This window comes from Euleptes europaea, chromosome 16 (genome assembly GCF_029931775.1).
Source record: "Euleptes europaea isolate rEulEur1 chromosome 16, rEulEur1.hap1, whole genome shotgun sequence".
Classification (NCBI taxonomy): Eukaryota; Metazoa; Chordata; class Lepidosauria; order Squamata; family Sphaerodactylidae; genus Euleptes; species Euleptes europaea.
Window position 1 is genome coordinate 43,819,335 of NC_079327.1, and position 144,179 is coordinate 43,963,513.

The 144,179-nt window shown below is 42.3% G+C and overlaps 1 protein-coding gene across 1 annotated transcript; it reads right to left on the reverse strand.

Annotated features, from left to right (window-relative positions):
• Window positions 1-3,616: 3,616 nt before the first annotated feature.
• GEMIN8 (gem nuclear organelle associated protein 8) lies at window positions 3,617-40,248 on the reverse strand. The gene is made up of 3 exons (XM_056861962.1): window positions 40,214-40,248; window positions 30,811-31,240; window positions 3,617-4,141 (listed from the first exon to the last, which is right to left on the reverse strand). Exons 1-3 carry the CDS (start codon window positions 40,214-40,216, stop codon window positions 3,885-3,887), a joined length of 690 nt encoding a protein of 229 aa, XP_056717940.1. The 5' UTR covers window positions 40,217-40,248; the 3' UTR covers window positions 3,617-3,884.
• Window positions 40,249-144,179: the final 103,931 nt, after the last annotated feature.

The window sequence follows — 144,179 nt, forward strand, 5'->3', positions numbered from 1 at the left end:
ACTTTGGTGACTCTACCGCGAAAAATGTCCCCCCCAGAGCTCCTAAAAAAAAAACCATAGGGAAAAGCCAAAGCTGAAAAAAGCTGAATACCTATTCCGCTTTTTCAGCTATTGGCTATCCGGCTTAGGCTTGATTCCCAGTTTTAATATTCAGCTTAAATTAAACCTGAAAAATGTCAAAAAGGCATTTTCTGGGTTTATTTTTGGTTTGGGTTTACCGATATGCACGGCCTAGATGGGAAAGAAGGAAATAGTGGTGGAGAGGGAAATTCAGCTTGCAAATCCTAGCAGGTTCCTGCTTACCGTATTTTAATTTCCATGGAACAAGTTCTTTGAATTGTTGCCATCAATTAGCTCATACCTGTCTGTATCTCGTGGCCCTTATGTATTGGGAAACATGCATGTTACATTGGGGTAGTCTTTTCAGTAGCTCCTTTGGGAGATGGGTCACAGATGATCTCATGTTTTCAGGACCTATATTGGACCATTGTGGTCAATATTGCTACAAGAAGAAGAGTTGGTTTTTATATGTCAACTTTCTCTACCACTTAAGGGAGACTCAAACCGGCTTACAATCACCTTCCCTTCCCCTCCCCACAACAGACACCCTGTGAGGTAGGTGAGGCTGAGAGAGCTAACAGAGCTGTGACTTGCCCAAGGTCACCCAGCTGGCTTTGTGTGTAAAAAGGTAACGATCCCCTGTGCAAGCACCGGGTCATTCCTGACCCATGGGGTGACGTCACGTCCTGACGTTTTCTAGGCAGACTTTGTTTACGGGGTGGTTTGCCAGTGCCTTCCCCAGTCATCTTCCCTTTACCCCCAGCAAGCTGGGTCCTCATTTTACTGACCTCGGAAGGATGGAAGGCTGAGTCAACCTTGAGCCGGCTACCTGAAACCAACGTCCGTTGGGATCCAACTCAGGTCATGAGCAGAGCTTGGACTGCAGTACTGCAGCTTACCACTCTGTGCCACGGGACTCTTTGGCTTTGTGTGTAGGAGTAGGGAAACAAACCTAGTTCACCAGATTAGCCTCCGCCGCTCATGTGGAGGAGTGGGGAATCAAACCCGGTTCTCCAGATCAGACTCCACCGCTACAAACCACCTCTCTTAACCACTACAACACGCTGGCTCCCAAGTGGAGTAGGGGCACAGATACCCAGTAATGACATAATGGGGATACAGGGCCTGGCTACCTGAATACTAACACAGTGCCCTCACTGAAGGTAATGACAGCTCCACACCAACAAAATTCAAGGAAACTTCAGACTGCAGACAACCAACCAAAGTTAAATCTTGGTCTATGGAATTTCTATGGGGCACAGACTAATGTGATTGGGCCCCAGGAAAGTTTGGAGGAACAGAATGACATATTTTCACAGAAGGGTCAGCCTCTAGCGCTACAGCCTTGGGAGGGTCAATACTTCCTCGCATGGTCAAGTAACTGGATCTATTCTTGCCAATGATCCACATTTTATAGCCCACGCCTCCTTGATTTGTGAGGTGGCTATGATGGAACAAGATGCCTTCCGAGCCCAGCTTGAGGAAAAGAGGGACTGACAGTCAAGTGACCAGCGCAAGGTCACCCTCCTAACCTGGAACATGGCCGGGTGGGCCTCATCTGCTAGGGATTCGAGTTTTACTGATTTTATCACCCAATACCATATAATACTGATACAGGAAACATGGGAGTTGGATGATATATCACTAAATGATTATCATGCATTTTCAATAAGTGCTGAGCCAGGGAGGAAATATGGGAGAGCGAAGGAGGTTTGGGGATCCTTACCTCTACGGCCATTAACACCTACTTAAGGCCCCTTCCTACTTTTAAGACCTAAGCCCTGGCTATTATGCTTCATTGATGGACCACTTGCAACTCGCATTTCAAAAGATCCAACTTCAAATTATGCAGGCCTCGTTTGGCACAAATGTCTTTTAGGCTAAATCTTTATATATTAAATGGCTCTATCGAAAAGGACCACCCAGCCGAATTTACCTTTCTTTCCCGAACTAGAATGAGTGTCATTGATTACATAATTGTTTTGGAGGAAGCTATTCCGTATGTTAGGGCTATAGAGGTCATTCCAAGGTTTGAGAGTGACCACTTTCCAATTTTACTCCATATAAAGGAGTTTACGCAGAGGGCTCATATTGAAGACAACTATCAAACTTCTATTATTACAAATGGGAAAACCTACTGTCGAGCTAGATGGTCTCCTCAAATAAACCAACAAATAGCGGAGTTATTGGAATCGGCACGACTTCAGTCTCTTCGATCTGCTGATAGCATCTGAACCAGGGAATGATCTTCTGATGGCCTATGAGGCGTTAATATCCAGAACCAGTAAAAGAAACCCCACATATTTGAATCCTGAACTGGTGCTGTCCTACCTCAAAATGAGGAATAATTGTAAAGGTGTCCCCACTGAATCCTGGATCTGAAACATTTTTCTTAGTGCAGAACCCCATCTGGGACAGGAATCCTCTGCAGGGATTTTTCCGTTATCCTTGACCTATAGACATTATAGATACAGAGAAGGGACAGGGCATGCTTCCCTCAAGCATCAGTAAATACTGGCAAGAAGGAGCCTGGGAGGTATGCAACTCAACTGTTCTGGGTTCAGAAACAGTTTGGCCTCACCCAGGGATGAAGAGAGGAGGCTTCTGCATCTCATCAACTACCCACACTGCAGTTAGGTAGGATGTGTGTTTGACTGCAGATCCCTATGTACTTGATGTAAAACTGAAGTTGGCCCTTTACTTGTCCCATATAATGGTGTCAGCCCCCCCCCTCTTCTATGTCTGCCTCAGAAGGAAGTTATGATGAAATGACATGGTGACTGTAACAAGAGATTTCCACAATGGAATATTAAAACATTGTTGCCATACATTCCTGCCACAAATTATTTGCATTTCTTTGGGCAGCTACCAAGAATAACTGTTGCAGAATTAACTATTTATTTCTTTAAAATATTTATTAGCTGCCTTTCTTCCTTACAGAGCTCACGATGGCTTACCATATTAATAAAATACATAAAATAGATTATACAAAAACATAAAACCAAAATTTAAAGTCACAGTTTAGGACTGCTTTCATCAAAAGCTAAATGAATCTATCTCCAGCTGCTTCCTAAAGATTAAAAGTGAGGGGGCCAGGCACACCTCTGTGGGGAGGATGTTCCATAATTAAGGGGCTGCCATTGAAAAGGCCCTCTGTCGTGTACTCACCTGTACCGAATAAATCAGTAGTGTATTTTTTAAAAAACAAATGCACACTTTTAGGATGTTGCGCTTTTCAAACAGAATAATGCAGCTTGGCACTGACTTAAACACCCATATTGATTTCGTAAATGTTTATTGACTATTTACACAGCAAAGATAGACAAACCAGCATGAAACTACTTCAACCGGCCTCAAGAGAATCAGTAAATATGTCTCAGGAGGCAAATGATAATAATAATAAAATAAAAATCAAGTTAATGGCAAAAGTTGTATAAGCATGAAAAACTCAGACTTCATTTCTAACAATTAATAACAGTTTGTCTACGCTTTAACTTTTCCCCCTAGCACAACTAAGTGAAAGCAAATGCGATTTCATTTCTTGTAAGGCCAACATTACAATTAGTTGAAATATACATTCTTGAGAAGAAGTGAATTTTCTGTATTCCCTACAGTACAAATGACCAATTCAGCTCTTCCTGTTGAGCTGGAACGAACGCTGGAAGCTGGCTGACGGATTCAAAGCAGAATTGGAAAGGGGAAAGGAAAATAAAAAAGGCTCTTTTTTTTTTGCTGACTGTGGATTCATTCGCTTAATCCTTCTGCTTGGTTGAGCGTCAAGATATGCAGCCCTGAGTCTCCTTAAAGGGATCAAAACACACAGCTCACAGTTTCAGTGGAATAACTGGCCAGTACTTGGGCTGCTTTTTATCACAGTTCCTATCAAAGCCGAGTTGCATGGTGGTCTCCATAGCTTGGATTTTGCTGGCACCAACTCCATAGAGCTTTTTCATTTCAGCCAGCCTCCTCTCGCCAGGCTTTTCAGCTGGAGGCTGGGCTGATCGGCCAATTGACGGGTGAAGGTCGTGGTCCGCTTCGACATACGTGTCCTGGTGTTCTGCCTCAAGCTGCTGCTGTTTTCCTAAGAAATCAAAACACACAAAAAAACCCTTCAGATTGACTTTTGTTTAGAAAATGTTTCAAATACAACGAACGGTAAGAAAAATAGAGTCAATACAAACCAGCCCCGGAAAACATGGGTGAATGTATTTTACACAATAGTAATAAGGAGCAAATACAAAAGAAGATATTTCTACATACACAGACTGTCCGGCGACTGAGAAAATTGTCCAAAGTCCATAGGGAAATAGTCCATGGTGGGGGAGAAGGACAGAGCCCTTGATCTCAGCCAAAAGGCTGAGAAGTGACAAATCAAGTGGATAAAAGGTCCAGTGAAGAGTTTCAAAATAATTGGAAGCTTTATTATTCATATGTCTCATAAAATGCTGTATAATTGAGTATGGTTGGATACAATTTTATTTTAGAGAAGTAAGCATTAGGTATTAACTTAAAAATAAGTTAGCACTAATGTTAAAAGTAATAGAATATGCACTGAAGGCAAGTATAATTGCGTTACTGTTAAAATATTAATATAGAGAATGAACAAGCAAGTATAAAAGTAAGAGGATTTATCATTAAGAGGCTAGAAACTTGGCATAAAATAGTTTACAAGTAGGATAGAAAAATTATTGTAATTGTATCAAATCTTCGTATGACCACCCAGAACTTTTTTATGTATTGTTTTGTATTGTTTTCTATTTTTTCTGTATTTTTCTATTGTCTAGTTTTGTTTCTATTATTTTTGAAATGAAATAATGAAATGAAATAAAGATCTTTTTAAAAACTCTTCAGAAGTCATTGGGAAAAGAGCAATGTCAGCCATATTTCAATCATCATCAGAGGGGTGAGTTTTTGGAGAATATCTTCCCAGGTGTGTAACACCCACCTGAGCTTCTTCCTGTCTACAGGTATGGAACTTTTTGGCATGAGCCAAGGGGTTCTTGGCACCTGTCTTGCAACTATTGTGTAAGCAGCCCATTGAGATTCAGCACCTGCCCAGGATATTGCCTTCTGTTTGTTTTTTTGTTTTATATTTTGTTTGTTTACATTGTTGTTTATTTAAATTATATTTAGGTGTTTTTGTAAGCTGCTTTGAGTGCCCATCGGGAAAAGGTGGGCTAATAAGTTTCCTCAATAAATTTATAAATTTATGCCAAAATTCTATGGGACGTGAGTGTTTTCTTAACAATGTGTGTAAACATTTAAAACAAAAAAAATACATTCAGACAAGAAGTGAGCCTTCTAAAGGTGCTGGATCCCTCCTCACAGCCAGCCTGAAGAATGCAGTTCATATGCAAAGTATGCCATGTAGATGTTGCACTGTAAACACAAAGCAAATTGTACACAATATAGAAATAAATGAGCCATCCCTGCACTTCAGTATAAGAAACACAATGCAGTTGTTAAAGTATACAGTGTTGGTCTGGGAGATGAATGGAGCAAAATGCATGGTGTTCAAATACACAAAATAACAGAGCAGATTTTGCACAGAAAAAAAAAAACTATTAGAAATGCACAAAAGTTAAATTCACTTTGTATTTCCCCAGAAAATGGAACCAAGTGGCCTAAATTGTTTTGCAGCTGTGGTGATGAAATGATAAAGGAGGACAATGCAGCTAGCTGAACGGCTGCCAATGAAAACGGCGGATATTTTCCACTGGAAGGGGAGGCATAAACCTCAGCCTGCCACACAGATCCAAACTAAGTTTGCCTCGTGAAGCACAGCTGCTGGCACTGTGTTTACACAAGCCTGCCAAATGTACACACTCCTGAAAGCTTGCGCAGACACTCATCCTTTTTCTTCAAGGTAGAAGCAGCAGTGTGATAAACAGTATTCGGGTGCAGAAACCCTGGCACCTCACTGCCTGGCTGACTATAATATCCAGTAAACACTATTAAACGTTGAGGTTTTGCACACCATGGAAAGAGTCTATTGTCAAATTTTCTCTGGCAATTTTAAAATAGATGGTCTGGTCCCACAAATCTGGCCATCTGTCAGCAATGCTGATTCTATGACCTTAGGCAGTTCATGAGAGGGAGGGCATCACTGGGGGGGGGGTGTCACTGGGGGTGCATGGGGGAGGTAGTTGTGAATTTCCAGCATTGTGCAAGGGGTCGGACTAGATGACCCTGGTGGTCCCTTCCAACTCTATGATTCTATGAAATCACTCCATGAAGTCAGGTGAATGCAGACTTTTTACAAAGTGGAAACCAGAAGACTAATTTAGTAATTGTAAAGGCATACTGGAAGAGCTATGAAACACTAAAGAAGCAATCTTAATACATAGCTGAAGGATGCTGCTAACAATTAAAAAATACATACACGCTTATTTATTGAAAAGGGTATGCCTTATCAAAGATGCAGATATCAGAGGTCACAAGCCTGCAGTTCCATTGGCTGGGGTAGTTTTGCCAAATGTGAGTTTTTGCAGGGAACAGCCACATCTGCAGACCTTCTTTAGCAACAGGTGCACATGCCTTAAGCCACATCAGCTTCTATTTACGTGTACTACCGGCATCAGTGAACAGGAAAGATTACCAGTTTCCATGACAACAGTATGAACAAGGCACAAATATGCATGTTTGTTTTAATTTTAAGAACAAACAAGTAATCAGGCTCAGCATCACTGTAGTTTGTCTACACATGCCTAAGTCCCGCAAGTAACAGCAGGAAATAAAAGGTAATCCATATGTCCTGCTTAGCACAGCATTGCTCCATGGGCAGGGAGGAAATTGTCCCTGTTTTCCAAGCCGATAAAGATTTCAATCCTATTTCAATGGGAGAGGCTAAAATGGGAAGGACTGGGGACTTAGAATCAGAGTTGGAAGGGACCACCAGGGTCATCTAGTCTAACCTCCTGCACAATGCAGGAAATTCACAACGACCCTCCCTCCCCCCACACCCAGTGACCCCCTATCCATGCCCAGAAGATGGCCAAGATGCCCTCCCTCTCATCATCTGCTTAAGGTCATAGAACCAGCATTGCTGACAGATGGCCATCTAGCCTCTGCATAAAAACCTCCAGGTAAGGAGAGCTTACCACCTCCCGAGGAAGCCTGTTCCACTGAGGAACCGCCACATATACAGACAGTTATTAACTGGCAGAAGAACCACTTAAATTGAAGAAATGTTCCTTACGATGAAAAGAGCCTTCAAACTTTTCTGAGCAGAGTGTTAGGACACAAGCTGTTGCACAGATTAGCACAGAAACCATTTGCTACCACTTGCAGTACAACATATGGCTGACATATCTAATAATAGTAAACATAAAAGTAATGATAAATAACTCAGCATTTATATAGTGTTTTAAGATGTTTTCTGGGCTTTACATCCATCATCTCATTGTAACCCTTACAACCACCCTGTCAGTATCTTTACCCACATACTGCAAATGGGAGGCTGAGGCTGTCAGTGGCCTCCCTAAGCTAACTCACAGGGGAGACAGGACTCAACCCAGGGACTTCCTGATTCATAGGTCAGTCCCTTAGGAACTACCACTTCCCTTTCAACAGACAAAGAGATTGTTATAGGCAATAAGAATGCCTTTAGGGCTGACCCAGTGGATACTGCCTCCCAACCCAGACCCTAACCTGAAGTACGCATCAGGTTCCAAGGCAATGCAAGGATTTATTTAGTGTGCTGCTTCGCAGTTTTGGCTGGGGTGTGAATTCTCCAGATTCATTCAGACACACACCACTAAAACCATCTGCAGACCGCAAACCCAAGTTAAATATCTTGCCATATCTGGTTCAGAACATCTGCAGTATATTTCAAAGGGGGGGGGAGAGAAACCACACACACATGTGTAGCAGCCTACTGACAATCTGTCTGGCTCAGAAAAACAAATTATACCTTGTACCTCATTCATGGAAAATAGACACTTAAACTGTACAATCTGGGACTTCAATTTCTGGCACTTGTTGCAAAGCTTGTGGACAGAAAGTATTGCCTCACCATTTAAGCTTGCCCTGCCTGCTGTTTGCAGTGAGTGCTATATGGAATAGTACGCCATCTCTGTTGTAACAGTTTGATTGATAGTTAGCTGTTACATTTTATTGCTTTAAATGTTTTATTGATATTTATATTGGAAGATGTATTGATTTTCCAGTTGTTACCCGCCCTGTGCCTGGCTTCAGCGGGGCTAGAAATCAAAATAACCAACCAACAAATAAATAAATAAAATCTCCCCCTTTTCACCAGCCTAAGTAAAGAGGCTTGTTGATGGAGGTGTGGAAAGGGAAGTGGTAAGGAAGAAGAGCCTGTTGATTGCCATCCTAACCAATTTCTTTTCTTCGTTTGTCTTGCTCTTAATGCAGCCCTCTATAAGGACACAAAAATGTGCCGACTAACAACCTCCAGTATAACAAAGTGTCTAAATGATTTCTGGATGGCTGAACTTTATTTGGGCCAGGCCACATTTCCCGCAAGTCTAGACAGCTCAGGGATAAAAATGCATACGGTATGTTATATTCAAGGCTTTTCAAATATCCAGCAACTACCACTGACAGCAGCTAAGGAAGTCTTTCAGTGAAATATTCTTTTTTTCTTGGGATCCATTTTTCTTCTCTGCAGAAAACGTTTAAAGTAAAAAAAAGCAATTTTTCTAATCAATGGAGTCATAAACAATATAGAAGAAGAGTTGGTTTTTATATGCCGACTTTCTCTATCACTTCAGGAAGACTCAAACCGGCTTACAATCACCTTCCCTTCCCCTCCCCACAACAGACACCATGTGAGGTAGGTGAGGCTGAGAGAACTCTAACAGAGCTGTGACTAGCCCAAGGTCACCCAGCTGGCTTCGTGTGTAGGAGTGGGGAAACAAATCCAGTTCACCAGATTAGCCTCCGCCGCTCATGTGGAGGAGTGGGGAATCAAACCCGGTTCTCCAGATCTGAGTCCACTGCTTCAAACCACTGCTCTTAACCGGTACAACACACTGGCTCTCCATAGTAACATAAAAACAAGTTTTTACAGATACTTTAAAATCATAGTGTATGCAGTGACTTCACTACGAACTTCCAATCCAAAGCAAACAATTTTTCCACCAGTGCCTGCAAAATGAACCAATAAATTAGTCAGCAGGACTTCTTAGTTTAATATTTCCCAGCATAAAACATTATATACCACCCCCCAAGTTCAATCTTGCTTGTGGCAAATCACTGGAATTACACCACTTTGCAACTTGTAATTTGTACTAAGTTATCTGTATTTCCTGAATGCTAAACCTCATTGCTACAACGTTCTAGCCATAAAACAGGTCGCTAGATTTTGTGCCTTTATTTGTAAGGCTCGCCACTTGAAGTGGGACTCGGTAACTTAAATGAACACTAATCGTTTAACCTCTCGCCATGCATGGAATTTTATACTGTTATAATAAGGAAGAATTTTTATAAGTATCCCTGGCGTCTTTTAATTTTGTATTTTATAAGAGTTTATATATATTGTTGTCTGGCTTGTGCTGTATTAATAAATATTCATTCATTCATTGCTACAACGCATCTGTCTTTAAAAAATCCCACCCTCACAATTATGGAAAAAATATACTTCCAGAAAGCTTAATATGCACAAACCTACCTGTAGTGTCTTAACTACAAAGATAAAGTGAACAAACCATTGGCGCGCTTGCCTTTAAAACAGCTCTGTTTCACAGAAATAAAACTTAGGAATGCATTATGGCCATATGGAACTGCCTTACTCCACCTCACACCAAGGTTTACCTATCCTGGTATTGCATACTCTGGCTGGCAGCAGCTCTCCAGTGTTTCAGGCTCATAAACTGCTATATGAGAACTTTTAAGTGGAGATGCCAAAGATTGGGCCTGGGACTTTCTTTGCACCGAGCAGGTGCGCTTTCACGGCCCTCTCTTGGGATGAGTCATTTAAGCAGCAGGGTCTCATAAGTGAGATACCTAGACAATGTTAATAATGGCACACAACAATAATGACAACAATTTATTATTAGAAAATATTTCTTTTTGAGCATTTAGATTCCAGACACACAGTCTTGGAACACTATAAAGATTTTAAGGCTATTCAGCACTTTAACACAAACTAATCTTTAAATAGTAGCAACTAAGGTAAGTGCTACAAGGGTGATTTTTTTTTCTTAGTTAGAACATATGACCTTGAAAGGGGATTTAAATCTACTGGAAAGTCACTTTGCTATTTGACAGATTAATGTACTTGGAGGAAGATGAGAAGCTCACTGTGACCTTGGGCCAGTCACCATCTCCTAGATGAATATTAGGATCAATATCCATGTTAGGATAATTGTCCTACCGAACGGTTAAAATCGAGAAGTTTATTCAAAAGGCATTATTTAGACAAGATGACCAACCATGGCTTGTTGCTATGTGAAAGCGCTTACCTTCTTCACACAGGTTCACCCAGTGGGTGGTTAGATAATTAGTTATTTCTATTACATCAAAATGAGAAACAAAATGGTTTGTTCTGTCTTACAGTCTGGAAGAGTGCCAACCATAGTTTGCATATAATGGCAAACCTTGGTTCAAAGTAAATGAAGACATTAATTACTTAGTTGTCCACATGCAAAGAAGGGGCAGGACAGAAAGAAGCCTGAGGACTCCTGAGGACCATCCGTGTAGCAGCTATCCAGAGTTTAGCATCACACCAAAACCATGCTAATGTCAACAATGGGCCATACAGTGGTATATGGCCACATTTCCTACTACTGAAAATGGCTAAACTCCAGTGAGTTTTGGTGTGGAGGGAAGAAAAGTATGAAATATGCTGTATGGCTCTTCCACAAATGTTTGGGACATGTTTATTTTACAAATCACCCTTTCACATAAACTGAGCTGAGGTCAACCCCACTCAAAGCTACTTCATGTCGGCAGAAGAAAAGGCCAGCAGGGAATGTTTAGACAGGAACAGGGGCAGAGTAATCTGTTCAATAGATGGGCTGTCCCAAATGGCACTTCAGTAGCAGCCAAACACTATTTATTTATTTACATTATGTATAGTCTATCTTGCTCACTGGGACTCAAGGCGGATTACAGTATAAGTCAATGCAATCAATACGATGGGACATCCAAAAAGCAATGTAATAGTATTAGGATTGAAGGAATTAAAACCAAGTAAAAATTTGGAACAAAACAAACACAGCCTAAGAAGTAAAATGGCATATTAAAAGATGCAGAAATTACATAATAGGACAGTGCATATAGCAATAGATGGTACACGCTATACACAGTAGTACAGCCTGTCTCTTTCCCTTTATTAAACCATTATTCCTGAACCATTCTGCTATAATAAAACCCTATTACCTTTGTAAAAATGCCCTCCAGAATATTTCAGTTTTGCATAGTTTGTGAACTGCAAGAAGAGCAAGAGCCTTCTTGACCTCATCTGGCAGGTCATTATGATGAACCTAAAACTATCAGAAGAAAAAGAAGTGCATCTTCTCTTTCAAAACCCGCCGATTCCTTTCCTTATGAACAAAGACACATTTATACACAAACTGCCCAAATAACCATTATTTTGGCATTTCAAACACTGCTCTTCCCTGGGTTGAAGTCCAAACTAAAAAAGAAAAAAAATGTCAAAGTGAGAAACAGAAAGCACTCCCTCATAAGGCCTGGCGGAGAGTCTTACTGGATGAGCTAGAAGGAAACATTTTATGAATATTAGAGGCAACTTGCAAAAAAGAAAAGAAAAAGAGGACATATAGGTGTAATAGGCAACGTAATATGGCAGAGACATAACTGATTTCCCAAGTGCCGACTACTAACACATCTCTTACATTAAGAGGTTTTTCTAGGGGAAGGCAGGCAACAATAGAAATCAAGGGCAAGTGCTATAGAGAGGGCAGTCCTTGATATATCAATATAATGAGTGTTTCAACAATCTTGAAAGGAACTGACAATAGCTTTGCATCTCTGGGCCTCATCATGCCTATTGATCTGTAGAATGATTACTACTTTTCACCTCACAGGGTCTTGGAAAGGATTAATAAACTAACAGCAGAGAGTCATTTTAGAAATCCTTGGGCTTAAAAATGACCAACAGGCACGAAGGCATCAGAGCCTTCTCTTTTTGTTTAAGAACGTTTCTACCACGTTGTTCTTTTTTGTAGAGATTCATCTAAAGAAACCAGTGGCTTGTTTGCAGATGTACAATGGTCACATACTTGGAATGACATTGATTTACATTTTACCTCTTTGCAGTCATATCTGAGGTGGTTCACAGCACAACAAATACAAATTTAGAAGGACCCCCCCCCCCAGACCAAACCTACAATCATCTAAGACAAAAGTTAAGAACAGCAGCAACTGAGATTGATCAATAAAGCATGAGGGAGGGAGAGAAAAGAGGGAAAAGAGGGAGTTGGCCTCTAGTCAAAAGCCAGTTGAAATAAGACCTTCACCTGGTGTCTAAAGCCAGTGTGGTGAAGTGGTTGGATTAGGATCTGGGAGACCCTGGTTTGAGTCACTAATTTGTTTCACAGGGTTATTGTGAAGGTTAAACTGGGGGAAGCTAGAACAATGTAAGCCACTTGGGGTCCTCACTGGGAGAAAGGTGGGAGTGTACATGAAATAATAAATAAATTAAAGCTTGTCAGCGACAGAGCTAGATGAAGACAGTGCACAGAGGGTATTCCAAGGAGAAGAATATACTACCAAGAAGTCCCTATTCTTTGTGGCTGCTCACCTGAAGGTGGAGGGAACATGAAGCAGGCCATACAGGGTTTTAAAGGTTAGAACCAGCACCTTGAACGGTGCGTGAAGACAGACAGGCAGCCAGTACTGCATGTAGTCCACACCTATGAGGACGATGAAGCTTGGTCTTCTGAGCTAAGTACAGTAGCTCAGGGCTTCTTATAAGCAACTGTAGCACTCCCTAGAGCTGTGCCAGAGGTAGAGCCCCGAAAACCCTTCACACAAGTTCCTAAGCACTATGATTGCCTGACCTGGTTATCTGTGTAAAAGGGACACCAAACACTGTGGATCCTAACACTTGTGTAGAAGAGGGAAGGAAGTGTGGAACCTGGTTGTGGACCTGGCTGGCTACTGGGTGAGCAGACTGCTGGACTCGATGGGCCTGGGTTTGATCCAGCAGGGCTTTCCTTATGGAGGATGGGGCTATCCATGGCTACTAGTCAAAATGAACACTAGTCATGATGCATACCTATTATCTCCCATTATCTCCAGGATCATGGGCTATCCATGGCTACTAGTCAAAATGAACACTAGTCATGATGCATACCTATTATATTAGGTGCTGTGGAACCAAGAGGCCCCTGGTTGGCCGCCGTGTGAGCAGACTGCTGGACTTGATGGGCCTGGGTCTGATCCAGCAGGGCTTTCCTTATGTTCTTATGGAGGAGAGGGCTATTCATGGCTACTAGTCAAAATGAACACTAGTCATGATGCATACCTATTATCTCCAGGATCAGAGGAGCAGGCCTATTATATTAGGTGCTGTGGAACCTAGAGGCCCCTGGTTGGCCACTGTGTGAGCAGACTGCTGGACTTGATGGGCCTTGGTCTGATCCAGCAGGGCTTTTCTTATGTTCTTAAATGTACACAGATGTGTATGTATGCTTGAGCCAAACAGTCAAGCAACAGGATGTACAAAGAAAGTAGAAAATGGAATGCCTATAAGCACTACTGACAGCAATGAAAGCTAAACACTGGCAACCCAGACCCCTCTTTCCCAGATAAGCCAGCAAAAGCAGAAAGAGATGGACCATACCAAGTTAACAGGCTGATGGTTCTGGTTTAAAAGGGACATTTGATCGTAATCTGTCCTCTTAAGGGCCAAACAAATCTGTAACAACTTGTAAGGCTTGTTAGCCCCAGTCCAGGAGAGGCACTGGAGACCCACAGACATTACTGTGGCATCCACATCACAAGTATGTTCCAGCTCTTCTGTAAAATGAGAAGACAACTGACTACTTCTTCAAAACAAGTACAGAACCCAGCCCTGGCAGCTGCCTGAAGAGAAGCTAAAGTCTACAGCAATTGAAACGGCAAGCAGACTGGTTGACGGCAGTGTCTTCCCTTCTCACATAGTCTGTCTCACTCAATGGTACTGATGCCAAACAAAGCCAACAGCTACCTTTAATGATTACACTTGGCACATGATATGAGAAATTGAGGTCAAATTATTAAATACAAAAGAAACTTTAAAATCTGTTTTTTCTTTCTTAATCATTTTGGCCTGCAGACAAAATTATTAATTAATTAATCATCTACCACTACAATGCTAAGTACATTTACTAGGAAGTAGCTTGTTTCAGTGGAACATGAACACATGAAGTACCTTCTAGTGAGTCAGATCTTTGATTTATCAAGATCATAATTGTCTACTCTTATGGTAGCAGCTCTCCAGGATCTTAGGTGGAGGGCTTGTGTATCACCCATTACCAGATTCTTATAACTGGAAATGCTGGGGACTGAACTTGGGACCTTCTAAATGCAAAGAAGGTATTCTATCACTGAGCCATGGCCACTCCTCAAATCTACCTGGAAATAAATGTGTGTGTGTGTTAAGTGCCGTCAAGTCATTTCCGACTCATGGCGACCCTATGAATGAAAGTCCTCCAAAATGTCCTATCTCTGACAGCCTTGCTCAGATCTTGCAAACTGAAGGCTGTGGCTTCCTTTATTGAGTCAATCCATCTCTTGTTGGGTCTTCCTCTTTTCCTGCTGCCCTCAACTTTTCCTATCATGACGGTCTTTTCCAGTGACTCTTGTCGTCTCATGACGTGACCAAAATACGACAGCCTCAGTTTAGTCATTTTAGCTTCTAGGGTCAGTTCAGGCTTGATTTGATCTATAACCCACTGATTTGTTTTTTGGGCAGTCCACGGAATCCGCAACACTCTCCTCCAACACCACATTTCAAAGGAATCTATTTTCTTCCTATCAGCTTTCTTCATTGTCCAGGAAATAAATGTACTGTGGTATAAAAAAGGCAATATTCTACACCCAGCCTCACACTGATGAATATGGCTTCAAAACAAACAAAGGATGTTTTTTAAAGGCTCCTTGTTTCCTTTCAGAGGTCAAGACAGCAAATAAAAGTGAAGTAATTCTTGACCCAAACTTCTGTTACACAGCTAGATTTTAAATGGGACAGAAATATGATGAAGAGACTTAATTATTTTATTCCGGTTAAGAAGTTCTAAGTGTTAAAAAGCAATATGTGACTGTCAAATAATTAAAAAAGCAACAACCCACCAAGTATGTCAGTGCCAAGAATAGTACCTTCAGCTGTCTAGCAGTTGTCAGAGTAACTATTGGTACAGACACAAAGGTAAAAAAAAAAAAATTGTTTCCCTGCTTCTTGGCAACACGGCAGGCCATTCTGTCCATCAGCTTTGTAAAGGGGCCCCTTGAGAGAGTGTAATTAAACTGTATGACTTTGATAGGAATGGATGTACGGTTCCACCTTGCAGTTGCCGTTTACATCGCCAGCAGGATATTCTTAGCTGGCAAACTGTGTTAAGCGTCACAATCCTTTCATTATCAAGGACAAATCTGTGCATTAACTCAACTGCATCTTTTACCAATGCTGGGCTCTCGTGTCAGGGCCTGTGACTTATTTAAATGGCACAGGAGTACGATGGGCTGCAAAGCCACGTAGATGGAAGCAACATGATTTCTGCTCTAGAAAACAGAAGCTTGGCTGTCCCAACAGCAAATGGGATGGGAGGAAGCAACAGGAAAGATATATTTGAAAAAAAAATGTGGCAGAGCTCCCTGCATCACATGCAGAAACACACATACAACATACCCTTAGCTTTCCAGAGACCTGGGCAACAAGCACTGACACAAATTCTAAGGAAGAATGCTCTCCTTTCCCAGCAAGGGCCAGCTAGGTTGACTCTCTCCCTAAGAAAAAACCTGAAATGAATATAGCAAGTCTTTCCTAATCCTGAAGGTGCTGAATCAGGCACATCCAGCTTTTTTATACAATAGGGATTTAAAAGCCAGTCAGCATTCACTGATGCAATTTTTAAGTGCAACTTCTTCCTTTGCTTATGCTGGCCCAATTGCTGAATAGCAAATCACCCAGAACATTAATCTTGCATAGGTCCCGATTCTTCCACACTTCTCTGCAAGTCCCAAGAATGACAAAATGTCTTGGGAGGCAGCAAACCAACATTCTCTCAATATTACCTCCATCCAATTGTATCCCTGAACCGAATCAGGCAGGGAAGCAGCCCGGCCTCAAACAATTGTTTAGGACATCGGCTACCCTGAGGGATACCCTGCAGACCTTATTCTTCCTTTTGGCTCAACCCTAACACAGAGACAGAGTTACCATGCAGGATGTCCCATGATTAAAATCTTGCTCTGTCCTGAGCTCGCTAGGCTGCTTCAGGCAAACCACACTCTAAAGCTCAATCCTGCCCATCTGCATTATGGGTACGGTAAATTCTGACTTAATACCATCCCGTAAGATTTTCCATTGAAGTCATGCTCACAACCTATTAGCTTCCCAGCTGAAACTCAGGCGAAGAGTATATTACTGAACAAACATTCACTCCTTCCCTTCACTTTATTGTCTCATTTACCGTATTTTTCGCTCCATAGGACGCACCTGACTATAAGACGCACCTAGTTTTTAGAGGAGGAAAACAAGAAAAAATCTTGTTTTCCTCCTCTAAAAACTTGTCTTATGGAGTGAATGCCGGCTGGGCGCGTGCACGTTGGGACGGCGTGAGCTGGCGTTCCCCACCCCGACGGCCAGTTGGGAGGCGGGCAGGGCCGCACAGTATGGGCTGGGCGCGTGCGCGTCGGGACGGCGCGAGCCGGCGCACGCGCCCAGCTGGCTCTGTGCAGCCCTGCCCGCCTTCCAGCTGGCCGTCGGGGCGGGGAACGCCAGCTCGCGCCGTCCTGATACGCACACGCCCCGCCGGCTCTGTGCGCCCCGCCCGCCTCCCAGCTGGCCGTCGGGGCGGGGAACGCCGGCTCGCGCCGTCCCAACGCGCACACGCCCAGCCGGCTCTGTGCGGCCCCGCCCGCCTCCCAGCTGGCCGTCGGGGCGGGGAACGCCGGCTCGCGCCGTCCCAACGCGCACGCACCCAGCCAGCATTCACTCCATAAGACGCACAGACATTTCCCCTCACTTTTGAGGAGGAAAAAAGTGCATCTTATGGAGCGAAAAATATGGTATATCAACTCCTCAATGCAGGGTCTTGTTCTGTTGTACTCTGTAAGGAACTATGTATGTTCATGGTCATATATTAATAAGAATTAATAAGCTTACATGAAGCATTTTGAAGATTTGAATAGGCATGCTATACATTATTATTGATTAAGATACTAATTGAAATAAACTTTCATGGACGAGTCTGCTTCATTAGATACACGGACAAAAATCTAGTCTGTATGAGCATGACCTACTTCATCACTGGGGCTCACTAAACAGGCACAAATAAGCTAGAGTAGTAAGCTAGTTATTCTCATGATATGCTGAGATCAAATTCCTCAGTGTCAAATTTGCTAATGAATATTAAAAACTCTTCACTACTTTCTCAAGGATCTACAGCCAATCCTGGAAAATGGTCCTCCCTTCTACAGGCTTTGAATAAGACAGCCCCCCATCCCCACATTGAAATATAAATTCCCCAGTAGTAATGTGTCATCTTATGGAGCTACAAACCAAAGAATTTAGTAAGTCAACTCAAATGGGTTTCTTGGATAGGTGGAATATTTTTTTTAAATAAAGTCATGAAGAACAAATTCTGCAACAAAACTCCAGTCCCCGTGTACTTGGGCAACACTAACATGGGACCAAACAAAGATAGCCATAGGTACTTCCCATGTGGATCAAAAAATCCACTTAATGGGGTCACCCAGGGTACAAAACAGTTTTTGGCAAATATGTATTTCTTTGGGTAAAACACACCTTGAAGTTGACAGCAATCCATGACATTTTATGGGCTGTGAGAACTTTAGCTGATTTAATACACTAGCAGGATCTAGGGAACTAGAAGCTGAAATCTCCCTGGGAAAAATAAAAGATAAGAGTTCCCACTGAGCAACTGAACTGTTTCAGCCTATACAATGCAATTATGTAGCAGCATTTTACAATGGCAATATAAGTCGGCCAGCTGTGGAGCTATCCAGCTGTGGCATGAACAACAAATTATTCTAGGTGACATTTTTATCACTAAGTGGACTGTTTCACTGGAACTTTTCCAAAAATTGCTAATGTCTTTTCACATCTGATTAATTTACCAATGTCCAACCATATTCCATCATGAAATCTCCCCAGGAGACTAGAATTATTACAATCTCACTCATCCAGGTGTGCACTGTGCAACTGACCAGAAGTATAGGAAGGGAATAGTCATCTGGCAGGCCGAATGATTGAATGACCGGTCACAAACCTGACAGGGCTCTGAGTGAGCAAAAGGAAGTTTACTAGAGACTGTTAGTCAAAAACAAAGTCGACATACAACGTCTTTTTTAACCTCAGCAGGCCACTCAAAGACAGTTTAATTCCCCCCCCTTAAGTATAAACTCAAATTATACAAAGAACAAACACAAGTATAAACACAAATTCACAAGGTCTACACAAGCCTTGATTTTAGCCCGAAAAAGGCAGAGGCAGGGCCCTTTTCAGGGCCGGTTTGGCCTTTGAAAGAGGGATTCACCAGGGCCAGGGTCTGGCAGCCATGACCAGTAGACATGCTACTAGAAGAAAAGAGTTGGCTTTTATACCTTGTTTTTCTCTACCCAAAGGAGTCTCACAGCGGCTTGCAATCACCTTCCCTCCCCCCCCCCCCGCCCCAAAAGGCCCAACTCAGTTGGGGCTGAGTTCTGAGAGAACTGTGACTAGCCCAAGGTCACCCAGCAGGCTGCATGAGGAGTGGGGAATCAAACTTGGCTCTCCAGATTAGAGTCCGCCACTCTTAACCACTACACCGTGCTGGCTCTCACAACTGCACAACTTGCATAACTTACCCAAGACTTGCTTCTTGCTACTGGTCAACAGCAGCCACTCCACAAAAGCCAATATTGTGTATGAGTTTCAGACTAGGACCATGGGAAACCCAGGTTTGAATCACCAAGGAAGCTAACTAGGTGCTGTTATAGAACTGTTAAAGTTACGTAAGTCAAAGCTGCATGTCCCTCCGTCTTCAGAGAATACACTTCCCTGCACCACAATCTTTTGCTATCCCCCTTCCTGCCCCACACTGTTTCCACAAATTTAGGCTTTATACTCAACTGCCTATTCTACTCCTCTTCAGCCACCTCAACTCTCAGAAGGTCTCCTGGCTTTCAAAAAAAATCCCGTCCTTAGGCACTGTGCAAGTTTTCAAAGGTCCTCTCTCTCCTTCCCATCTCCATTTTTTCCTCAGACCACTGTTGCCTCCTTCCGCGCTCTCTTTGGGAATGCATTTCAAAGGCTGCTGCTATGTTTCCCTAGTCCTTCAGGCTTTGCCCAACCTGCACAGCTTAGGCTGTGTCTCGATGTCACCTTCCAGGCCAACTTTCATAGCTTTTGTCCCTGGCTTTCTTCTTCTTTTCCATAGCCAAACTGGCCTTCAATTACCTCTCAGCAGTTGGTCCACTTGGAGACGATGTGCTGCTCGGAGCTATGTTCCTTTAGCAACCAGAATGCTCATGGCGTTCCATAACATCACAGAAGCTCACCCACTCATTTCTTTAGCACCACAAAACCCTTTAGTTCATTATAGTAGAAGAATGTCCCACAGACATGAACCTTCAACGGACATTTCACAGATCAGCTGAAAACCTTATTAGTGTATAAACATGCAAATGACTCCTGTAAAAAAGCAGAATGCCAGAATTTGCCCCTGGAAATTAAGAGAAAACACTTGTGCTTTATGAAAGTAAATACTGGGGGATTTTGCCCCTGGAAATTAAGAGAAAACACTTGTGCTTTATGAAAGTAAATACTGGGGGAAATGCAATAAAATATATTCAAAGTTTTCTGGCAGGATGGTTAGAATCAGATAATTAATTAAAAGATAAATCCTGGCATGCAGATTTCACCTCCCTCCAAAAGGAAATGTATGGATTCCTGATGGGGCTGTGGCTGCTTATTGCTCTGCAACATCTTCCATGTTTTCCCATACTAAATATGATAATCTCCACAGCTTGCAAGCCTAAGTGAAGCTATCCTCAATGGCTCTGTGTACACATTTTTGGAGTTTTTAAAGTGGAATAAATATAGGAAAGAGACATAAAATGGTGGCCTCTGACCAAATTCATCTTTTTTTGGGAGAGTGTGCTGCTACCGGGTCATTCACTTGCAAACCAAGAGACAAAGATGTGTATGAAATTACCTATAATAATACAACAAGGAATCAGAAATCACATTACATGAATACATGAAGCCGCCTTATACTGAATCAGACCCTTGGTCCATCAAAGTCAGCATTGTCTACTCAGACCTGCAGCAGCTCTCCAGGGTCTCAGGTAGAGGTCTTCACATCACCTACTTGCCTAGTCCCTTTAACTGGAGATGCCGGGGATTGAACCTGGGACCTTCTGCATGCCAAGCAGATGCTCTACCACTGAGCCACAGCCCCTCCCTCATTCTAAACTAGGAGCTTTAGTTTGGGGGCAGACCAAGGGGCATTCTTATAATTTCCCCCACAAAATATTATTCAGTAAACAAGAGGCTTGAGAGAAAGATAGACATCCCTGGGAAAAGTACAAGTACAGGAAACTGAAACAGAATTCCAAGGTCATGGTGTGTGTGTGTGTGTGTGTGTGTGTGTGAGCCTCTGACAAGATGTCACACAGGCAGAGAATGACTTTTCCTTAGAGGAGTTCCTGGCAGTTACTTGCTTCTTTCTCTAGCAGCTGTTCTCACAGACTTCTCGAGAGAGAGAGAGAGAAATTGAAGACAAATTACAGAAGCTATTAAGGACAACTGCAGACTCTAGTAGAATAAGGCCATTAAAAGGTCCAGTTTAGAAAGAATGCTTAGGGTGAGAAAGAGAAGAAAACTCTGTTTCTAACCATCTGAAATAAGCTCCCCCATTTCGTAGATATAACAGCTATCCTCAGACCATTGTCAGATTCCCCTTGTTTTGAATGGCTCTATTATCCCAGAGCCCTGACCTGGATAGCCCACGATTGTCTGATCTTGTCAGATTTTGGAAGTTAAGCAAGGTCGGCTCTGGTTAGTATTTGGATGGGAGACCACCAAAGAATACCAGGGTTGGTACACAGAGGGAGGCAATGGCAACCCACCTCTGGACGTCTCTTGCCTTGAAAACCCTACAGAGTCATCATAACTCAGTTGTGACTGGTTGGCCAAAAAATTTTTTTTATCTCAGAAGTTACTTATATCCCAGTTCCAGGGTCTTGGTTGCCCTGGTCGATGACCTGCACTGGGATATACACAAGGATAGTGCAATCTTGTTGATTTTCCATGAAACGCCATTTGGAGTTTAGACTAAGAGGTACCTTTCATGGATATGGTCAGAAATACAGGGGAACAATTGCTGGTCTAGACAAAAAAACACACAACCACCATGGAGTTTATGGAAAGAACAGATTAAAATTTGACAAACAGCGATAGCATAATGTTTAGATCATGTAGTCACAGAACTTATAAAATTATTTCAGTGTTATACGATATATTTAATAAGAGGTATTAGATGTAAGGTGAAATCTATTCCCCGAAGGACTATAATCTGTGTGATTGTAAATGTATGAATGTTTCTTTTCTTTTTCTTGTTTAAAATATTAATAAAATATCTTGGGGGAAAAACAATCATGGAGTTCAGAAGCAGCGCTGGCCAAGTCTATTATCTAAACGTGCCAAACAGGGAGTCTAGAGACCCAGAACAGAATAGCCTCGGAGAGGAATAAGAAACAAAGGAGTAACGCAATAACATGGCCTTCTGTAGATTGGAACACTCGAACCCATATCAAGAGCTAATGTGTGCTGGGGCCCAGGTGAGAGAACTGTCTGAGAATGGCACCACAGAACTGAAGATGTAGTTCAAAGATAAGATGTACTGGTTGAGGGTCAACGGTTACTCATATGCATGAGAAACTTGTACTCACTATTTTTAAATATACTTTGTTACAATAAAAAATAGAAGAATGACGAGTTTTATATATTTTAAGATATTCAAGTATAATTAAATTTATAAGGCATTTGAAGTTATAAGATAATTTATATATTGTATTTATATATAAATTATATATTTTAAGAAGATATTCAAGTATACTTAAATTTGTATAGTATTTGAAGTTATAAGATAATTAGTTAGCCAAGACTGTGCACCCTTAACAAATGGGACAGCTAGCTATAGTTGGAAAATGATTGTAAAAACCAATAAATAACGGGAGTCTGAACTGATTAGGAGCTTCTTCTTAGAAGGGGTTCCTTGCTTGTGACCTGCTTATTTTTGAATAAGATATTTTGATGAACTCATGTTATTGTTCTCTTTTAATTATCTCTGTAGCAGTAACGGATGATATAATTTTGTGTTGAGTTACTCAGTGTTAAAAGATGCAAACAGTTATATTGTGTCCAGAAGCTAGTTAGTACAGAATGTTGTGGACAGAACACTGACAGGAGTGCGTTGTACAGACCATATCACTCCAGTTTTGTACCAGCTACACTGACTCCCAATTTGCTTCTGGCCCCAATTCAAGGTGCTAGTATTGACCTTTAAAGCCTTATACATCTTGGACTCAGCATACCTGGAGGACCGCCTATTCCATATGAATATACCCAGTCCCTCTAGTCATATCTTCAGAAGCCCTGATTCGGGTGCCCCTACCATCTGAGTCTAGACAGCCCAAGAAAGTGCTCTCTTGGTCATGATGCCAAAATGTTGGAATTCCTTTCCCTGGAAGATTAACCTGTCTCCTATCATTGTCTTCTGCCAGTGCGTGAACACTTCTTCATTGTGCTTGGCATTCCCTCATATTAGCTGTCCTCCCTCTTTGTGCTTTACACTTATATTAAATTTATATTATGTTTTGTTTTACATATTTTATGTAAATTTGTATTTCAAATGTCTGAAATGTTTTGATTTTTGAAATGTTTTAGTGTTTGCGAGTTTCGGGACCCTGAATTGGGTGGAAAGGTGGCATAGAAATGTTGTAAACAAACAAAAATACAACACAAGAAGTGTCATTTGTTTCACTATTTCATACGAAGAAAAATAAAAAGCTGGGCAAAAGTCCCACTTGCTCCCCTTTTCTAAAAATACTTGGTGAGTGCCAGAAAAAGTGACGGCGGGTAGAATGGTGCCCACAGGGGCTACTCTGGGGATCCATGGTGTAAACCAGGAGTGACAATCTTTTGGCTTCCCTGAGCCACAATGGAAGAATTGTCTTGGGCAGCACATAAACCTACACTAACACTAACGATAGCTGATTCATAATGTTTTAAGTAAGTTTACAATTTTGTGTTGGGCCGCATTCATAGCTGTCCTGGGCTGCATGCGGCCCGGGGCCACAGTTTGGACATGCCTGGTGTAAATGATCAACAAGGAGAGATTTCTGCAAATTTCTGCTGGAATGTTTATTCTACTATTTTCATTTGAAAAAGAGTCCTTTGCAGATCTAAAAGGCTTCCTCTGCTGTCCTACGTTCTTTATATCCACGATTTCTGAAGAGCTTCACAAGAAAGAGAATGCTCAATACATCTGACAGGTGCATTAACTAAGAAAAAATGACTTCATGCTTTTTCATACATGACCTCTGGAAAGTCATTTAAACACAACCACAGAATGTCTCCTGCTGCTTAGAACTATCATTTCCACAAGGAACCATGAGAAAGAGCAGCCACTGTGAAGCATCCAAACGGTCAAATAATTAAAACTACTCAATAAATAGGAACAATGGAAAAAGTATCACAGAATGAAAGCTCTCTGTACTCCTTTATTGAAGGAAAGTGAGAAAGTGAATGATGTCTGCAGGAAAGAAAAAGGGTATTTTGTAATTTAAAAAATGGCTGTGCCATACTTTACCTGGGGCATCTGACATGCAAGTATAATGATGTAAATAACTTGGCATAGTATAAAAGCTCAGTTAAGCACTGTTCATACAACTACGTTGGGGCCATCTAGGAGCCTGGCACATGACGTGAATTACAAAGAGTTGGAGAGCACTTGAGAAGAATTCAAAGAAAAGAAGGCTTTCTGAGAAAGCGTGGGCTTAGTGAGAAAAAAAATTCCATCCTTATTGGAGTGTTAAATCAGGCACTGAGCTTCAGGAGTTCCCAGCTTTCAATGCTTCACTGTCAAAGTTAGAACTGCAGCAGCACAAGATGCCAAAAATGAAGTATACAGAAACCCACAGGTCAGAATTTGCAGAGGTTCCTGGGGTGAGGGCGGAAAGCGAGGAAGGAAGGAATGGCAAATATGTAAGACCAATGGCTATTATTCTCTCTACTCTTGAATAATGACCAGAAGGACAGGATGAAAGCATTATATTTAATCCAGCTTCCATCATGCCTTATAACTGTTCTGGATTTTCCACAGCATTCTATGGGTAAATACAGATCATCACATAGTGGTAGCAAACCTATCACTAATTATGGGCAAATGTGGCCAAGTCCATTTAGGAATTAATGCAGAATAAAGATACTTTTCCTCAATATTTGAATGTCTGGCAAACTCTGCGTTTGGTATGGACCAAGTCAGGTTCTTCCTTGCAATGTGATGGCCTCATCATCACTGTATGTTGAGACTAGGGGTCACAGTCCCAATATGACACCCCCAAAACTTTCCATGATGGTCACCACTTTATGCAATGCACCTTATCGGGGCAAGGGAGGATGGCAAGAAGGGAGCCCAGGAACACCAAACCAGGGGTGGAGATCTGGGATACTGCAGCAGATGCTGGTCAAAATGTGTCCATAGTAGTTCATTCTTACCCATTTCAGAGATTGATAGCAGGAGTGGTATAGTGGTTTGACTTTTAGATTTGGACCTGGGTTTGACTATTAGACTTGGACCTGCCAACTCAGTCATGAAACTCACTGACTGGCCTTTGACCTTATATACCTTACAGGGTTATTGCTGGGATAAATGGAGAAGGGCAGCCCTGTTAGGTGCCTGAGGTACATGGAGGAAGTAGGAGATTGAAAAAAATATAGATAGATATTCTGATCATTACTTAACCATGTATGCATGCAGTCCTTTGCTAAACTGGTCATGCAATCCTTTGCTAAACCAACATCGCATCAAAGTGGTGAAAATTTTTTTATGATACATTCTGGTGGTCAAATAGGAATGGTCTTTTGCATCTGGTCTGTATCACCAAAAGGCCTAGACGAATCAGGGATGTTGAGAATGATGAAGCAAAACTGAGTTGAATGGATGGTCCAGGGATTCAGGAAGCCAGGGTCAGGGTGACAAGGATGTCAAAGAATTAAAAGAAAGAAAAAGATAAGGCTACAAATCATAGAAATAATAAGCAGATCACACAGTTAAGGGGTCACTTGGAAGTGGTTTACCTTTGAACACCTTATTTCCTCATGCTTTGCTGCTTCTGGGTTGATTAGATAGGAAGGACGCTATACGTGACTGTGTTATACGTGTGCTCCACTGAAAGCAGAAGTTGGGCACAATGACTTTTTAATCCCCGATCAACACTATGATTTCACTATCTGTGACTGAACAGGTGAAGGGGGAATTATGGATGAACCCGCTCTGAGCCGGCTTTGGTCGGGGCTGGCTGGCTATAAGTCACAAAATAAATAAATAAATAAAATAAAGTTGAGCAAAAATATTGTCAGGCACCGGCCTGTTGTTCAGTAGCTCAGACCCAGCTCTGACAAATATATACTGAGCTGACCCAGAGCTGACAAATATATACTGAGCAATATGGAAGATCAGATGACTTCCAAGGCATACAGGAAAGTATTAATCACTATGCCATGCTAGGTGGTTTAAGTGTCAGGCCAGGCGCATGGATAACCAGGTTCAAATCCCTGCCTTGGGAGCCCACTAGGGGCCCATCATATTCTCTCAGTCTAACCTGTCTCACAGGGTAGAGGCTGTGATTCATTGAAAGAGCCTCTGCTTCACATGCAGAAGGTCACAGGTTCTATCCCTGGCATCTCAAGTTGAAAGATCAGGTAGCTGGTGATGTGAAATGCCTTCACCTGAGACCCTGCAGAGCCACTGCCAGTCTGAGTAGACAATACAGACCTTGATGAACCAAAGGTCTGATATCATATGGATTGAGAGCTGGCTGAAAAATAGGAAGCAGAGAATAGGAATCAATGGTCAGTTCTCACAATGGATGTCAGCAGTGGGGTCCCTCAAGGATCTGTGTTGGGACTGGTGCTTTTCAACCCGTCTATCAATGACCTGTAGTTGGGGGAAAACTGAGGTGGCCAAGTTTGCAGATGACACCAAATTATTTAGGGTGGTTAAAACAAAATCGGATTGTGAAGAGCTCCAAAAGAATCTCTACAAACTGGAGGAATGGGCATTAAAATGGCAAATGAAATTCTATGTGAGCAAGTGCACAGTGATGCATATTGGGGCAAAAAGCCCTAACTTCACATATACACTGATGGGATCTGTGCTGGCAGTGTCAGACCAAGAAAGGGATCTTGGGGTGGTAGTGGATAGCTCAATGAAAATGTCAACCCAGTGTGCGGCTGCTGTGAAACAGGCAAATTCTATGTTGGCCATAATTAGACAAAGAATAGAGAATAAAACTGCTGATATCATACTGCCCTTGTACACATCTATGATGAGACCACACTTGCAATACTGTGTACAGTTCTGGTCACCACACCTAAAAAAGCATATTGCAAAGCTTGGGAAGGTGCAGAAAAGAGCAACCAAAATGATCAGGGAACTAGAGCAACTGCCCTAAGAGGACCGGTTAAAACGTGTGGGGTTGTTTAGCTTGGAAAGAAGGCTAAGGGGGGACATGATAGAGGTCTATAAAATTATGCATGGTATGGCGAGAGTGGACAGGGAGAAGCTTTTCTCCCTCTCTCATAATACTAGAACGCGGGGTCATCTGCTGAAGCTGGAGGATGAGAGATTCAAAACAGATAAAAGGAAGTATTTTTCACACAACACATTGTTCAGGACTATGAAAAAACTTATACAAATCAAACATCAAAGGTTTAGAAATTGCCGTAGCTCTCTATCACTTTGGCACTTTCTCCAATCAAAACAACGCATAGTTAAATTGTGGAACTCCTTGCCCCAGGATGTGGTGATAGCTGCCAACTTGGAAGGCTTTAAGAGGGGAGTGGACATGTTCATGGAGGACAGGGCTATTCATAGAGAGGGCTACTAGTAAAAATGGATAGTAGTCATGATGCATACCTATTCTCTCCAGGATCAGATGAGCATGCCTATTATATTAGGTGCTTTGGAACACAGGCAGGACAATGCTGATGCAGTTGCCTTGTTTGTGGGCTTCCTACAGGCACCTGGTTGGCCACTGTGTGAACAGATTGCTGAACTTGATGGACCTTGGTCTGATCCAGCACGGCCTTTCTTATGTTCTTATGTAATATAAGGCTGCTTCAAATGTGTGTTCAGTTTGTTCTTGTGAGGACAGAGTGGAGCAGTGGAGAACTACATGATTATTCACTTTAGGTCTCCATTAGGGATAAAAGTTGGATACAAATAAACAAACAAACCACCCTAATCATTTTCCAATTTATAAATCACTATTATTAACATAAGTTGGACTTGTTCTCTAGCACAGTCACAAGGCCAGTAAACTAGCCAGTTTTACCAATGCAGATTATAAAGCAGAATTATTCAAGATGGATAATTTGATGACATCTGGCATACATATATATATATTTAAAAAGATCGACAGTTCAGTACACAAGGGTTTTCTGCAGAGAATGAAAGATGCCATTATTGCATTCAGCTTTATCACTTCCGCACCATGTCTCCAGGGGACTTTTTGGGCGGCACCACTTTCCAAGTTATAACAGAGTTGGAAACATAGCACTCCCTCATTTCTTTTATTCTTCGGAGACCCTCCGGCAGCTAAGATTCTTGCAGAGTGAGAAGCTGCATTATCCTACAACACAGGCTGTGTATTTTGCAAATGCCTTAATATAAAATTCACATGGGAGAAATGATTTTCTTCACACTGTGAACTGCGCCGATCAAATAAAAACCATAAAAGTATTTTCAAACCCAAGTCATTTCAATAAAGTATTGAATTGGGATGAAAATACTAATGATTTGGCCAAATCCTCTCAAAATTAGAATTCAGTTCCAATTACGGTATAAAAGGGGAAAAACATTATAAAAAACTTCCTGCATTGCAATGAATTAAAAGAACCCAAAAAGACAAAGAAGTCTTAGACCTTATACTGTTGGACTAGGCAGCAGAAGAGAAAGCAAATGGTCAATCCATATTATAATTTTACATCAGTGTTTCCTCCTGATTTCAACAATACATCTAGGAATTTCCTTTGGGCTACTCCAAGATGCTGTTGAATTTAACTGTAAAACTATCAGAGTAACAACCCCCCCCCCCACCCCAAACTATGTACCAACTCAACTCTTCCCATGTAGAATTTCAGGTATAAAGATCAATCAAGTAAAGGGTTTTTTGGAGCAATTCAAAATTTCATTTTGGAAGAAAAAGTGGAAAATGAGTGCTGCAAAAAAAAAAAAAGAGGGTAGATGATTGGGTATCACACTAAGGAAACAACAACAACAAGAAGAGTTACAATTCCAATAAACAGTGCATTTATAAACTCCATCTTATTAACCTGGCTTCAGGTATTCCCACATGACCCCTCTCATTTGCCCAGATGCATGTGAGTATATATTTCTCAGTGACTGCACAACCATTATTTAATTTTTTGTTCAGAAAAACCCAATGGGCCAGTTCACTTATCATCATTTTAAAGACTGCCAAAAGCATTTGGAGAGCCAGGGGGCGCAGGGGTTACAGTGGTGGACTTCTCCTCAGATATTGGTGGAATCGAGTGTAAATCATGCATAATATGTAGAATGTATGTATTCTTATAGGTTTTGTTTTGTTATTTAGCATGTTAGCCTGAATTAGTTATGGTTGTTACAACTCCGGTCAAACATTTCTCTTTCTCACTGTCTTAAGGAACATTTACTGTCCTCGAGAAATTTATTCATCTAGCATAAACCATCTCTGATCACTTGAAGTAACTTCTCATGAATAGCTGTTGTCCACCATCTTAAATCCCAGGAAATGAACACTGATGCTGTGGACAATTCAGCAAGATGGAAGAGCTTAGAGGCACAATTTTCACACTCTCACTCTGTATCTATTCCCACATGTCACTATGTGACTATGAACTTCTCAGATCTGGATTCAGTGAGGATGCTTTTTCTGCATATGCTTGGGTAAACGATTTAGAATTTGGATTCCTTCTTAAATTTAATGCAAAACAGAATTGTCATGCATTCTCATTTACTCATAATACATGTGCCATAGCCCTATTCACGGTATAGTGAATGCACATACATCCTACCTGTATGCACATTTATCTGTTTGTAAGAAATAGCCAATGAGTATTCACTTTACAAATGGAACCAGGAACTGGATAAAGGTGAGGTTTCAATCACATGTTCAGCAGTACATGTGTTGACAATAACATGAGAATTATTCGGCGCACATATTAAAAAAAGTGTACATTGTACACAGATTGAACATGCGTAACTTGTGAACAAGGCTACTGTGATTTGTGTATCTTTGACTGCCTTATGTTTACTTTCTTACATGTAATTATATTATTTTAAAACGAAGTTTTAAAGTAAAACACGGAGTGATTATTGGCTGGGAAAGCAAGGTATTCCCATTGGACCGGTAATAAATAAACTTCTGCTTTCCCCTTTAAGTCTAAATCCTGGGCCTGGAAGTGCTGAATGCCAGAAGGAGCATTCACTTACTACTCATGACCATGACCCAGTGGTTTGTGTTTCTTTGGCTATACTCTCTCATGGTGTGTCTTAAGACTTGCGTAAGAGGAAGGACTGGATACAAATGACAGACTGGAGGAGTCAGGATTCTACCAGTTCAAATTTTGTCTTGGCCATGAATGCTCTTAAGTGGCCAAAGGCAAAACACAATTTTCTCAGCTTCTGCTCTGAACCTAAATATGGAGTTAATACCAACAAGAAACTTACATGATTGCTGTACAAGCACTGCTATGAACACTCTAGTAGCCATCTTCACGCTATTACTGGTTATTCTGTGTATTGAACATGGATGTGAGTACTAGTATTTATTCTCATTTATTTATTCACAAAAGTTCTATGCTGCCTCTCCAGAGAATCTGCTTGAGGTGACTCACAAACGGAAGCATGACAAAATCATACAACAGCATAAACACCATTAAAAATATCATTAAAAAAGGGATAAAAAAACTCTTAACTGCAGAAATCTCCCCTCCCATTATTCAAACCTACTCAAAAGGCACAGAAATAGTTATTATTTCCGCTCTAACAACGGCCCACATTTCAGTTTTTGCCATGCCCAGCATGTATATCTGAGGACTGAAGATGCCAGCATAGTCTGTGAGATAGTGTGCTGGATCCCAGGTCAAATCCCCATCCCTAAGAAGGTCAGTTATCATCTCCCAGATATACTACCTCATAGTTTTAAACCACAGCATATATTCAGACCACCTCTAAGTCCTTGAAAGAAGATCTGGTACAAATGCGATAAATAAGGAGGTCAGTAATACTAGCACCCGCTGGTATGAAACAATATGGTACTTACGCAGCTCTTCCCTGTGCCTCTCAGTCTGTTCAAAATACTGGCGGAGTTCTTCTGTGATTTCCATGTTGCTCAGATCACACTCTATAGCCTCTTCATCTTCAGACTCGTTTTCTGTTTTGGAATCTCTGTACACTGATGTGTTGTTGCCACGAGATGTAAGCTGAGGCCTGGGTGGGTGCCCGTGCCTGCTACTGTGGCTGTAGGCAGAATACGGTCCATCTCTCAAGTGGTTACCTCCATCCCAGTCAGAGTAACGTCTACTGGAATGCTCAGAAGGGAAGAAGGATTGATGATACAAGGGCCACATCGCTTTTCTGTAAGCAATTTTGTGCCTGTTCATCCACTGCATAGCTTGGTTGTAATGCTTCCAGTATCTTGCATATACTTTTTGTGAATACCATGGTCCAATATCTTCAGGCATGGAGTCCTCCTAAAAATGAGGGCACAGGGACAAAATTCAATATACCTAAGGACTAATTATACAACAGGAGAGACCTTATTAAGATGGACCTGACTTGCTATGGAAGTCTGAACATACGGGATATGCAAATAAACAAACAAGCAATAATAATAAAATAATAAATAATAATAAAAATAAATAAACAGAATCACATTTTGGAGTTCATTCCTGTTGCTGACTCAGGAAATGAGTCAGTAACAACTTTCTGCCCTACCATTAGGAATCAAACATTGGGGGCTCTGCTAGCTTCCCCTATTCACTTGGAAATCCCTGCTTCTCCAAATAATATGAGACTCACACTAATAATTCATCTTACTTCATGGCCCACAAAGGACCCAGGCTCTCATTTGCTAACAACAGTGAGCTGGAGACATTAAGAGGCTGAGAGAGGAAGTCAGATGTTCAAGGAGCAAAACACACAATTTCCTCCCCTTGAGCATAACAGCTACTTTAAGCTGTTTGGACCACCACAGATGGACATACAGATTTCACTCGTACAAACTGAAGGCCCCTTATCTGCTATCCAGTCCAACCTGCTGCTCAAAGAAACCCAAAACTAGACTGCTGATAAAGAGCTCTCCAGCCTCTGCTTCAAGATTTTTGGAAATGGGGGGAGCTCCCACTAAGAAACTGGTTCCATTGTAAAACTGCTCTTACCATTAGGAATTTCCTCCTAATTTCTGACAAAAATCTACCCACTCTTAGCTTAAACCCACTAAATCTAGGCTTGCCTTCTGGAGCAGCCAAGAACAAGTCTTTCTCTACATCGATGTGACATTTTAAATATTTGAAGAGTGTGATCCCTTCAGTCTTCTCCAAGCCATATGTACTCAGTTTAGGCTTTTCCTGACCACTGATGATCACTGTTTCCCTACCCTGAATCTGCTGCAGCTTGTCCAGGCTCAGTATTCCAAATGAGGTCTGAGTAGCTTGGAATAGAGTAGAACTATTAATGCTTATGACTTAGATACTGTCTAGTGCTGGACCTTCCCCTGAACTTATCTGGACAAACAGCAGGTGGTCATAACCGAGCTGCCAACAGCTCCTACAGCCACACTGACAACAAGGCCAGCACTACCAGGCCAAGCAATGCATAGCTCCTATGCAGCACTGAACAGCTCCTTTAAGGAGCAGCTATGGTTGGCCCAGACTGGCTCAGCTATGAGGTTAATGAGAAAGAGGTGTGAGAGGTCAAGGAAGGCTGTTGGGCATTCGTGTGATTAAGCCTGGCTCACATAAGGGGTTAAACAGCAGGCCGTGGAGGAGACTCCAGGCTGCAGAGATACCTGGGAAGAGAGCAGGGGGAACAAGATGCCGCTGACCTTCTCCTCTCTCTGCATCTGAGGCCTTTGCTGGTCCTGGGGTCTTGGCTGGAGCCATGGAGGAGGACAGGGAGGACCAAAGGGATCCCCTCTCGAGATAGAAAGCAATCTTGTCTCTTTAACATCCTCTCTAGCTGGTCAGCCTGTAAATTTCCATCCTAGGGATTGGTGCTTCACAACAAGCTGCAGGTGTGCGCTATCTGTTAGGCCTCTCAAGGTCTTTCCCCAGAGCAGAGCTAAGTAGCTCATGAGAAACATCTGAGTAAGGAGATGGGAGGGAACACAGATCTGGCCTGAACCGGCCCGAAGCACCCAGGAAGTTTTTGCAAGACACCCCCATAATTGGACGCTAAGTGTCACCTGTTCTTGGCTTGCTTTTCCTCAACGTTTGGGTATCCAGAAGTTAGCTCACCCTTCCCTCTACCATCTTTCCTTCCTGTTATGCTGTCGCTCAGAACCATGCTTTGCTCAACAGATCTCATGCCTTAAATACCAGCTGTACTATGTAACATCTTTTAAGTATTTAGCTAGTCAGATTTCTTATTTTCATTCAACCACTGACCTGTAATTTGTGTTTTTAAACATTTTGCTTAATTTTATATTCAATAAAGCTCTTCTGCTAATATTGGTGAGTCTACTGGTCCAAACCCTAAACCGCTCAGTTGCGTTACCAGGAAAGAAACTGGGGCCTTTTCCTATATCCCCAGATACTATGCCTCTAATGATGCAGCCTAAAATTGCATTAGCTTTTTTTCTGCAGCTGTTATCACATGTTCAGCTTGGGGGCTAATGTAACGCTAAGAACTTTTTCACACGTACTACTGTCTGTATCTGATTCCTCTTTGATTTGATACTCTTGACTAAATGCAGAACTTTGCATTTGTAACTTTTTTTTGCTGGCAAATCACAGCTGACTTATGGCGCCCCCCCAGTGGGGTTTTCAAGCCAAGAGACATTTGGAAGTGGTTTGCCATTGCCTGCCTCCGCGTCATGACCCTGGTATTCCTTGGAGGTCTCCCATCCAAATACTAGCTAGGGTTGGGGCTGAGAGTGTGTGACTGGCCCAAGGTCACCCAGCAAGCTTTCATGGCACGAGTGGGGATCTGAACCTGTGTTTCCCAGGTTCTAGTCCAACACTTTAACCACTACATTACACTGGCTCTCACATTTGTAAATACAGAACTTTATTTGTTAATTTAAGCGCAGCTCTCCAACCTATTGAGGTAGTTTTGCATTTTATTTCGGTCTTTAGCTATCCATCCTAGTTTTAGGATGTCTGAAAAAAGATTCTTTCAACCCTTCCATCCAAGTAATGGAGCCCAGATTAAGTAATCGTACAAGCATGGGATAGCTTCATATGTGCCCTGGTCTGCATTTGAAATGGCCTACCATGATACCAGCAAGACCGCTATAATCAGCAAAGCATCCAATGTGATGAAAAGCACACATTGTTCTTGTTTAACCAGAGTAATTTTGCTTGTACTCTCAGTGATAAAGGCTGAAGTGTCTGTCCTGGCCAGATTAAGATCATCTCAAATACGGCTTCAGTTAAGATTAAAACAAGTTGGGATCCAAGGATTGGACATTTGTCTAAGCTTCAGTAATACGATACGCACAGCAACTGTGGCAATACATTTAGTCATAAGTTAACATTCCATCACAAATACCGCATATAAGGCTGAGGATTTAATTTCTGTTACAAACAATGGGGAACTCAGGAAGCCCCAGCAAACCAGTTGGAAGTGAGAGCTGTATAAAGAGACTCCCCAGTATTTTTGTGATAAGGTTTCATTCGTCTCCTGAGACGGGACTGAAAGGTTCTAAAGGGACTGCTGTTGGATACCATTCACACAGATGTCCCTGCCTATTCATTTAGAATGGAAGAAACTGAGTAAGACGATATATGTTTTCTGGGACCTGCACGTGGAGGGAAAGTAGCTCACCTCCCTCCTTTTCAGCCTCTATGGAAATGCCTTGAACGTATGGAAGCTGCAATTGTACAATTTCTCCTCCTCTTTTTAAACGGAATGAAATTACGCAAGCAGGACTTTTGCACTATCAAACACTCACAAAAAGGCCCAGCAAATACATTACGTTATTCTGTGGAAGGAAAGGAAGTGACCCTTTTCTTCCACCATGAGAAAGTCCAAGCAAATTTGTGAATCAAAGCGCCAATATCTTCTCCTAAACCCAAACCTAGGAAGACAGTGGACTGGATCTCGCAAACTGCCAGAGGAAAGTGCTGAAAGTCTGGGATTTTCCCCACCGTCCCCTTGACCCAGCAGTCATTTCTAACCCTGGGAAAGTTTCTTCTGCCCCCTTCCCCCTCCCTGTTATGGCCACATGACCTGTGTGGCTACCCAATATCTCCTAGGGTGGCTGCTAAAAGAACTCAAAAATACACAGCGTGATAAGAAGAAGGTGGAAGTTGAGGTGGAAGGGGCTCTAGTGCAAAGTTCAGAATGGAGCAAATGGGTGTTTGGGGTTAACAGGTTATTAAGGAAGCAGGTAGTAGGTTCAGATAACCAAAGACTAAAGGGGGGAGCAGAGAGAAAATGAATATGGGGAAAGCAAAAATGGGAGACAGAGGCACATATCATCCTTAGAAACTATAAGGTCAGCATTGAAATGGCAGGCTTTGTCTATATGAAAGGTTAAGGGGAAGGGGTAAAAAGTTGAATAATGGAAAACAAAGTGACTTTGGAAAGGAGAAGAGTAAATAATTCTAATAATCACGGCCAATATATTTTAAAATTACTTGAAAAAAGGAAGGCCTTCTCTAGCACAGTGTTCCCCAACCGTGTAGTGGAGAAGAGTGGTGGTTTGGAGAGGTGGACTCTGACCTGGAGAACCATGTTTGATTCCCCATTCCTCCACATGAGCAGCGGAAGCTAATCTGGTGAACTGGATTTCTTTCCCCACTCCTACACACGAAGCCAGCTGGGTGACCTTGGGCAAGTTACAGTTCTATTAAGAGCTCCATCAGCCCTACCTACCTCACAGGGCGTCTGTTGTGGGGAGGGGAAGGGAAGGTGATTGTAAGCCAGTTTGAGTCTCCCTTAAGAGGCAGAGAAAGTCGGCATATAAAAACCAACTCTTCTTCTTCTTCCTGTGCGTGGCTCCTTAGAAATAAGTCCCATTACTTTCAAGGAGTAATGACTTCCTAACATTGCCTATTTTGCTGTCATGGTGAGAAGTTTGCCTATTTTGCTGTTACTATGAAGATGTGGTTGAGAAACCTGCTGCAATAAAGTAGCTTTCTTTACTTGTATATTATGATATGCACTTAGAAGGCAAAATGATAGCATTACTGAAGTCAACAGCATTGACTTCTGCCAGATGAGTTTGCCATCCTAAACTATTAAGAAAGAGCGAATTCCCAAAGCCTAATTGTATTTACTCTTTCCATTTAAGTCTGACAATGAGTCTTAAGAGGTCAGTCTTCTTTTGTTTGTGGCTATTTTACTCTCTGGTTCCCATGGGCTACTAGGACACAGAGATTTTTGTGTGTGTGTCAGACATACTTCAGTACAAGTAAAAAATCTCCCCCCTCCACACCCACCCCACCCCTAAATGGCGTTAGGAAAAGAAAAAACGAACAAAGGGTTCAATCTGCATTTCACTGAATAGCAACATTACCATTATTTTAACAACGCTGGGATGTGCCCTGTGTCTTTTAGAAGTCAGCTTTCTCTGGCTACAAGAACAAATTGCTCCTACCACTATTCCGTGATATTTTATATACCCTCTTTACAGACAACTTTTATGGTGCTATACACTTCATTTTTAAAAAGCAAGCAATTTATTTGTAATTAAGGATGCTGAATTTGGTTTCAGGCTTGATATACCACATTCTGAATGCAAACAGCACACTCAGACGCAGACCGCACCGCTCCAAGATCTGTTGGTCCAGCCGTCTTCTAGGACTAGAGCACCTCAGAATGCACACCAGTGACTGTTCATTTGAAAGTGCCATCACCAAAAGGCACCTGGCCTTTCCCAGGACATGCCTGATTCCTATATATGAGAGGAATAGGACTTGGGGGAACACTTGCCACCCCTCACACACATCTGGAGATGAATGGCCTTGCTGGATCAGACCATGTCTATTTCTACCAGCACAGGGTCTCCAAGACGAGCTAGCCAGGTGCCTCAGGGAAGCACACAAGCACAGCAAGATGGTAATAGTTTCCCCCTTCTATCTGTTAAATAGCACCAGGTAATAAGGATACAGGAGCCTAAGTCGCCTTCTGTGAGCAGAAGCGCACTTCTGATTGCACAACTGGGGGCACCAATTCTTCCTTCCGCTGCAGACCCCCCACACTGCATCCCTTCCCAAGGAAGAAGAAGAAGAGTCGGTTTTTATATGCCGACTTTCTCTACCACTTCAGGAAGACTCAAACCGGCTTACAATCACCTTCCCTTCCCCTCCCCACAACAGACACCCTGTGAGGTAGGTGGGGCTGAGAGAACTCTAACAGAGCTGTGACTTGCCCAAGGTCACCCAAGCCGCCTTTGTGTGTAGGAGTGGGGAAACAAATCCAGTTTACCAGATTAGCCTCCGCCGCTCATGTGGAGGACTGGGGAATCAAACCCGGTTCTCCAGATCAGAATCCACCGCTCTTAACCACTACACCACACTGGCTCTCTGCACCATCCATCCCCCCACCCCCGTGAGCTGCATTCCAGCAAGCACTGCAGGCTGCAGTGAGAGGAGAGAAGGCCTGCTTTGTGAGCGCATTCACAGCCCTGCGGATCCAACCCATATTGCTTCCAAACATGGAGATTTCAGAAAAGGAAAACAACCTAACCAAGCAGTCATCATCACGTCTGTGGCAATGAATTGTCCATGGTGCAAAGAAACTTTTTTTGCCTATCACATGAACACATGAAGCCGCCTTCTACTGAATCAGACCCTTGGTCCATCAAATTCAGTATAGTCTACTCAGACCGGCAGCGGCTCTCCAGGATCTCAGGCAGAGGTCTTTCACATCACCTACTTGCCTAGTCCCTTTAACTGGAGATGCCAGGGATTGAACCTGGGGCCTTTGGCATGCCAAGCAGATGCTCTACTACTGAGCCACAGCCCCTCCCCCATCCTGAACCTTTTGTTGGTTGATCCACAGTGCAATCCCAGAACTGCTCCAGTGTCAATCCACTGAAATCAATGGGCGCAGGACAGAGTAACCCTGCAACTGACTGCGCTGCTAGAATTCTAGTACAAGAGGGGGGGGGGAACCCTCTCTCTACATGTTCTCCAAACAATTCATAATTTTTATAGAATCCTATTATTGCTCTTCATAACAAGAAGTCCTAATCTCCTTTTTCTGCAGCACTGAGGGGGGCGGCGGTCTTTTTCTGCAAGACTTAGAAAGCCCATTTTTATGATGCTCTACATGGATACATCTGAATATGATGGTAGATATTCCTTTGCCACAAATGCTTTAATATCAGGCCATATGCCTTGCTATAAAAGTGAGGCAGGGTGAAAAGATAATGCCAGTTCTGTATTTGCTGTGAACAACTGAGAGACATAACCTCCAGCCCAATCCTACGCCAGTTTTTCTTGCTGGTAAATCAGACCAAATTCTGTGGGGAGGCTCCTTTTTAAGTATGCATGGGATTCCTGCCTTTGACTCTGCAATGAATGCCACGCAGAGCCAGGTCAAAGGGCATTCTGCGGGGCCATTTTGAAAAAAACTGCAGCATAATTTAATAAGGTATCTTTACAACATGTTCATCCATTTTCTTGTTTAGGAAGCATCAGCAAACAGCAGTTGTGAAAGCACCAGTGTCCTGTTTTTCCTCAGACAATTCTGAAATGCAAAATATTATCAGCTGCTCTTTTTAGCCTGAATGTTTCTTAAGCAGATCTTGGTGGTGACTTCACTTGAAAAGTTGAATACAGCTGGCTGATTTGCTTAGCTGTTGTTAATTTGGGAGGGAAACACAAAAGGAGCATTTCAAGTAGTCCGAATTGTGAGTCTGGTGCTTAGCCAAATAGTCCTTTTGAGCGGGGAGGGGGGGGTGGAGAAGAAATGAGGAAAAGGGTAGAAAAGTCCCTGAGAAGGAATACGGAAATACTATTAACAAAACCAGATAGAGGTTTTTAAACATTTAAAATGGAACCGAAAAAAAATATAAAGTCCAGCTGAGTCCGTCCAACAACTAGTATGATAATATAGAAGCACAAACATATGCCTCAAGTTCTATAGTGTGGAAATCAAAGAGGACACTTTGCCAAGCGAACAGCAGCTGTGTAGCTATGGGATGCTTACAACATTTTCCCCCTGAGGTCTCTATCCAGACTCTTACCTCTGAAGCCGTGTGTGAGTGTAGCTCAAGAATGGTTGTCAGAGCATCTGTTCTCAAGCTGAGACACTGGTTGGGTTCAATGCCTATTCTCAGCTGCCTTCTTGTCCATCTCCCACTACAGGCCTCTACACATGCTACATTTTTTGTGCTGCACATCTAAAATGTGGACTGCCAGCATGACAAACAACATGCAGACGCAAATGTGGCTCTTCAACAGAGTGCCAGGACTGGCTGAAACTTCTTGCCAGAAGCCGAACCTGAGTTTGCCCTCCATGTGTGGAATGGCCCAGAGTCTAAGTGAGCGAAAGGGAGCAGAAGGAAAGACAGGAAGACTCTTAAGTTTGATGTAGAGCATCCTCCTGCCCCTTTGCTGTTCATGAAAGCTTATGCTAGAATAAATATTAGTTAGCCTTTAAGGTGCTATGAGATTCCTCCTCATTTCCGCTGCCTGGTTTACACACCTCTCATGTTCTCTGCTGGTTCCTTTCATTCCTATGTTGCAGCTATCATCCACACAAATTCTACTGGTTCCCAATGTCACATAACACTATCCCTTCTTTGCTCCTACCTCCCTAAATCCTATTATGAAATAAGAACCACTGAGCATTTGTCGTCTAATTCCTCTGTTAAAATTTACCCATTTATTGGATTTATAATCTGTCTCACCATTTTACAGTGCACAATGAATACATCAGGTTTCAAACACTTTGTTTATAACAACAGCTTCCCATGTTTATCAGAAGTTAGCTGATGACCTAGTGGTGCAGTGGTTAAGAGCGGTAGACTCTAATCTGGAGAACCAGGTTTGTTTCCCCACTCCTCCACATGCAGCCTGCTGGGTGACCTTGGGCTAGTCACAGTTCTCTCAGAACTCTCTCAGCCCCACCTACCTCACAAAGTGTCTGTTGTGGGGAAGGGAAGGCGATTGTAAGCTGCTTTGAGACTCCTTAAAGGTAGAGAAAAGAGGAGTATAAAAACCAACTCTTCTTCTCGCTGGTGTTTTTTGGGCTGCCCTCTTCTGCCCTGTTACCTGACAGGATGTTGTAATGTCTCATCTCTACTCACAGCAAGAAGACCTGTGGTGGTCAGGTGGGTCTACCTCAGCCAGAACACCTGGGAGCTGGATGGCAGCTAGGTCAGCAAATCACTGTCTCTTCTCTCTTTCTTTACTTTATCACAGAGATCTTTGACAAGGATTTGCGCTATGCAATCAGTACCTGACTTTTAATTTAAATGCATGGTAGATGCTTTCTGATTCTACTTTAACATGCCAAATGTTATCATTAAACATAGGGATGAATCTTACCATTATCTGTGGAAATCTGCACTGGTGACGAACACAAACTAAAAGGCAAAAAGAGTGAAAATATCAAAAGTTAATATACATATTAATATAAATTATACTAGTTAGTTCTTGAGTCCAATTCAAGGTGCTAGTTTTAACGCATAAACCCAACGTGGTTTGGAACCAAGAGGCTGGATCCTGTGGATTTGTTCTGCAAAAATGGTAGCACCTTCCTCCGGCATGAGGTGCAACCTTCCCCCAAGGCAAGATGCAGAACACTAACATCAGTGGAACAAATCCATAGGATCCAGCCCATTACATTACCGGGAGTGCCTTCTCCTGTTGCACCCAACCAGATCATCTAATGTGGTTCTGCACCTGGCCCCTCCATGCAAGATAAACCACGGGGCCCTTGGTCTCTTGACAACAGTCTCTGGAATTCCCTCCTGAAAGAGACCAGCCAGGTCAACACTCTTCACTAGTTTGCAAAACAACTGAAACCATTTTTGTTTCACAAGGCATCCAGAATGAATTAATTTTCTTTACACCTGATGTTTTATGTTAGTAGTAATTATTTAGAGCCCCGTGGTGCAGAGTGGCAAGTTGCAGTACTGCAGTCCAAGCTCTGCTCACGACCTGAGTTGGGATGTGACGTCACCCCATGGGTCAGGAATGACCCGGTGCTTGCACAAGGGACCTTTACCTTTTTGTTATTTATAATTAAAAACTAGAATAGCGGCGGCTCACCCAGTTTTAACTGCAGTTGAGCTTTACACAGATTTATTGCTGACTGGAAAGACGTTGAAAAAATTCTGTTGACCAAACATGTACAAATGTTATAATTTGCTTTAATGACTGAAGGAGGTTGATCCCGTTATTTAAGACTGCATTGTTCTAATGCTGTTGAAAAGGGTCTGTGCCAATTTTGCATTTTGAATGGCCGGTCCTACATAAATGAAAATGCAGAGGACTTCCATTAGTAGGAATCATCGGAAGATCAAGTGTTTAGATGCTTGAGAGTTCAACCCATTACATCTTTGCTAGCATTTTCAACAGAGGGGTATGCTTGTACTAAGGCTGGGCAAGTCGGAACTCCAACTCTCTTCTGAAGCAGAAATTTTCCGTCTTTTAGAACGGCGGATCGGAATGAAAGGAGATGGGTGATATCAGGATGGCTTTCATTCATCTGAAATGCAAATTATGAAGCTACTACAAGGCAGCACAAAGGCACAGCTAGCACAATTGTACAGCTGAGAGAGAGAGAGAGCTTGATCTTTTCTGACTAACCCTTCCCCCAAAGAGGTTATAAGATCCATGAGCAGCTCATGTGTTGTCAGACTACTCACATGGGTAAAGATCTGAAATATCTCAGGCTCAAGGGTGGCTAGGGAGAAAGAGAATTCATTCTCCCCTTACTCTCAGTTTTTCAAGAGGGAACAGAAACAAAACACGGGACAATAACAAACTGATGTTGTAATGAACAGAACATTGCATAAACTTGCAGCTTTTCTAGCCTACAGAGCAGATTTCTTCCCAAACATTAAAATTCCCATGCTCCAGACCAGAGTCTTGTTCATCCCAAACATTCAATTTCCCATGCTCTAATCTTTTTAAAGTTTGTTCATTTCTCTCAACTTATGCATGCTCATTTAATTCCTTTAATATAACACATCTGGGCTCTGGCAAGGTCGTCGTTCGAAACATAAAGGTCCTTTTCTCACATTTGGAACACAAAGTCTTTTGTAACTGCCTTTCCGGTTTCCTGCCTATAATTAGAAAGAAAAAAACTACATTTACATTCTGCCTGCCTCGACAGTTCATCAAATGGAGCCTAAACTGTCAGAGTGAAAAGCAGACACCAGTTCCTTGCAGGAAAGCAAATATATAACAGTTCTAACTCAATCAGATTTAATAGTATATTCATAATAATGACTAACATTGGACACTTCAAAGGCAGATAGATACCAATTCTCTCCAATTCACGTTATGATTTGATTTTCACCACATGGTGGCAGCAAAGCTCCAGGGACCCATAAATCGAATCCGAGAAATTAAGTGACATTCAGAAACCTTACACTCTGCTTAGACATTTAGGTAGCCACAGCCTTCATCTGGGTGCCACTTTGTCCCCAAATAGAAAATGGCACATATGATATAGGTACACTGTGTGATCAGGTGTGAATGAAGAGCACCTGCATCTCATGTAACACTTCTATGTGAAGGAGAGAAAGAAAGGGGGGAGATGCCCACTGGGTGTCAGAACTGGGACCGACTCCCACAGCCAATACTTCTCTTGCTACTGGAGCTACCACTGGAATTACTCCCAGGCCTGCAGAGTTTACATTCCCCAATGACAGCTTAGCGTTGAGTCCAACATACATACCAGCAAAAAAAAACATACTGCATTTCTAGACATCCCACCAGAAGCCCATGTTAACAGGGACAGTATTCTGAGAGCTGCAGTAATTACTTTGGTCGTATCAAAATTTTTGGTCCTATCCAATTCGAAGTGAAGAAAGAAAGAAAGAAAGAAAGAAAGAAAGAAAGAAAGAAAGAAAGAAAGAAAGAAAGAAAGAAAGAAAGAAAGAAAGAAAGAAAGAAAGAAAGAAAGAAAGAAAGAAAGAAAGAAAGAAAGAAAGCTACAGCATTTCATTTGCAAAACGACTGGCTGGTAAATGAGCTTTAGCAGGATTAAAGGTAGGGTTTTTTTTCTTTCAAATTAGGGGGTCAAAACCCCGTTAGCCCCAAAAGTAATAATCATCATTACTGTACAAGAGCTTTAAAAACTCTAGCATGAATTCTCACTACTTTATACACGAAATAATCTTTCACGCCAAAGCCTTTTCCATCCCACTTTCTTGCTACAGTTGCAAAACCACAAAACCAGCATGGGACTTTTCAGGGATTCATGATCTTGGCAAGAGAACAAGCCCCGCAGTTTCACGGAGGAAGAGCACATTCCCAAAAAGCGGTGGACAAGGCAAGTAGTGGATGGACAAAGCAGCCTTGGCTGGGATTCGTAACAGCGCATGGAAGGACGGGGTTTAGGTTGCCGGTTCCTGCTCAGCCGATATGGTATAAGAACAAGGGACACTGGATATAAACAAAGGGCAGTAAATGTTGAAAAAAATTGTTGGAAGTTTTTTTTTTTTTTTGCACAGACTACACAAATTAGAACTTGATTGTCATGCAAAATAAATTTTAGGAGACGAAATCAGTGTACAGGTAAAACCTGTATCAGCTTTTAAAAATGCAACTTCTGCTTCAGAACATGCGTGCACAAGGAAATTAATGCTTCCCATTCTCCATTCCAGCTAACCAAGGGGAAAGCTTCCACATCAAATGTTTGTCTCTTATACAAATCAAACAACAAACATGGGAAGGCCAGCTTTTAATCCATCATCGTAATATGCTAGAGGTCTAATTTGTATGTAATTACTGCAGCCGAATATTGGTCTTCCTCAAGCAAGCACTGAGTTTACATTTAAAGGTAAAGGCAGTCCCCTGTGCAAGCACAGGGTCATTCCTGACCCACGGGGTGATGTCACATCCTGACATTTACTAGGCAGACTGTGTTTATGGGGTGGTTTGCCAGTGCCTTCCCCAGTTGTCTACACTTTACCCCAACAAGCTGGGTGCTCATTTCACCATCCTCAGAAGGATGGAAGGCTGAGTCAACCTTGATCTGGCTACCTGAAACCGACTTCCTTCGGGATTGAACTCAGGTCATGAGCACAGCTTGGACTGCAGTAGTGTAGCTTAGAATGAAATATGGTACAAGGCAGAATATAAAGGAAATCCACTAAACCTGTTGACATTCCAACGTAAATTTGTACGATGAATTTGTGGATGTTCCAATACCTGCATGTACTATTAAGAGCTATCACATTCACACAGAATATTTTCTATCTACACCACCATTTAGGTTAAAGAATAGTTCAGTTAGCCACAAGATCATTAGTATAACAGGGGTAGGATAAACGGGTTGCAGAACCAAGAAACACACAATGTATCATCTCCTGCATTCTGAATTATTGAGCAGATAAACCACATAAAAAAGGCAAACCCAACCAAAATAGGGTAAAGATAATCTCAACTGTGTTTAAATAATATTGGCATGAAGCTCACAATACAGAGCAGCATCTAGCGCATCTGGAACATATTCTCAAAAGATACGTATCTTAAAGTTATGGTAGGATGCTCTCTCCTGGGCCTGTGTACATACAGCAGCGTCACTTTCCAACAACCATTCTATTGCAGAAGATAAACCAGAGTTTTGTGGAACCTTAAATTACCAAAAGAGAGCCAGGGTGGTGTAGCAGTTAAGGAGTCGCTGCATCTCAGCCTTGACCCTGGGCAGAATTTGGATGGGAGACCTCCAAGGAATACCAGGGTCATGATGCTGGGGAATGCAATGGCAAACCGCCTCTGAATGTAGTACTAGAAGAGGAAGAGATGGTTTTTATATGCCGACTTTCTCTACCACTTAAGGGAGACTCAATCACCTTCCCTTCCCCTCCCCACAACAGACACCCTGTGAGGCAGATGAAGCTGAGAGAATGTGACTTGCCCAAGGTCACCCAGCTGGCTTCGTGTGTAGGAGTAGGGAAACAAATCCAGTTCACCAGATTAGCCTCCGCTGCTCATGTGGAGGAGTGGGGGAATCAAACCCCGTTCTCCAGATCAGACTCCACTGCTCCAACCACCGCTCTTATTCACTACACCATGCTGGCTCCCAACTCTACAGGGTCGCCATAAGTCAGCTGTGACTTGACGGAAACAAAAAAACTCTACCAAAAAAGAATCTAGCATAAACTGAAGACGCTGTAGTCCACGAAAGCTTATACTGAAACAAATTTTGTTAGCCTTTGAGATGTCACACGACTCCTGTTTACTTTCTGATGGATATACACGAATATTACAGTGAACACATTAATTATTGGTTGACTCTAGCCCTTTAGCACGTTACAGTGAACATATATCTTGAATGTACATCAGTTTGTAAGAAAGAGCCAAAGTGTGTTCATTTTACAAATGAAACTAGGGACTAGTACCTGGATAAATGTGCGGTTTCTTGCTTTTTAAAGTTTTTTTTAATTTGCTACGCGCAGATAACAATTAGTAAACTTAACATCTATACATAGAACTTATTACTTACATTTCTAATAATTCATTTCTATACTAGGTTTCATTACAGTGTTTTCACAATAACTCTTAGAGCACTTTCAATCCACTTTCAATGCACTTTGCAGCTGGATTTTACTGTGTGAAATGACAAAATCCACTTGCAAACAATTGTTAAAACGTGTTGAAAGTGGATTGAAAGTGCATTATTCAGTATGTGTGAAAGCGCCCTTAGTCTTATTTTCATCTACATTTGCTTATCAGAAAAAACTTCTTTTAAAACATTTCTTTCTTAAATCTTTCCCTTTTTATTTTAATTCTCATTTGGGTTTCCAAACATAAACATATAAAAGATGGTCCATTTTTCCTGAAATTCCACTCTTGGTCTGTTATGCATAATTATTATAGCTGCCATGACACCATATTCTGCCAGTTTGTTTTTCCATTCTTTCAGGTGGGCATTTGTTTGCTTTCCACTTTGCTGCAAATATTATTCTTGCTGCTGTTACTACATATTTGAATAATTATTTATTTTCAGCATCAAACTTGGTAATGTATTTAATAACATACTTTTAGGGGTGCATCCATATTTTGGCATTTCCAACAGTTCCCACTATAGTTGTTTTGGTTTTCTCTATATCAGGGGTGGGAAACCTTTTTTCTGCCAAGGGCCATTTGGATATTTATAACATCATTTGGGGGCCATACAAAATTATCAACTTAAAAATTAGCCTGCTATATTTGGTCAGACATTTAGCCAAGAGGCACGACCAGAGACAGCTCCAAGTGTCTGCCACATGGAGCTACTTGCTTTTGAGCTCTGCTGTCCCCAGCTGGGCCCAAGAGATTCAGGCAGGGCAGCATCCTTCTGAGCTAGAGATCTGCCAGGATCCATGAAGGGCCAGACCAAATGATTTCGTGGGCCTTATAAGGCCCCCGGGCCTGATGTTCCCAACCCCTGCTCTATATCTTTGGGTAAAATATACCATCTGTAAAACATTTTATACCAATTCTCTTAGTGTTTGACATTCTGTAAACTTAATTTTAGTCCATAAATCCTCCCATTGCCTCATTTGCATGTTTCCCCCAAAGTTTTGTATCCATTTTATCATAGGCTTTTACCTTATATGTTCCAGTATCATATTGCAAAATTTGATATTTTTTCCTAGCAAATGTCATGTATTGGTAGCTATTGTTTAGTCCGTTTTCCTTCTTGGTTGGCCTCCCCCTAAAGCTATACGTTCCTTTAATCTTGTCACCATTTGACAATATAAGAGCCACTGGAAAGTCTTTCCTTCTTTAACTTTTTTCCAGGTCTTTATTTTTCCTTGATTATCAATCATATTCTTTTAGGTTATAAGGTCAGTTGTACTTCTTACGCTTCTTTCACAGTAGGCACCAACTGGAACGATTAATGGCAATATTGCAGGACTTATTTTACTTCTTCACTGATACCATATTCTTAGTAGACCATCTGTCAAAACATGTTTCCTGTAAAGGATTTGAATTGTCCTTAATGATTTCTTAATCCATAGGTATACGTTCTTTTGCATCTATTGATTCACATTTTACTGCCCTTCGGGTGGGATCAATAACCCAATCTGTCAGCCAAAGTAGTGCGGCTGCTTGACAGTACAGCTTTATGTTTGGTACTGCTAAACCACTCTTTTTTCCCCATCTTATATTTTAAATCGTACTCTTGGTTTCAATCACACATTCAGCTGGATGTGCTTTCAATGTAACATGAGAATTACTCAGTGCATGTATAAAGAAAAAATCAAGCATACTCTGTACACGGTTTGCACATGCATTCACTATAGCTCGTGAACAGGGCTTCTCTATCTATGGTGTCTTTAACAGCCACACAGGAAGCAGAAATTCAGCAGGTTTCTCCACTCCCTGACCTCTCATAACTTTTTGATTTTAATCTTGGCCATCTTCTAGGCATGCAGTAGGGGTCACTGGGTGTGTGTGTGGGGGAGGTAGTTGTCAATTTCCAGCATTGTGCAGGGGGTTGGACTAGATGACCCTGGTGGTCCCTTCCAACTCTACGGCCATTTACGCATGGGAGGCTTTGCCTTGGATTTGCCACTCTTTAGATGCACATTTTCCCCATCTAAATTCTCAACAATAAGCCATGCAGAGTTCTGAGAATCCAGATGGGGAAAATGTGCATCCAGAGAGCAACAAATCCAAGGCAAAACCTCCCGTGCACAATGAATATGATTCTATGAAATCTTTACAGAAAAAACACAGAGCCTCTAACCACAATACTGTCGGTCACTGTCACGGCTAACTTCCCTTCCCAGCAGTGGATTCTTCAAGGAACACGTCCCTGCCTGGATATCTATTTCAATTTTATTTATACTTCGCCCTTCCCCTGCTCCAAAGCGCCTCTTCCTCCTGTCACTCAGGAAAGTGAATGCCAAGCAAAGGCCCGGGCTGAAAAGCGTTCCCCGCCTGAGAGGCAAGACTAGGGTTGCCAGGCCCCTCTTTGCAACCGGCGGGAGGTTTTTGGGGCGGAGCCTGAGGGCGGGGTTTGGGGAGGGACTTCAGGGCCATAGAGTCCAATTGCCAAAGCAGCCCATTTTCTCCAGAACTGGATCCCTATCGGCTGGAGGTCGGTTGTATTAGCAGATCTTCTGCTATTCCCTGGAGGTTGAAAGAGAAGGCAGCAGGAGGCTCAAAACTGAAAGTATATACGAATATGTATATGTATATAAAGGGCGAATGTATACTCCATTCATCAACGAGCAAAAAACGAAGCAGAAAGAAAATTTACTTGAGAGTAATGTGTTACAGCACACAGGGAAAATGCCTCGCAGGGCTTTTTTTGCTGCGTGTGTGTTGTAACACATTACTCTTGAGTAAATCTTCTTTCTGCTTCATTTTTTGCTGCAGAGAGGCCTTTTCCCTGTGTGCCGCAACACATTACTCTCGAGTAAATTTTCTTTCTGCTTCATTTTTTGCTCGTTGATGGAGTATACATTCTCTTTATATACATCCCTTTATATACATATATTGATTTATATTCATATATACTTTCAATTTTGAGCCTTGTGCTGCCTTCTCTTCCAGTCTACGCTATTTCCTTCCTTTTATCCCTTAGAAGCTCCTTGATCAATTGACCTTGAGCAGCATATATCTAGTGATGGAGGGGTATAAGGACTGAAACAAATCTTGCCGCTGACAATGTAGCCTTGGGGTCCCTATCGCTTAGTAAAAAAGGCATTATGTCGGTCACAGAGGCATTGGATTTGTATGTTAAAAGGGGGGGGGGAATATAATGCGATCGAAGTTCCTCGTCAAAGCGGCCTTCCAAAAGGGCATGGGGCTCATGAGTCCATAGAGCCAGAAGAGCAAGGGCAGATCTTGAGTATGGGATATTCCTTTCCTTTTTCCTTTTATCCCGTAGAAGCTCCTTGATCCATTGATCTTGAGCACCATATATCTAGTGTTGGAGGGATATAAGGACTGAAACAAATCTTGCCGTTGACAATGTAGCCTTGGGGTCGCTATCGCTTAGTAGAAAAGGCATTATGTCGGTCACAGAGGCATTGGATTTGTATGTTAAAAGGGGGGAAATATAGTGCAATCGAAGTTCCTCGTAAAAGCGGCATTCCAAAAGGGCATGAGCTAATGAGTCAACAGAGCCAGAAGAGCAAGGGCAGGTCTTGTCTGAGTATGGGATATTCAGAATTCTGCCCTGCATTACCATAGAAGGGTTAGCATTCAATCTAGCCAAGCAAAAAGCTCTACAGCAGTGGTTCACAACCTTTTTTTGACCAGGGACCACTAAGACTTTTTTGTTTGGCGCAGGGACCCCAAGGTTCAAAATAAAAATTCCTAGACATTCAACAATAGCCATGCAGATTAGCTTTGGATTACACACATTAACAGATCACTTCAGGATACAATGGTTCCATATTAACATACCATACCCTCATTAGCACATTATCTTGATACTTACAGGACAATGATTAGCACATTACTTTTGCAGGACAATACTCAGCTCAAACCCAACCCCTTTCTGACTATATATTACTCTTCCCACACACTTAACACTGAGAGACCCTGTCCTTCAGTGTGACTCCTCTGAAGATGCCAGCCACAGCTGCTGGCGAAACGTCAGGGAAGAAAATACCAAGACCACGGTCACACAGCCCGGATAACCTACAAGAACCAATGAACTCTGACCGTGAAAGCCTTCGACAATATTTAAAAATTCCTAGAATTTGAAAATAAACTTTAACCATAACTGTTAGTTAAACATTAAACTTGGAATAATATTTGAATATATTTATTTTATAATAGAGAACTTTTAATTGAAAATATTTATTGCGGGTTTATAACTTTGTTTCGCGGACCTTAATTTAGTCCTCGCGGACCCCTGGGGGTCCACGGACCCCTGGTTGGGAACCAGTGCTCTACGGAGACGAGGAGCTGTCAGATAATATGTACAGGCAGGTACTCAGTTTCCAGCCATTATGTGGGTCACAGAGGGGGGGAATATCTACACTATTTCAGCCCAGGTGACCCTTTTTCAGCCCAGGTGACCCTTTTTCAGCACAGGTGACCCTTCTTCCCGAATTCCCTGGAGGTTGGCCACACTAGGCAGGACTCTGCGCAATGCAACGAGGGCGACCCCCCTCCCCTCCCCTCCAGAAAGAGCAACACTGAGCCCCCCCCCCCCCGCAGCTTCCGACCCACGGAAGGATAAGGACCCCAAGAAGGAACTGCTGCCCCCCTCCTCCTCCTCCTCCTCCTCCTCCTCCTCCTTTTCCTCCTCCTCTGCGGCCCTCCCCTCGCCCCGTAGCGCGCGACCCAGAAAGCAGAAGCCACCTGCCTGGGGCCGCGGGGGGCGCGCGCAGCTCGAACCCGGCGCCTCGATCTACTTCCTTCCGGTCGGGAAGGGGGCGGAGCGTCAAGCGGGGCCGGCGCGCGGACTCCGCGCGACGGAGCATGCGCAAAGGCGGCGGGAGCGGCCGTGTGCGCGCGTGCGCGTTCGGCGCCGTCAAGCGGCTTCCCACTCATGGCGACCCCAAAGTGAAACCGCCGACGCCGTTATAGAAATAAGAGTTGCGCAGCAGACACAAAGCTTGTTGAGGGTTGAGGGTCAGTCTGCAGCAGCAAATACATAAGAAACAACAAAACCGTAGTAGAAAAGGGCCAGAGCCCAGGAGCTCCTTGAAGACTCGCACAAATATTTCCTGGTAGGGTGTGAGCTTTCGTGAGCCACAGCTCCCTTCGAAGTGTTAGTCTGCCTGCAGGAGTAGAAAAGGGCCAGAGTCCAGTAGCACCTTAAAGGCTATCAAGAATATTTGTCTGGCAGGGTGTGAGCTTTCGTGAGCCACAGCTCACTTCTTCAGATACAGCTAGAATGTGAATCCATCTGTCTTTAAGTCACAGTGGGTGGCCGTGTTAGTCTGTCTGCAGTAGTAGAAAAGGGCAAGAGTCCAGGAGCACCTTAAAGACTCACAAAAATATTTCCTGGTAGGGTGTGAGTTTTCGTGAGCCACAGCTCCCTTCGAAGTGTTAGTCTGCCTGCAGTAGTAGAAAAGGGCAAGAGTCCAGTAGCACCTTAAAGGCTATCAAGAATATTTGTCTGGCAGGGTGTGAGCTTTCGTGAGCCACAGCTCACTTCTTCAGATACAGCTAGAATGTGAATCCATCTGTCTTTAAGTCACAGTGGGTGGCCGTGTTAGTCTGTCTGCAGTAGTAGAAAAGGGCAAGAGTCCAGGAGCACCTTAAAGACTCACAAAAATATTTCCTGGTAGGGTGTGAGTTTTCGTGAGCCACAGCTCCCTTCGAAGTGTTAGTCTGCCTGCAGTAGTAGAAAAGGGCAAGAGTCCAGTAGCACCTTAAAGGCTATCAAGAATATTTTCTGGCAGGGTGTGAGCTTTCGTGAGCCACAGCTCACTTCTTCAGATACAGCTAGGATGTGAATCCATCGGTCTTTAATTCACAGTGGGTCGCCGTGTCAGTCTGTCTGCAGTAGTAGAAAAGGTCAAGAGCCCAGGAGCACCTTAAAGACTAACAAACATATTTGCCTGGCAGGGTGTGAGCTTTCGGGAGCCACAGCTCGCTTCGAAGTAGTAGAAAAGAGCAAGAGTCCAGTAGCACCTTAAAGACTAGCAAGAATATTTTCTGGCAGGGTAGGGAGCTTTCGTGAGCCACAGCTCACTTCTTCAGATACAGCTAGGATGTGAATCCATCGGTCTTTAATTCACAGTGGGTCGCCGTGTTAGTCTGCCTGCAGCAGTAGAAAAGGGCCAGAGTCCAGGAGCACCTTCAAGACTAACAACAATATTTGTCTGGCAGGGTGTGAGCTTTTGTGAGCCACAGCTCACTTCTCCAGATACAGCTAGAATGTGACTCCATCTGTCTTTGAATTAATTAACTAAACTAATGCTTGTCTGAATTCACTCTCCTCTACTTAAAGACAGATGGATTCACATTCTAGCTGTATCTGGAGAAGTGAGCTGTGGCTCACGAAAGCTCATACCCTGCCAGAAAATATTTTTAATAGTAGAAAAGGGCCAGAGTCCAGTAGCACCTTAAAGACTAACAACAATATTTGTCTGGCAGGGTGTGAGCTTTCGTGAGCCACAGCAAAAGTCCAGTAGCACCTTAACCAAAATATTTGTCTGGCAGGGTGTGAGCTTTCATGAGCCACAGCAAAAGTCCAGTAGCCCCTTAAAGACTAACAAACATATTTGCCTGGCAGGGTGTTACCTTTTGTGAGCCACAGCTCACTTCTTCAGGTACAGCTAGAATGTGAATCCATCTGTCTTTGTCTGAATTAATTACCTAAACTAATGCTTGTCTGAATTCACTCTCCTCTACTTAAAAGACACATTCTATCTGTATCTGAAGAAGTGAGCTGTGGCTCACAAAAGCTCTGACCCTACCTGAAAATATTTTTAGTAGTAGAAAAGGGCAAGAGCCCAGGAGCACCTTAAAGACTAACAAAAATATTTTCTGATAGAGTGTGAGCTTTCGTGAGCCACAGCTCCCTTCTTCAGATACTGAAGAAGTGAGCTGTGGCTCACGAAAGCTCATACCCTACCAGAAAATATTTTTGTTAAGCATTAGTATGTAAATGTTAACAGTATGTAAATGTGAATAGCAGGCGTGATGGGATTAGGTGTGGTATGCACTGAGCTGTGGCTCACGAAAGCTCACACCCTACCAGAAAATATTTGTGTTAGTCTTTAAGGTGCTACTGGACTCTGGCCCTTTTCTACTACTGCAGACAGACTAACATGGCTACCCACTGAGAACAAAACAGCTAAGGGTGGGGGTGGTTAAATTCTCTATGAAAGTTCATGTTTGAAGAAAATGCTCAGTGGTAACAGCAATAGAGACCTCCAAAGCTGCCATTTCCTCCAGGGAAACAGATCTCTGTAGTATGACATCACTTGTCATTTCAGAAGAACTCCAGACCCCTCCTTGAGGTTGGAAACCCTAGACCTACAGTTGCACAGTATACACAAAGCTTGTTGAGTGTTGAGCTTGAGCCTTGTATAGGATCAGTCTGCCAGCAGCAAATACATAAGACACAGAACAAAACAGCTAAGGGTGGGGGTGGTTAAATTCTCTATGAAAGTTTACGTTTGAAGAAAATGCTTCGGATAATTCGCAAGGATGGAGCCAAGGATTTGAGTTGCCAGTGAAGCTGATCACAAAGCTTAGAAGCTTCAGTCAATGATTCATCTAGCCATTGAACAAAGAGAGGGGCTTGCTGTTGAGTGGAAGGTCTGACCCAGGATTTAAGGTGTCATCCATTGTGGATAGGATTGTGTGTGTTAAGTGCCGTCAAGTCGCTTCCGACTCATGGCGACCCTATGAATGAAAGTCCTCCAAAATGCCCTATCTTTGACAGCCTTGCTCAGATCTTGCAAATTGAAGGCTGTTTCTTCCTTTATTGAGTCAATCCATCTCTTGTTGGGTCTTCCTTTTTTCCTGCTGCCCCCAACTTTTCCTAGCATGATTGTCTTTTCCAGTGACTCTTGTCATCTCATGACGTGACCAAAGTACAATAGCCTCAGTCTAGTCATTTTAGCTTCCAGGGTCAGTTCAGGCTTGATTTGATCTATAACCCACTGATTTTTTTTTGGGGGGGGGGGCGTCCACGGTATCCGTAACACTCTCCTCCAACACCACATTTCAAAGGAATCTACTTTCTTCCTATCAGCTTTCTTCACTGTCCAGCTTTCACACCCATACATAGTAATAGGGAATACGATGGCATGAATTAACCTAATCTTGGTGGCCAGTGACACATCCTGACACTTAAGAATCTTTTCTAGCTCCTTCATGGCTGCCCTTCCCAGTCTCAATCTCCTTCTGATTTCTTGGCTGTGGTCTCCCTTTTGGTTGAAGATGTCGTAGCTGAAGCCTTTTGCCCCCCCCTTTTTTGCCGTAATAATCAGATTTCACTACACTAGTATAGAAAATGTAGATCAAAATAAGGGGAAAGATCTAAATTAGGGGAAAGCGGCGCGGGGACAATGCAGTATGCTACTTGTACCCAAGCGCGATGAGAACAATAAATACTGTTTATTGTAAAAACAGAAACAAAATTCCAAACTCCAGTAGTGAAAAGGGCTCCCGGGCCGGCATGAGTACCGTACGTTCAGTCTTTCTATTGTAGCCACTGCCCTTACCTGCTTGTGCTGGCTGTCCTTTTCTTTTTAAATCCCTTTTCTTTTCTGTTGTACAATGCTGCCATCTCCTGGGCCTGGGTAAGCACTTCAAGCAGAGTTGAGTTTTTCCAATCATATTTAGAAATGGCACCCTCCCTGCTTCCCTCAGCACCCTAGATTTTAACTCCTGGGACTTCTGAATATCAGATCAAAGGATGCTAGGTTTTTCTGCTAAATCCACCTCCTACGAAGCCAATGGCAAAGCCCCACAGATCCCAATGAAGTAGTCTAGGTGGTACCCTAAAGAGACAATCCTGACCATATTTGCAAGAAGCTAACGTCCTTTCGAGCTCAGGCAGATGAAGAAGAATGGAAAATATCCCAGCTTGATTCCCTACTCTCCAGCCTAACCTCATGTTTGCTCTCAGTACCACCCCTCTAGTCAGCGGCTACCTCACATTTGTTTTCTGTATGGATTCTAGAACACAACTCATGTTAAATGATGATTTTGGAATTTATTTAGTTCTGTTATGAGCAACTTTGAACACTGACACACCTTTGGGGAAAGCATTAACCCTTTTTAAATAGTGAAAACATGTCTCACTACGCATGCAGCCACCAGATGGGGAATACTTTTAAACATTTAAAGGAAGTTCAGCAGAGTTGTGCTTATGACAGGTTTACAAGATGAACTTCTGAAATTCTACTGAGGCTGTTGTTTAGTGGCTATTGAAGATCATTTCATGATGGTGGGGCATGAAGACAGCTCCTAATTAATTTCAGTATGGTAGAGAGTATCTTTATAACACTTGCATAATGATTGAATTGCAACATATTTTATCAACATGTGTGACCCATAGTTTCTTCTGACTCATGAGAGTGACTGAATGATCAGACAAACAGTTGTAACAAACTAGTCAATAGAGTGTCAGACTAGGATCTGGAAGAACCAGGTTTGAATCCCTACTTTTCCATGGAAGCTCGCTGGCTGAGCTTGGGCCAGGTCATGCACTCTAAGCCCAAACCACCTCACATAGGGTTGCCAACCTCCAGGGAATAGCTGGAGATCTCCTACTATTACAACTGATCTCCAACCAATAGAGATCAGCTCCCCTGGAGAAAATGGCCACTTTGGCAATTGGACTCTATGGCATTGAAGTCTCTCCCCTCCCCAAACCCTGCCCTCTTCAGGCTCTGCCCCAAAATCCTCCTGCCGGTGGCAAAAAGGGACCTGGCAACCCTAACCTCACAGGATTGTTGTGAGGATAACATGGAGGAGAGGAGAACAATGTAAGCCACTTTGGGTCCCTGCTGGGAAAAAAGACGGGGTATAAATTAAGTAAATAATAGCATTCCAGAGGAGTAACCATGTTAGTCTGTTGCAGCAAAATTAAATAGAAATAGAAAGGCACTGTAAATATTAGCAAAACTGATAACAGAATTCTCCAGCTAGGTATTATGCCTTATGTGAAGCTTGTCAAGGCCAGAATGACTGTGTGGACTGTGCAGAGAAGAGTTGGTTTTTATATGCCGACTTTCTCTACCACTTCAGGAAGATTCAAACCGGCTTACAATCACCTTCCCTTCCCCTCCCTACAACAGACACCCTGTGAGGTAGGTGGGGCTGAGAGAGCTCTAACAGCTGTAACTTGCCCAAGGTCACCCAGCTGGCTTGATGTGTAGGAGTGGGGAAACAAATCCAGTTCACCAGATTAGCCTCCGCCGCGCATATGGAGGAGTGGGGAATCAAACCCGGTTCTCCAGATCAGAGTCCACCGCTCCAAACCACCGCTCTTAACCACTACACCACGCTGGCTCTCAAATGTGGTCCATAACTGAAAAAGAGGAAGTGGAGTAAGACAGCTACTACCCCAATGATTTTCACTCCTCTGAGAAGCTGTCTTGCAAAGTACAGAGCCACTACGGCTTTCTGACACCTAGACATTAAGACAGTCGGCATCAGAATGGGCAATAAGCCAAGCTGCAGCCAGCTGGTATAGCAGCTATCTCTCCAGCCAGCTGTGCAGCTAGTCAACCTGACCATGGGTCTTGTGAAGAAGTGAGATGGGACTATTTAAGGAAATCCAAGATTTCAACTGTGTCCCCAGCTGTGATGGTACTTAATGGGATGTGCCTTCAGTGATCTGACTGTTCCATGAACCGAATCATTCTGTGGAAAGTATAGATCCCAGCCTTGACCACTCCCATGAATATTTTTTTTTCTTCAGCTTTGTTAAAGTAGCACCACCTATCTAAAAAGTATGCTGATTCTAGCTTAACGTCAAAACACTTCTGCTTGGGCCCATTCGTAAAAGCAATGTATTTTGCCCTGCCAGTGATCACTCCCACACCAATATAAGTGATGGGATTCCCATGTGAAGACATCTTGGGAATGGTGCCAATGCCAACATTGCCTAGTGCAGACACAGAATAAGGAAAGCCGACACCTCAGATGAGAAAGAAAATAGGCCGTTTATTCAATTATTTATTTAAATTGATCAAAGGGGACCTGTGGTGCCTGCAGGTGAGACCCCATTCCAAATCCCTTTGCAGTGCAGGAGATTGGTGGGATGCGGAAGAGTCAGGCCTACTCTTGTTGGCACATCGCTAGGGTTGCCAGGTGCCCGGTGGTGGTGGGCAAACCCCCGCCAATCCACCCCCTGCCCGCTGACCAGCTGAGGGTCGGCGGGCAAACATGCACGTGCGCCTACACACCATGGCGTGTCACCTACAGTTTACACCCAGAAGCGCCGCATTGCGAGGGGCCTTATACCACTCAAACTGTGGTTAAAGGGCCCCTTGTGATGTGGCGCTTCTGGGTGTAAACACATCGCAAGGGGCCTTTTGCCACTCAAACTGGGAGTTTGAGTCGTAAAAGGCCCCTTGTGATGCAGCACTTCCAGGTGTAAACTGGAAGTGACATGCGCGCGATCCCCTTAGCTCTGCCCAAAAGCCTGGTATATGAATTACTCGGAAACAAATACTAATAGAAATGCTTGCCACAACTATTTCCCAATATTTTACATTTTTTCCACATATGAAAAAAGTTGTGTTATCACTACCATGGTTCCAACATTTCTCAGTAGTACTGTGAATCTTGGATGCTTTGGTGACAGGCCCCAATGCATTGCCATTTTTATTAACATTCACTCTTAAAGACAGATACACTGAAAATGTCGACCCTTTCATATACCAAAGATATAAGAATTAGCACGTCTAGAAGGTTTCCACTGTTTAAAACTATTGAGGAGAGAGCCTGATATGATTTTTAAAAAATTTATGATCACAGAAGATAATGTGGAAATGTAAGATACTAATTTCTGTATGATCAACATTGCATCAAGGGATCAATGATAAAATTCTCTCAACTCCAATGTATCTGTCTCTCATCTGTCTTTCATTTTTTAAAGCCATATCCACACATCTAATGAAATTTGCTCTAGATAGGGAGAGTCCTCTTTTAAAGATATCCATTTTGTTAGTCAGGCTAATAGGACTGGATAGTAATAAGCCCTGATACTGGGATTATCTAGCCACCTTTAAGTCACTGGTCTTGTGCAGTCGGAGATGCTCATTTGACCATTTCAAACAGGCAACCAATAGCAATTGCCTCCAGGGGGAAAAAACAACAACAAGTCATGTCTAGCAGAGAAGGCCATTGCTTGTTGGTTCCAGGTTATACAGGACATGCAGCAGCAAGGAGAGTTAGGACAAACTTGCAAATTTCTCAAAAGAATACAGTTAATAGAATTTTAGACAATCCTGCCTGTGTCACTACCAGTTCACTTTCTAAAACTTTGTACCAAAAGGAAATTGGGTATCACCTTTGAAACATATGCCTCTTCTCCTTGTTTTTAGCCCTTGTATTAATTGCATATATGCCAATAAAGGTGCTGCTGTTGTTGTTGTTAAAAACCTGGATAATCCATGCTGGCTTTGAACAATAAAGGATTAAACAAAATTTTGGCTTCTTTAAACATGACTGAACTCTTCTCAGTTGCCCTTTGATATTCTGAAGAGATTCTAGACATAACCCATTTAAGGTGGCTGTTTTGTGAAGCTGGGACAGGTGGGCTCCTGATAATGTGCACCAGGCTTCCACGATTCAAGCATGTGGTTTAGAAAAAGAAATGGCATCTTAACTAAGGGAGTTTTCTTGCCACATTGTCAGTACTGCTTTGGAGCCACAATCCTTTCCCCACCACAATCTGAAATAAAACTTACATTTTGTAAGATCCAAATGGATAATGGTGTGTGCTGGCATGGTTTCCTCTCTACTACCAGCAAAATAAAATGTAAAGGGGGTAGGAGGATCCTATGAGTCTGGTAAACCCAATGCTGCTACACCAGGATTTACCCTAACATAATATAGGTGCAATCATTTCGTCAACCAGCAACAAAATGAGAAGCACAGTAGTAGCTATAAACACAATTTCCAGTAATATTGTTGAAGGCTTTCACTGTCCTTCAGTGTTACTACTCTGAAGATGCCTGCCACAGTTGCTGGCGAAACGTCAGGAAAGAAAATTCCAAGACCACGGTTACACAGCCCGGATAACCTACAAGAACCAACAATTTCCAGTGTTGCAAAACACCCAGATACTCCCGTGTTAACCCTGGTAACCCCACCCCCCATCATAAGATTGCTTGTCAACAACACCCAGTTTTAGCCACACAGGAAAGTCATCAGTCAGTGCAAGGCGGAAAGACTCCATGACCCAATATAGATCCTCACCGCATGCAACTGTCAACCAGGCAGCAGGAAAGAAACCACAGTGCCTTCCCCAATGTAGATTGCCAGGGTACAATAGAATGGAAAGCAACAACTAATATCTGTGTAAAGTGCTGTCAAGTCATAACCAACTTATGGTGACCCCATTGGGTTTTCAAGGCAAGAGACTAATAGAGGTGGTTTGCCATTGCTTTCCTCTGCATAGCAACCCTGGTATTTCTTGGAGGTCTCCCAACCAAGTACTGACCAGGGCGAACCCTGCTTAGCTTCTGAGATCTAAACAAGATTGGGCTAGCCTGGACCATATCTAGCCACAAATGCTGGGTCTTCTTGATGACAGGAGTTTGAATCCCCTGGCAGTGCAAAAATAATCATCTTTTTGTCGAGTACATGGAAGAACACACAAATAAACAAGGAGCAATTCACCAATACAAAGTATACCAACACAGGGAGAAAAAGATTTGGTCCATTTTCAGTTTTCCGCCGTCACAAGTTAATCCACTATCATTTGCTCTGCTTCCAGTCCACCTAGACTTCCCGTTTCCCTTTGTCATATGAAGTCAAACTGCTGAATAGGATCCAAGCCAAGGGGTTTCCTCTATTACTGTACATTAATGCTCTGTTGCTTTGCATTCCACTCAGACTTTCGGTTCACTACTTTCTGATATTTACTGAGGTCAGAGCATTGTTCACATCTTTGTATATTTTATCAACATGGAGGTTCATTGCACCTCCACCCAATCCAATTATTTCACAGCAAATCTTCAATGTCTCCCCCTCCCCCCATTTGGTACAAACTCCTTTGGTTGTTGCTGGTGCTGAGTCTGGCTGTGATACACAGAACGTTGCTTTACAATTGGGGGAGTGCCAATCATTATAAGAAAAGAGTCTGAACCCTGGACTCCTCTTTACTAACTCGACAATCCTGAGCCCTTCTCTTTTGTGTCTTCCACTCAGGGATCTGAATGTCATTTAGAAAGAAAAAAGTAGGGGAAGGAATTGTGGGAGGAGGTGGGAATCAAAATTCCACCCTATCCATCAAATTCTCCTCTTGCAATCTAATTTCCCATCCTCTGTTTCCTCTGACTGATGCACAGATGTTTTCAATGCTCCTTGCCTCCAGGAGCATTTTCATTCTTCCCCAAGACAGGTTTTAAAGGGTTTGGGTCAATTTTTGGTCAATGTCCAAAGTAAATTTTCCCCTTATACCTATGGAGGTCCATAAGTATGTAGAGACCCCTTATTTGTTTGCAGGTGGCTTCATTGCGTAGCTTCATCATTTGCAGAGGGACCAGGCAGTTAGCTATTAGATACAGTAGTGAATAATGTCAGGGTGGATACTTTACGTCGCCACAGAGCAAATGGGACAAAGAGAGATTAATGTCCTATTAAAGTGCTTGGCAGTCAAGCGTTTATCATAACAAAACTATATTCATTCCCTGGCCAAAAGAGGGCAGCATTGTAATGACGAATGATCAATTGATCAAGGAGCTTCTAAGGGATAAAAGGAAAGGTAATGACGAACACACTCTTAGCCACAATTACACAGGACCTATTCTTGCTGCGGGAAGGGTGACAGAAAGACATGGGAAAATCAATGAGATGACAAAAAAGGGGGGCAAGAAAATGACTATGGCAAGAAGAAGAAGAAGAAGAAGAAAAAGAAGAAGAAGAAGAAGAAGAAGAAGAGGAGGAGGAGGAGGAGGAGGAGGAGGAGGAGTTGGTTTTTATATGCCAACTTTCTTTGCCACTTAAGGGAGAATCAAACCGGCTTACAATCGCCTTCCCTTCCCCTCCCCACAACAGACACCCTGTGAGGTAGGTGGGGCTGAGAGAACTGTGACTTGCCCAAGGTCACCCAGCTGGCTTTGTGTGTAGGAGTGGGGAAACCAATCCAGTTCACCAGATTAGCCTCCGTCGCTCATGTGGAGGAGTGGGGGATCAAACCCGGTTCTCCAGATCAGAGTCCACAGCTCCAAACCACCGCTCTTAACCACTACACCACGCTGGCTCTCAAGAATGAAAATAAAGAATGAAAATAAAGATGACCTCCTTACAAATGGCGAACACAAGGACAGTTCACAGAAATCAATGACATAAATCAGAATTTTAATTATGAATTTCAGTATATTCTGTAAGTGTGCTAGTACAGTTCTATCCTTTGCTTTATGTTTTTTACAAGCTGGAGTATACACCACTTTCCTTTTGCCTTAAGGAAGGCCAGCCACATTTGCATGTGCCAATTGAAGCACTTTTCCGCCCTTCACTTGGCATTTCACACACGTGAAAAAGAGAAAGCCAATTCTAAACGTTGAAGTAACAGCTTTTCTGATGTGTGAAAAACAGAAAGGCAGTTTGAAATGTGCTTGTATTGGCTTTCTGAATCGATTTGCCAAGCAGGTAGGCTGATTTACAACTGCTTTTCAGTTGTGCTTTACAAAGTACGTGTGGTTTCGGTCATAGCATGTTCCTTTCTATCTTGAATTGATGTTTGCATTTTATTTCCAGGCCTATGATAAATGAGGTTCTCAAAGATTAACACGTAACTGTTTGTAAGCTACAAAGCACTGTATCTATCAGCCGGTTGCCAACACTGCATGTCTTGAGAAAATGTTCCATGAACAAAAATGTAAGAAGTGACTCCCTGAAAGAGCTGGGCAGAAAGGGGGCCATGAGCTCAGAATGGGTTCACAGCATAAAGCGATACCTCATGCTGTGTGATAAGTTCCCAAGGCCTTGTATTCATGTGAATGGATATGGTACAAGTGGTGATGGAAGATGCCGTCAAGTCGCAGCCAATTTACAGCAACCCCATAGGGTTTTCAAGGCAAGAGATGAACAGAGATGGTTTGCCATTGCCTGACTCTGTGTAGCAACCCTGAACATCCTTGGTGGTCTCTCAACCAAGTACTAACAAGGAACGACCCCGCTTAGTTTCTGAGATCTGACGAGATCAGGCTAGCCTAGGCCATCCAGGTCAGGGGTTGGTATGAGTAGGGGGAATCTTTTCTTGTGCTTACACTTGGCTCAGTTTGTGCAGAATCACAAATGATGAATCCTGCAAGAATAAATTCATTTAAAAGATGGAAGGAACGAAAAACAAAATGGAGTGAATCAGAAGGGATTTGTTCAAAGAGAGAATAAAGCCTCTGCAGCTGGACTATGCTTTGCCTATCCAGCTGTTACCCTGTTTTAAATTTATGCTAAGCATCTCAGGAGACAGTCCCAGATACAGTTCAGCATATTTTAGGGGTCTGCTAGCATTAAGACTCAGAAGAAGCGTAAGTATAAAAATGCATATTTCCTGGGCATGTGAGTCAGAATGAAAGCTGGTATTGGCACTGATGAGGATTCATTTAATGCACCGAGCAGAGAGCTCCCAAATGTATATCAGGTTTTCTGAACCTTCAGTTTTTTCCATAAGATAAATATAAAGGTTAGATGCATAACAAACATAAATCAAAATATCCATGAATACATAGGTATATACCCAAGTAGAAGGCGTTATAGCTGATCTGTGCTAGCGGATGGCGAAGTGTAACGTTCATAAAGGTGTATGTACAAATTACTGAAAATTGTATATAATTCGAAAGGTGTGCCATAAGGAAATTTACTTGAAACATATTTAAATACACAATTACAACAGAGAGACAAATTTATGCGGCTGAAGGTAGTTAATAGGAATGGTACAACAACACAGCACAGCACATCATAGGAAACTGGATAGTTCAAAACCTGTGTTCAATCCGTTTGGAGAGAGCGTATCAAAAAGAAATATGAATCTAGCCTCCTGTTGGGCTAAGATTCGGTCTACATTCTGAATCTGAAAAGATTTGCCCCGGTATAACCAGAAAACAAAAAATTGCATCTCATGGTCAGCGTGCTTCATTTGTTTGTAATGGGCAGTGAGTGGAGCTTCTAAATTATTATTGCATACACGTGACCTATGTTCACCTATTCTAAGTTTAATGGGACGTTTTGTTTTGCCTACGTAGAGTAGACCGCACGGGCAATGGATAATGTAAATATTTGCTGTTGCAATTACTGAAGTGGTTTAATTTAAACTTGAATCCAGTGCGAGTATCTTGGAACTCTTTGACAGGTAGCGCCTGTGCACAGGCAATACGTTCCCCACACCGGAAGTGACCATTGCAGGACTGCCAGAATCGAAATTCGAAAAAGCTCATGCGAAATAGGACTCTATACCGGAAACCTATCTTTGTTTGGCATTCTTGGACTGTACCGGCCACATGGTTCTTTTGACACTTACCTTGCATTTTCTTGGGAGTGTGTGTATGTACTTGTTGTTATTTTTGTTCTAATTACATGATTTTCACTGCTAAGCATTAGTAGTTTCATGCTTTTCGCCATAGGTGCCCATTGTTTGCTAGTACCTATCCCCTTGGGGCACTAGCCTTCTAGTTTGATTTCCAAACCTCCAGGTACTAGCTGGAGATTGCCTTCTATTACAGCTGATCTCCAGCTGATAGAGATCAGTTCACCTGGAGAAAATGGCCGCTTTGGCAATTGGACTCTGTGGCATTGAAGTCCCCCCCCCTCAAACCCTGCCCGCCTCAGGCAACCCTAGTCATCAACATCATGTTTTTAAAGGAGGAAGTTATTTTTTAATTTAAAAAATAAAATTATTTCTCAACTGCAGAAATCCCACCCTTCTCTGCGATGAGGTCTCTTTCTCAGCTTTCACGAAAGTAATTTAACTGTTACATTTACCATTAGATGGAACAAGATAAGGGACCATTAGTAAATTGCAGTGGGGAGGGAACATAATTGTTTTGAAATTTCTACCATCCTAGAATCTTCCCCTCCAGGATTCTCAGTGCTCTCAGGGGATTGAGCAGGCCAGGGTTCTGACATACTGCAGAGTATCTCACTTTGTACTACTTTTAACATTCAATGGCTTTTGGAGCATGCTTAGTACATATTAGCTGTTTTTTTTGAGGGGGCACTTCTTTTTCATTTCATTATTTTATAAAGTTATATTTTTCTGCTTGCCTGGCAACGCTAACCTGTCTGTGGGTGTCTATTTTTGCTGAATTCTGCATTGGCTCATGATTCATAGGGTCGCCATGAGTTGGAAACAACTTGATGGCACTTAACACACACACACACACACAATTTTTGCATTGGAGGAGAATTGAAAAAGCCAGAAACTCCTTGGGGGCATGGTGAAACAACTGCAATTTAGCTGGCTCGTCTGTCTCCAATACACAGCCTTTGTGGATAATTTTCCTGCAATAGAGATAAGAGGATTACAGGAACTCTTAACCACTAACTTCGCATATTGCACTCCCCCTGGGCTCATTAACGAAACTGTTTCTTGTGAAGACCTCTTTTCCTCATCGCTATGAACTTTTTTTGCCTTATTGGATAAATGAAGGAATATAACCTGTTCAACAATTGCTGTAATTGTATATTCATTGTTTGTTAGTGTTATAGTGGCATTTGTATTTAGTACATTTATTGTGTGTCAGTGTTACAGTGGCATTTGTATTTGGCTTCATGTTTAGGGTTGCCAGGTCCCTCTTCGACACCGGCGGGAGCAGGTTGGGGGCAGAGCCTGAGGAGGACGGGGTTTGGGGAGGGGGGAGGGACTTCAATGCCATAGAGTCCAATTGCCAAAGTGGCTATTTTCTCCAGGTGAACTGATCTCTATCAGCAGGAGATCAGTTATAATAGCAGGGGATCTCCAGCTAGTACCTGGAGGTTTAATAGAGTAATGTACTCAATAAACACAGCTACTATGGCTATCCAATATTTTGACAAACAATATTCTGTACTTATATCAATGTTAATAAACAAAAATGATATAAAGCACAATAGTTCTTCAACTAGTGTATATTTTACTACACAGCTTAATACAAATGAAATGCAATGTGCTCCACACATAATTAGCCACACATAATTAGCGAAGCTTGCCACATTCATTGCTGTTCGGGTATAACATAAAACTTGCAAGTTGCATATAACAAAATTCATAGAAGAATAAATGTTCAGCCAACACGGACAAAAGTCAGTATAACACATAGAAGATCAGGGCAGGGCAGGCTTCCAGTAAGTAATCCTGTTTCTTAATCTTCATCAGCCACCAGTGCTCAGTCACGTGTCTATTCTCTTGTGATTACCACAGCAATGTCTATAATTACAATCATATAATTATACTACTATAAAATATATTTTATATTTAACTAACATAAAACATAGCGCTTTATAAATTATACTCACGAGTATACACTTCATACTATCAGTATTAAATCAGTCTGATACCAGTTCAAACGTCCCTTAGGATCAAGTTTTGCTGCTGTCACGTTCTTTTTGCTTCCACAAAGGATAGGTAAGGGAGGTTCCTCTCTAATTGTTTCCCCAAAGCTACTCTGTGCATCTATGAGTTTATGGCTGAACTGACATTGAAGCAGATATTTGTTTTCTGCCTTAGACCTCAAAATCACAACTGATTCAATACTCTTAACAGTGCAATCCTCAGAAGAATTACACTAAGTTCATAGAAGTCTGTGGTCTTAAACATGTGTAACTCTGCTCAGGATTTCACTCTAACACTTGTGCTGTTTTACATCAATAAACTGTATGACTCTAAAGCCAAGATTTGACTTTATGTATATCCAGTTGTATTTCAAGGCCCACATGTGCCCCCAAATGTTCAAGATTGTGAGCTATGATCACATACATCTGCTAACACAAACAGCTGTTAGACACACCAGAAAATCCATTGATGAAGCAAATGAAATTTATAGACATACACAACATATTTATTGCAGGGAGAATGAATAACCTTGCAAAAATGCATTATGCATGTTCATAAATTTCAATCTCTTTGCCTATTTTGAGTGTTTATGGTTGTTTTATTTTGCTTATTGCCATAGTGATTGATTGAGTCAATTTCTCCTTTGTGCAGTAATGTCAGTAATATTGTTTCAGCCAGAGTGTTTGCTCAGATTATAGGCTTTGATAGAAATGCTTGCTATTTGTCACAATGACACGATGGCCCTCATGCAAGGAGAACCAGTGGCTCAGTCAGTCATAGTTAGGGTGGCCGGCTATTTTCCCACTCTCCCCAAAGTGCTCCTGAATTTTTAGGCCTTCTGGGACTCCGAGGAAATTGCAGTCAGACTTTGTTTATGTTGCACAGAGTCAGGAACTGATGGGAAAGATGCAGGAGACCCATTCAGCACTGGAATTTCTAAAATCAACATGTCACCAGAGCACAAGGCTGCCTGGAATTCAAATCCTTTGTGATGTAAACCCTTCTAAAGCCACATTTTGTCAAACTATGCAAAACTGAATTATTCAAGAGGGCTTTTTGCACAAGAAATTGGGCTGTACTACAACAATAGGGCTCAGAAAGAAGCTTGGATAAAGGGTTAGGGACTGTAGGCTGTACCACTGTATACAGTTTCTACTATCTGTTGCTGTAAGTAGGTTCCCACTATGCAATTTGTTTGCATTGTTTTGTGTGTCAATTCTTATGCTTTGCTTCAACTCTCTTTCAGATTTCTGGTTGGTTCCAGATTTCTACAGGTTAGAATTTCATGCCCTCCATGAGAATCATGGGCCTGTCTCAGGTAATAACAGACCCCACACACTATGCAGGTCGCACTCTTGATCTGGTGTTTTTTCTTTGGGCAGGAAGAAGGTGATCTTAAGGTGGGAGGATTGAAGATGGTCCCCTTGTCTTCCAAGGGTAGATTTAGACTTCCAAGGGTACCAAGACTCCCCAGGGGTGGGAGATCAATAAGGAGATCCACCCGAATGGACCTGATAGATTTTCAGACAGCTCTAGAGGATTTTCCTGCTGATACAGTTGGCGCTCTATTCAATGACCTGGTTGACCTCTGGAATGGGACAAAGACCTCAGTAACTGACATGATTGCACCTAGATGCCCTGTCTCGGGTCTAGGAGCCTGGGCAGCCTCTTGGCTTACTGAGGGGCTGTGGAAGAGGAAAAGAGAGGGGAGATGGCTAGACTGGGGATGACTCCAACAAGGCTTGAGCTAGGGCTCCTTTTAAAGTCTACTCCGTAGTGGTGATGGTAGCAAAGCAACAATATTTCTCTGCCACCACTGCATCTGCACAGTGTAGACCTGCAGAACCCTTCTGGGTGGTCAGGGAACTATTGGGTTCTGGCTGACAGGAGAAAGCAGACTGCTTGGCAGACCACTATAATAATTTTGCTATGCTCACATCTGTTGTGAGAATAAATTGAAGTCCTGCTAGCTTTAATAAACAGGGGAGAACAGGAAGCGAGCAACAGGAAGCAGTAAGAAATTGGACAAGAGGGCCCACTGGTAGCAATCTGCATAGGCATTGTAAAAGTTAAACAGGAAATCTACAGGCTGCAACTTGGCAACACCAGTCAAATGTGCTACCATGGGCCACAAGTGGAGCCTGCCCCCCTCACACCACATTTGGGATCCCTATGTTATCAGAACCATACGTGATTAGAACAGGCATGCCACTTTCGCCAACAACCATTTGCCTGGCTTCCAAGGCCACCAGAATTTTATTCTACTTCTCTGTTCCCACCAGTTACACCAAGGATGTGCAAACAGAGCTGCAGAAGAAATTGTGGCCATAGTAGTAATAGCAGTGGGGGATGCCATATGTTGAGTAAATCATATGAACGCCATAAAGCTTTCTATCCATGGTGATTATGCAAACTCCATCTCACCATGATTGTGTAACCTTCCTTTCAAATACCACATTCTCCTCAATTTTTTCTTCCACTGAGAATTTCAGTTTAATACTCTGTACTTTAATAGGATATTGCATTTTCCAGGAGCCGTAAGGAATTGTAGATAGTGCATTATCTTTTCATAATTTGCATCCTCTTTCTCAAATAGCGTTGACTAAAGCTCTCAGCAGCTTCTCCTCTGGGCGGCATTTGTGTTAAGCTTGTTGCTTGTGTGGGTTTTGCAGTGTTGATAAAATAGTCGTAATGTAATAAATGAAGGGATTAAGATGCGGAAATTACTGGTGTGAAAGGTCCACAACGTATGATAAAAACTAGCATTAAAATATTTTGCCATCAAAAAAACTTAAAAAACAAAACGAGGCATACCAGCTGGTATAACAGTGCAGCAATAAATGGAGACATTACGCCAGGGTCCCAGGAATACTGTGGCAACTCAGCATGGGCAACCTTTGTAACATTCTATTGTTTTTAAAATAATCAAACTGTAATTATTAATCAATGGTGACTTTATTTGACATTATCTGGATATTCAGGAGAATTAAGGCAGCAGAAATGGCTTTAGGTCTAACACTTCAACCCTCCAAAGCAATTTCCAAAATAGGTTTAGAACTTCAGGTGTCATTTGGATATTTAAATTGCCACCAGACTTAACCTCTCCAGATGGACTGACTTATGCATTTTCTCAACAATTTGGGGAGAGTGCTCCCGGCCAAATGTGGAGTTTTACCAACTTCATGATAACTTTAATTCCCTCCAAAGGCAACAAAATTCCTGGATTATATAGACTGAATTCATTCCTCCTCAATTATTTTCATAATTTTGACTACAATATTAAACAATAGTTTGGAAGCAGGGTCCTTGGGCACATGACACATGTACTGCTAAGACAACATGCAAGATATAGGACCAGGACGAGTACGCTGGTTCTGTTCAACCCCATGGCCAATGCTGCCCCCCCCAAACATTTACTCAAATGTAAGCATAGCACCTACACATGCATATATATGATTGGGAACATTAAAAAGTAGTATGGTTGTTCAGTGTGGTGGAGTCTATGTAGAAACATGTTTGGCTTGGCTGCAGGAGGGGGAGCAAGACCAGTGCACTCACTCCCTTCTGCCCATGTTCTTGTCCCTGTATATGTAGTCTGTGTAATGCTACTGTTGCATACATATATTCTTTCACATCATATGGGATTTATGGTATGATGCATGCAAGATAATATAATATTAGCAGATTATTAAGCTTGCTGGGGGTAAAGGGAAGATGACTGGGGAAGGCATTGGCAAACCACCCCGCAACCAAAGTCTGCCTAGTAAACGTCGGGATGTGACATCACCCCGTGGGTCAGGAATGACTCGGTGCTTGCACAGGGGACCTTTACCTTACCTTTAAACATTATACACATCATTATTTAGAAAGCAAGAATTATTCCTAACGAGTCCTTTATTAAAGTGATTCAATTGTTTTATAAGACCACATTAGCAAAAAATGCATATGCAGGGATTGCCATCTCTTTAATTTGATTTGCAAAGGGCCACTAGGAAATTACCACCACCCTCCCGCGGGATTTTATCCATGTATTCTCACTGTGGCTACTGGCTACGTTTTACCCAATCAATATATCTAATTCTCAATGTGGCCACATCTGTGGATCCTTAAATCCAGAGACTGGAGCCATGACCAGCCAAGACAGATCTTTCTACAAGCCTGAAAAAGCCCCAGATTTGCAGAAAAATCTGAAATCTAAGAAGAAATACATTGGAGTGTTAATTTCCCCCAGAATAACCAAATGAGCACTTGTACCTTTAAGAAAGGAATGCTCTCTGCAGTGGCCATTGTGAGGGTTGCTAGGCAATCACTACAGTATTGCCAGCCTTCAAGCCTTGGTTTCTATCAGTAAAAGGCAGAGGGAGGGGCAGGGCCATTTCCAGGACTGTTTTGGCCTTTGAGGGCCTGACAACAACCACTGGCAACTTGATATCACATAACTGGCATGACTTACTCAGGACTGGCTGCTTACCACTGTAGCTACCCCACAAAAGTCAGTGTAATGTAAATAAATAACAAACATAGCTGAAATGGACAGCAGATTACAGTTTTGGTGAGATGGAAGGAGAAAAGGAAGCAGGGACAGGTGAGGATATGGAGGCTGCCAGAAGGAGGGAAAGAGGAAATAATGTGGAGAAAAGGGATACAGGGGTAAGTGAGGCGCCCTCTGCAAGTCCTTGTGGGTTCCCCACTGTGCAGCTGGGCTGGGCCATAGTTTTCCCAGGTAGCAGCTGTCATGGGAGGATAAAAGGGAAAGCTGAAGACAGGAGCAGATAAATGTAGGCTGGTTGTTGGGTGGGAAGGAGAGAAGGAAGCAGGAAAAGGGGAAAGGCTATGGAGGCTTTCAGGAAAGGAAAAGAGGAAATAGTGGGGGAGAGGAAAATAAAATGCCCCCCACAGGTACTGAAAGGTCCCTTATTCATAACATAAATTTAAAAAAATGTATTTTCTGCCTTTCCACTCAGTGAACACCCTGGGTCATTAATGATCATGCATGATAATTTGGGAACAGATAAAGGCTGTACCCAGACCCAGTGGTTCAAAAGGATTCCACACTCTAATGGCACCAAATTATGTTGAAAGATACAAGAGGACTAACATGGCTGCACATCCCCTGTCATCTGATTGGCATAGGTTATATTTGAGGGCGACCAATGTGGTACTGTACTATACCCAGATTGATAAGGATCTAGATAATTAATCTTGTCCAGAAATACCTAGAATTGTAGTGCTTCTGCTTTTTCAAAATTGTGTCAAAAAAGGCACATTTTGGTAGTAGTTAACTGTTTTTTAAACCTATTCCACCCAAGGATAATTTTTAAGAGTATATATTATGAACACTCAGACACTCAGATAATTGTTCTTTTTTGGGGGGGGGAAATTTACATGTTATATTAATTATATTCCTTTCCTTTTACCTTTTATCCCTTAGAAGCTCCTTGATCAATTGATCTTGAGCAGCATATATCTAGTGTTGGAGGGATATAAGGACTGAAACAAATCTTGCCACTGACAATGTAGCCTTGGGGTCCCTATCACTTAGTAAAAAAGGCATTATGTCAATCACAGAGGCATTGGATTTGTATATTAAAAGGGGGGAAATATAGTGCGATCGAAGTTCCTCGTAAAAGCGGCCTTCCAAAAGGGCATGGGCTAATGAGTCAATAGAGCCAGAAGAGCAAGGGCAGATCCTGTCAGAGTATGGTATATTCAGAATTCTGCCCTGCATTACCATAGAAGGGTTAGCATTCAATCTAGCCAAGCAAAAAGCTCTACAGAGATGAGGAGTTGTTAGATAATATGTATAGGCAGGCAGACCACGTGGAGGGGGTATTCCGAAGAACTGGGATGAACAGACACGACGAGCACGAAAAGTAGTGCTGTTATAATCGAGCTCTTTAATTATTAATTATATTAATGACTTGTTTTGATGTACTGAGTTTGTATATTTAGGACATTGCTTTCCTCTTTGGGCTGTAATTGTTATACTAACAATATTATTGATTATAATAAAATAGATTATTATGAGGATTGCAGATATGATTTAAGGTTTCACATATGAATCCTCCGAAGTTGTTCTCAGGATTTGAGAAGTCACCTGGATGCCTGGATTTCCACCAGCATGAGTCTTCCTTAAAATACTGCTTGCATATTTGCCCTATAATCTATACTTCAATGTCTCCCTAAACTAATATAGGAAAAACATATTTTCTATGGGCATACTCTCTATATATTTCAGTACACACAAATACACAACACAGTACAAAGTTCACTGATAAAAAAAATCACTCCCATTGAGCACTGGGTATTGTTGAGCATTGTTATAAAATATGTAAGCTGGACATCTTATGAAATACATTAAATACAAAAACAAAACAATGCAATAATTCCGTTGTCTGGATTTCTTTTATACACATGACCTAATTATTCTTGTTCTCTAATCCTATATATTCATTACATTTCAGATGCTGAGTTCCAACTTACCCATCATTATTTTTTGATGGATGGAGAGATCTGATTCATCCTGACACTTGGTGTGCATGGAGAATGCCATCCAATGAAATGACTGGGAAAATCCATGGAAAGATCCAAGTGCATATCAAGTACAGTAAATTGGTGGGATGGAACAACTGGGAAATGTACCCCCAGAGATTTGGTGAGGTTTTAGTGTTGCACTTTTGAGAGCCATGTGCCTAAAGGATTGTGGATTCAAGGCTTTTAACTCTCTAATTTCAAGGGCAAGATGAACCTCATAGCTCTAGATGGGGATCAGAGGCATCTGACTGGCCACTGTTGGAGACAGATTGCTGGACACAAGTCCAATCCAGCACGGCAGCACTTTTCACTACCTTTCTCAGCAGTCTCTTCATTAGCAGTATAACTCTATGTCATTGGTGCTTCAGTTTACCAGATATCTAACTTTTTGAAAGTCTTTTCTTCCTCCCCACCCCCAGGCTAATTCAAATATTTAGATCTAACTATTTTAATTTAAATATTTTAAACTATTGCAGATGTGCCCTGACTTAGATGGCCCAGGATAGCCTGATCTTGGAAGCTAAGCAGGGTTGGCCCTGGTTCGTGTTTAGATGGGAGACCACCAAGCCAGTCCATATTTGCTATGTAGAGGCAGGCTACATGGGGACACCATAAATTGGTTTGGACTTGATTACACTTTCCACCCCCATTGCAGATATTATTTTTTCTATTATTCATTTTTAAAATCAACCGTACACACCTGTATTTTTAAAGCTGTGATTATCTTGATGTGCATTAAAAAAAACACCTGCTGCAATTTTGAATAAACCTCTGTTTGTTTTCTACCGTCTTTCAAATTATGGGTCAAATGTCTGATTATTTTTGTCAAGCTTTTGGAAGTTTTTGGAAATAGTTACATGTGAAGGGCAAAACAGGTAATTGGAATCACAATAGGCCATGCAAAGCCATCCATTCACACAACCTTTCAAAACCTTTGGCTATATATAAAATATGGAAACAATTATCTTTGTGGAGAACTTCCTTGACCATCACCTTGTGTTTCAATAGCACGTCAGTTATAACCCTACATCATTTAAACAATATTTTACTTACACCAGAGAACAGGAATTGTGTATTGCTTGTGTCATTTTTTAAAAAGACATTGACATTTCAGTCCTAAATATTTGTGTTGGCACAATGTCCTTCAAATGCTGGCGTAATATTTTTTTTCTACTCCTACTGCCTGTTTACTAACAACAGATCTTGGTATCAGACTATTTTCAATTACTATTTCCTTAGCAAATATATTTAAATACCATCAGTTTTGATACTGGATGTGTTAGAAGTAGAGGACTTTGCACTGTCTCTTAGCCTCAGACTTCAGAGGGGGACTATAGAGAGCCAGAGAGAAGTCAGGGCCCTGAACATCCTTCCCTTTCTGCTGCTGTGCTGCTATCCCTTTGACGTGTTAGATTTCTACTCTCAGGGAATCTTCCTGCTTTCCGGCTGACACCTTCTCTCCCCACACTTCTCCATTCTGGCACTATGAGGGCAGGACATGCTTCCTGCATCTCTACCCATCCTCTCTAGTTCAACAAGGTCAGAATCCTGTCTCTATCCTGTCTAGGATGGAGTTCCTTACAATCAATGACTCATATTAGTTTTGCAAAGATAAAAAGGCTCCATGTGTAACTTTGTTTCTCAGCAGCAGACACAACCAGATAGATTCTGCAGTGTTATGTGCCTTGAACACTCTGCTAACCTAATATTCTTTCAGGATCTACATAGATTGTGTTTCACTGTGACTATCTAAGGACAATATCCTATAGGACTGGAATTGTTAAATTATGCCATAGGTAAATTGTTCAGATCATGATAGAGTTTTCTCATGGGTAACAGTGTTGTCTTATGACTCCAGAACTGCGTATGGATCCCAACCTGGAGGAAGGCAAATAAAAGCACTTTTTCATTCCACTTTTACACAGACTGTCTCAAGGCTAGAGGGGAATGGTCCCATTCATAAGCCTGGATGGACTTGGTAAGTCGAGACATACATTGCAATTGGTCTGGGTTCCTTGGAAACGACACACACTTCTTTAACTGGAATTCCATCACAGTTTGACCTTCTTGCTCCAGGATAACCTTAATCTTCAGTTAGAGAGCCAGTGTGGTGTAGTGGTTAAGAGTCTTGGACTAATATCTGGAAGACCCAGGTTTCAAATCCCACTTATGTTATGCCTTCTGCCACCTCCAAGACCCACGTGGAGTTCAGAGGCAGCAGAGCAGAGCTGAACATGGAGTTCAGAGGTAGCAGTTTGGCTGAGCCCAGCGTTCAGCTCTTCCCCACCTGCCCACCTCTGAGACCCACATGAAGGTGGAGTTCTGTGCCACCCTGGCTGGCCAGCAGGTAAGTGAAGGGGGGAGGGAGAAGTGGGAGAGGGGATCCCCCCAGTCTTTTTTAAAATGGTGGCAGAGCCAAAGCAGCCCAAAAAATGCCAAGACAAGTCAGCATTATTCAGGATCCATTTTTTGGTTCCCTTTAAATCACTGCCAAAATCCCGAAAAATACCCATCAGGTTTTTTTAGCTTGGCTTTGCCAAATGCACATCCCCATAGATAACAGGCACATAACTATCCTTCAGTCGTCACAATAAAGTTCTGGTCAACCATCAGTGGAAACAAAGGCAGCTTTAAAAAAAAATTTTTTTTACTGTAACACATGAAGCTTCCCTTGTTAGTACTGAATCTTGGAGTAAGGTTAAATAGTGCCCCATTCTCAATTCAGGACAATCAATCAAAACGAGCATACCGATTAACAATGTTATGCAATGTTTTACATCTGTAGTAGAGTTTCAGCTTATTACAGGTAGATATTTAGGGACTGGAAGTTTCTACGCGTATTGTCCCTAGAATGTTTGGCATCTTTGTCACAAAGGCTTAGATCCCATCAAACATTTCTGCTGATGGAACAATTTCCATTGGTGGAGCATGACTCATTCGTCATCTGCCACCCACTGTATCCCCAAATAACTTTTAAAATGCTCCCCCCAGGGGACAGGAGTTGGAAGGGAGTTGGAGGTCGGCAGAGGGAGGGAGGAATTGTGGGGCAATGCCCCCCCCTCCATCAACAGAAGTCCTCTGTAAGATCCCAATAGGTATATTTGCAACTTTTAATTTTATAGAGAAGCAGGGATAAAGTATACGTTTACATAGATGGTACTGCATCAGACAAGGATGTATTTTATCTCCCTGTCTCTTCAATCTATATGCAGAGCATAGAATTAGGAAAGCTGGATTAGATTGAGATGAAGGTGGAGTGAAAATTGGAGGGAGGAACATTAATAATTTGAGATATGCTGATGACACTACATTATTGGCAGAAAATAGTGAAGATTTGAAACAACTACTGCTGAAAGTTAACAGAGAAAGTGCCAAAGCAGGACTACAGCTGAACATCAAGAAAACAGAAGTAATGACTACAGGAGAATTACACAACTTTAAGGTTGACAATGAGGAAATTGAAATTGTTCAAGACTTTCTATTCCTTGGCTCCACCATCAACCAAAAGGGAGACTGCAGCCAAGAAATCAGAAGGAGATTGAGACTAGGAAGGGCAGCCATGAAGGAGCTAGAAAAGATTTTGAAGTGTCAGGATGTGTCACTGGGCACCAAGACTAGATTAATTCATGCCATCGTATTTCCTATTACTATGTATGGTTGTGAAAGCTGGACAGTGAAGAAAGCTGATAGGAAGAAAATAGATTCCTTTGAAATGTGGTGTTGGAGGAGAGTGTTACGGATTCTGTGGACTGCCAAAAAAAACAAATCAGTGGATTATAGATCAAATCAAGCTTGAACTGACCCTAGAAGCTAAAATGACTAAACTGAGGCTATCGTATTTTGGTCACGTCATGAGATGACAGGAGTCACTAGAAAAGACAATCATGCTAGGAAAATTTGAGGGCAGCAGGAAAAGAGGAAGGCCCAACAAGAGATGGATGGACTCAATAAAGGAAGCCACAGCCTTCAATTTGCAAGATCTGAGCAAGGCTGTCAAAGATAGGACATTTTGGAGGACTTTCATTCATAGGGTCACCGTGAGTCGGAAGCGACTTGACGGCACTTAACACACACACACTGCTACTCCTAAGTAATTTCTAAAATATGCTTTGTGAGAAAATGTTTTAAGAGCTATTCAAGGGAGCTATGCTTTATTTCTTAAAATGTAAATGGGGGAAAATAACACCAGGAGGGGGTCTTGGGCCATTTCAGTGGGATCCCAGCTTTTAATAATATTTCATTATCTTCATGATAACTTGCCACTTATCTTGATGCCCTCCAGTGGAAGTTAAATGCTGTGTGCTGACATTTTAATGGAAACTGCCATAGGAGCAACCTTTGAATAGAACTTCAGTGTGGAGGCTGACCTGTTCTCGTCTCTTGACCTTTCCTCCAGCTGCTCTCTTGGCACCTTTCAATAGAGTTACCTGCTTCCAAACAACATTTCTTCCTCCCATGGTATGTAAAAAAAAAATTATTTTAGCAAAAGGAGTTGCGGTCAGTTCTACTGCTAGACTCTTTATAGCATATCCTGCATTGAATCTGGGGCACTATCTATTTGTAGTGTGAGTGGGTGTACACGTGGACCAGAATGAAAGTGTTGGATCCTGTGCTGGTACACAGACTGACGGTACTAATTCAGGCTGCAAGTAGGGATGCCATTTGGAATGCCATAAAAAAATATTCCCAGCAAGTAAATAAATGACACATGAGCAAAACACATTCTAGTCTAGCATTCTCTAAGTAGTACTAGTTTTCTTCTTGCAGGGATTTTTCACACACAGAAATGAATAAAAGATGTAATTCCTTCACCTGCACATTAAATGCTAAGGTTAATTCCACCATCTCATTTGCACCTCATTCTACTGCATGAGTAAATGAGATCTAGCTTTGCAGTTGTGGAAGAGATTAGTCGTCAATATGAGATATACCAGACCAGGAATGTCCAATCGCTCACTGGTTTGGCGTGTGGTCTGTTTGTTAGTTGCATAGCTGAATGTTTGACAAACTGTTCACCTGTGTTGGAGAAGTTTGGATAGGTTTGATTGTACAAATGACTGCACCATCCCATTCCCTCAGCTTTCTCCCATCCCTTCCAGTTGCTGTTTCCACTACTTCTTTCTTTGCTGTTTGCTGCATTCTATAAGAAGAAGAGTTGGTTTTATACCCTGATTTTCGCTACCTTTTAAAGGAGACTCAAACCAGCTTAAAATCGCCTTCCCTCCCACTCCCCACAACAGACACCTTGTGAAGCAGGTGGAGCTGAGAGAGTTCAGGGAAAACTGTGACTAGCTCAAGGTCACTCAGCAGGCTTTATGCGGAGGAGTGGGGAAACCAACCCAGTTCTCCAGATTAGAGTCCACCGTTCTTAACCACTACACCACGCTGGCACAAAATGTTCACATTACACAGTTACTGACACACAGTTGTGCTATGTCCCTTATTGCTGCCTGAGTTGATGGTGATTAATCGCAAAGGCAGATGGGCTGTCTGGGTCTGGATCAATTTATTCATATGCATTCTGACATTGGTCTTGGAAATCGTCTTTTGACCTCCCTCCCACCCCCACATCCACTAAACTCTTCTTATTAAAGCTTACTAGGCTAGCAAAAGACGCATGTGGGTCTGTTTGGGTTTTCTTTCACCCTGTTCTTCGCCCGTCACAGCCACATTTGTCAATATGAAAGGCAGGTGAACTGTTTAGATCAGGAATAATTGGTGCATCTACATCCTTGCACTGTCTCATCGGAGCTGTAGTTATTTTTCAGGGAAAGACCTCTTTCTTTCTGATTCTGGTGAAGTCTTGTACTCCACAACCTTGTAGATGTAAGTCTATAATGAAGTGCACCTTCATAAAACCTTGAGAAACACACATTAAGTGAAAATAAAATCACATTATTTCAGCTTAATGTATTTATAAGAAATTAAAGTTTAATCTAAGATGGCATTTCTCATTCTCATCTGCTCTTGACCACTTTCAGTCTAGAGGCTATAGAATGGAGCCAGTTCTGGTGGTTTTAGTTGATGATCTCCGTTATTGGTTTAAATACTTCCCAATCAATCGATCGATCGATTGATCAATCAACATTTATTATGATCAAGAGATCAGTCAACAATTTAACAGCACAGTTTACATACAAAGGTAAAATTAATATACAGAGATTAAAATTCATAACCTTACTGTGTTCAGAAAGTGTTTTAATAAAGGAAATAGGGTGGTAATATAATGGAATGGCTTAGGAGGGTGCTTTTATAAAGGGAATAGGATTGTAGCCTATTGCACCATTTATTTTATACCTTTCTTTTACTAGATTGTCTTCTACTTTTGTAATCCATTCTCTTCATTGTTTATGTTATGTTATATTTTACAATTTTGTTGTATGAATTGTTTTCTAATTTTGTAATCCTACTCCTGTTGCATTGTCTATTGGGTGTCTTATGCTGCCTGGCTGCATTTTTAAACATTTTCTAATCCACCTTGAGTCTCAGTGAGAAAAATAAGTAAATAAATAAACTACTTCACAGTCGCATGATTAAAGTCTAGAAGACTACTCTGAAATGAGTGGTATAAAAATAGCAGGAACCTGGAGTCCTATGACTACTTACTGTTTCAAAGTAAATATTTTGACTTTAGTTTCTGAGACATTTAGCAGGTTTTGAAAGCACTGTCCAGAGACTTCTGAATTCTGTATTCACCTCATTAAAACTGAGAAAATGCTATCAAACCCCATAGCTTCGTATAATAATCTGATAGAGGCCTTTCTTTTCTATCCTTTGGAGCTTCTCTTTAAACCGGTGATTTCCTGGCTGATTCCCAAGGTTTTCCTGTTTTAGTCTGACTCTAAATAATGCAAGCATGGTTTTAGCGAAGAGTGTAGTCTGTTAGAAGTACAGTCAGTCCCTGGGAATTATGTTCTCTGATAAAATTTAAAAGAGCTGGCAAACACTTTTTTCTGGATAGTCTTTTTGCTCAGTCTTTTTATTGTCAGCCTTCCTGTGGGGGTATTCTTTATGCATTAAGGTCAATTGGCAATGTTTAAAGCCAATGTGAACATATAAAGCCTGGGGCCACTGGTAGAAATGAGCTAAGCCTCATTTACACATTTCATTTCCCAGCTGGAGAATTTCTTGAAAGCATCTTTAGGAACTGTGAATTCCAGGTTCTGTGGATAGGTTATTGGAAGGGTGTTTATAAAGGGAAAATATATATTTAAAAACCATTAGTTTTTTTAAAAAACAAACCATTAGTTCATCATTTATACAGTGCTGTCTATGTTCTTGGCACTTTGTGGAGCACAAGAAGACAGGGCCCTGCTCTGAGTAGCTTGCAAGTTAAAAAACTGAGACAAAACAAAAAGGGGAGGGGCAGGAGATGGAGACTGGGATAAAGAAGATATGTATATGCATTCATTCTGTATGCATGTACTTAGTTTCTTCAAAGGAGGGAAATAGGGGTATGAAAAACAATCGGTAAAATTTGTAATTTTTCAGGAAACCCAGGTATTCTGGAACCCCCATATCAGGATTATCTGGATACCAAGCCTGGCTTGCAGTTCTGCACTGGCCGCCTCTTCCAAAATAAGATAACAGAAAGATATTTAAACACAATAATACATGCATTTGCTGCTTTGTGGGTGGGTGGTGCTCAGTCCAAATGCGACTGGCCTTTTGGTTTAGCTATTGCTAACATAATGGGTTTTTTTCTAAAATTTTATCACAATCAAGTAAAGAACCAGCCAGTGTAAGACCTGGGGATCAAATTCTATTTATTTATTTATTTGGTCAGTCAGTTGGTTGGTTGGTCGGTCAGTCAGTTAGTTGTATCTTGCCTATCTTCCCAATGGGGACCAAAAGCAGCTTACATTGTTTTTCTCTCCTATTATCCTGCGAGGTAGGTTAGGCGGACTGGCCCATGGCAGAGTGGAAATTCAATCCGGGTTTCCTAGACCCTAGTCCACTACACCACACTGGCTCTCAATGAAATTAACTGTACAATGCTAAACTTGACTTCAGTTAGTTTATCATGGTGTGGATCTTGGTCACAGGGCCGGATCTGTGGGAGGTGTGTGTGTGAAAGAGAGCAACTGCCCCAGGTGGCCGGCAGACGGGGGCAGCACTGCCTTTCCTGTTTGTTCCTCCCCTCCCTTTCTTTTCTTTCCCACCTGCTCACAGCCAAAAGGCACCTTTTCCCAAAGCCAACAGGGCAGGCAAAGGTTAAAAAAGGATCACAAGGGAGCAGCCCTTGCATTCAGATGGGGAGGGCAAGGAGGCAGCCACTGAGATCCCTCTCCCGTTTCTCCTAAACCAGCCCTAGCAACTTACTAGGGCAAGGAGGGAGGACCCAGAGAGCCCAGCCATCCTGCTCTACCTGTGCCACCCATTCCTCACTCCCTTTAGCAGTCACACACAGACAGCTCCCAAGCCAGCCAGGTAGACAGGGAAAGGGGAAAGAGGCAAGTGGGTGCCCGCAGCAGAGCTATGCCCAACAGGCTGCTAGGATGGTGGCATCTAGGGTGGGACCAGCTCCATCAGGAAGAAGTGATTTTACGTAACATGTCCAAAAAACCAAGCTGGAATGAACCCCAGGATTTTTTTTGCAGCCCAATCCTACTTATGATTCAGAATTAAATGCCATTGAATTCAATGATTCATCTTTCCATGTAAACACACATAGGATTGTCACCATAAAATTCCTCAACATTAATGGATTTTCAGCATTAATTTAATGGCTTTTTAATCACCAGGTGTGGAGGTGTGCCACTCATGACTGTTTCTTCACTAGTGAAAAGAAATGGGAAAGTGGATGAGAGAAAACCACCTTCTAGAGCCAGCCATCTAGTTGAACAAATAAATAAAGGCTTTATGAACTGTTCTGTAACTCCTTGAGAAAACAGAGTATTTGACATTTAAAAAAGAAAGGAGGAAATTATCCTAAAGCATGCATGGCAGGGATAATACATAGCTGCAGAGAAGCGATACCATTCTAGGCAAGTATAGGAAAAAGCCTAGCATTCCTATGATGCTTGCTATCATTACAAAACCAGAACCCAGAAGCCTTAAAAAAAGCAAAAGAAGAAGGAGCAAATCAGATGTTTTGTGGAGAGAGAGAAAGTACATAAGAAGTTCCTTCTGATGTTGGTTAACCCAGAGGAAGCACCATGCAGGGCTGGTTCAGGTTTGTTGTTCTTTTCCTCCAAGGAAAGTACCCTCCTATGCTACTGGTGGGTTAATAAGCTTGCAAAATAAAAGGGACACATGGTTCTTTTAAGGGATGTCACTGTTGTGACACAAAAGGCCCTACTTTGATTTGGAATTTGCACTTGTGTGAATCAAATTGTGAGTCTTTTTCTTGGATCCTAAGACATTATTCCCCTTGCTCCTCTCTCTGGCTGCTTTGGAGGCTTTCCTCCACAGCGGTGATCACTTCCTCTGCCACTCACACTTTCACATATGCAAGGGCTCCTTGAAAAACATCAGTCTAATGGCAGAGGAAGGGAATGCTGCAGAGGAGGAAAGCCTCCAAAGCAGCTGGAAAGAAGGTCAAGGGGAATGACGTCATATGATCGTAGCATTTATTTTGAGACCACTTTTTGTTTTCTCATGTTGTATTTTTCAATTGTGTCATTTTGGTGTATAAATAGCGCATGACATAAATTGCACAAAAAGTGACCCAACTGCTGTAAACAAACAAAAAAGGTGTAAAAGAAACAAACTGATTGGGCGTAAAAGAAATGAACAGATTGGGAATACTAACAATGAATATTGGTGAAACAAACAAACCTCACAACAATAATGCAAAGAACTAAAAAGAAACAAAAAGGGCATATTTAAACATACCTAGTTCTTAAACATGTGCTGTCCTTCCTACAAGTACAGCCTGGGAATCAGAATCCAACTTTTTCTGCTCTTACCCTGATTATTACTGACGCATCTCAAGTTGACTCACTTAACTTTGTGCATTATTAAATTAGCTAGAAATAAATTAATTTCAATCCTCAATCAAGTAATCATTGCAGGAAAGCATCACCACTTGACTTAAAATCCACTGAATTAAATGTGCCTCTTCCAAGAGAATTATATTACAGCCTTACTTTATCTGACAGAAACAAGTCAATTGAATAGTCAAAATGCTGGCGTTGCTTTCGTTTATGGAATATCTGTAGTACCGAGTCACCGCAGCCGAGCCCATTACCACAGCTGTAAGGGGGTAAGTGTGTTGTCTGTGCATGTGCAGACAATGCTTTATTTCATTTTGGGGAGACTGAAATCCCCCATTTATTTTACACCAACTTTTTGGATTTTTCTGCTGACCCAGGTGGTCCCCTGAGTGTGCAGAAAAACTTGTGGGGGGGGGATAGGGGGAAGTGTGCCCCCTATCTGCGGATTTAAGTAGGTACAGGCAGGGGGCACAGTTGGGAATTAGATATATAGATATACAGAAAGTGATGGAAGAAATATGTAAACTGGAATGAGAGGCTGAAGCCAAAAAAGATAACAGGTTTTTAACTGCAAACTATATGAGGTGTAGGACAGCTTTCAGTCTATTCTAGTCTTATATTTAATTTTATTGTTGGTAGAGTAATCTAAACTACTACTGAAGTAGTAGTGTAAAGCCCTAATTACTTTTAGCACTCGATTAAGTAATTCAAGGAGAGGTTAACAATCAAACAGGTCTTTTATTGGCCAACCAAAGAGCAGAGCGCACGTGGAGGAAGCTCTTTAAAAAGTCAGAGATCTTCCACACCAAACAAAGGGAGACATTAGGTTTTATAATAATTTAGACAGACAGCACTAATTATCATTGCGTATAACAAGTGAACCAATAAACCATTATAGACGTATAAGCAACTATTTGCATGTCCAATAGAAAGTGCTCTTCAAGGCGTTCCCTAATGGTCACTAAGATCTTAGTGAGGAAACGAAAGCTAAAATTCCTGCCTGACACTTCTTGTCTTAAATCAAAGCTTCAGGCTTTGTTAGGGAGCCTGGCTGTGCCAAGTGAGAATGATTCACTTGCACCTGAATTACAAACTAGCTGCTAGGTCATTCTGACCCAGAGATTCACTAGTGAATCTCTAGTGAATCTCTTGACCAAAGATTTCTACTTTCTACATATTTCTACATATGTATCAGAATATATGTGTCTGATGCCTAAGCTCTTATATATGAACATGGCATCTTATGTTAGCTTCTGAATATACATACATGTGAAAGAATATATGTTTTCCCCATAAATGAAGTTAATAAGGCATTACAGTAGTAATCTAAAGTAATCTAAAATACATCTGAAGTATTGGGTTGGATCCTCTTCAGCAGGAACAATTGTCTTGCCAAATACAAAACCTGTCTTTAACCGATGAACACTCACAGCTAATCATACAAGAATATGACCCTGTATTAAATCAGACACAGGTAGAGCAACCAAAAGTAAGTGACATCTCAAAAGAAGAGCCGTTAAAGAGGTCTGTATAAAAAAATCTGTGTCTGCATAATTCGCAAGAGCTTAACCAGCAGAAATTAGCCAGATATGTGCCCAGAACAGACAGCCTTCCAGAGAGCCAGCCGAGGTGTTAGAATTCCATGGTCGGGCAAGTATTATTAACCCATATGGTTCCATCAAAAATGAATCAACAGGGGATTTCTCCTTGAGCATGTTCAAATGATGGCACCTCTAAAGCCCTTTCTTTTCAAGAGAATTGACTAGGGATTAAAGTGTTCTCTTGGAATATAGCCGGCTGGTTTTCCAAACTGGCTGACAGTGACTTTGTCTGCTTTCTAAACAAATTTCATATCATTTTCTTGCAAGAAACATGGTGTGTTGATCCCAGCTTTCCAACCCTGCAAGGATACAGGGCTTTTGTGTTACCGGCTACCAAAACTAAGATGCAAGGAAGGGCCAGGGCGGTCCTTATGACGTTCATCTCAAAAATCATTGAGGGAAACATTCATCTCCTAAATTGAACCAATTGTAATTACATTCAACTTGTCCATATTTTAGATAAGTGACTGGGGGACCTTCTGTGTGTAAATGTATACATTCCCTCATCTAAAGATACTAACAGTATTGGGTTGGATCCTCTGACTCCCGTCCCTTAAATGGAACTTATGACTCTCTGCTTAGTCTTCCTTCAAGGAAAAAAGAAGAGTTGGTTTTTATATGCCGACTTTCTCTACCACTTAAGGAAGAATCAAACCGGCTTACAATCACCTTCCCTTCCTTTTCCCACAACACACACCCTGTGAAATAGGTGGGGCTGAGAGAGTGTGACTAGCCCAAGGTCAACCAGCTGGCTTCATGTGTAGGAGTGGGGAAACAAATTCAGTTCACCAGATTAGTGTCCACCGCTCATGTGGAGGAGTGGGGAATCAAACCCGGTTCTCCAGATCAGAATCCACCGCTCCAAACCATTGCTCTTAACCACTGCACCATGCTGACTCCAATGGAAAATGACTTTTTCTGATAGAGAATGGCTTCCTATGGTTGATAAAAATCTTTGTTGAAAGAAGTCTTTCTTTATGGGAGGGAAACTTGGTGGAAGGATGTCATGGAATCAAACACAGTGGAAGGGTATCACAGAATCCAAACATTTAGAAAGAAAATAACATCTTGTACATGAAGGCCTTCTGCTTATTTGTTTAATTGTAAACTGCCATCAGTAGGTCTCTAGAAAGGCCTTTGCTATTTAAATAAATAAAGAAATGTACATTTTTATCACTGATATGAGTTATATCCTTACTTCAGTATAGGGACCCAAGACCAACCCTGACACACTTGTGATAGCTGACTTTGCATATGAACTACAGTGACAGTGTTCTATCAGCCCCTCAGATGTCTCAGATCCTTGCATCAGTCATCGAGTCCAGCACAAAAAAATAAAGCGTTGATCCGGCATTTGCTGTGATGTGAAGCAGTGTTAATGGAGCTACCCGATTTCCCAGTCACAGGACTGCACTGCAGTCTTTGAAAGTCAAAGTTTCAGTCAGTACATAACACCAGGGCATAATGACCAAAGCATCTATAATTTGTGCATCCAGATTACCAATTCAAACGAATTGTTCTGGGTATATAAACATCCCCAACCAGTGGGTGCTGCTGCACATCTGAGTGTTTGGGTTGCTTTTCTCTCTCTCTCTCTCTCTCTCTCTCTCTCTCTCTCTCTCTCTCTCTCTCTCTCTCTCTCTCTCCCTCTCTCTCCCTCTCTCCCTCTCCCTCTCCCTCTCCCTCTCCCTCTCCCTCTCCCTCTCCCTCTCTCTCTCTCCCTCTCTCCCTCTCTCTCTCTCCCTCTCCCTCTCCCTCTCCCTCTCCCTCTCCCTCTCCCTCCCTCCCTCCCCCCCCCCCGCCATCCTGGTTCTTCTGTATTCTAGGGGAAGTGGACTGATAAGACTGTTTCTGTGTTGAAGGCTGTGCAGTAGATCACTTGAAAACTTTTATTTAAGTTGATTTCCATGAATAAGTCTGTTACAATACCCCCCCATTTCAACTAGCCATTCATCTTTGCTGGTTGCCATCACTGGCCTCCACAGGCCGCTACAGATCTGCCACTTAGGTACCATGCCACAGCAACTACACCATAGGAACCAGAATTTATAGCACTTGGCCTGAAAAGGTACATGTCTGAAGATCCATTTATGGAAGGGCTGTGAATGTTGGATTCAGCTTTCAGCAGCTATTTCAGCTGTGATTTTTCACAGTTGTTGCCAGTGGTACTTCAGCAGAAAGGGGGAGTAAGTGATGGTTGGAAAGGTTCTGTTTTTGGTGTATAGCACTGTTTAGGGGTTGGAGATAAATTTCTTTATAGGGCAGACAGTTAGTGTGAGCAGATTCTGCCCCTTAATGCTGAGCAAGTTGTCTGCCATACCTTTAGAGATTAGAGTCACCAGTCCTTTTTTTAAAAAAAAAAACGCCAGCATATACAGGAATAAACCAACTATACTTGAAAAGCCAACTAATTCACAGTGAAGAATACTCCCCTCATATAATCAGGATATAAACAAAAAATAAATTGCATTTCAGAACAGCTGTCACACAAACATTTTGACCAAGCTGCTTTCTTCGGGGAAGAATACAAAGGAAACAACATTATACCAACTGAGTTTTCTACCCATCACGTTCAATGAAAATGATTTCATTTGACTTATCCTACCTTCATGAAGCTCTTATGCCACTCTCTTTGTTTCAAATTGCATTATCCATACAGACTTGAGATCCATATTGCTATCAATATCCCAGTTACTTGCCAGTTTGGCACAGTTGCTCTGTTAATGAACAGCCCCATGGCCTTAAATGCAAGACTGATACCCAACAGCTGTAGTGCACAGTCACTTTAAGAAGGGAGACGGCAACACTGTTGATACACAAATAAACAAGATGATGATTCCCAAAAGACAAAGAATTTAAAATCCTGGGTGTGTAATGTTTCCCATGTTGATCAAAATAAATATGACAGTGCAGATTAGAACCAAATTATTGTCATCCGATTTTTACTAAAAATGGAAAAAGAAGAAGAGTTGGTTTTTTTATATGCCGACTTTCTCTACCACAAGAAAGAAAGAATCAAACTGACTTACAATAACCTTACCTTCCCCTCCCCACAACAGACACCTTGTGAGGTAGGTGGGGCTGAGAGAGTGTGACTAGCCCAAGGTCACCCAGCTGGCTTCATGTGTAGGAGTGGGGAAACCAACCTGGTTCACCAGATGAGCCTTCACCGCTCATTAGGGTTGCCAGGTCCCCACTCACCTTCAACAGGAGGTTTCTGTGCAGATCTTGTGTGCACGTGTGTACCACCTCCCAAGGAGCCTTAGACCACTCAAACTAAGAGTGGCCGCAGCGACTCTTTACCTAACTAAGAGTCTAACTAAGAGTTTGAGTGGTCTAAGAGTTTGAGTGGTCTAAGGCTCCTTGCGAGGGGGTACTTCCAGTTGTAAACCGGATGTGCCACGTCGGCGCACACGTACACGATTGCCCGCCGGCCCTCAGCTTGTCGGCGGGCAGAGGGGCACATTACCGGGGAGTTGCCCGCCACCAGCGGGCACCTGGCAACCCTACCACTCATGCGGAGGAGTGGGGAATCAAACCTGGTTCTCCAGGTCAGAGTCCACCGCTCCAAACCACTGCTCTTAACCACTACACCATGCTGGCATGTTTAATTTTTTTTACTCAACATAAAACATATATTTGTTGTGGTACTTTTCTGTCACAAGAACTCCCACTGGTCTCCCATCCATGCACTGATTGTGTTTTTGGATGCTTAACTCTGATGCTACAGTACCAGTTGTTCTCAGGCCATGTAGTTGAGAGTAAGCTAACAGTAGAACCCAGAATCATTTGCCAAATCATTATTTGGGGGTAGGCAATCAGCTCCCCTTCTCTCATCGACATTATTTTGTGACCTTTTAAATTTTGTAAGTGGTGGTTTGAGTCATGCTACTCTGTGCAGGGATGCTTGAACACCTGCTGGTTTGATCGACAATCGATTCGACTGCTTGAGACCCATTTGTGGCTGTTCAAAGGGTGGATGTACTCCATCTCAGCACCACACCGGACAGCACAATCACCTTTCATGCGTGTCAGTCATAATCAGGCAGCCAATTTTTTTTGAATGATTCAAGTGTTCATGACCCATTTATGGCTATTCAAAGGGTTGCTGTACTGTTGTAAATATAAAACAAGAGTCCAATGGCATCTTTTAAGACTAACAGTGTATGCCTGAGTGGAATGCTTGCACTGGGCTTGGGAGGCAACGCGTCTGCGCTGCTTCCAAAGGAGGTTTCGCCCCCTCCAAAACCTCCTCCCAGCACAAAAAAACCATGCAACCCTATGAGGGTTGCACGGGAGATACGCCACCTAAAAGACATATCTCTGCAAAAGGCACATCTCTGCAAAAACAAAAAGGGGCACTCCCGGCCCGAAAGGGCTTTGGAGGTGGCCGGAACGCCTCGGGAACGCTTCCTGGGATGCCGTTATGCCCTGGGAATGCCTCCTGGAACGCCAGCGCGGCCTTTGCCAGTGTTTGGACGCCACCAGAAGGCCCCGTTGGCGTCCCAGGGCTGCGTGGCAGCAGGTGACGACTGGCATCCGGGCTTTCCCGCTGGCGCTGGGGCCACTAACGCCGGCGTAAGTTGCCTGTACCCCAGTGTGGGGGGCCCATATGCTGGCGTGGCCTCTTCCTGGCCTCCTAAAGGGCTTTCATCCTGGATGCTGGCGCGCCTCAGGAATGCACTGTAACAACATTTATTTCAAGATAAACCTTTATCAGTCACTATTCACTTTTTCAGATCGGAAAACTCATGCTGAAATAAGTGTTGTAAGTCTTTTAGGTGCCACTGGATTTTTGTTGTTGCAATGACTAACAAGGCTACCCCTTTGCAATGTACTGTTGTCACAGACAGCCCAATGGACCCCCCCCAATGATTATTGTATACCACTTTGCTCTCAAGCCATAACACTGAATTAAATCAATGGCCAAGCATATAAATGTCTGGCAAAACAATGCATCATTTCAAAAAAGAATCACCATTGCAGCTTCTTTCTGTCTTATTTAACAACAGTAATGCCCGCTAATCTGTTGGGATTGGGAGTTTTTTCACTTGTGTGAAATTTTGCAAAGGAGCTCTGTGGTGCAGAGTGGTAAACTGCAGTACTGCAGTCAAAGCTCTGCTCATGATCTGAGTTCAATCCCAATGGAAGTTGGTTTCAGGTAACCAGCTCAAGGATGACTTACCCTTCCATCCTTCTGAGGCGGGTAAAATGAGTACCCAGCTTGCTGGGGGTAAAGTGTAGATGACTGGGGAAAGCACTGGCAAACCACCCCGTAAACAAAGCCTGCCTAGTAAACGTTGGGATGTGATGTCACCCCATCGGTCAATAATGACCCGGTGCTTGCACAGGGGACTGCTTATACCTTTTTAATGCCTGCTGATCTGTTTGCATTGGGATTGTTTTCACCTGTGTGAAATTTTGCAAAATACCGTTGCAGTTGTAGACGTGTTTTTTGTGTCTTAAAAATGATTTTTTTTCAAAATAAATTGTGTAGCGCAGTGAAAAAAATGAAGGGCAGACTGTTCTGAAAAAGCCCTCCCTTGCATTTTCTGCTAGGTAGACTGCTCTGATTGGCGACCTTCACATGCTCAAGCAACTAAACAGTGGCAAGAACAGCTAGATGCCACTGCAAACGTGTTCCCAAGTCATTCCAGCTCTTTGTCACTGAATGGAAGAAATCTGGAAATAGTCTTGCCCTGATTGCACCTTTGAACCAGCTAAATGCGAATGATGAAGGTGTTTGCTCCAATGTTTGTGGCATCCCTAATTCTGTGATGCTAAGTAGTCCTTTGCTCTAAGACTTTAAAAAAATATCCTGATATAATACTGAATAAGGTCCTGAAGGATATTTGACTTTCCCAAAGCTTCTGGAATACATCACACCTGTCTTCCTGCGTAAAGTTGAAAGGCTATTTGGAACATTCAGCTTATACCTGCATATAAAGAATATTTGCAGAATAATGCAAGATTCTTTTAATGGGAGTTTTTTGGGGGGAGTAAACACATTTTATTGTATGAGTGGCTGAGAAAGAGTATCTGAAAGGGCTACTCTGAATCTGCCCAAAGTGGAAAAGAACATGGATGCCTTATCCCTCTCCCACAGCATAACACCAAATTACCTTCCCATCTATGTTTGGAGATGGAACAACACCGTAGGGTTGCCAAGCCCCCCCCTGGCTGCCAGCAGGGCTGGTGCTGGATTGGGGCTAGCATCAATACAATGTTAAAATGGTCCACCCAAAGCTGAGTAAATTTAAGTTCCATTGATTTCAGTGTGGAAGAGTTAAACACATGCTTAACTGCCTAAGGACACCCAATAAACACTATAATAAGAGTAGGATTACAGACTTTGAAAAAAAAGGCATGACATATCATAATGCAGTGAGGGGATTAGAAAGGCATAAAAGCAATAGACTACAATAACATTGAAAAAGACTACAACCCTACTCCATTATAAAATCCCCTGACTGAACTTCCATGAATTTTATTCCTTTATAAAAGTGTCCTCCAGAATATTTCTGTTTTGTATATTCTGCAAAATGAGAGAGGTATGGGAGCTTTCTTGGCCTCCTCAGGCAGGTCATTCTACACGGTAGGAGCCTCAACAGAGAATGTTCACATACAACCAGCTGCTGATCTTACCCACTTGCAAGGCCCTTTGAGTATATGAAAAAATCTCTTATCCAAACATTTTACAGTTCATGCTTCAGTCGTTGCCTTCCCTATGATCCTGTTCTGCTTGAAATCAGGTCTATAGATGTTTCTTGCTTTTCATCATTTAGAAGGATTTTTTTGTGCTTCCATTTACCAATGATGGTATCAGATGTTATTTAACAGCTGTGGATGTGTGTCCTCTTGATAGAAACAAGCTGTCTGCAAAATAAAATCTCAATCCATTTACATGGATTGCAGAAAATGCAGAATTTTATGCATAAATTCATAAAATGCAGAATTTTATGCTATTATGCCAGAACAGAGCATTCATAAGAACAGTTTTCACCCACTGAAAAAGTATCTACATTGTGGACATCCTCTTGAGTTCTATTCGTTTAATGGGAGATAGTCAAGCACATTTTGGGTGGACCACCTTCATTGTTTAAAAACAAAAGGCCTTCATCCATCCCATGTTAAGCAAGTTAATGCTGTTTAAATCAGTTGCTCTGAAAGGTAATTAGCTTTGGCATTTTGGTTTTAAAATATGCTCAATCAATTGGGTTTTTAAAGATGGTTAATCTATCATTTAATCAGTTGAAGTAGGATCTATTGGAATAAATTCATAGGGTTGGATCTATCCAGCTTTCGCCCTCAGTCTCATCTTATACCCTTCCTGTTGTACATGCTTTTTGTCCCCGCAGGTCTCATGATCATCAGAGTAGACTTTTTGGTGGTTAGAGAGGACCCACTCCTCTCTTTTTCCACTCATTGTCTGTCTTAATACTTGCTCAATCTTGATGTTATCAAAATAGACTTCTTTCAGAAAAATGTAATACCCCTTCAATGCAACCCTAAGCAGAGCTGATCTATTACATCATATTCAAGGAGCAGTCTCTTAAAGTCAGAATCTTCATAGGGAATCTTTGATGAGTATGCCAAGAGAGAGTTAAGTCATCCTTTAAAAAAACAGCATTATATATGCTATATGATCATCCCTACTCCTCTGTGCTTGGTGATAAATATTACTTTGGGACTTTGAAACCATGTTAATATAATAAATCATAGATGTTAGGGATTGATTGGAAAACCATCAGGAATTGTCAGCACTGAAATTGTCTATATGGTTACTGTCCCAGTTAAATAGTTCTCTGGCTCTGGTGGTTATCTGTGGGGGCACTTATTAAGTATATTGTTTAATGGCAATGGGACAGACTACTGAAAGGCTAGTAATACAACTGTTCCCCCTGTGTGATATTAAGCAAACCTTTCTAAATAGCTGTCTATTTTTCCATACTTCATACCAAACTGTTCACCTCTCCTTTCCTGCTGCCCCGTCAAAAAGCATTTCAGAATAAACTGTAGTAATGCCAGTGTCTGAACTATCAAAACAATTTGAAACTGGAGAACTTCAACTCAAAAGTATGTCAGTATTGGTAGCCAAGTATCAGAAACTGTTCAACAAAATGTGACAGCATTCAACTTGTTCACACTGTGTAGAGGCCCTGAGCTTGCACAACCAATTTTGACTTGATAGCTTTTTGTCGACTAAGACATAAAGGTGTAAAGATGCCATCACATACTGTCAGATGGTATCTAACTACATTAGAGTTAAATTTGTTGTCTAGATAGCTAGCTAGCCTATCAGAAAGTGGTTATGGGTTTCATACAATGTGGCAACTTGGCAGGAACTAAGATTGTTTTAGGAAGCCTGGTTTCCAGTTCATTCATTCTGTAATCCCAACATGATATCCAAACATAGTTTGGATAGTTCTTAGTTCAGGTCAAAATTTGGTGACTTTCCACTTCATTGTAAATATATCTGTTGAGCCAAATATATGGTTGCCAGGGATCTAGGTGTGGTTAGATTAAAATGAGATTAGACATGGCTATTAGCCATTATTGCTAAATACAACCTCCACATTCAGAAGTAATGTGTATCTGACTATACCAGGGAGGCCAACAATGAATGCAGGGAGGCAGTTATATTGCTGCCTTGCTTGTAGGCAGTTGAAAGCAGGATGCAGGATTAGATGGATTTTTGATCTATTTTAGCAGGGCTATTTCTATATCATTATACAAACACTGACAGAAGTGCTTCCTCTAAAAAATGGGACAGCTAACAATTTAGATTATAGAAGTGAAAAGAAAGGGTTAAGTACAAACATTAACAGTGGGAGATCTGTGCAAGGAGTTAGGTTAGAAGAGAAAATTGACCCATGTGATGGTTACACTTTGGAGTAGGGTTGTGCAAAAAAAAAAATCAAAAAAAAATCGGTACATTCATGTTTGGGTTTATTGGGTGCAAATGTATTCGGTAAACCTGAAATAAGCCGAATAACAATACTGGTAAAGGGGTATTTCGGCTTTATTTCCAGGTTTCCCAAAAACATTCGGGTTCATTATACTCTATAGGGATTTTTCTCCAAAGCTCCCGTGGGGGCATTTTTGGAGGCAGAGTCACCAAAGTTGCAGCGGAGATGCAAGGGACTCTCACTAAACGAACACCAAAGTTTGGGAAATGTTAAGACAGGGGGTCCAATTTTATGGTCCCGCAAAGGAGTTGCCCATCCTCCAGGCATTTGCAAGCCAAGCTGTCCATCAGTTTTCAGGTTCAGAAGTTCAGCTTTGCCAAGGACTGGCTGAAAAAGCCAATTGGCAGGCTGGCGCCTCAAATTCTGGAGGCCCTTTTCATATCTGGGGTGCATAACAAGATGCCCATGCAAATTAGCTTCAAAACTGAGGAAAACGGCTTAAATGCAAGATAAATAAGGCATGGAAAACATTTCTTTTGGTGGCAAATGATATCCTGTGAACTGATTTCAAGAGATGGTCATAGTGAGGGGATACGAAGCCAGTATTTGGGGCAACCTTCAGTTTGAGCACAGGGTTTCATTGGGGTGTGTGTGTGATATCGTAGCCATGACCAAGGCAGCTCTTGAGTAGGAGATTGCTCATCTGTGTGGGTGAGCAGTCTTCTTCAGAATGAAGACTGTTCAGCAGCTGTTGAAGCTGGTGCTTTTTAGTTGGAGAGTATATCCCTCCGGACGGGACTGGGTGAGCCCCGTCTTTTAATGAACCTTCTGCCTCTAGACTAGATGGATAGTTTAGTCAGACCAAGTTGGCTCCAATTACCCGACCCCTATCTCACAAGGCCTAACAAAACCAGTCAAAAATAATAAAATGGGAGAAAGCACAGTGCAAAGGCAAATAGCTGAACCCAAAAAAGCCAAATATCTATTCGGCTTTTTGGGAATCACCTATTCAGCTTTGGGTACATTCCCAGGTTTGGGTATTTGGCCAAAACGAAACCCAAATATTGCTGAAATGGCTAATTTTTTTTTTCTGGTTTGGGTGTATTGATGTGCACAGCCCTACTTTGGAATAATCCTAATATTAAAATTGCAGGCAAATCCTGCATCTGATATGGAGTCAAATATTTTTAAACCTTTGGAAATCAGAATATACCATCAGAATATAATCATCATCCCTCAATTCATTGAGAGTAACTTCAGCTAACCCACTGCCATAATACTTGGTGCAGATTTGGTGCAGATCCTCCGGCAGTTTTGGATCTACTAGATCTCCCTTTTGTGACATCTGTGAAATTGTTACCAAAAACTTGCACAGCTGAACATGACCCTGTAATTCAGGGGTGGAGAACCTTTTTTCCACCAAGAGCCACTTGGATATTTATAACATCATTTGAGGGCCATACAAAATTATCAACTTAAAAATTCGCCAACCAATACGTTTCTCCACGGCCTGGGTGGGAAAGGGTTAACACAGTTTCTAGCAGCTCCATAGCTAACGACCCTTCTGCAAGGGGGAAAAAAGGTTCCTTTTCTTGGCAAAACAAACTCATATCTGCCTTGAATAGCAGCTATTCCTGTCCGCGGGAGGGGGTGGATCACCAGTCTTAGATCCTTCTGAGCTAGAGATCTGCCAGGACCCATGAAGGGCCAGACCAAATGACTTCGCAGGCCTTAAATGGCCCCCGGGCCTGACGTTCCCCACCCCTGCTGTAATTGCTCTAGCAGAATGGGAATATAGTACTGATCTGCAAATTCAAAAATACCCTGATAAATACTAAATGTTAAACAAACATTTTAGACCCTAGACGACGACGACTACTACTACTAATCTCTTATTTGTTCACTGTTATTTCTTCCCTCTTTCTCATATGCTCCATGAACTTCTTCTCCAATCTAGATTTGTACTCTGTATTTCCTCATATCTCCTGCTAAAAATGGGTTGTACGTATAAGAGAAAGAAGCCCAATACTCTTCAAATAAAAATAGCATGAAAGTTTTCCATGCAAAAAAAGAGAAAATGAATCAAAGCCAATGATCATTTTTAAAAAGAAATGTTCAGTTTAAGTGAAGAAACTGGCAATTCATAAGAATACAAGATGCCATAAGTTTGTGAAAATTGAGGGGGGAAATTGAGTCATTTCTAAAATACAATGAATTAAAATATACACTTTGAAACTAATAATGTTTGTTTATATACACAAGGCACAAGTACCAAAACACGTAGGGAAATGTCAAAAGCAAAAAGGACTTAGATGTCAGCTATGGAACAGGTCAGGGAGCACTGAGGTCCTTAGCACTACCTAATCCTTTTTCAGATAGTTTCATCTTGGGGTTCCTGAACAATGTCAACAGGATCCACTATCTGTGAATTTTATCTTTGTCCATTGTGTCTATTTAAACCTTGCAAGGTGAGGGAGCCATTAAGGGATGTTTATGAATTCTTCTCTAACTGATAGAAAGAGGCAATAATTCATCCTCTGTTTTAAAAAGCCCTTGTTGGATTGAAAGGAAGTAGACACCCATACCTGCAGGACTACCTCTCTGGATATGTTTCTGTGTGACAATTGTGCTCTTTAGATTAGGTCTGAATGGATTGGAAAGGCGGCTGAGTTTTTGTAAACAGTAAAACAGAGCCATTTAGCATAGACTTCCTGGCTGATGTAAGGTTGCCATGTGCCCACTGGGGGTGGGAAATCTCCAATGGCCATTGGCTTGACATTACTTTTAGGAACACCTGGAAGTAACATCATGCTTCTGTAGGAATTGCCAGATTTGGCATTTCTTGGAGAGGACTGATGACACTTCCAGGGAACACCCGGAAGTGAAATCAGCCTTATCTAGGAATCAACGACAATTCTATGGTTTTACTATATAGTTTCTCATGATTTTTAGACAGAAGTGATATCACGCCTTCACTGATAACCACTCCCTCACATCTTACCCAGGGCACTTTCACACATGCTGAATACTGCACTTGCAATCCACTTTCAATGTACTTTAATGATCGTTTGCAAGTGGAATTTGCCATTTCACACAGTAAAATCCATCTTCAAAGTGCATTGAAAGTGGATTGAAAGTGCATTATTCTCCACATGTCTCCCACTGGTTGTCTGGCCAGGCTTGACAACCCTAGGCTTATGGCTGAAACTGATGATGGATACATAATTATAAATGCTGTAGATTAGTATTTTGGTTATCACTGATTGTTGTATTATTTTTAGGTGAAAAATAAGCAACCAGGTAAAAGCCAGAAGTACCAAATCTGGGCAGTCTCCGAGAACCAGGGATTGTGAAAGGGTAAACCTACACTACCCTTTGGTAACATATGACTTAGATACGAATCAAGAGTTAGACATGTCTCATTAATTCTTATAACACTGGCTGTACATGGCCATACCATTATGCAATCAGTCAAAAATGACATGCATGTGAGACCAACCATGTTGGTTACTCTTGTAAGCCATTAACTATTAACCATTAACTATTGGATACATTAACATCTAAAAACTGAAAACATCTGAAAACGAGTAGTTGTCTGTTATCTCCCTGACATACTGCTTATTTAGAGAACTGCAGTGCACAAATCAATAAAGCTCTTTAAAACACCACCACAACCAATGTGTTCCCCCCACCCGGAGGAGATATGTTAAATTTCTCCTGTTTTCAACACAAGGAGGTCTGTGGATATTTGACAGGCAAACCACTCCACCAAAAGCACGAATACCACTGCAGAAGGCTCTGCAGGCCCATCTGCTGCTGCTTTTTTAGATATTAATTTGCAATGCATCACTTCCTATGATTTCATGTCATGACACATCCCGTTTCAGTTATTTTAAGACATCAGATGTGACGGCAGGGCCTACAGTATGTCACTTCATATCACGTCAGGAGGCAGCACAAGGTAAACATTATGCTATTGGGGAGATTTTAATTTAACTTCTCAGGTTGAGCAAGTTGGACCAGTTGGATAAATGGGATGAAAATGAGAAAAATAAATGGGGAAAATACTATTATTGGATAGTACTCAGACAAGCTGCCAAGTGTCTGTTTAACAGACTGCCTGTTATACATTCGGAACACTTGCACTTCTCTTCAGTTTCAAGAGATCTTCATTCCATTTCATTCATAAAATCACTATTCCTGCATATGTTGCTAGTACAGAGCTTCTATGCCTCAACAGATAGAATTGGTACCTAAAGCTGCATTTGTGGCCAAGGTGTGTGATAGTTCTCCAGCTCTCAATGGCTTGAATATTGTAATATAACACATTTTATGCCAGCAAATTAATGTAGAAATGAAAGTAGAATATAACTTTGAGAAAGTACCTTTTAAGAGCCCCTTGGCGCAGAGTGGTAAGCTGCAGTACTGCAGTCAAAAGCTCAGCTCACGACCTGAGTTCGATCCCAACGGAAGTTGGTTTCAGGTAGCCGGCTCAAGGTTGACTCAGCCTTCCATCCTTCCGAGGTCAGTAAAACGAGTACCCAGCTTGCTGGGGGTAAAGGGAAGATGACTGGGGAAGGCACTGGCAAACCACCCCGCAAACAAAGTCTGCCTCATAAACGTCGGGATGTGATGTCACCCCATGGGTCAGGAATGACCCGGTGCTTGCACAGGGGACCCTTACCTTTTTAACTGCTGCCATTTTCTGTTGTGGCAGTAGATGGACAGTGATGTTCAGGAGGGGAGCTAAAGTGTGTTTGTGTCATAGGTCAGCCTTATATACCCAACATAGGTTTTGCCTATGAGAACATTTGTCTGAGATTAGATTATTGTAATATGTTCTACATGGGGCTGCCTTAGGAGACTTGAAATTTCAGCACAATAATTCAGCAACCCAAATACTGTTCAGTAATACAGCAAACCCACATGCTGGCAGGAGACAGCTTACAACAGTGTATGCCACCAGTAAGAACCTCACTGCTTCCCAAATTGTTTCAAAACATTATTCAAAGCTTGATTCAACACAATACTGCATAGTGATTTTTTTTAAAATAATGGAACTGAGAAAACGTTGTTTACAAAATTTATATCCTATCTTTCTGTCCTCATAAGGGCCACCAAGGCAGCTAACAATTTGAAACATATTTGATAAAAATCAAGTTTTAAAACCATTCCCAAAACACACACCATTAAAAAAAATTATATTTAGAGTTAAAATACATAAACACAGCAATAAAAAATTGGTTAGGAAGGGGAGCTCAGTGAGGAAATGCCAAATAGGGGTGTGCATTTGGTAAAGCTGAACCCCCTGCCAAAAGCACCTTATTGGTATTTTTTGGGGGTTTTTTCTGCTGAAAAAATATTCCCTTTAAACAGTAGCCAGCAAATCCTGATCTTGAAAAAAAGCCAATTTTTTTTCCTGCTTTTTGGGGGATTGTTTCAGGATTGCCAGCTACAACCCCTTTTAAAAGGAAGAAAAACTGCTTTGGCACATTCACACCAAGTGCTTTAAAGTTTAAATCTCCCCTCCCTTCTTCTTTATAGGCAGGCTATGGGGGATATTTCTGGGATATTGTCCTGTAAGTATCAAGATAATGTGCTAATGATTATTCCAAGACACTGAAAGACTGGACAATTCTACCAACTATTTTGTCAGATTGCACAGAGAAGCCATTGAAATTCATAAACATCAGCACAACTTTAACAGAAAAGAAGAGAGTTTAAGAATGAATAAGGCTTGGCTTCCTGTCCTGAAAACCTCCAGACTAACAAAGACTACAGTCCACAATAGCCATGCAGATTAGCCTTGGATTTCACACATTAACAGATCACTTCAAGATACAATGGTTCCATATTAACATACCACACCCTCATTAGCACATTATCTGGATACTTACAGGACAATGATTAGCACATTACCTTTGATACTTTTTGCAGGACAAGGATTCAGCTCAAACCCAACCCCTTTCTGACTATATATTACTCTTCCTACACACTTGACACTTAGAGACACTGTCCTTCAGTGTTACTCCTCTGAAGATGCCTGCCACAGCTGTGGGCGAAACGTCAGGAAAGAAAATACCAAGACCACGGTCACACAGCCCGGATAACCTACGAGAACCAATGAACTCTGACCGTGAAAGCCCTCGACAATATTTCAAGTAGTGACCGTTACCAATTCCAGGATCTATTCAACATCCATCACAGAAACTGGTTTCAACAGTGTCCATCATGTGAGGTGATGTTGGATTATTTTTGTTTTTTCCTGACAAGGCTGATGAGGAGAGATTTATGCTAGCTAGCAGGGAGATGAATTTTTTAACCTATGGCATTTCTTCCCATTTTATTATTTATAATGCTAAGAGCAAAGTAACCTGTTAAGAAAGGAGAATTCTTCAGTGCTTTTATTTTCTGGGAAAGTGGAAACAATGTTAAAAAATATATATATATCCAGGTGACTGACTTTTCCAAGAGCATAGACGCTTATTTTGTTTTGTTGCTGTTCAGAAATGTGAATTTGCCTTCCAGCTGTCTGAACAACTAAGCTTCCATGGTAATTGACAAATGTCAGCAGACTCCCCTATGGAACAGGAGCATAAGTCAATCTTGACCTCCCTCCTAGTCTACATTGCTTCCAAAGTACAATTGCCTTCTAATGCAGTCCACTCCATCTCTTTCCTGAAATCAATGCTTCAGCACACAATTAGCAGCACTGCAATAGATTATAATGTAACCCTCAAACAAGGTAATCTATGCAGCTTTAAGCTCTTAACAATAGTTTGAACAAAATAGCCACACTTGATACATTCCTTGTATGAGAAGGATTTTTTTTTAAAATGTATATATTTTGGGAAACTCTTTAAAGTTATCTCTTCCATGGCTCAGGTTGTCAGATCCCCAATGCCCCAAATGTTGATAGTCATAGAGTAAGTGCTGGTGATGTCATGGGCTGAAATCTGGTGATGTTATATTGAACAGCAGTACTAATGGTAGTACTTGTACACAGCATTAGCAATTGTACCATATGATATCTAATAATGTCTGTAGCAGGACCCTTTCTATTGACATTTTGGCCTCCAAGTCTGTCCCAGTGTGTAATCACAATCATGTGGCTTTGAAGAGATGAACTGCACCTACAACAATGAAAGAAATAAAATAGGAACCAACTATGTGTTAGATGTAAAATGTAGGTGAGCTGTAAGTGTGAAATGACGGCCTCCCATCTCCAATTTACATTTTCAATAGTTGCCAGAAGCAGGCATGCATAGCAGTCTTTAAAAAGCCAATTAGCTAGATACATGTGCTTCAACAACTCTAGAGCAGCTTAGAGCAACTTTTCTACTTAATTTCTAAAAAATCAAACAAAAAACAAAGAACAAGCAAGCAAATAAACAAATGAAAGTCTTAGAGCTGGTGGCAGCCTTAAGCCTAATTTGATTTTCCAGTACATTCGTATTTCAATTAGCAGAAAAATAAACACCCAGATATTTGAATGAGTCAGCCTGATCAATTGAGTGCCGTTACTTAGCACAGTCTAATTATAGTGTGGAAGTTTATGTGAAAACCTTGATTTTCATTTTCCCATAAATAATGGCTCCTCTGCCAGCAAAGGAGGGGAATGGGCATACCAAACACAGAAGAAAACAAGGTTGAAGCTAAAAAATAGTTACAATTAGGCTTGGGATTAATCACACAGTGTTTTGGCTTCATCCTTTTCTTCTTACATCCATCACTATGTTTTGTTAGTCTTTGTAACACTACTTGATTTTGTACTACTAGGGTCATGTGGCCTATGTAATTTATTATCCTCCATAATTTATTATCCTCCATGTTAACCAGAAAATGACAGGTTTTTTTCAATATGGAAACTACAGAATGGACTGAAAGACTGAGAAAAGAGGAGCCAAAACCCTTCTTTGATTCCACAGTAGTTGCTATTAGACTAGTAAACAGATTGCAGAATACATACAAATAGAAATGAATTGGCTGTGGCTCAGTAGTAGAGAATCTTCTTCATATGCAGAAGATCCCACGTTTAATTTCTGTCACCTTCAATTAAAAAGATCTGATAGTAGGTGATGTGAAAGACTTTTACCTGAGACCCCAGTGAGTTTCAGGCATAAACTAATTCTTCTGAAAGACCTAAAGATGAGGCAGAGAGAACTGGTTTCCTGTAGTATATTTATGAATAAGATGATTTAATACAAAAGAGTATTATGATTATTGATCACTGTTTTGTACTAAATTATCTCATTCATAAACATTTTAAATATAAATATGGCTGAACTGAATGCTCATGAGGTTATTTTTTTGCAAAAAAAGTAATGTCATTCCAGGTATGATATATGCTTTGAAACAGCAGCGCCCCTTAGGGAAAAATACTTTTTGTTACAAAATCAAGTCTTTTCCCCTTCTCTTAGCAAAGCGCTAGCCAAGAGAGGGGAAATTGTGCTGGGCATTTTCCTGCAAATTGCTGCAATAGTCATTTGCAGTGATCACACAGTGTGATTTCTCTTTTCTCTTGGCAAATAGCATACCCTTCCTTTAAAATGGCTGCTTTAAAGGAGAACCCATTCCAACATCACAATATGCTGGAGGGGAGTCATCCTTTCTCTTGCTATGAGAAGAGGAGGATTGGTCTCTGCATATAGTTGCCTTGAAGTGGATGTCATGGCCAATATAAAGGAGACCATCTGCTATACAAGACATGGCAGGATCTTCCTCCTCTCACTTGCCAAGAAATGATGATTATCATATTGCAAATATATTGGGTGGGAGTTGCCACTTTAAAAGAATCAAACATTTTCAACTCTGCTCTGTGTTCTCTGAATAGTGGCTGAAATGGAGGGAGCCCTTTTCACTTTTAGGTAAAAAAACAACCCTATTTTGGCCCAGCATTAAGCACAAAACAATTGCTGACTCACCCAGAAATCACCTTGCTTTTCAGCTAGGTTACTATCAGCAGCTACTGAATCTTCAAGATTATATCAGATATAAAATGTGCCACTGTACAAATGAGGCTAAGGGATGATAGTCCCTTGGGTATGCTCTATCCCCATTAAAAAAGGAATAATATTGGTGGATCCTGTTTTAGTATTCAGTAGTAGCATTAGAAGAGCCCTGTGGCGCAGAGTGGTAAGTTGCAGCACTGCAGTCCAAGCTCTGCTCACGACCTGAGTTCGATCCTGATGGAAGTTGGTTTCAGGTAGCCGGCTCAAGGTTGATTCAGCCTTCATCCTTCCGAGGTCGGTCAAATGAGTACCCAGCTTGCTGGGGGTAAAGGAAAGACAACTGGGGAAGGCGATGGCAAACCACCCCGCAAACAAAGTCTGCCTAGAAAACGTCGGGATGTGACATCATCCCATGGGTCAGGAATGACCTGGTGCTTGCACAGGGGACCTTTACCTTTTTAGCAGCATTAGACATGGCAAAGAAATGGACTGTAGCATACCTTCACTCTTCCATGGTGGATGCTGATTTGTGCCAAGCTGATAAATAACTCCGGAACTCACATCAGCCTGTGATTCAGCTGAAAGGGACCTTTGCAAGACTTGGATCACCTCGCATTCATCTTGACATCAGAACTGAAGAAAAGTCATTTCTAGATAATAATTCCAAAGAGATAGAAGTATTAGTCAGTTTTCAGTCAGTCTTTCCTGAACTAAAAGTCCACTTCATCAGATTCATCATAGAAATATACACATATATGGATGTGTGTATGTACATTTTGAGAAAACAGAGTTGTAAATAGAAGGGTCAAAGAGCCATGAAATGTAGGAAGTTCAGGTTGAAACAAAGTGATATACAATTCAAGGGTAATTAAGCAAGTTAATCACAATAGCAATAATTGGTTATTTCTCTAGTTTGGCTACCAGTTCACAAGTCAACACCTATAATTAATAAGGAATCCCAAATTCTTATTCAGCCTTTGTGGGAGGAGGAGAATACTGAATCAAACCTCTTGGTGAATTGTAAGTCAGCAGTTTCATGGTGGACTCTCCCTTTGAAGTTATTTTGAGGAGAATAGTGACTATCAGAGCAACAGCAGTGTGTCCTGGGGTGCTAATATGTTCTCTCACTGGTTTCTAAATATTGCCATTTTAAATGACAGGTTTGTTTCTATTTATTCTTTTATGAAGCAACTGACCTATTTATCCTTTGCAGAGAGCAGAAGGGCACTGTTGATACGTGTTAGCAATGGATCACATGAGAGGATAAGCAAAATGTGTGTAAGTTCCAAATCATATGTCCTCCTGAGGTAGCTGAATGGGGGCTCCTTAGAGACACAAAGGCCAAACTCCCACTCCAAAGTGGGAGAAGGAAAACTAGAACAAACATTTTGTTTTTTGGGGGAAGAAGCAAGTGAGTCCCAGGAAACACATTGACAGGCATCAATAGGGACCATGAGTGCCTCTCTGATGATCGCTGATATAGTTGGCTCCTCTCATAGTATTTTATGTGTGTATATGGGGCATATATAACATCTTGGTTTTTTTACAGGGTCTGTATCGCTGATAAGTAGTCCTTTATTGATGGCATGGAGCTGTTTTGTAGGGCTGTTGATTCGGTTCGGCCCGAACTGAAAATCAGCCGAATTTCCCCTGATTCGGTGGTTTTTAGTTCGGGAGGAACCGAACTCAAAACTGGTGGGCAACCGGGGGGGGCGAATTCAGCGAGTTCGGGAGTTCGCGAATAAATCCGGCAAATTCGGGCGTCAGTAAGCAGCATAACCGTCAGTAAGCAGCATTCTCCTCCCCCGGCCAATCGGTGGCCAAGCTGGGTCTTCTTCTGGCCAATCAGTCAGGATTGAGTACTGGAGGAATCAGCTGATGTGCGGCCCGGCCAGGGAGAGAGAGAGAGCGAGCGAAATCCTCGTGTGTGTGTGGGGAGTGCTTGTGCACATTTGCTCCTTTCTGTGGCTGCAGGGGGCGTATTTTTTGGGGTACAGACACAAAACTTTCAGTGGAGCTTCAGATGAAGCTTCTTAAGATACCCCCCAAGTTTTGTAAACATTGGGTCAGGGGGTCCCGAGATATGGGCTCCCCCCTTTTTCTTTCCATGGCTGCAGGGGGCGCATTTTTGGGGGTACAGACCCCAAACTTTCAGTGGAGCTTCAGATGAAGCTTCTTAAGATACCCCCCAAGTTTTGTAAACATTGGGTCAGGGGGTCTTGAGATATGGGCTCTCCCCCTTTTCTCTCCCCCTTTTTCCATTTATGTGGCTGCAGGGGGCGCTTTTTTTGGGGATATAGCCCCCAAACTTTCAGCATAGCTTCAGACAATTATTCTTAAGATACCACCCAAGTTTTGTAAAGATGGGTTTAGTGGGGGCAGAAATATTGCCTCCCCCCTTTTCTCTTTCCGTGGCTGCAGGGGGCGCATTTTTTGGGGTGCAGATCCCAAACTTTGAGCGGAGTTTCAGACCAGTGTTCTTAAGAGACCACCCAAGTTTTGTGAACATTGGGTCAGGGGGTCCCGAGATATGGGCTTTCCCCTTTCCCCTTTTCCCTATTGGGATGAATGGATCAGCCGATCCTGCGTGCATCTTCTCCAGAGCAAAACGTCCCGTGCCTAATTGGAATCATCTTGGATTACAAGTCCTCCCCAGCCCCTCCTGATGGAACAGAAGACAGCCACAGTAAGACCTCTTTGGGGGCTTTAATCTATAATTTTTCTCCTGTGTATGTGTGTGTGTGTGGGGGGGAAGCAGAGTCTGTGTGTGTGTGGGGAGGGAGCAGTTTCTGTGGGTGGGGGGGAAGCCAAAGGGGGCTTTCGTCGGTTCTGCCTGGGGTGTGTGTTCCCCCTCGAGTCTCTCGCTCCCTGGTTTGAGGGGGGAGGTTTCAGCTGTGTGTCTTCTGGTTTTCCCTGTTGCAAAGGTGTTGTTTTACAAGGTTGTGTTGCTTCGCAGTTGCTTTGCAAACTGTTGTCGGGGCTGGGAGCTTTGTGCGTGGGCGGCAAGCTCTGCTGAGAGATGCACATTAAGGGTGGGGGGACCTCTTTCAGGGCCCATATCTCAGCCCCCCCTGACCCAATCTTTACAAAACTTGGGGAGTCTTTCAATAAACGTCCTTTGAAGCTCTGCTGAAAGTTTGGGACTTCTAACCCCAAAAATGCCCCCCTCCAGAGCCGCGGAAAGGCACGATTGTGTTTTTAATGGCTTTATTCGGCCGAATTTTTTTTCCGAACTTTGAATTCCCGCCGAATTGAACGGATCCGAAGTGGGGGAGTTCGGACTTCGGCATATCCCGAATCTAAACGGGCTGAATTCGGCCGAATCCGAACTATACCGGATTTTTTTAAATTCAACAGCCCTATTGTTTTGTGTTGGAGGGGGCTGTCTGTAAGCAAGGAAAGGATTGTTGTCACCAAGGCCTGTGTGAGAGAAGAGCACTGATGTGGTTGTAGGCATCAGCCATATATACTCTTTATCTCTTGCAGTAGGCTATTTCTGAGCACTTACTTGGCTTTGTCAATCAATTTCCTCACTTCATTTACCAGCTACTATACTCTTAAGAATGTCTGTTGAAAATCCCTGTCCAAGAAATTGGAGAAACATACTTTGTAGCTGTAGACAGTAGTTTGGTCAGCAAGCCTCTGTTACTTTCCCCAAAAGTGCTACAGCTAAAAGCCAAGTTGAGAATAATGTGTTGCAGACTATGGCAACTTCTTTTCCTCCGCATGGTGCAAATTAAGCAGTAAATTACTAAGTTCCTGTGAGCCTCTCCATCCCTTTCTGCTTGTGCTGGACCCTGGTAAAAGAGATTCTCCTCCCTTCCACAAGATTTCTGTGTAGGCAGAGACTCAGGTGGATGGATGATTGTGATTGATCATGCAGTCAATAGCATGATCACTACCTTTGGTATAACAGCTCCATAAAGGAACCCAGTATCCTATGAATAACTCAAAACTGCTAAGGGAGTGGCTGATATACCCTAGAATGAATTGTGTGGGTTTTTAATGGTCTTATGGCCTATATCCCCCATGTTTGATGTTTTTTCAGATTTGCTTTTATGTTGCTTTATGCTGTTGAGACACTGTTGGTTTTTTTATGTTGGTTTTATGAGAATGGGATGGTGCTATTGCTAATGAAGTTAGTTTTATTGCTGTACTAATTTTAATTTTAAATTGTTTTACTTGTTTTGCTCATCAGCTGCCTCATCTGGGCTCCTCGGGAGGCAGCATATACATTTTCTAGATAGAGGGACAAATAGACTGCACTATCCATATGAAGAAGAATTCTATCTGGGTGAAAATTCAACTGGATTTTGTCCCACTTCTAAAATGTAAAGGTCCCCTGTGCAAGCACCGGGTCATTCCTGACCCATGGGGTGATGTCACATCCTGATGTTTATGAGGCAGACTTTGTTTACGGGGTGGTTTGCCAGTACCTTCCCCAGTCACCATCCCTTTACCCCCAGCGAGCTGGGTCCTCATTTTACCGACCTCAGAAGGATGGAAGGCTGAGTTGACCTTGAGCCGGCTACCTGAAACCAACTTCCACTGGGATCGAACTCAGGTCGTGAGCAGAACTTGGACTGCAGTACTGCAGCTTACCACTCTGCGCCACAGGGCTCCTGTCCCACTTCTACAACTACCAAAACCCCACTGGTCCTGACTTATTTTCATATTTGTAACTCTTCTTTCAGAAAGGATTTTAATAGATTTGAGCTGTTTGTTTGTGATAATAAGCACGAGAGAAGAGAAAAGAAAGCTGCCTATTCCAAATACGGCCTGCTTTTTCACTTTTCAGGAAAGCCAGCCTTTCTCCAGAGGAAGAAGGGAAAATGAATGATTGTGCATAGTAGCCCCAACCAAGATGTTCTGTGTAGTGCCTGCAGAATTTACATGAGAGGGATATTAAGAAATCCCAGTGCCCTAATAGTATTCTTGACAGTCTTATTAAAAACAGGAAACAAGCAAACAAATGAGAAGCACATCCAAAGTGTTGTGGAGTTATTTACCGTATTTTCCGGCGTACAAGACGACTGGGCGTATAAGACGACCCCCCATTTTTACAGTTAAAATTTAGAGTTTGGGATTGTCCCAAGTCTGCGGCCTAGGGTCAGCCCTCAGGACTGCGCCCTAACCCCGCGGCCGCCCCCAGACCTCCTGGAGTGGCCCAACCCGAGTCCGCGGCCTGGGGCCAGCCCTCGTGACTGCGCCCCAACCCCGCGGCCACCACCGGTCCTCCTGGGGCGGCTCAACCCCCGGGGACATGGACAGAGCGGAGGCGGCTCCCCAGGGAGATTCTCCAGTCCAGCTCGGAATTCAGCATCCGGCGTATAAGACGACACCCGGCGTATAAGACGACACCCGACTTTTGAGAAGATTTTCCTGGGTTAAAAAGTAGTCTTATACGCCAGAAAATACAGTAATTAGATGAGCACTGCCAGTCATTTTGGCAAAGGGTTGGCCCTTTAGTGGTTTTATTGGTTAATAAAAGGTAGCCCAACAACAGCATTTTATGAAGCTTTCATGCTAATACTCACTTCCTGGTAATAAAGAATGGAGGATACTAAATTGTGCTCATACAGCTGTTGCCTCCCATTACTATTGACTTCATCAGTCTTGATGCCCGCAGCAGTTCAGCAAGACCAAGGGAAACAACATTAGACTCTTCATTATTTATAACCTTCTTTCCCCTACCAATAAAACCAAAATTCTATAAACACAGTTTCCATGGAAACTCAAGCAAGGCTCAAATTACCATGGGTTTTTCTGTCATCTGTATCTCTGTGGTCATAGGTGAGCAAGGTTTGGAGCTGTCTGCTTGCGATAAGGTAAGAGTGTTGGTGATGGATCATATTTGGTCATTGAAAATAGTAGGAGTAATTTAAAACATCTTTTTCTGAAACACTAATGATTGCAAATCAGCTCTCCTCTTGGAAAGCATGAGATGTTTCCAATGTTCAGCTTAGCAGAACTCATATTTTCAGGGAAAACATCCTTATCTACAAGGTGGATAATTCCTAGGGTATTCCAGTTCCCAGAGGTTCTATATAGAGCTGTAGCTTTGGTCTTTCCCACTTTGGTGAGACCCTTTGCTTGCTTAGCTACATGGGGTACCTTATCCTTGCAGTGGCATTTGGAGCAGAGACTCTGGTAAGCACTTGTGTCTAAAGAAGAATTTGCCTTGCAGTTTTATCCCATCCTTCCCCCAAGGTAGCATACACAGTTTTTTCTTGCCCATTTTACCCTTACAACAACCTTGTGAGGCTAAGGGAGAGTGACTGGCTCAAGGTCACCCAGTGATGTGTATGTCAGAGTCAAACTTTGAATCTGGATCTTTCAGGTCCTAATCCAACACATAAACCACTACACCATGTTGGCTGTCTGAGTAAGAGTACCTGGGAATGTTTTCAAAAGGAAAGATGGCCCCGGTTTTTGAGACATTATGAATGTGTTGTTTGTGCTACGTGCCCCCATTGCCATCCTTCCTGACATTCTAGCTCTGTAGACATAAGATATATTGCTTCAGCATGGTGTAGTGGTTAAGAGCGGCGGTTTGGAGTGGTGGACTCTGATCTGGAGAACCGGGTTTCATTCCCCACTCCTTTACATGAGTGGCAGAGGCTAATCTGGTGAACTGGATTTGTTTTCCCTCTCCTACACATGAAGCCAGCTGTGTGACCTTGGGCTAGTCACACTCTCTCACCTCCACCTACCTTATAGGGTGTCCGTTGTGGGGAGGGGAAGGGAAGGTGATTGTAAGCCGGTTTGATTCTTCCTTAAGTGGTAGAGAAAGTCAGCATATGAAAACCAACTCTTCCTCTTCTCTTCCTCCTATATACATTTCTTGGGGATTATTTTACTCCTAGTGGTACACCATGAACCACAACAGCTTGAAGGGCCAACACTAAGGGTCCTGAGTGAAAGGGGCATCTGTAAAATGCCACCCTGAATTCGTTCTGTTGCATAGGCCTGATTCTAAATTTGGGCATAGAATGGAGGATGTAAAGAGACAGCACACTAAATCATTTTTAAAGTTGCCAGGATTGTACCTGGTAATCCTGGGAATGTGGATGGGTGGGGCTTGAAGAGGGGAAGCATTGTACACACCCAGGAGTTACATCTCTGTGTTACACAATACTCTGGGCCATCATGTGATGTGGTAACATAGTGTCCCTCGCATTTTTCTGCCATTGCTCCATTGAGTGGGTGCAGAGGTTGGAGGTAGGAATTTTCCCTGAGACCAGGCAAATAGCAGCACTAGCTTGGGTAGCCATACATTTCTCCATCTGAGAGAGTTCCTACTAGTTTACCCCCCTTCCTCTTCTCTGGGGAAAGAGCAAGAGCAGGAGGCCAGGTCAATGGATTCTAATGGATCCATTGACCAATCAGGGACTCAGAGGTAGCCATAAGGTTCAGCTCCATGTCCAATGGACTAATGCTCTGATGTGAATGAGACTTAATGCAGAAGAAAAGCCCTCTGCTGGGAGGGACTTGCTTGCCTGTAGTACTAAGTTAAACAAAAACAGAGATGAACTGCATAGCTGACAGCCTGCAACTGCTGGAATGTCTAGTAAGGAGGCAGGAGGGGGCTGGGGGGGGCAGTCTGAGCTGGTGGGGCACTGCCCATTTGCCCTAATGGACTATCCTTCAATGGTTTGCCTTCAATGGACCAGCCTTCAAAGCCCTTTCAAGTTCCTGTGAAGACCTTTGAAGGGAATGTGTGCGTAACCCTATATTTTGTATTTGGCGAACACAGCTCCACTTTTGCTAGAGTAGAGCAAACCACTGAAGCTAGGGTTGCCAGGTCCCTCTTCGCCACCGGCAGGAGTTTTTTGGGGCAGAGCCTGAGGAGGGCAGGGTTTGGGGACAGGAGGGACTTCAATGCCATAGAGCCCAACTGCCAAAGCAGCCATTTTTCCTCCAGGTGAACTGATGTATATTGGCTGGAGATCAGTTGTAATAGCAAGAGATCTCCAGATAGTACCTGAAGTTTGGCAACCCTAACTGTGGCTGGAGATCAGTTGTAATAGCAAGAGATCTCCAGATAGTACCTGAAGTTTGGCAACCCTAACTGAAGCTAATGTAGATCCTAGACTCTTATGCACCTACCGTCACTGTACTTATATACTTTATTGGATACAAAGAAGTGGGTAATAAGACAAACAAGGAGGCTATTAGGGAAAATGTGGGAAAGAACTATGGATTGCTCTAAACTCAGAGTTGCTAATTTATTCTGCAAAGAGCACTTTTGCGGGATATCAGATTATGCTTTCTTTTTGTTAGAAAAAAAGGGTTCCTATTCATTATTCCTTCCTTTTCTTTTTCCTCTTCATTCTGTTTGCTGATTGAACTGTAATGGTTTTAATCTCAATAGGCTTTCTGGAAGAAGAAAACCAGGAGAAGTTCATTTCACTTTCAGCTTTAAGTGTACAGCGTTTATTAATACTTACAAGGGGCAGTAAATTAATTAGGAAGTCACATTTTTTTCTCTTTCCTTCCTACCTGGCTACTGGAAGAGCATGCATTAGGTAAGCCTACTAATAATAAAAGACATTAGGGCCATTTGTAGAACACAGTTGTGTGTGCAATTGCTTGTTTGCCTTTAAGAGATAAGATTCTGAAAAGTAAATGGAAAACATACTTCATGCTTCCACTTTGTTGATAGTAATTTAATGAAAAAATATTGATTTTATTTTTTGTTAACTGTGTTAAAAGGTCAGTAGATTCCTGGCTCCATGCTGTGGTTGGCGGAGAATTCTGTGACTGGGACATTTCTCTTGCCTCCATGGCCCAAAGAAACTGTTTATTAAATGCTCTCTTAATGTGGAGAGAAGATTAGTTCAGCTGAAGCAAGGGAAAGTTTATAATCCTTTCCTGTAATTTAACTTCCCCTGTATAGTTTGAAATGTATCAGCATTGCAGTCATTTGTCTCTAGTAGTTATATTTTTCCAGAAGATAAAGAGAACGTATTTCAGAAGAATTTCTTTGAGCTCATTGGCACATGCTTAGTTATTGCTGCAAAGCTTCAATGTCTCCCCCAGAGTGACATGACAACTCCTCTTTGTTTTGAAATCATATCTGCAATGTTTGCATGAGAAATAAACACCTTTAAGGCCTAGGGATTTTGCATTGTGAGTGGATGCCCTTATGTTTCCTCAGGCAATTTCCCAATCATGCTGTAAAGATAATGAAGAACATACATACAAATTCTGGAGAGTAGTAGAGTATTGTATCCTCCTGCACCTCTGTGAGCTTAATGGGCCTGGATATGATGCAAGTTGAAAAGGAAATAATTTATTATCATCAACATTTTTATATGATATACTATATAATGGGAAGAAAGGCGGCAGGATATAGCCTGATCTCATCAGATCTCAGAAGCTACGCAGGGTGAGTCCTTGGAAGGGAGACCACTACAAAGAAAGACTCTGCAGAGGAAGCCAATGGCAAACCACCTCTGCTTCTCACTTGCCTTGAGTTGAAAACCCCTTTCTGGGCTTTCCATAAGTCAGCTGCAACTTGATGGCACTATACACACTCAGCACATAATAATATATTTATAGATCATCATTATAGACGGTGCTGAAAATACAGAAATACAGCACTTGTAAGGCAACACCTACCTTTGGGGAATCTGACAGACAAGAAAAAAGTCAGGTGGAAAAGAGAGGTCCTGAGAACGGAGCACACGTTTCCCACTCCATGAAGGAATGTTCTGACTAACTACACAGATGGAGGAGGAAGCCAACTCTCTACTGATACCTAGCCCCCATCACCAAATGGATGGGGCCAAGGGTATAAGGAATTCACATGTATTTATTCTGGCTGGATACCCATAGCCTGGGAGCCATTTTATATGCATGCCATATATGAAGTCAGGACTGGAGCCTTTGTTTTCCTTTATATTTTGTACTATGCAGCTCTATTCTTGTCGGAACGAAGAATTCCCAGCAGGCCTTGCAGTACTACGTCCATTTGCTTGCCCTGCTCCCGGTCTCGTCGTTCTCATGCCTCAGTGAAGCATATAAGGTTATTCCACTCCCCTAAATAGAGATATATGACAGAGCTCTTTCCCCCATTTTTTCTTAACTGCTACTTTTAAGAGCAATAAAATTCCAGTTTTTATACCATTTGTTTGAGAGATGGTGTGTCTCTCACTGTCTCGGTGCTTTTTATTTCTATTGCTAAGCTCTGCTTTCTGCATTGATTCCGACGCAGACATAATTGCCTAGATAAACTCCAGCTAAATCTTTCTGCTAGAGATACGAGGAATAGAGCCATTATTCAGCATTTGTAGAAGAAAAAGTTGTCTATTGTCTCTTGATAACCTTGCAATTTGTTATACCAAATACGAGAGTGTTATAGAATGGGTATCCTCCTGTTTGACTCAGCAGTTGTTTATCCTCTAAAACATCAGCTCTTTCACATCACCATGTTCAGTTCTGTGGTCTTGCTATGTGGCTTAGTACTTAGAGTGTCAGGCTATGATCTGGGAGGCTCAGGTTTGAATCCCCGCTCTGCCATGAAAGCTCCCTGGGTGACCTTGGACCAGTCATACCTCTCAGCCTAGCGTACCTCTCAGGCTTGTTGTGAAGATAAAATGGAGGAGAGGAGAATAATATCGGCTGCTTTGGGTCCCCAATGGGGAGAAAAGTGAGGTATAGATGAAGTAAATTGTTGGATTGTGAGGGCTTTGTTATGCCCAAATCCCTGTTAAATTAGCAGAGTGCACAAAGGCTGTTGTGCGCAGAGAAGCCCATCCAAACCTCTGTGTGTGCCAGGAACAAAATTGGTAGGAGCCTTTTGTCTATTTAACTAATATACTTCATTTATTGTAGGAAGTCCATTTCTGGATAGGATAAAGTATAGTTGCCTATCTATTCTAACTAACTAGGATGGAGGGAGATCCAGGAAATGCATCCTTCCCTCACGGTGACAAGATGAAGAAGAGTTCCAGTGTGTGTGAGGAGATGGGGAAGAAACAGGAAGGAAGGAAGTAGCAATCTACATATCAAAGGGATAGGTCAGAGCAGTAGAGAAAGGATGCCCCCTTGTCTTGTCCCCCTATCTCTCTGACTCACTAGTCTTGTCCCCCTCTGGACTCTGAGGTTAAGAGACAGCACAAAGTCCTTGACTTCCAACAAAAATAAATAAATGAAATAAATGACAGTGGCCAGAGTATCAGAACTTAAGATGGGATGGAGGCAGTTAGAGTACTATGAACTCACAGCAGCACAGTTGACCTGACAATAGCTAATGGATCAATCTTGACAGACCTTCCCCCAACTTCCCTGGAAACTCGGCCACCCTCTATCAAACCCCAGTATCGCTTGCAAGCAACGCCCCTTCACCCGCCATCCTCACAAAGCAGCAATGGATTCTAGGGAACAGAATTAACACCATGAAGGCATCATGCTTCCAGATATATAACACACAGAGCATAACGACAGGCCTAATAAAACCCCACAGTTAAAAGCCAGTTTGAATTGTAATTATTATTTGGAAAAAAACTAAGATAGGATGTAGAACACCATTTCCTTTCAATCCACTTTAATGAAATGCATGGAATTAGTAATACATCTTCCCCGAATATTTTCCCTCCATGACCACCTGTAAAATTACTTTCTTGATCTCTACAGCAGCCATGCATCTTCTGTAGTGAGGCCTACCCATGCAAGGTTTTTTTCCCCACTTTGAGGCATTCCTGCAGGGCAACTGATCTGTGACCCCACATCAGATCCCCAGACAGTGAGATCCTGTATCTCCAATGTATCTGAGCTAGCTCTTAAACATTTACAGTACAATCAAGCAGAATTAGAAGGTGTAACTTTGCTTAGGGTGGCACTGATACATTTGAATAATAAGAGCTCCTACATGTGTAGGTTAAGATACAAATCTTGTAATCCTTAAGGAGTGTTTTAAGAAATAGAAATCTAACAAATAGGCAGCTGCAGCTGCAAATAAGCAGGGTGTTTCTCATATGGGAAAGCCTGAATGCATGTGTAACCTGCTGGGATTATCTGGTTTTTCTGAAGAGTGTTTAAAAAAAAAAAAAACCCTGGGTTTTTAGCTGGACATTTTCTGATCTTTGGTTGGTACCATGTTTTTACTCTTGATTTCTGGGGTGAGCTGTAGTTTAAGTTGCCATCCCCCCCCCCTGAGAGAGAGAGAGAGAGAGAGAGAGAGAGAGAGAGAGAGAGAGAGAGAGAGAAGAAGAAGAAGAAGAAGAAGAAGTGTGTGTATACATAATACATACATAAAATCCAGGAATACATAAAATCCAGTTTGGACAAAATGTCCCAGGAATTTTGAGAGAAGCAGAAACAGTTGTTGCTAAGATGAGCAACATTTCTGGGGCAGACGTGATTCTGCATATTACTATTTATAGCACAGGAGTGGAGTGGTACAAGTATTTCATGTTCTCCATTCATAGTGGTTGACAAGGTACAAGCAAGGGCTTGGGGAGGGGCTGTGGCTCGTTGGAAGAACCTTTGCTTTTGTGTGCAGAAGGTCCCAGTTCCAATCCCCAGCATCTCCAGTTAAAAAAAAGGACTAGGCAGTAGGTGAAGTGAAAGACCTCTACCTGAGACCTGTAGAGCCCCTGCCAGTTTAAGCAGTACAATACTGACTCTGATTATCTGATTCATTATAAGGCATCTTCATGTGTGTTCGTGTGTGTGCATATGCTATAGGGATTCCAAAAGCTTCCAAATGGTCCTAAACGTCCGTATTGGCTGCTAGCAGTTCAATGAGAAAATCTGGGAAAAAGAAAACATTTAATGTCTGCCCTCATTGGCAAAGGCTTGTCAGAAATTGGAGTATATGTGACAGATAGCCTTAAACATTGGGGTGCAGCTTTATTTGGCCAGCACTGGGATTTTTATCTAACAACTCAGCATAAAATAATTCTAATTAAAGGAAAAACAAGATGGAAAAGCTGAAGCACAGTGAGAGCAACCGTTGGTCTGTTTGTTTTTAAAGGCTTAACATCAAAAAACAAAATGCTCAGAATGGGGGGAGGGGGGTGGGAATAGGGAAGAGTAGAAATGACAGGTACTATTATACAAGGAGAAAAGGACACGCAAGGACAAAACATGAAACGGAAGCTCGGTGGTACAAGGTGATGCTATTTGTAACGGGGAACAAGTGAGAGAGAGATCTGTAAAATGCACAAGAGGCATCTGTATGCGCACAGCAGGACCACTCTCTAATAAGGGTGAAGAACTAAAAACAGATTACCCCCCCCCCAAAAAAAAATGCTTAAACACTTGTTATTGATAACTTTTCACAACTCCTCTCTTTAAAAAGCTGAGCTCATCATGAGCTGGACTAAAAAATCCAAGTAAGGTGAAAATTGACGCCTATAGTACGTGAGATGAAAGACTCCAGGCTGTACAGTTGACATCCATCAAACTATGTAGAGAAAATACAGTGTGTAAAAGCACAAATTTACAGCGCCAGGTGTAACTCTGCTTCTGATGGCAGTATTTGTTTTCTGCTGTGTTGCAACCTCCATTTAGGCTTACTGACTTTAATAAGCTAAGCTCATAGCATCGCTTGAAGTGGTTAAAGATCCTTTGAAGCAATCATTCTTTTCCGCAGAAAATTTCCACATTTTGTCCAACCATCCTGCAAAAGAGAGGTTGTTCAGCATCCTCACTGCTGTTCAGTTCACGTTCTGATTATTGCAGGTATTACCTTCATTATGAACCTTGGGAGAGGACCATCCAAGAAACTGTGAATTATGTAAATTCCCTAATGACTAAAGCTTTATGGACTGTGTTTTAATATGGCAATTAAAGGTGACAAACCATCGCTCTAATCCTGGGTGGTTTCCTAGACCACTGGGGAGATGCCACTGATGTGGATGTTAAAAAGTCCTGCAATACAGTACAGGTCTTCCTTCTCTCTGATCCATGTCTAAATTAATTTTAAAAGTGCTGTTAAAGTATTTTGTGTTGCTTTGGCAAAAAACACATTTTGGGGGAAGATAATTCATAAAATGGCAATTGGAGGGAAGCGTTTTCTTCTTCCAGAAGTGTGGCTAGTCTTAATTAGTCCCTATGTGGAAGCAGGAGAGTTGTTTCACATGAACTTTCTGCTTCAGTGTGAACATTCATGCCTCTGTTAGCATTTATTTCTACCACTGTTGAAGAATGGACAATGTGGAAGTGTGATACTGGAAATAAGATGGGCATGTTGATTGTCAACCCATTCTCCCCACACAGCAGACAACATGCTTGATAAAAACAACCCGGTCATTTGGTTCCTGGTTGTAATTGTTGGTTTACTTGCATTCCAGCAAACCGTGTGACCTTGCCTGTCAATGAAGTATCTCGTGAAAGGTCATTTTGCTTTTTCATTGGAAATATTTTATCTTTGAGGCAGCCAGTGAAGCACATTAATCTTAATATTATCAACAGAAAGCACCTATCATTTAGACATCGTGATTCCCCTGAAGTCAAGGGCAAAGTTTCTGTTCACTGCCTTGGCGTAATTGCCTGGTAGATGAACACAGACAGGTGATACCTCTTTGGCCATCAGGTTCTGACAATTGACATCCACTTGTAGTTTGACCTCACTATTCCCTGAAAGTTTTGTTTCTATTCCTAGGCATAAAATGTGTGACAAGCCTTGTGAAGATTCTTGCAGTTCTTAGAATCCTCCTTTTCTCAGTCATTGTAACTAACAGCCTTTCCTTGTGAAACTACATGCATGCTGACACTCTATGCTATAGGTTAAACACTAGGGCCATTTATGCAGGGTCAATTTTGATGTTCGCTCAAAGATCTTTTTTTAAATGCGACCTTTAAAATGCCTATTCACTGTCCCGATGCAAAAGGAGAAATTCTGCCCCCCACTCGCCTGTTCCTTCGTTCCTTCATCTCCATAGCCATTAGCAATCACCGTTTGCATAGCTAACGTACGGCTGTGATTTTGCATGCTTCTTTGAGGGGATTCTTCAATGCGGGGGTGGAGCAAACACAAAAGGTTGCATTAAAGGGGCTCTTAAGAAATGTGGTTCAGCGTGAAAAACTCAAAAAAAATATGCGGGGCACTTCAGCCCGGAACACGCTGCTAATTGCCAAGCATAAATGGCCATATTTATTTACAGTGCCATCCTATGCAGAGTTACACCTTTCTAGATCCACTGAAGTCAATGGGCTTAGAAGGGAGTAATTTTTATTTTATTTACTTTTTTTATATCCCACCTTTCCCCCCAGTGGGGACCCAAAGTGTCTCACATCATTCTCCTCTCCCCCATTTTATCCTCACAACAACCTTGTGAGGTAGGCTGAGAGTGTGTAACTGGCCCAAGGTCATCCAGCAAGCTTCTGTGGCAGAGTGGAGATTTGAACCTGGGTGTCCTAGATCCCAGTCTGACACCTTAACCACTACACCATGCTGGCTAATTCTGCTTAGCATGTCACCATCAATCAGACTGGTGTAACTTTGTAACTCTGGAGAACTAGAAACAGATATTTGATGGGGCTTAGAAATCCATTTAGAAATCCCACCTCCCATCCCCAAATTCCTTGAGTCGGTTGGCACGCCTTCCTTGTCTGTGGCTACCTTGGCTGCTGCTTTTGCCATCTGCATAGGAGCAAGCCAGCTTATTATTAGATTTAATGATACATACTTACAAATCAACTTCTCAAGTTTCATAGTTTCTTGGTTTAAAAGCAATATGATCTTACCGAGGCAAATGTGGATCAATGGCAGTAAGATCCTACTTGATCCCAGTGTTCCAATCCAGCTAGTTTCCCTGATCTGAAGTCAGATATGGGTTATGTGACTATGGTCGTTTATGCACATTCGCCCCCGGTCTGTCTCAGTTGTTCCTTGGAGTTATGGATGAGTTTTCCGTCCATTAGAGATGACCTCGCTGCCAGCCCTCACAAATGCTGGGACTTCCTGTTCCTCTGTTAACCCAATTCTTCCCTCTCATCTGAGCTCAGCCAGGGGGAAATCCCCATGCATAAGGCAAAGCTCGGGACACAGAGCTTTCTCTCACAGAAAGCATGCAGCCAATTACAAAGCAGCACGTGAAGAGGCGGGGATTCAAATGCTTCCTGGGAGTTCTTTCTGTTCAGAAGAAAGGGTTTTCAAAAAGGAAGGAGGCTTGGATTTCTCCCCCCTTCCTTTCAGATTGGTCCTTTTTTTGTTCTTAATTTTTTTTTAAATGTAGAAATTGGGTTTTGGTTTTTTTTTTTCTTTCATAGCAAACATTACAAAGTAAGCCAATTACTGTTGGGTATTAGATAGAGAGCTTTGCTACATGTCAGACAGTTAAGGGTTAATATTGTAACTGACCAAGTGGTCAGTATAGTGGCCATCGACCTCGTGCCTGGTGGTCACGTATACCACAATTTGCATGTTTATGTGATCAAGCTTTATTTTCAATAGACCAGGACCAACGATCCACTCCCTCTGAATGGTAGCAGCCCTTATGAATTTAACAATTACAAAGCAGCATTTAAAGGGGCGGGGACTTGATTTGAGCTTGGAGACTGCTGGTGCACAGATTCCCAACAGGAAAGTGTGGGTCCAGCGAGCAACGAACCTCAGGTAAAACTCCCATGCATAAATGACCTATGTAAAACCAATAAATTACTGTTTATTCTGCAAACGATACACAGCAAGATGTAGCTCTTAAAGCATATATGACAAGGCTACCAGTTTAATTGTCTACATGTCACTTTTCATTGTTCTGTGCACTAGTGTAGCCGTTACTTTGCTCATCCACAGGACCGTCTGTCTGACCAAACCACTGAAGTAGTGGCTTCTTGGAGCAGCACAGTGAGGGGACCAATGTGCTGTAGGAGCTTGGCTTTGCTGGCAGTGGTATGGGAGACAACAGGCATGGCCTACTATGCTTGTGCCCCTGTAGCCAGGTCTGAGGTTCACTACCGATCAGTCTCTGAGCTAAGCCCCAATAGGACTACAGAGGCTTAGTTTGCTCCCAGCTGGTGGAAGCTCAGGAGGTGTCGTCTATGACTGTCATCACCTTCTAGACCTTTTCAACTAACAACTGGGTCCAAGCTAAGCCCTCGCTGGTGCTGCCAGTGTCACAGGGGCTGGGCTTGCTCCCAGCCACAGGAGTAGGCAACAGGTATGCCTTGCCTGGGGTGGTCAAACGCTTTGCTTTGACCATCTTCCTGTAAATGCTTGCATATCTCTGAAGCTTGACTCTTAACGTTGTAGCACTGGAAGTCCAAACACCTATATGAGACAGACGGCATGTCTACTGGAAGTAGAAACAGGGAAGTAAATGATGCAGCAAAATGGAGTTCCGATTGGTACCTGCTAAGGAACACGGTCCACCTCTGCGCAGAAGCTAGCACATGAAATCCATATCATATTGATAGCTGTTGCTGTTTAAAGTACACTATACATTCAAAAAGACAGTGTCTCCTAAACAAATGGTTCTTCTAGTAATGTCACATTGCTGCAGATTGAGAAGAATGACCCCTGCTGGTATTCTTCGATCAGTATAACTATTAACAGAGCTGCTTGCTTGAGCTCTGCCTTCAGTTGCAACTGGTCATCCTATTTTATGCCCCAACTGCCTTGGAAATTCTGCTACAGCTGAGGGCTGTTTTAAAATAAATGAATGCCAAACTAAGCCCGCTTGTTTTCAGAGAGGGAACTGTTATTTACATTGGGGGGGGGGGGATAATGCCTAAAGAGCTTGTTAATCTCTCCTGTTTACTATGAATAATGGCAACAAAATCAGAGCTTCAATTCTGATTTATTTTGTGTTTGAGGAAACTACGTTTATTCATTTGCCTGTCTCATGAAATTGATATAATTGTGTTGCCCTTTCCTTTCAAGAAATGAAGTTCTATTAAAAAATGAGACTGTATCCTCAGTTTACAGAAGGTGATGTTATCCACCATATGGACAATTTCCTATAGTACTGGAAGTAATGGACAGATTTTTAAGGGCCGAAAGCTATAGCAATGAGCTTGATTCACGCATGTTGCATAATAAGTGTCATTAACATTGGGCAGCTCATCCTTATCCTTCAGAGATATCTAATTTGGAGCTGGCTAGTACATTTGCATGCCCTACTGCAAACTTAATATTTGTAGCCTTGAGATACATGTAAAGATTAGGCAAATCAATCAAGAGAATTATATTCTTCCTTTAATTTCTCCACACTTCGAATTCTCCAGGGCTCAGTTTCCTTTTCCTTGAGAAATGAAGCTGTTGAAATAGACTTTTCCCAGAAAGAAATGTATTAGTGATTGAAAGGCTTGGTGTACCGGAAAGAAAGAAAGAACGCATAGAAGGGCATAAGTGACCTAGCTGAGCATTATCATTTGTACTTCTGCAATTACAAAAATAAAAAAGACTAAGAGCGCATTCCTGGGGGTGGAGGGAGAAGCTCCATAGGAGCTGGTGTGACCCTGTGCCAGTGTAAGTGCCCATTTAACACAGGATAATGGGCACTTACGCTGTCCCAAGTGGCACACAAGACGGTGCCTTGGTGCCCCAGAGTGGTGTGGCTCTCCTCTGCCTCCATCGCTATGCTGGGACCTAAATCCCAGAAGCAGCAGGCCGTGCCAGCATCGGGGGGGGCATTCCTGGGGTGTTCCAAGGGGAATAGCTGACTGTCAGCGTCCTTACCCATTTTGCCTGGGAATGCCCCCTTGAGCTGCGGCATGGCTTCACCATCTTTTTGGGTGGCGCAGCCTTGCTGTTTGCAATGGGGCATTGTCCGCGGATGGGTAAATAATGAGAGCCGACACCAGAGCTGGGATAATAAAAGGGCCAACTTTATTTAATCGTTCAAGAGGGATCTGCAGCGCACAAAACCGAAACATCCCCAATAACTGACTGCAGTGCGGGCCATTGCGGGGATGCTGAAGAGTCAGGCCTCCTCTTGCTTTTGCAAGAGGTAAAGGATAGGTCTATAGGTAAAGGATAGCGGCACCCCTCAAGGAGTTCCTGTCCCAGATCCCTGCCAGGCACCGAGGCCCCAGTCCCGGTTTGAGGGTTACTCCTTCATCTTCCCAAGTGGCTCACCGGAGTTGTAACATGAACCATGAAGCCACCTTTTTTCCCTGCACAGCTCCCGCATGCTACCTATCACTTTCAGAGTGGGGTAGGTGAAAAAACCCCTTTGGCTAGTTGGCAATGGTGCCTAGGGGGTACAAATTTCCTACCCGGCCCCCAGATGGGCGACCAGCTTGCGCCTACTCTGAAACAAGGAGAGGGAGGGTGGGATGTTTACATGTTATAGTAAACACATGTACAACCTGCATGTACTTGTGTACCCGTTTGTAAGAAAGAGCCAATGTGCATTCACTTAACAAATGAAACTGGGGACCAGTCCCTGGATAATGTTGGGTTTCCATCACAAATTCAGTTGTACATGCACAAAAATTACTCAGTGCACATTAGGGATGCCACGTCCCCACTGGCGGTGGGGAATCCCAGCTCCCAATGTCTACCACTTCTCTAATGGTTTGTGGGAGAAATCACCATCAGCATGATGGTGTTACATCCTTTCTTGGAAAAACTCAGAAGGACATCACTCCATTTCATGAATTGCCAGAAACTCTATGGTTTTATCACAGTGTTTCCAGTGATTTGATATCCCTTCTGGATTTTCCCTGGAAGTGATGCTGTTGTGCAAATGGAGCCACTCCATGTCTATGCCCACCCCCAGACTCCCATTGATTGCAGCCACTGGCTGGAAACATTAATGCATAAGTAAAGAAGAATCAAGTGTACACTGTACACAAATTGTACATGTGTTCACTGTAACTTCTTCAAAGGGCTAGTATATCTTTGATGGTACCATTTTAGAAGTTTGGAAATAATGAGGGTTGTATTCTATCCTGACTGGCCAAGGATGATGAGTCTTGATTAGTTGTTAATTCATTTGTAGATCAAATTATAACTTGCCTTGAGGCTCTTGAATATTTCCCATTCATTGCCAATGTGCACTTGAATGTAGCCTCATAATTCGTTGCTGGAAGTGGCATTTCAACAAAACATAGGGGCATTTAATTGGCTAACAGGGTTACAGTTGTGAAAAATAATGTCAGAACCTATTATCTTAATGGAGTTGGAAATTCTATGGCTAATAAAGGTGTCACATTTCCTGAGACCTAAGAGCACCCATCTTTTCATGGTGGCAAGTTGTCAGTAGGAAGTAAGTTATGGTAAGTTTGAAACATGGTTATTATCTTCTCAGCCAACTGTATAGTAGGTTCTTAATATATAGCCATTTGATAGCGAGCTGGAATAAAGGCCCGAAAATGGACAGCACAACTAATGCATGTTGTCCAGTGTAATTCAACTAAGGACTCAAATTTTAAAGTGCCTTTTGGGAGCAATCCTAAAAGACTAATCTAAAAATCATGATCTCAATTTCACTAATTGTCTAAATACCACATAACCTCTTTGCATATTTTCTGAGCAGATTCTCTGTTTTTTCCTGTTAAATTAGGTTTCAGAGCACACACAGATATATAGAGGAGGATCAGGCCATTTATATCACTCTATTTAACAGTAAACTAGTTGCCTGAAAGCATCAGAACCACAAAGCCACCCACAGGTAAGCATCACTGTATACTTAGGAGACTTCCAGGTTTGCAGAAAAATATGCTTTTATTAAAAAAGTAAAGGTCGCCCATGGAGTGACATCCCATCAGACTTTGTTTATGGGGTGGTTTGCCAGTGCCTTCCCCAGTCATCTTCCCTTTACCCCCAGCAAGCTGGGTCCTCATTTTACCGACCTCGGAAGGATGGAAGGCTAGTCGACCTTGAGCCAGCTACCTGAAACCAACTTCCGTCGGGATCGAACTCAGGTCGTGAGCAGAGCTTGGACTGCAGTACTGCAGCTTACCACTTATTAATTAACCAAAAATAAACAGTTTTTTTTTTAAACAGCACAATTAGGTAAGGTTGCCAGTTCTGTGTTGGGAATTTATGGAGATTTGGGGTTGATCCTGAGGAGCAGAGTTGGGGGAGAGGAAGGAACTTAGCAGTGATGTGATGCTTTAGAGCCCACTCTCTGAAGCTGCCATTTTCTTCAGGGGAGTTTATATATATGCAGATCAGTTGTAATTCTGGGAGAAACCCCCTCCCCCCAGCCTGGAAGTTGGCAACTGTGCAGTGAGGGCTATGCTCCAGAAAGAATGGACGGTTGAGAGCAGCTGGCTGCCAATTAAAGGGAGAGCAGGAAAAATTGTCTGACTACCACATAACCTCTTTGCATAATTTCTGATTTTGGGGAGACGGGGTGGAATTTCCGAACTGTCATGTCACCCCCCCCAAGACTCCTCCATTGCCTCAGTTTTTCATATTGCCTCCCCATTTCCCAGTTTTTCATATTGCCTCCCCATATTGAAAGCCAGACCAGTGCTGAGAGCCAGCATGGTGTAGTGGTTAAGAGCAGTGGTTTGGAGTGGTGGACTCTGATCTGGAGAACCGGGCTTGATTCCCCACTCCTCCCCATGGGCCGTGGATGGTAATCTGGTGAACCGGGTTGGTTTCCCCCTCTTAAACATGAAACCAGTTGAGTGACCTTGGGCTAGTCACTCTCTCTCACCCCCGCCTACCTCACAGGGTGTCTGTTGTGGGGAGGGGAAGGGAAGGTGGTTGTAAGCCGGTTTGATTCTCCCTTAAGTGGTAGAGAAAGTCAGCTTATAAAAACCAACTATTCTTCTTCTAAACATGTTTATGGCCATCAACACAACAGACAGAAGAGCTAGCAGGAATAGGACCCGGACTAAATCAGTCACTGTAACTGGAATGGTGTGACTGTCTCTGAGAAAAATCTGATCTCAGCAATTTGCTGAAAGGTCTCTTACTGACCAAACTGGGAGGCTTTTAGCCAAGTGTAGAACCTAAGCTTGCAACTTGCTTAGTTTAGGAGAGGGTGAGGAAGAACAGTTGTCTTCCTCATGCTTGGGTTATTTCATTGAGGAGTTTACAATAAGATACATGCAGTTCTTTCAAACATCCACATGGTAAACTGAGGGGGAAAATAGCCTCAGGCCCCCCAGGAACCATAATACCAGCTACAGGGCCCCCAAAAGTCACTACGTTGGCCACAGGGCCCTTGGAAGCCACTGCCTCAGCCACAGGGCCCCTGGAATCCCCACCGACGGCGACAGCCAAGTCACCGGGAGCTGTATTGTCCAGTAAGTACTCTGCAAATATGCATTTTCTCTTATATAGAGAAGGGGATTTAACTCCCCTTCTCTATATAAGAGTTTTCTGCAAACCTTGGGGGTCCCCGAAGTTTAAAGAAAAATATCCTTTCTTTCAGAATTTAGATATTTGCAGATTGGCCCACACTTGAAGAATAGATATATAGCTATGGGAAATGTGTAATGTAAATATTGTTGCTTTTCTATCTTTATTTGTGTTTTTGTAAGAAATTTAGGTACTGTATATATGTGAATTGGCTGAATTGTATTTATTTAAGCTATATGATAAAAATTAAAAACAACCCCCCTCAAATTTTTACATGGAAAAAATTCACAGGAAAACAAGCATACTGCAAGTAATTGACGGCTACTTTGCTATTCTAAAAGCCTATAAGCTAAGTAAGAAAAGCCTATAAGCTAAGTAAGAAAATAGATGTTTGTCCCACTTTGTAATGCTAAGCATTAAACATTTATTATGCAATCTTAAAACCTGGAAGTTCTTCTTAGTCTTGGCATCAGTAGGAGCCAAACTGTGGGGTATAAAATACAGCAATGTAGATTTTTAATTCAGCACATTTTTTCATGGAGAAACATCTGATTGCCACTAGTTCTGCCAAATGTCACCCATAGCAAATTCTAAAAAAAATGCAGCCATATTCCAAGATGACAGCCAGCCATGAGGTATATAACATATGACAGTTCATTCAGTTCATTTTTTTCCATTATTTCTTTCATTTCCCCCCATTAATTTAGTTCATTTTTCCCCATTAAGAAGCACTTGGTTGCAAATTGTTCTCTCAAAATGTCTTTACCATCTATGTTTTCCAGAAGGCTGTAACTTCCACTGCCCTTTGGCATATCAGTACTAATGATCTGTGTGTGAAACAGAGGATTTGGGTCAAGGTGTCCTATTATTACAAGCCAAATTTCTGCAAGGTGTCTTTTGGGAATCTGGATGTTGCGGCTGTTGTTACAGATGGTCTCCAAGGAGAGAGAATGTGAAAGAATCCTAATGAAGAACAGAGAAAAATATGAGGGATTCATAATAAAGAACATGGCTGTGGGAGAGCACAGAGTTTGGAAACCGGAGGGTGACCCAAAGGCCATTCAGTCAATATCCTCTGCTATGAGGCAGTGCTATCCATCCACTCACCCACCACCCATCTATCAGCCTTCCTTCCTCATCTGAAACCCAAACCAAAGCTCATCCGGGGCAAGCTTCAGACACAAACTTGATGTGGAGGCATGGCTTCATCTTCTAGGAAATAGTGGCTACCCTTGTAATTCTAATCTCCCACTATCCCTGACTTTCTGTTCTGTATTGATTTTGCAGTTTGATGCTGACAGGTATACAAATTACCCCATTAGTTCTTGGGAGTCTTTTTCACAGTATGCACATAGAACAAGTAATTAAAGCCAAAAATCACAGCGGGATGGAATTCCCAAACTAAATATTTGTCAGGAAACATATTATATTAGTGCCTCACGAGGCAGGAAAAAAAAATGAGACCAAGCCTGCAGGTCGTAGCAATTCTTTGATCCTAGCTATGCCTTAAAAAGGAACATATCCTCAGTTTCTGGTCTGAAAAGAATTAACCCACATAATTACTTGTCCTGCAATCATCAATCATAGCCAAAATGTTTTTACCCCTACACATTTTTTACACATTTCAAAAAGTGTGGCACTCTTATTATTTTTAGCGCAAGTTGTATAGATGAATTCAAAAACCCAGATTATATTATTGATTGTACAACAAAGTCTGGTTTGTGTGTGTGTGTGTGTTAAGTGCCATCAAGTTGCTTCTGACTCATGTCGACCCTACGGATTAATGTCCTCCAAAACATCCTATCTAATAGCCTTGCTCAGGTCTTGCAAACTGAGGGCCATGGCTTCCTTTGTAGAGTCAATCCATCACATGTTGGGTCTTCCTCTTTTCCTGCTGCCTTCGACTTTTCCTAGCATTACTGTCTTTTCCTGTGAGTCTTGTCTTCTCATATCGTGATCAAAGTATGGCAGCCCATTCCTGAAGGGTGTGTGTGGATTAGCTGGGAGGCTTCCCAGCCGCCGCAGAGAAAATAAAACAATTTAAAATGTTTAATGGGGGAAATGCCCCCATAGAAAACAGCGAGGCTATGCCACGAAAAAAGGTGGCGTAGCAACACTGCAACTTGAGAGGGTGTTCCCAGACAAAAGTGGTTAGGATGCTAGTCAAACTAGATCATCATAATACATCATATATTTGAATATCAGATGCCAAAATGTTTGGAGCTTTCTTTCTTATTAACATAAAATTTATTAATTTGGGTCAAACAATATTGATTTGTAAAAAACACACACACTGCCACACACATACACACACACACACACACACACACACGGAAAGGTTTCTAAGATATCAAAAATATAATCAGAGGCTGTGAGCCAAGAGCCATAACTAAGAGCCCTTTGTCTGTTGCCCTTTGGCTTGCACCAAAAGGCTTATGCCTCTACCCAGGTACAGGCTTTTTCATACCTGACATGGGAAGGGAGACAAACATCCTTAATCTTCTACAGTTGGCAGCCTGTCCAAAAAATCCCCCTCCCTGCTAAAAAATAAAACAGCATACGAAAATAACCCTTCATGTTGATTCTGCATAAGCATATGAATAATTTTAATATTTGGTGTAAAATTTTATGTAATACATTTAGTACTATCCTAATGGAGACTCCCTTGATGTTTGTTTCGTCTTCTTTTTGCATTGCCTTTGCATTTACTTTGTAAATGTTCATTTTAGTTCAGCAATTTGTCCTATTAGGCATCATTTCAAATGCTGATCACAAAGATCAGGGAAAGGCCCTGTTGGCCATCTTCCGAAAGACATCTGGCTGGCTGCTGTTGAAACAGTGTGTTGAACTAGATGATCTGACTGAATAGGGCTGCCTGTATGTTTTTTTCTTGAAATAAAACAGTAGATGGCACTCTCTCTCTCTCTCTCTCTCTCTCTCTCTCTCTCTCTCTCTCTCTCTCTCTCTCTCTCTCTCTCTCTCTCTCTCTCTCACACACACACACACACACACACACACACACACACATTTACTTTGTAAGGAACTTTTTTTGGCCCTTTACTTTGGTATGGTTATGCATTAGCTTCACTGGGATCTTCCCCCATGTCATCCTTGTCGGTTTTTGTTGAAGGCAGAGCCAAAGCAAATGTCCAGATCACACCAGAATCCACTTCTTCTGCATTTGTCTTCCTAGAGGCCAGCATGGTGTTAAATGAAAGGTGCTCCCCTGCCATATCTGCTCTAAATGATCTGTCATTGCCCTTGTTCCTGCGCCCTGCTAGTGCTAATTTGAAGTGGCAGCAATGACATACTTTGGCTTTATACTCCATAGACATAAATACATTTATATTATGCAACAAACTTACATCTGCCTCACTGAATACTTTCAAAAGGACTTTTGCATTTGTCAAATGTCTAATGGCAATAATTAGAAACGAAAGACAACCAATATTACTATCGGTTGTATTCCTTGAAAATTTCATCTAGGAGAAAGAAAGAAAGAGCTGTTTCTGCTTCTTTTTGATGTGAATAAGCATCAGTTCAGGCTGTGGTTCCCTGAGGCTGAAACAGGGACGGCTGTTTCTTCCCTTTGTGAGGATATGCTTTTGCCTGTTTTATTGCATTATATGTATTAGAAAGGTTGATAAAGCATATGCTCAACAGAACTTAGGAGAATGATTTCAAATGCCAAAGGCATTCTTACAGACATATCCACCAAGGACAAATAGATTTAGGACATTCAGCCTGCATAATTTATCATTCTTTTAAAAAAGGAAATCTATAGTAGATGAAAAGAAAAACAGACACAGAAGGCTAAAATATGCCTCTAAATTGCTATGCTGTGGAGGAAAACGTTTGACAGCATTGCATCTATCAGAGGAGAAAACTGGGAAAAAAACATTTACATATTTCGGGGGATATTATCTGTGTACTGCTTCACATGACAAACATGGGTATGCCACCATATTGCTCAAGAAAAACATGGGAAAACTCAAGGTATACATACAACCAATCCAGTCTCGCTGAGCTATGTTCCTAATGATAAACACTCATATGACATTGGTTCTTGTAGGTTATCCGGGCTGTGTAACTGAGGTCTTGGTATTTTCTTTCCTGACGTTTCGCCAGCAGCTGTGGCAGGCATCTTCAGAGGAGTAACACTGAAGGACAGTGTCTCTCAGTGTCAAGTGTGTAGGAAGAGTAATATATAGTCATCCTGCAAAGTATGACAATGACTCAGCTCAAACCCAACCCCCTTCTGACTATATATTACTCTTCCTACACACTTGACACTGAGAGACACTGTCCTTCAGTGTTACTCCTCTGAAGATGCCGGCCACAGCTGCTGCCGAAACGTCAGGAAAGAAAATACCAAGACCACGGTCACACAGCCCGGATAACCTACAAGAACCAATGAACTCTGACCGTGAAAGCCTTCGACAATACTCATGTGACACATTCACATTTTTACACTTGAAAATGCACCAGAAAAGTATCAGTAGAACTCTTTGAGATTCTTCACATATTCTCCACCTTGTGAAGGCTAAACAATCCAAGTTACCAGTTCATTACCGATTGCTGGAATTTCCATAGTAATGATGGCAGGCACATACAGGGTGTCCCATTTATGTGGAAAAATGGTTAGGGAGCAAACTAGATGTGACATGAGAAGTCTGCCATCAGAACCTCCTGTGGCTTTCTAAAAGAATTTGTTGAATGGGTTGTATTGATACTTTACATTTCCCCCTTCGAGGTACTCAGGCAATGCTAGATTTTTCTCCCAGGCCTATAAACAAACAAGAATCAAAGCTAACATGAAGGAATAGACTGATGGTAGCCATCAGACACAATAGTGGGGCCCACTGAATGTATTTCTCAAATCTGTGAATCATATGCACATACCATGAATTAGCTATATAAATACAATTGTATTGTCTGGAGTGCTGTTTTTATGTTCCAGTTTCCTGCTTGGGGTGGCATTCAGTGATAATGTTGTGTACTTGGTGAGCAGTAGTGGATTAAAAGTTACAAAATGCATGAGCCGATGAATCAGGTCTATAAAGGAGAGTTATTGATAACTGTGCAGTAGAATGGGGATTTTTAAGCTTTTACAAAAAGGAGAGTCAAGGTCATTAATCTCTGAATGCAAAAGGGCAAGCGCTAGCTTTGGAAAGGTTGCTTGCTACTGTCTTCCAGGGCTAGGGTTGCCAACCTCCAGGTACTAGCTGGAGATCTGCTATTACAACTGATCTCCAGCCGATAGAGATCAGTTGCCCTGGAGAAAATGGCCGCTTTTTCAATTGGACTCTATGACATTGAAGTCCCTCCCCTCCCCAAACCCTGCCCTCCTCAGGCTCCGCCCCAAAAAACACCCGCTGGTGGCGAAGAGGGACCTGGCAGGGCCTTTATTTCCCCCAAGTTTCCACTGTTCCCAAATGTAAATGTAGAAATGCAGATAGAAAGTTTATACAAGGTCATCCACCTTCAATATGCTGTGACAATCCATAAATGCTGTTGTTTCTTTCCCCACTGTTCTCATCCTACCATGAATTAGCTATATAAATAAAATTGTATTGTCTGGAATGCTGTTTTTATGTCCCAGTTTCCTGCTTGGGGCGGCATTCAGTGATAATGTTGTGTACTTGGTGAGCAGTAGTGGATTAAAAGTTACGAATTCAGGGGCGAATGAATCAGGCCTATATAGGAGAATGTGTTATTGATAACTGTGCAGTAGAATGGGGATTTTTAAGCTTTTACAAAAAGGAGAGTCAAGGCCATTAATCTCTGAATGCAAAAGGGCAAGCGCTAGCTTTGGAAAGGTTGCTTGCGACTGTATTCCAGGGCCTTTATTTTCCCCAAGTTTCCACTGTTCCCAAATGTAAATGTTGAAATGCAGATAGAAAGTGTATACAAGGTCATCCACTTTCAATATGCCGTGACGATCCATAAATGCTGTTGTTTCTTTCCCCACTGTTCTCATCCTTCATCCTTAAAGGTCACATTTAAGTGCTTTGAACTTTCATTGCCTCTTGGAATTTGTTAGAAATGGCTGTTAGGGTTACCACTTGAAACACTTGATGCTGGAATATCTTGCATCCATTCCTCTTCTCTACTTCAGTTTTAATTTCATTTAGATGATGGAGCATATCCACTTATTTTAATTAGCAGAGCTCCTCCATTGGAAATATCAAGCTGGGTTCAAGAGAGCAAGATGACATGCAGATTGCATTTCTGCTTCTTGTGCATATCATTCAAGCAGCTCTTGGCAAAACACTTAATGCAGAGCAACCTTGGAGAAAATGTCAGTGATGGAACTGCACTGTGATTTTACAAGAAAGGTGACTTCATTTGTGCATCTTCATCTGCTGATAATGTCAGTGTATAGTGGGTAAAGTCCTAGAGATCTTGAAAAAGAGGCACATGAATCCCATTGTCAGAATCCCCACTTCAGAAACTTTGGCGAATGTAGTAATCTTTCATTTGGTACTGCCATGGTCGATTGCCATAGGAAGGATCTTCAGTCTTGCTAGTACTACCACTTGAAATAGCCAGAGATTATTGCCCTACTCCCTTTAGGCACCAGGCCAAAACATTTTTTACCCCAGCTTTTTACTAGGGGTTTGATCTTCTTAATTGTTTTTATGGTCTGTATCAACTGTGAGGACAGTTATGAAGAAGAGTTGGTTTTTATACCCAGATTTTCGCTACCTTTTAGAAGTATCAAAGCACCTTCCCTTCCTCTCCCCACAACAGACACCTTGTGAGGTAGGTGGGGCTGAGAGAGTTCTGAGAGCCCAAGGTCACATCTTCATGTGTAGGAGTGGGGAATCAAACCCTGTTCTCCAGATTAGAGTCCACCGCTCTTAACCACTACACCACGCTGGGTCTCTGAGGATGTTTTAGGCTGCCAAATGGTTTATGATTCTCGGTTTTTAATGGCTGTTAATTATATCGTGTTTTATTTTGTGAGCCGCCTTGAGTAAATCATCTCTGAAAATGTGGGATATAAAACGTTTTAAACAAACAAACAAACAAACAAATTAAATTACATTGAGCAGGAGTCAGGTGACAGAAGGAACCAGTAAAGTTACATCTGATCCTATAAAGTTACTGATTCTAGCCTGGCTTCTCTGAGCGACTGGTTACACAGTTGTAGCTGTAGTTGTTGTTTAAACTAATCTAAGATCTTCATGCAGAATTTCACAAAGACTGGCTGAAGGCTTACAATCTAAATGAAGACAAGATGCAAGAAGAAAGGCAGGACTTCAAGTTGGCTACTGTTGGACTCAAGGACTTACAAACAATACAGGTGCCATCTCATAGGAGCAGACCGTCTGTAGATTTGCAAAATGGTGAAAAGCCAGTTGCAGGCTAGGGATAGGAAGGACTGTAAGAAGTTTTTTGGGGCAGCTGATGGTAAAAATGTTTGCCTATAGAAACAGCCTTCTCAGTGAATAGGCTTCAGATTACCAGCCCTGACAGAGCGAGGGCAGTGGGCACGCTTGTGTCAAGCTCTCATCAAACAGCAGAGGCAGAGATTCATGACTGAACTCACATGACCTGACTGACGGACAACATTTTTCAATGGAAGCAGATCACATATTCAGTGACAAGTCATCAAGCGATGATTAGTCATTGGTTGATTAAATGATCTCCATGAGTTTATGGGGTGCATGTCTAAGAAAGCTGTAAAATGGATGGCTGCCCACCTCTCCATGTCCCTTCTAGCAGGATGCAACACCATGTAACATATATCTAAGAGTCAGGACTATTACAGGGGCTGCATCCACACCTATCATTGGACCTTTCACTGTCATTATGCTATAGCAGTCATTTGTAACCAGACTGGCTTGTCCGCACAGGAAAATCCAGTCACAAATGATAGCTCTAGTTTAACAGGAGTGCAATATCTCTTGATGCTGAAGCCCTGTCTGTTTTAATGGCATTGGCCTGGGCTTTTTTTTTTTTTTTTTGGCTGTGCTTTAGTGTCCTTGTTTTTATAGTTGTGTTTTAACGGCTTTATTTTTAATAGTTTTGTATTTTCTTAGCTGTTAGCCACTGTGAGCAGGTCTCTGGGGAGATGGCATATACATTTCCCTGCGTATAGTGGATTCTAATCCTTGGGTTTCTCCTCCGTGTGCCAGATTTCTGGCTGCAGCTGTTAGGATCCATAAAGAACTCAAGAAGGAAGAAGATTAATGGGTTCTAGGTTTTCTGGGTCTGTGTTTATGTATTCTGTCATATAGGAGTGTTTTTTAGGTATATAGTGCAAAGTATTGTTTTGTATTGAAGGTTGTGTATTTTGTGTGGGGGGCTATAATGGTCTCACTTGACCTATGCTGGTTATGTACCGCAATAAAGCTTGACTGACTGACTGATTTTCCAAACAAATAAATAATAATGCTATGACAAACTAATGTATTATTCATGCTTTCTCTTCAGTACTTTTCTCATTTACCCTACAACAACCTTGGGAGGTAGATTAGAAAATAACTTATTCATTCATTCATTCATTCATTCATTCATTCAATTTATAACCCGCCCTCTCCGGCCAAGACTGCAACTCATTTAACCTGGTATAGTGAGTTTCCTGATACAGCAACAGTTTGAATCTGGGCTTGCAAGATTCAAATGCAATATGCTCTCCACTGCATCATTCAGACCAGTCCAGAAATCAAGGGTATAGTGACACAGTCAGATGGTCAGAATAGAACTGCTGTGGTCCTGAATGATTATCACTTGATGTCTGCAACATGAAGCAAGGACTGGGGATGGGCAAACTGGTTTTCTTTTGTTTCTGTTTCCCTTTTCCAAATATCGCTGATTTTAACTAGTTACTTTGCTTTTTTGTTTTTGTTTTTACTGCCCCCTCTTTAGTTTTAATGGGAAACGTTTCTGGCAATGCTTCATTTCCCCATCCAATCTGGATGACATTTTTACAGATTATACCCCTTCCCTAAGAGATGTTGCCAGTTTCAGACAGATAGGGGAAAGGGTTCCAGTTTTATAGGCAATTAGAGGCAAAACTGTAACATCTTTGAAATATTCAGTGTGATTTTACTCCTCATCCAAAGGATGTTCTCTGTCAGATTTCAGACAGATAAAGGATACCAGTTTTGCCAGCAATTAAAGATAAAACAGAAGGAAATGAATGGCACTCATTCATTCACTGTTATCCCCATTCATTTTCATTACCTTTCATCTTATAGTGGAGACCTTTCACCATTAGATTGTGGCTTACTGAACTATTAAATGTTCAAGTGGTAAGAGATTGACAGTGGGCTTTGATTGGAATAACTCTGCATAAGACTGCATTATAAATGATGCACAAGTGGGTGTCTCCCAAATCATGTTCAACAAACCCCTTAACTTTTATTACTTTGACTCCTACAAACTTTACAACCCCCTATCCCATCTCACCTGTGCCCAGCCTCCCCCCACCCCAGACTTTTTATAATAGCACTTCAGAGTTCCAGTACTCATACAACACCCACTCCTTCTAGTTCACTTGAGTATCTGTACTGATCACACAGAGAACATTCTTGTATAAAAGGCTTTCTGTCTGCTGAACTGCCACAATACGTGAAGCTTGTGTGATTTGTCCATTTACCTTCAATCTGTAAGGTTTGTATTTCAGATCTTTGTCTGTCCTAGTGTTTAGTTTGGGGAGGGAAAACAGCATGGCATAGCCCGATCTTGTCAGATCTCAGAAGCTAAGCAGGGTCGGTACTTGGAAGGGAAACCACCAAGGAAGACTCTGCAGAGGAAGGCAATGGCAAACCACCTCTGCTTCTCACTTGCTTGAAAGCCCCTTGCTGGGGCCACCATGAGTTGGCTGCGACTTGACGGCACTTTACACACACTCAATGGTTAGTTTAGTAATTTAGTTAAAGCTAAACCCAAAAGAAATGGTCACAGCGGTGACTTCCTGGCACTATGGCCTGTGATCTAAAGAACTGTGCAACTGGTTCTGCACGTCTCAGGAACTTTTGCCTGACAGATATTTCCTCTTGCCACAAGCTTATGAAAAAGTAAGGGCATTCTCAGGCGGTTTGTGTAATGGTGGTGGTTCTGCTTTCCTAAGGGAAAAGATCAAAAATTCCGAACTCTTGGGCATGCCAAAAATATCCTCTTTGAATTGTGACCTCAGGGTTCAAAAATAAAAACAACAACCCTGTTTGTACAACTTCTGTTATGACATAGCAAAAAGGGAAGACAGTGGATGATCATGTATTAAGACAATCCTTATTAACTATGTTAGAAATTACTTTATAGACTTGTCCCTGCTGTAATTGCCTTATTAACAATTCAAGTGTGATACAGTTGCATCGACTTCAGAAAGCACTTTAGCTCTTGAGCATTAAATCCTTAATTAACTGAAAATGTATCTGTATGTTTTTATGGGGCCACATATACTGATGCTTAATTCTTAATTGGCACCAGCATCTATAGCATAATGATTCAATATGCTTCTCCCTTTAAAGATACCTTTTAACTATTACCAAAGAGGAAAACATTTTACTTTTCATGGAAATTACACGTTGTAGGAGGACTAATAAAACAAAGTAACAGACAAAAAACATCATTTAGAAAGTGGTGCCAAGGAAAGACACAGTAAACACAAACACTAATTCAAAATAGTCGCTAATGCTAGTGAAGTGGAGCATACAAGGTAATAATGCTACTCTGCCTTGGGATAAAGTTGTCCATAGTGCCATTATGTGGCAGAGACCCACCTTGTCAAGGGGTAGAAAAACACTAGAGCTACCGAAAGGAAAGAAGGCTGTTCAGTTGCTGCAGGTAGTATATATGGATGACACTGGAAGGCAAAGAAGTAAATGAGGATCAGTGAAAGGGTGGAGTATGTATATTAAAGGCAGGATCAGAAACAGAGCATTGCTCCATCATCTTTTAGGATATTTTCCCACAAAGTACCCTGGAATTCTTAAATCTGTTAACCTTTCCCAAGTAGAGGAGAGCCTATATGATGGCCCGATTGAATGCTCTGCCGTCAACTGAGTTGAAGGGCAGATTTAGTAAAGTTCCATTTTCCAATAGGATCTGCCCCTGTGGGTCTCGCAGTATAGGTACAATAAGTCACTTGTATTTTCACTGTCCGTTAATTGAGGTTGATAGACAGAGAGTTGAGTCATTTGATAATGGAAAGAAGGCAATATCGGCCATTGTGCTTTAGTGTGTGTGTATCTATCTATCTATCTATCTATCTATCTATCTATCTATCTATCTATCTATCTATCTATCTATCTATCAAATGGCCAATATATATATATGGCCAATATATATATATATATTGCAGGAGCCCCGTGGCGCAGAGTGGTAAGCTGCAGTACTGCAGTCCAAGCTCTGCTCATGACCTGAGTTCGATCCCGACGGGAGTCAGTTTCAGGTAGCCGTCTCGAGGTTGACTCAGCCTTCCATCCTTCCGAGGTCGGTACATAAGGTCTCCCCACATAAGTAGGAGAATCTCAGGACAAAACGGCCACGCGTTAACGCCTTATACTTTCACACTGTTTGCTTTAGTGAGTGGTGGACATTAGCCACTGATACACATAAGATGCCTTTCTTAAGAAGGAAAAAAAAATAAAAAAATGGGTGGTTGAGGTGAGATTTCTAATTGCTTCCCCCATTTGTGATCCCTCACCATCTCACATTCCTCACCATCTCTCACCCATGCTACAGGCATGTCAACTGGTTCTCCAGAATTGCAGAAATCTGATTGACAGAGCAAGCCTAAACAGAATCACACCTTGATAAGCCCATTGACTTCAATGGATTTAGAAGAGTGGAACTCTACTTGGGAAACAAAGGACCTCTTGCCCAGTGCCAATTTCTTAACTTTAGCTCCCTCTCTGAATGTGGTTCAAAGATTAATATTTGTGTTACACTCCTCAGAAAAAGATATAGACATGATGACATTCTTGCCAGTATTATTTCTTCTCCCCCCTTCTAACATACAAATCTAATGCCTCTGTGTCTGACATAATGTCTTTTCTACTAAGCGATAGGGACCCCAAGGCTACATTGTCAGTGGCAAGATTTGTTTCAGTCCTTATATCCCTCAAACACTAGATATATGCTGCTCAGAATCAATGAATCAAGGAGCTTCTAAGGGATAAAAGGAAAGTATTATTTCTTCTGTAAAGTGTATATAGTTGTAGTCATGATGCAACGGAAGAGAGGAGAATGCTGTCAGCTGCTTTGGGTCCCAGTTGGGAAGAAAGGCAAGATATAAATGAATGAAATAAAAAATAAAATAATTTATGCAGCTCAAAAAGGGGTAATTACAATATATTGGTCACAACCCACCAGAAAGTTCAACAGCAAAAATCCCAAATTCCAACCAATTTCAGGAGCACTTTCAGGTGCTTTGTGTCCTTTGCATAAAATATACAGAAGGGAATATATTTCCCCCTCAAGAGAAATTTTTGAAAATAACTAGGTGAAATACTGTTTACTATTCAAAGATAATAATGAATTAGATGTATATAAAACTTCTTTCTAAATGCAAATGTGAACATAATTAATACAGAAGAGGAGTAGGAAATGCAGCATTCTGATGATCATGCAGTTAAAGCCATTTAGGTGGCTAGGATAGCTTCTGCATAGAAGGGCTTTCTTTCTTTCACTAGCATTAATGAAAAAAGGAGGGCAAAAGAGTCACAGAGAGGCTGTCACCATCTAAATGTCCTTGCCATATATCAGCTATAAATAGCCTACCGATAATATATAAATCCATATCCATGGAGTTACAATGGAGGAGTGTGAAAAGAACAAATACATGCATTATGAAGGGCATTTCCATTATGTGATTTACTACTGTGTGTCAGTGGGCATCATTTATTTTGTCACCTCCAGATAATTTAAAGGCAAGGATTTTTATGTTGCATTAAAAAAATCAATTCAAATATGCATATTGAAAGTATCAAAACCCTGGAGATATCATTTGAATAGGAGGTTTAAATTCTTTATAGATTTCCCTTTTCCAGTGGGCTGAAATCAGATTGAATCTCTTAAAGTCAACGACTACTTCAGTGATGCAAAAGTGCCTTCCCACAGGTGGAGGCGATCAACAGCTTGTTAAGATTATCAATCTACATTTTTGCTATCAAAATCAGCTCTTACACGGAACGAAAGGATTTGGCTGGTTGTGACTTTCACTGGAGTTTTGAGTTCTCCACAGAGGGTGTGATAACTGAGTGAATCATTTGACTGTGCCAGGTCCCCTTTAAAATTCTGCATAGCAACCTCCCCCCTTCTTCCATGCAGGCATACATGGTCCCCTAAACCTACTGAGAAGCCCCTTGCCCAGCTTCATCATTGCATCAATTGCTTCAATATCAGAGAGCTTTACGATCAACACAATGTTGATCCCCTGGTGGTCCCTGGTTGTCCTCGACCAGGGCCAGGGCTGTTTTGGCCCTGGCCCCAAGCTGGTGGAACTCTCTCTCAAGTGGGATCTTAAACAATTCTGCAGCGCCTGCAGAAGCTGTTCCTCCAGGCCTATGGTTGAGGACAGCTACGGGTTTATATCTGTGCCGGCCTCCCTCTCCCCTCCACGGTTCTTTATTCCATGGTTATTGACAGAACTGGCTGCCTGAGGGCTGCAGCTAATTTAAGATTTAGAGCCATCTATTAACTAATTTCTGGTTTTAAATTTTTTGAATTTGTAGGACTTTACTGAGATCATGTTATTGTATTTAATGAATTTGTAGGATGTTGTTAACCGCCCTGAGCCTGGTTTTGGCCAGGAATTGAGGGCGGGGTATAAATTGAACTAAATATAAAATAAAAATCAGTGCTGGAAGATTTTTTACCATCATTTGGGCCCTGTGATAGGGAGTTGCTCTTTGAGTCAAGAGGCAAGCCTACCCCTGCTAGTCCGCTCCCCTTGTTCTCTCTACTCCACTTGCTGAGTCACATCTTCATGTCACATCAAGCAGTAAAGGTAGACATCTTGAGCCATATGAAGCCAGCTCGGCCCAATATTCTCAGTTTAATCTGCCTCTCAGGTAGGGTTGCCAACCTGCAGCAACCTACCAAACAACACCGGGGCTCTCTATTCCACAAGGTATTATTACTCACTTCATTCAAAAACAACATGAGTCAAATTACTACGAACCCTTGTGAAGTGCTAATTGCTCAAACAACAATACTTCATAACAACCAAAATAGCAACCGGCATGCAACAATAGCCCTGACCTGGATGGGCCCAGGGTAGCCTGATCTCGTCAGATCTCAGAAGCTAAGCAGGGTCAGCCCTGGTTAGTATTTGGATGGGAGACCACCAAGGAAGTCCAGGGTTGCTGTGCAGAGGAAGGCACTGGAAAACCACCTCTGTTGGTCTCTTGCCATGAAAACCCCCAAAGGGTTCGCCATAAGTCGGCTGCGACTTGACGGCACTTTACACACACACATGCAAACAAAAAAGCAAAGCACCCCCAAAAACCAGACATTCCAGGTCATCATAACATAATGTCCTACTGTCGTTGAGATTCCTCCATAAGTCCTGTAGATGACAGGAAGAACAGTTGGGAAGAAACTCCATCGTGGGGTAGGTGCTGAGAAAGACTCCAATCCTGGCAGGAGGTGGCAAGCATTACACCGGAGAGTGAGTGTCATAAATCTTGGCGGGAGATGGCTTAGACGCGACCCCGGGTAGGTACGTATTTCCGTCCATCAGTAAGCCTGTAGAGACCTTTCTCTACAGAAGAGAAGAAGCATTCTCGCGTAGGGTTGCCAACCTCCAGGTAATAGCTGGAGATCTCCTGCTATTACAACTGATCTCCAGCCAATAGAGATCAGTTCACCTGGAGAAAATGGCCTCTTTGGCAATTGGACTCTATGACATTGAAGTCCCTCCCCTCCCCAAACCCTGCCCCCTCAGGCTCTGCCCCAAAAACTTCCCGCTGATTGCAAAGAGGGACCTGGCAACCCTACTCTCAGGGTGGTTGAGATGACAAAATTGAGGCAGGGAGAATGATGTACTCCACCCTGAGCTCCATGAGGAAGGGTCAGGATAAAAATAGACAGATAAACTATTGCAATAACTCTGCAAGGGACTATGTTTGACATTCTTTGAGACACTGCTTCTCATGGCTTCTCCACCCCATGGTGCATATCTTGCAATATTTGATAGAAGAAAACAGATATGTTCTTTTATAATAAGTAAAGTGAACAAGGGGATGAAGGGTTGTTGTTTTTTCCTGGACCACCATGTCCTCTCACTAGTCACCATTCATATTCTTGACTATTGAGGATAATCGATAGTAGTGACAGTTCACCATCCTATGGGAAGAACCGGAATTGCAAAAGCTGTTGAGAATGATATGGCTGGCTGCTCGTCCCTTAACTGGAAGCAAGGGCCAGCAGGTTCAATGTACTTATTGTCAAGTCAGTAGGCATAGACTACAGACTGAGTCATCACTAACTTTTACAGGACTGTGACAGTTTTTACCAGCAACTGTTGTTTATATTTCCTTTTTATTTTTGAATTCATATTTAATATAGCATTGAGCCATTGCAGTGAATAACACATCCTCTCACCACAAAGCAGTCGGGAGTTACCACATCATATAACATTTTCAGACTTGATCAGTTTAATAATGATCCACAGCCAAATATGGCTATTTTTTTTTTTTTAAAAACACTCTTTATATTCTATTCTAGGCTAAACAAAAATTCTGTCCTTCGAAAGACCTGCAGCTGGCTCTCTAGATTGAAATGCTGGGCAACAAAAGTCTATCACAACTTCTTCTATTGAAGAGCTGGATTTGAGTCCAGACTGGAGGTTCCCAAACTGTGCTCCAAGGAGTACTTGATGCTTCGCAAAACACCTCCTAGAGCTCCATGCAGAGATTGGAAAGAAAAATACTACTGTCATTCGGTTTAGTATATAGGTGCTAGGTGAAAATTAGTGCTCCGTGACGAATTTCTCTCCTGAAAAGTGCTCCACTGGCAATCTTGTTAGTCTTTAAGGTGCTACTGGTAGATCGCCAGTTCTGGGTTGGAAAATAGCTGGAGATTTTGTGGGTGGAGCCTGGGGAGGGCAGGGTTGGGGGAAGGGAGGGACCTCAGCAGAGTATAATGCCATACAGGCGACTCTCCGAAGGAGCCATTTTCTCCAGGGGAACTGATCTTGATTGCCTGGAGAACAACTGTAATAGTGGGAGATCCCAAGGCGCCACCTGGAAGTTGGCAACCCTAGCTACTGGACTTGTATCTAGCTCTTCTACTGCAGTCAGTTTGCAAGACCTGAGCAAGGCTATTAACGATAGGACATTTTGGAGGACCTTGATTCATGTGGTGGCGCAGAGTGGTAAACTGCAGTACTGCAGTCCAAGCTCTGCTCACGACCTGAGTTCAATCCCGATGGAACTCAGTTTCAGGTAGCCGGCTCAAGGTTGACTCAACCTTTCATCCTTCCGAGGTCGGTCAAATGAGTACCCAGCTTGCTGGGGGTAAAGGGAAAATGACTGGGGAAGGCACTGGCAAACCACCCCGTAGACAAAGTCTGCCTCGTAAACGTCAGGATGTGACGTCACCCCATGGGTCAGGAATGACCCGGTGCTTTCACAGGGGACCTTTACCTTTTGTGTGTGTGTGTGTAAAGTGCCGTCAAGTCGCAGCCAACTTATGGCGACCCCTTCTGAGGTTTTCAAGGCAAGAGACTAACAGAGGTGGTTTGCCAGTGCCTTCCTCTGCACAGCAACCCTGGTATTCCTTGGTGGTCCCCCATCCAAATACTAACCAGGGCTGACCTTTTACCTTTACTTATTTTCTGTATGGAGGGAATTTAAAATAGAGGAGCATTCTAATATGTGATTCTCTGTAACTCTATGCACAATCTAAAGTAACGCAGTCTGTTCTACAATCTCTGTTCTACAACCAGTTTCTCCACTGGTGAAAAAGGGAGCAAGGGTTCCCTTTGACAACCAAAAAGGCTCTGCTGTGGGTCATGGAACCAACCTGGATGGGCAAAAGCTGCATGGAATAGGAACTCTCCTAAGGACAATAACTGGACACAGATGAGCAAAAAGCTGACTAAATCTAACCCAGATCTCTGCCATGTTGTTTCTCAACATGTGTGAGCCAGGACCCGGTTGGTGTTAACTGCTTCAGATACCACAGCTTTGAGCATCTCCTGCTCCCAGTGGGCCCTTCCCACTGCCATCAGCTGGGCAGTTGGAGAAAATTAGAGGGAAATGGAGAGAAGGTGACGGCCAGCATCCTGATGTGTTGACATTACTTCTGGCATGACTGTTCTATCATTTGGTCAAAACTCTATCATAAAACCGTAGAGTTTTGCCTGGATGCTAGAGTGTTGCCGATGATGCAATGATGTCACTTCTGGTTGCATTGGAAGTGACATCAGCACATTGCTGGTGGTGTCGGTTGTGTTCTGGACAACTCAGGTCAGGCCTGATTTAGATACAAGTGTGCACTTAAGAATCCCTTGGCATCTAGTTAGTTTTCTTATATCAGATCATTTAATTCCTGGCCAGAGGGGCACCTCAATAACGTTTAGCTTGTGAAGGGTATAGTACACAAGTAAATACTATTAGAGAATCTCCACTTCCATTTTAAGCTTTTATTAAAGCATAACTATTGCATTCTTAACTTTGTCTAAATCAATAAAACATTATACCATCTATCATTGTTACATAGATAATCAAAGGAGAGCATTTATATGAGTTTCTTACCCCCAAAATAAACTGGTTGCAGGCAAGGAACCCCCCTGAAGAAGAAGCTCTCGGTCAATTCAACTTCCCCTATTTATAGAGGCCACGCCAGCACAGGGGGCATTCAGGGGGCGGGCTGGGGGGAGAAGCCGCCGGTTAGGTGGCTACCTATCCCCTTTCGGCCCCTTCCCCCGGCGCTATTCCCTATGGGGCGAAAGGCCCCGGTTAAACAAAAAAAAGCAGCGAAACGCCTTTTTTTTTTAACAGCATACGTGGAGCGGCTTAGAAAGAGGTGCCGCTGCGCCTCTTCCCCGCCGACCCCATATGCCTCAGCTCAGGAATGGGCTGTAAATTTGTTACCTGTGAGTGTTTCCTCCATTACTTTGGGGGGTTGTTTTTTCAGGCATTTATCCACCCTTTTTACCCGTGCTGCTTTTGGTTCTAATAGCATAAACATGCTGTAACTGTGCTATTCTGTACGACGTTAATCGTAAAACTTTAGAAATCTGTAAAGAAACTCACTGGAACCTCAGAGAGTAACAACAATAAAGAGCAAAACTCAACAGTAACTTTCAGTGGCTGCACAGCGGGGAAGCTCTGCTGCTTTCTCAGATTCCTGGACAAAGATGATGAAGACAGGAAATGCAAATTCCATTCCCCATGATTCATAATTTAACATTCTATTAAGGTTTTTCTTTTCTTTTTAATTTTTTTTAAAATTCATATCTAACAATTGTGCCAAGGCATGCTGAATAAATAATTGCAACAGAGGAAGTGCGGAATTTAGTTCTGATTGTTTTCAATTTCATATTGCCAAACTCCAGAATGTTCAGTTACCTGTTTCTAGTCGTCATGCTCTAGGGTTGCCAACCTCCAGTTACTGGCAGGAGATCTCCTGATATTACAACTAATCTCCAGCCGACAGAGATCAATTCACCTGGAGAAATTGGCTGCTTTGCCAATTGGACTCTATGGCATTGAAGTCCCTCCTCTCCCCAAACCCCACCCTCCTCAGGCTCCACCCAAAAAAACCTCCCGCCAGTGGCGAAGAGGGACCTGGGAACTCTATCAGGCTCCCAAGCAATCAGTTGTCCTAAACAACCACAACAAAAAGACAGATCTGTCTTTAGGACTCATGCAAAGAGCTATTTATCATCTTTAAAGCCATAAGTGGACTTGAGCCACCATCTAAAAGATTTCTTCCTACACAGACCTGTTTGGGTTTTGAGTATCCATGGAGGTCCTCCTCTGTATGTTCTCATCGCTAAATATATGAGGGGGGGGGCATTGCATGATCAGTGCTACTGCTCTGCAAATTTCTGCCTTGAGATTGTCTTCGAATCCCTTCCCTCCAAGTAATTTGCTGATTGTTGTCCAGGTTACCTTTTTACTATTTTTTCTTATTATTTTTTCCATGGTTCTTTATTAGCTAATTTTTATGTTTGCTGGTTATGGATTTAGTGGATACATGCTTTTGGGTTGGCTTTTTATATTTATAATTTGATATGAGGATGGCCTTTTTAAAACTATTTTTTTCTTTATCAAGTTTTAAAGAATGCAGTAACCCCCCCCCCCCCGAGACTATATAATAAATTCATACTTCTGTGGACAGGGAAAACTGGACCCTGTTATTTATTCTGGACCTCTAGGCAGCTTGTGATACCATTGATCATGGTATCCTTCTTGATCACCTTTTGGGATTGGGACTGGGAGGCACTATTCTTCAGTGGTTCCAGTCCTAATTTGAGGGTAGGTTTCAGAGTGTGGTGCTTGGGGACTGCTGCTCTGCCCTTGGTCTCTGGCCTAGGATTCCCCAAGGTTTCATTTTGTCCCATGCTATGTAAAGCCACTGGGAGAGGTCATCTGGAGATTTGGGCTGATGTGCCACCAATATAGAGATGACACTCAGCTCTATCTTGCATTACTAACTAATCACAGGAAGGCTGTGGAAACTGTGAACAGGTACCTGTAGGCAATTTTGGAGTGGATGAGAACTAACAAACTGAAATGGACAAAACAGAGATGCTACTGGTGGGGGACGGTCTGACCCAGGAAATGAGTTATCCCCTGTTCTGGATGAAGTTCCACTCCCCCTAAAGGAGCAGGTTCATAGCTTCGTTTTTGTACATAATCGAAATTGTACTGAAAGAATAATGTTGAGGGGTAGTGACATTTACAATTCAAATTCAAATTTATTACTGAGAATAAGAAACTTAGAAGGCAACCCTCAGGAAGAGCAAAGAGAAATTTTAATTGATAGCTGAAAATTAAAGCCCACGCTTTTGCCTCCAGGGAACAAATCCCCAACTCGGCTCTAATAGCAATCTCTGCGATGCAGTAAGGAGCACCCATTAACATTCATAGAAACCTATGCAGAATAGCATCAAGATTTTAGTAAGATTCAATGCATTAACCACAGCTGTTTTTAGTGGGCGCTATTCTAAAAAGCCCTACTCCAAAGGAGGCTGAAGTTGGTTCCTTATTCCCAGTTCGTTCCCTATTCCCAGTTCCTTATTCACATTTCCTAGTTCCTGAATGATTTTGCGGACATTACAAAAGCTCTACACCCCAAGATATGGATTGGACCACCACATATGATACACCCCCACATTCAGGGGACCGTGCCCTTCGAGATGGCGCATGCTGGGTCCTGGTCCAAAGTTCGGTTCTTGTGCCAGCGGCTCCCAAGTGGGGTGCCCCCAGGACAGATGCCCATACAGGCACTGCACCCCAAAATAATCTTTGCCCAGTCATTCACCCCAAATGACACATCCCCACACTCCAGAGACTGTCCCCTCCAAGAAGACATGCAGTGGTGCCCGGTCCAAACACTGGTTCTGGTGCCATTGGCTTGTTTTTGGGTTCCCCCCCCCAGAAACCTGTATTGCAAAGAGGTTTTGAATAAGGAACTGGAGCTCTGCACCCCAAAATATGAATTGGACCACCACATATCATACACCCCCACATTCAGGGGACTGTGCCCTTCGAGATGACATATGCTGGGTTCTGGTCCAAAGTCCGGGTCTTGTGCCAGCGGCTCCCAAGTGAGGTGCCCCCAGGGCCAAGGCACATGCAGACCCTGCACCCCAAAATAATCTCTGGACCACCCCAAATGACACATCCCCACACTCCAGAGACTGTCCCCTCCAAGAAGACATACAGCGGTGCCCGGTCCAAACACTGGTTCTGGTGCCATTGGCTTGTTTTTGGGGCCCCCCCCAGAAACCTGTATTGCAAAGAGGTTTTGAATAAGGAACTGGAGCTCTGCACCCCAAAATATGGATTGGACCACCACATATCATACACCCCCACATTCAGGGGACCGTGCCCTTCGAGATGGCGCATGCTGGGT

Excerpts from the sequence above, each read along its gene's own strand:
- GEMIN8 (XM_056861962.1), bottom strand. Across the intron at positions 4,142-30,810 it reads GAGGCACAGGGAAGAGCTGC|GAAAACAGCAGCAGCTTGAG; the intron begins GTAAGTACCATA and ends TTGATTTCTTAG.